Below are 144,179 nucleotides of genomic sequence, written 5' to 3' on the forward strand. Positions count from 1 at the left end.
AATGTACCACTCTTAAATTGAGTTTTGGTATTTCTAATGCTTAGATGTAAATGTCGGTATCAGTAGTGACCAAATCAGATGCTAACAGAGAAATATTAGTGCAATAAGTTCTTCTCATAGACATGGTTATGTGGCTTCCCTAAGATAATTCTGTATTTCTAGACTACTTAAAACTGATCATGCTTAAATATTAAATGCGTAAATTTTATCTATTTTTTGATATGAAAATGTCGTGTTCAGACGTATATTCTTTTTTTTGGTCTGTTAGCTGATATGCCTGGGTTTATATATATTTTTTTCTACTATGATTGGGAGAGTCCTGCTTGTTTGCAATGCAGAATAGGTCACAATTCAAAAGAGAGAGCTGCTGTGCTTGTTGGGCCAGTGGTCGTTTGTGCATTGTGTTAATTTTCCCTCTATTGCACTGGTGTTGGTGGAGAGGCAAATAATCAAGGCTATGGACTCACTGCTTCTCTTGGCTTTTGCTCATCTATTTCTAGTTTCTACCTATATCTCCAGTTACTGGCTTGATGAGTTGCTTTTGAGCTTTGCCTTATGCTATTAATCAAGCTTTTGTGTAAGGGAAAATTTGTTCATTTTACATGGTTAATGCATCAGGCAAGTGGGTGTCTTGCTGCTGGTGTTTAGTGATGACCGTGGAACCTTTAATTTTCCTGAGATTGCACTGACTTTTCTTACACGTACATTAAGATCAGTACTAGGAGAGGGACCAGACTACGTGGCAAATTGAGGCCAAGTAGAAAAATCTCTGAACACAACATGGAATATTTCAGTGTTGTTGCAATTGCAGCATAGATGCAAGATGACAGTGAGGTACATCCACATGGCTAACAGGTCTCCATTATTATCTTCACTTATTTATGAGGGAAAATGCAAAACCTGTGTGGTTAATTATTATTTAGTAGTTAAGGTATTGATTTTATAAAAAATGCCTTTCATGAGGCCGGAAACACTTTGTAGAATGGCTAGTTAAGAATTTCTGTATTTATGACACAGAAAAATCTGTATCATTAAGACTTTTAAATTTCAGAAAATACTAAAATTGCATGGCGCATACGTACATACCCATTTTACATATGTATTGTGGCGTCAACATGGGGATACCTCTTCTAGAAAACCCAGCCTCAGACAGAGACCATGGAAGCTGATATTACTTTCCTGAAGGTTGATGTATTGTTTTCTGTTCAGTGCTCACTGCTTGTCTATCTTGTGTACCTGTCCTGCACAGTACTCAAAATCTTCTCTAAACCCAGAATGATTTTTTAAAAATCTGAACTGTTCTACAGCACTCTTCAATGTCCAAGTGCTCCAAAATCACTAATAACTCTATCCTGAGACCACTCTCTGACATGAAAACTTCATTTGTAAGGGGAGTTGATGTGCAGGACAAATAAAACTCACACAGTATCCACTGGGTACTACAACTGGTTACATCTAAGAGATAGAAATGTATATCTGCATAGTAAATATTTTGCCATTTTTACCTTCTGAGCAGAGCTGCCACTGTGGTTGGAGCTCTTGCCTCCCACTGCTGCAAGTCAAACACTTGGGAAATGTCATGTTTTCCTGGGTGACTTGCATAACTTCAGGTAAAAGTGTTGTGCTGGGGCAGTAATGGGATCTGATATTTCAAGGCAGAATTAAATCAGTGTATTTGTTTTCTGGTTTTCAGCCAGCCCTTACAATTCTTTCAAAAGTGCACCTTACAGTTTCTGTAATGGCATAGAATAACACAGAGACCTGCTGGTTTCTCTGCATTGGCAGGTTTTGTGAACAGAAAAGGTAGCGTGTGAAGAAACAGTTACAGGCTATCATGATGAGAAACTTTAATGACCGTGAATTCTCACTGTTGGTGTATAGAAGGTACTGGAAAAGATTGGTGCTCTTACAGTTAGAATTAGAATAAACACAAGGAAAAAACTCCCATATACGTTATTACATAGAGTAACTTGCATAGAAACAAACAAAAGAGATTTAAAATGACATTGTATATCCAGTTTCAGGAATGGGCTTTAGAAATTACAGGTAGAGCTCTAAAACCTGAGTAATAGTATTCAGTAGGTTAAAAGGAAAAATGTGATTTAAAAAGGCTCTGTCTTGGAGGATGTATTTTGTATATCTGAGAGGAGATTAGTAAGATAATGAAAGATGACTGAAAATGAGCTTGGAATACTTTGTGCAATTCAGGTTATTTTAGATATACTAGAAAGGACCTTGTAGAACAAAGAAATATACAAGCCAAAAGGAATGACTCAATGCCCCCCCCCCCACCCCCGCAAAAGTTCAAGTACATTAAACTTAAACATCTAGCAACTACTGTGTGTATATATGCATTGAGAAGAAAACATGAAGAGAAGATTCTTATTGACATGCTGTAAATTTTAAAGCTATATTCATACATAAAAATAGACATATTTTCTCTGAAAGGATTATTTTTTTCCCAGCAGGAAATAATTTTGGGCATGAAATATCTTTTCTCTTATAAGCAATACTCCTGTGAGAAAACATTTTTTGTATGGTTTGTAATGCTGGAGATCTTTGCTTCTACCATGAATTAGATTTCTACGGAAAACTGAAGTTATATTAATATAAGTGGTGACTAAACTATTTTTAGCACTCTTAAATATTTGTGGTAGATGTAGGATAAGATATCTGGTTTTCAAGGATAAGTCCAGTAAGTGTTTCTGCTAGCTGAATATACACTGAACTCTCTAAAGTCTTACACATGGAGTCAGTACCTGTCTTAAGAGATCTGCAACTTGAAAAGCTGTCCAGTTCTCAAACTCCTCTTGAGATGGTAGTTTTGTGGTCATGCTTCTATCCAGGGAGAGAGACTTGATCTGCCTGAGTAATACTGAACTCTTGCTTTACTGTTTTTTACTGATATAGAACTCTGAGGAGGAAGTAGTTTTTGCAACTTTTTTCCTGTTTGCTCACTTAAAGTGAACGCCTGTAAAGGGTGATTTAGGAAGTACCAATGTTCTTGTGTGAGTGACTCCAGTATAAGGAAACTGGTTGTTATATCAACACATGCACATACCTGTCATTACTGAAAAAATTCAAGTGTCTCATCTGGTATCTTTAACATTTTCCTGCATGTTTTTTTTACTGTTAGAGTGACTGACAGGTCAGGTGTTGCCAGTGAATACCTTTTTCCTATTTTCTGACTTGGCAGAACACTGAACCTGGCAGAACTCCACTCCCAGAGTTTCAGAAATACGATTGAAGCTCTTGCATCTTAAATTTGCCCTCCTTAGAAAAACCTTAGAGGTGCTTGGCTGGCATATCAGGAAAAAATGATGTTGAATTTCATAGTGTTTTGTGCTGTTCAATGTTTCAGAATGTTGGCTGTGAGTTTTTCCAAAGAGGACACCATCTTCCTGGATGACAGGAGGCAGCAATACTCTTTCCATTATATGCAGAACCAGAAGAGAGAGGTGCATGTGTTCCTTAGAAGAAATTTTGCTTGCCTAGTTTGAATGCAGGGGTGATTTTATCTTTGTAGAGTTGTCATGAATTGTGAAGGTGGGAAGCAGCTCGGTAGGAGATGTGTGAGTTACAGGTTTAATGGCTGCTTACACAAAGCAACCAAATACCAGATGGCATCAGGTGTGGAACATTAATAATGTGAAGTGCAGGCTGTTTGCTTATTGAGTAGGTGTAAGCAGTCCTAGTTCAGAACATCTCAAAGGCAAATTAAAAATAGCGTGTTAAGAATTTCACAGTTCAGTGTGCGCTGCCAGCCGTACCTGCTGCTGCTCCTCCTCCTCTTCCTCCTCCTCATCAGGCCGGGAGCATTTTTGGAAGTACTGAGGTGCTGAGAACTGCTCCTGGCTGCCAGCTGCTGTCTCCATCCTGCAGTGCAGGGTGAGCTGCAGCTCTGCCCTGCCAGCTGCCCCACCTTGCTGTGTCCAGGTGTCCTCCTTCTCTTACCTGTTTTCTCTCTGCTCTCCCTCACCACTAGATTGTGGCTAGTTCTTCTGTGTTGACATTGCCTTAATTTGTGTTCTAGGCTCTTAGGACAGTCTCTTAAAAGGCCAGGGTTAATGCAATCTGCCTCTGTCTGTGGAACGAGGCAGATCTGTTTGGGAAGGTCCTGCTCAGATTTGTGCTCCCGAAGGGGCACAAGTAGTTCACAACCAAAGAGAATTGTAAGACTTGCAGGAAATATTTTTCCATTAGTGTTTTAGTCAGATTAAACATAATGACAAGAGAGGAAAAAAACCAAAAAAGACCAGGGACATGGGGAGGCTCATCTGGGTTCCTGCATCTCCGTCTTAATGCTGGTGTTGCCCTTGGCTCAATCGATGCTGTAGTTCTCTGTCATTAGGTGTGACAGAAATGGAGAATATTGTCACACACTTCCACTTGCTTTCCATGACCCTCAAGAGGATTATTTCAAGAATTGTTGGGTGGGGAACCCCACATTTGATTACTGATTCTACTTAGCACCTCATACTTCTAGTTCCTCTGTGTAATGTATGTATGTATCACACTTCCATAGTGTGATAAACTCAAATAAATATGTGCACTTGGACACATGTTGGCTGTGAGGGCTGTAGTGAGAGGAGTTCTTGAGCAGAATACTGAGGCTTCCAGAGTTCCCCAGATAAAGACAGGCCACAGAAATGGTTTCTTTCTAAACTTTCAGGTGCTTACATAAAATTTTGAAGCAGAATTTAGATACTTGAATGTGAAACAGCAGTAACCTAGGGCAGATCAGGCTTGCTTGCTACTTGAAAATTCCCTGGAGCCTTCTGATCTGCTGTGAACCCTGGCAGGCTTAAAAATATATTTGGATATGTGTGCAGAGAGTTATCTGCTATTTTAAAAACTTGTGTCTTACTGGAGACATTAACACTTTTTAATGTGCACTTTTCCTTGAGACAATGGAAAAAAAAAGGTAGAAATCAGATTCCATATATTAAGAAATTTCATTACTTTGAGCTCTAATGTAAAAGGACATTTAGTACTTGAGAACCACCAAATTTTAGAGGAATCTAAAGGTGAACCTTTTATACACTAAGTATTTTGTCCTCTAAAGAGAAATTAATTCCCATACAGAACCAGTATATCAAGAAGAGTTAACACATCTTTACACTATATATTGGCTAAAGTTCATTTCCTAGTCTGAAGCAACATAAAACCAAAGTTTTTGCAGGCTCCAACTCCTTGGCTTTTTGTAAATTAAGTTCTCAATTTGTGATTTCATAGCTAAAAAGCAGTGTAAAACTGTTTCCTAGATCATACCACTGGCATTTCTTACTAAATACTCTCTATATATTCATGAACATAAGTACTAAATGTATTAAATCTATCTCAAAACTTTCACAGTAAAATTCAGCTTTGCAAAACCCTGTAGCAGCAGCAAGCGACTTGTTTTACTGGATGTAACATTGGAATACTGCCCCAGGAAAATATACTTGAGCAAAATAGGTCAATAAAATATTACAGTACAGAAAATATGGACTGTTGTGCCTGATTGTTTTTTCCCATTTAATACAAAAATAATGAAAGTAATGTGACTTACCACATACTCATTTTTTTTTCTCCGGCACACATGTTGGAGTTGATTCCAAGTAAGTTAAAGGAGCAGCTTCTCATGTCTGCTCTTCCTCCTTAAACTGTCCCATATGTATCTTGTTGTTGTTAGTGTGATTGACAGGCTTGGCATTCATGGTGGGTGGGAGAAAAACTTCTTAAAGTAAAAAGCTAGAATATACTCATAGTCTAAATAAGTCTATAAAGAACATTGGAAAATGAAGTCTTGCTTACAACTATCTGTCTAGAAGTTTGATAAAAGTCTTGCTAATTGGTTTTGTCTTTTTTCTTTTTTTCACTTAACAGGAAATAAAAAAAGCAACATAATCAACAGAAATCAGAGAGTCTGAAAGGGACCTGGAGAGATCTTGGCAGGGCTTCAGCAGAGAGGCAGGATCAAACACAACTAGAGGAAATTGGGTCAGTCTTGGAAAACAGTTCAGTAACTCAATTTTTTAACTGAGCTGTTGGGGATGCATCAGATTCACCGTGTCCTTAACTGGAACAGCAAGGAGATCTAGAATAAATTTTGTGCTTTGCTGCTGGAGGGAGCAAAAGGAAATGTCTGTTTGTAAGGCTAATTGCTGTCTAAGCACCAGATGGGCTTGACTGAGACATCCTGCTGTTTCTGAAGGAGCCAATCCAGTTTCAGGAGCATTTGTTCATAAGTAGTGGTTTGGGAAACTCTTAAGTCTTCTCCTTTTCAGCACACTCTTCAAGTTGGCTGTATCTTTCTGAAAAATGAGGTGTCTAAATTGCTCTCAGTATACTCTTTAGCTCATGTAAACCACTTCTGGCTGATAGACTTTAGGAATGCTTGCTGTGCAGCACCCATGTTATTAACAAAATCCTGAATACAGTTAAGACCAGGACAAACCCCTGTGGAACTCTGCTTGAAACACTCTTTGAGTTTGGAAGTGATTCACAGGATATATTCTCCATGAGAGTCAGATAATCTCTTACAACAAACAGCGCTTTAATCACGTTTCTCAAGTTTGTATGTGATGATTTTTATGTGGAACCTTAATAAAAGCATCAGTTATAATATGGGCTTTGTGCCCCTTATGTAGGTAGCTATCATAATGAGGAAGGAAATTAGACTGGTTTGACAAGTTTGTTCCTGAAAGTCAGTTTTTACTGCAGAAATAATTTATATCTATATTGAGGCCCAACAGTTGCATTGTATATTTGTGAGATTTGAAGTTGGGCTGACTGTTCTCTAGTTTGCTCTCCTCCTTCCCTCGTGACGTTCAAGGGGAGATATTTGCCCTGTAGATATCGGCGGTATGAAAACCCAGTTCCAGAGTCTTGACTTTCATTTGTGACTGAAGTAGATTGTTTTTTAGGATTTTGATAAGTCAATTAAGGAGTTTTTCAGAGGCCAGAGAGAGCAACACCTGCCTAAGAACTTCATGGATCTTTGCCAGTCTCCTTGTTTGCTGTCACGGTGTTTTCCTCCATCCTTGTTTCTGTGAGAACATTCACTGCTGTAGCACGGAGAATCATAGCACATAATATATCCATGTTTGTCCAAAAGTTATGAAAACCTTCATGCTATGAAATGGGTACCTGAGTTTTTTCCATGTCTATTGTTCTAGTTTTGGTGTGTTGCCTTTCTTGGACTCACAAAAGACTGAGACCCAAAGAAGCCTCAAATAGAAAAAATATGAAAACAAACCTCAGATCCCCAAAAACTTGCTGAGAATGGTTAGCACCATTGCTACACCAAGGCTATTCACTGATTTGAAACTGTCACCTTTAAATCACTTGCACTACATACAATTTGCTGCATAAATATGCCCTTTTTCTTTATTTCAGTAATTCTTTAATCAATTTCTGGGGCATGTAGTTTCAACTGAATTTTAATTATTGCTGAATGCAGGGGGGTTTTGTTTGCAAGTTTTATCAGAGAGGCTGGATACATGACATAAACCCCATTGTCTCAAGGACAATTGCTCTTTGTGTTATCACTCAACCTTCTGAAATCTTTTGATATGGCTTTTCATTGTTGGTTTGACCTTCTCTTTAGATCTAGCAATAGATTCAGCTGTTATTCTGGAGAGCTTCACTGCAACGAACCATGCATTAAAAATGTACTTATTCTCATAGGTATTTGTTTGTAGCCTGGATTTTGCACCTAGTTTTCTTTATCTTTTCAAAAATTCATGTTTTTAACTAGTACAATAAAATATAGCAGTAATAAAACCACAACCTGCTGCAAAAGTGACAATGTTCATTAGAGATTCTCTTTGATTTTTTTGAAGGCTGGAATTGATGCTGTAGTGCTTGGTTGTGATATCCTTTGCCAGTACTCTGTATTCTTTGCTGTTTAACTGAGCCACTTTTTTGATTCTTATTCTTTTGAACACATTGAAAAAACTTGCTGTCTGTTCCTCTAGATTCATGTGCTGCCTCGTATAGTTTGCACTTAGACTTTATATAGTTTCTTTATAAAACCTCTCTTTTGAAATTCATCTGTGTTGACTCTTCTGATAAAATATGGAAAAATGTGTACGAACAGCTTTCCATCTGGCAACGGTTTTATGCACTAAAACCTAGTGAGTAAATTTAAAAACAGAATTTCAGTATTATTTCAGTGTCTTGCCTTATTTAAATAAAATTCCTAGGCAACTTAAATTTAAAATGCTGTGGCTGATGCTTGTTTTAATTTTTTTTAATATTCTCTGATGGATTTTGTTAGTGTAATGAATTCTTCTTCAATCACTATTATCTTTTTGAGGTTTGAGCATTGATATATGTAGAAAGTATTTTACCATTCCCATGCGTCTTGCTATGAAATAAATGGAAAAATGTAAAAGTAATTCTTAGCTCTCAGTGGGCATCACTACATGGTATTTTACAGTGGAGGATCTCAGCAAAGTGACCCTGTTGGTGCACATACATTGTACAGTGCAGTGCCATGGTATGTTATGGTACTGCATTATAGCGTGTCTGTGATGCTGACATGCAGGTTTCCTTCAAAAACTTGTACCAGGTGAATTCTCAAAGGTCAGAACTTCAGTTCTCTTACTTATTTAGGATAACTGAGATAAAACTGGAAAGGATCAATAACAGGATGGGGTTAACAGGGCACTGCAAAATCCAGGACCTTTCTGTAGGACAGAAGGAGATCTGAGGGAAACTAGCTAAATGTTATAGAGAGGAGGGAGAGTCTGAGAACAGAATCTGAATATAAGGTTTTTTGGGCAAGGTATTTATTGCTTATTGTCACAAAGACAGCATGTGGAAGGAAGGAAGGAAAGGAGCAAGAGGTGATTGTTTTGGGAGGACCAAAGGCTTCAGGGTAGCATTCTATTCCCTATTCAAGAGGGACGGGGTGGAGCGTCCGTGTTCAGCTGGCCAGCATCCAGATATTGTTTGGACCAAAAACAAGCAAACCTCCTCTCTACCTCCAGTCAGCAGATCCCTGAAAATGAAGTTGGGAAAATGGAGTTCTAAGCCTGTTAAATAAAGGTAGACAAAAGGAGGAATTCCAAAGAGGAGGGGAGCTTGAAGATAGACTGAGAAATAGAAGATAGAGAAATTGAAGAGAGTGACAAAGAGAGAGGTTTTTAGAAGTGGAAGGGTACAAAACGTAAAGAAATGGAGAGAGGAGGCAAGCTGTATGAATAGAGAATGTTTCTCAAGGTTTTTGGATTCATAAATAGGGCTTTTACATTTCTTATGTCCTTAGCCTGCTGACATAGATAAAATTTAATGAGCAGAGTTTATTTGACAGTCAACAGAGACTATGATAAAATCTCAATAAGAAGGACTGTGAAAACTGAGAGATCTAATTTTTTTTAGAATTCTGACTGTATTTGGGGAGATATCAAAAAGATATTTCAAGAGATACTGTTTATGTTAATAAATTGTAAATGAAAAAACTATCAAGAGGAAAATGACAAACTGCTTTTGATTTTTTCTCATTTGACTCACAAAACTTAAACTCAGTAGTTTTATAATCTTTTATTCTAGATCCTTTTTATTAGCTTGATTTTGTTTATCATATAGGTAATGGTAATGTTGTTGAACATCTATCACCATGATATTAAGTGAATTTACATCTAGGTAAAATGCTCTCAGAGGGGTATGAAAGGAAAAAACACTCAGTGATGGATTGTTTTCCGCACCAAATGTGGAGCAGTCTTCTGTTGTTATATGCTGAATAAAGCCAGAATTTGGTGTGCTTATGTTAATTCTCTTTTCATTTTTCTTGTGAACTTGTTTTTGTCAACCTTCCTTCCATACCTTTAGCATCTCCAGTTCCATTGCCACAGAGATACTCCAGAAAAACCATGAATTTACTCACAGGTGTTTTCTTTGCACTGTTCCAAAGTGCCTTGTATGAATCACTGACAACACAGAGTTGTTTCTGTTTATTCTCTCCTCTTTTCTATAGCCAGCAGCCATCCTAATCATGTCAGTTTCTTTCCAAGGAAATGTGTGCTTACTGGTAAAATGCCAGGGAAGCTTTTGTTGTACCAGGTGGAATTAGTGGGAATGAGGGTAGTAGTTGGCTGCTGTTTATGTTGGTACCATGAAAGTGTATCTCAAGATTTTTTGCTGTTCCTGGGGAACGTACTAGGAAATGTTTGCCTCAGAGTTCATTCATACTGGAAACAAATGGTGTATACTCCAGTAGCACTTCTCTTGTGTGTTGTAAACATTCCTCTGATAAGCTTTTTAGGGGTCTGGATGTGAGGTGTTTGGTATGCATCCATCTGCTGACAGCATTATAAATATTGCATTTCTGACCTTCAGATTTTCTCTTTTGATCTGTGGTTAAATGATATATTTGCCAGTTTGACACTGCTGACATTCTGTCTGTTTGGTCTAGCATTGTTATACCATGATTCCTTGTGATCCCATTGTCGTGGGAATGATATATCTCAAATAATGAATATGCTTTGAAGCAATGTGGGGTATAAACACACTGGCTAAACTGCATTTGCAAGGAGAATTTTTATTGTAAAATTCCCACTTCACTGTACAGTATAAAATTATTTACCCAATGTTGATGTACTTTACACTGCTGTTTTATCAGAGAGTATAAAGGAGGATAAGCTACTATTTGGGTGGATAGTAAGTGTCTTAATTATGGTTTTAAGCAGATTTTCCCTTACTTTTGTTTTCTCTTGCAGTGCATTGGGCAAACCTGCATTTGCAAGAAAATAAACTGAACAGTAGCAGAAATAGAAGCTTCCTGTTTTCCCTCAGTGATGAATGCTTCGCTTCTCTAGAAATACTCTTTTCTCTAGAACTGGTGAATATTAACTTCCCTTCTGGAGAAGTGAACTATAAACCATAGCAAGTGAGAAAGAGAATAAATTGCTCAAAAAATTGCACTCTAGTATAGTGTTTTTCTTATGCTTCTTTTAGGTTTTTGAACATCTCAAAAGCAGTCCTACCTTAGAATTCCATGCCTGTTTTCAAAAGCTGATTGGAGGTATGATGTAAATAAAGACTTGGTAATGTTACCTACATTCCTGATAAATTGAAGTCTGTTTCGTTTCAAGTATTTAATGAAAAATCAGTGGGAGTTTTTTTACGCATAACCTTCATGTTCTCATTCCTTTGTTATTAAAATGAAATGAGAACTTTAAAAAAAAAAAAAGTTGACAACAAATGTCAGGCTGATAAAAACCTCAGCAGTGACCTTCAAAGCAATGAGATTTGACTGTGCTATGGTTATCCACTGAGGGCAGAAGTTAGAAATCAGATGATGCAGTGATGACTTTCATCCTCTGGAACGTACATGTTCTGCATAACATCCCATGCCTCATTTGTCACCTCTTCTCCACTGTCCAGAGCATAATCTGTTATTTCTGCTTGCAATTTTGTATCTCTCCATTGCTGGCAGACTACAGCAGACAATTGAATTCCCTGACAATTCTCTCCTCGTGGTCAGCTGTGCCCCAGCTCATAATGCTTCATATGCTGTGCTGTATATGTGATTGGTACATGTGAGTGCAAAAGCTGTGGGGACATACACTGGCCCTGCTACACCTGTATCACCAGAATGAATTGGAATGGCCCATAGCTTATAACAGATTTTTTATAACAGTTATTTTAAAAAGCCAAATTTCTTTTTACTGTATTCATCTCCACTCTTTCCTGCTGACTTGGGTGGCTGACCTTTAGTTGGAATTTCAGGTACAGAAATAATTTTATTGTTTAGAGTTAATATTCTGTCACAGTGTGCTGCAGGCACTCTCATCGTGTCCCTGTCACATCACTGACATGATGCCATCAGTGTTGCTCCGCTGGCCAGTCCAGCTTTTGGATTTCTACTGACAGTTGGCAGGGTGCTTACATCAGCTTCAGCCATGTCTTTGTTTCTGATGTTAAAGTAAGCTCAATAACATGTGAGGGACAGTAACCATCAAGTAATTTCCAGGTTGCACCTGGAAAGCCTCACAATCACTGACTCATTAAATAATGTATTTTTTTACTGAGATTCTTGCTCACCTATTTCCTCCACAACTTCATCTATCAAGACTTCATAAATAATTGCAGATCCAAAAGGAAGCTTGAATTGTGGTATTGAAAGATTTAAGTGTCTTAAGAACTGAGGTTCTGCCCTGAGTGGACTGAACTCAGGAACTTCATGATACTATAAATAATTATTTTCATTTTCCTTTTTGTTCTCATAACAGATGAATTGCACTCAGCTCTCTTAACTCGTGCTGTTTCTCACAGCATTCAAACCCCTGTGAGTCAACACTTTGTGTAAGAGCAGAACAGCAGGAGAGAAAGGCCAGAAAGAATGCAATATATTTTTGTGAGGGTTTTCTTACATCAGTCTCCTTCAGATTTTTTATCTGTATCCCAGGAAACCTGAGAGCCCAGATACTTGCTTGTCAATCTAAATAAGCTGAAACTCCTCTTCTGCTGAAGTGTGGTTGAGAATCTCTAAGAAGGTTAGAACATTCTAGGAGGGATATGGTGGCCATCTTTGGCTGTCTCTGAAAGTCTGACTTTCACCCTGCTACTGATACAGATCAGACTGAAGAGGAGACCAGACCTCTCTGTTTGATGGGAGCCAATCTTTTAATTCATAAGGATTTCCTTCCTGCCTCCTATTTTTTTCCCTGTGAGTTTCTGTCATTTTTGTTTGCTTTTAGATTACAAACTGCCTGTGGGAGTGGGGTGTTACCCCGTTCTTGAAAGATTAGAAACACCTCAAAAGCAAGGGGATTCTGTTTTGAAAAAGCAGCTTTCTGTATCTGTTCATCCTGTCTGAAAGACAGAGATTTCATATTTATGGTGTTTAGTTCTCTAAGAAAAATATCCTTACCTGTACTGCCTATAACTAGTAAAAGAATACATTTACAATTAGTTCCCACTATGAACTCCAGTTTTAAAACCTCAAAACTATTTTGTTCAACTGCATATAGAAGAAAACTAGAACATCTTCTTTACAAAAGAAGACTCTGTTCAAATACAATGTCTCAGAGCAAAGTTGAAATTTAACATTTCATATAAAATTTTAGTGCTTTTTGATAGCTTCAGAATAGTAGAATTTAGGAGAAATATTGAAGAACCTTCCATGTTTCAGAAGGTAAGACTTTAAGACTTGTAAAATTTTTGCCTAATAGAGGAACTTTGGTTTTCGAATTTAACATTATTTGGAAACTTGAAAACAAAATTAAGTAAACTTCTTGAATGAAGATGACACCACCTCTGTTGTTCACAGAGGAGATGAAAATAGTACTGGGAACTATTTGTCAAATGTTATATGGAGTTCCAGTATTGAAGCTTAATTATTTTTTAAGGGATTTTAGGAGGTTTTTGCCAAGTTCCATTGTTGATTTTATCCTTTGTATTGTTTGCACACTTTGAGTGTTCTAATAAATGTTCTAAACATTTTTTTTAATATTAACTCCCACAGAATATGCTGCAGAAAATTGTTAATCTGATTATTTTGTTTAGATATCTAAATTGCAAATCCATTGCAGATAAACCCATTCACATTTATGAATGGAATAAGCAAAGATAAAAGCACTTTCAGAAAGGATGCCTTTTAGAGAACTGTTTTATTAGAATGACCCCAGAATCACTCAGTTAAAAGTTCAGGGAGTAGAACTTGAATCAAATGAAGTTCTGTTTATTTCCAGAGAGGATCTTAATCCTTAACGTGCTTTGCTTAGTGTTACAGGGTCTGCTGGGGGAAGTTAGTGCTTGCTGTTCTTTGAAGTTACCCGCTGAATTCTGAAGACTTTGCAAGAGAACAGAGCACTTTGTTGGACTGACACAGCGCAAAGGAGGTGAAATTATATCACTGTTAATGAATGTTTTTGAGCAGATTTTGAGAATTGGTGTTAAAAAGAAGTGAAGAGGATCAATGGTAATTATGTGTTTTACTGTTTGAATAACATTTCAGATTAAAAATATCAACACACTTTCCCCTCCTCAAGCAAATGAGAACATAGCAGAACAGGGAACGTGTACTAACACAAACTGCCCTGAGGAATGAGCAATTACAGTCAGATAGAGCAGGTGAGAGACCCTGTGTGTTTTCAGTCGGTAAGAGGGTGAAAACAGAAACCAGGAAAGACTTTCTGCATTTTAAGGCATTTCAAGTTGAATGAATTACAGTCTAGGGCAGCAGATCGTACATAAGATCTAACTAGTAAAGTTTTCTTCTAAAGGATTAGCACAATGAAATTGCAAATCCATTTTGAAATAGACTGCTTGATTTGAACAATAGTGAACTTGGAGGTGAAAGTAATTCTCATCAAATCAACACAGAGAGTAGGTGCTAGTGGCCACATACACATACTGTAGTTTTTTCCACTTCTTCAAGAAAATATAGTAAATACAATTTTAATTAGATTTTGTTTCACTGTTCTACATTTGGTTCTTACAGGATTAATAAATATGATTTCAAATAAGTCACTGCAGTGGCAAATCTTCTAACAACAATGCTTAGATATATTTATTGTCCAGGGTAGATTCCAATAAGAACAAAACACTAGTCAGCAGATCCTGACAATGGATTATCTTCCTGTATATTTATTCTGAAATTTGCTAATGATGAGTGAAAGCACTTTTCCAAGTACAACAAAGAATGACAATTTGCAGTTGCAAAAAATCTGCTTTTGTGGACTTGGTGAAATGAAACAGTTTCTATGGGTTGTAACACTCTAGACCTATCTTAACTCTGTTGTTACATCTGCAGTACATGTAGGAGGTGGTAGCATTTAGTTCAGAGAAATACAGAGCACTATAATGTCATGTTGTAGCAGCCCATAAGGGGGAGTATTCAACTGCATTGAATCCTTAGAGTTCAGGAACAGAGAAAGGGAGATCTAAAGCAAGGTGGTTGATCTCCTGTTGACAGTAAAAAGTAATATCTTAAAAGAGTTTGGCAGTTCTTTAGACTCAAAATAATTTTCACCCCGTGTAAACATAAAATCAAATAGCAAATGCCTTACTGGTACAAAACCAGTATAATTAATTTTCAAAAATGGAGGGGTGGGGTTTTCTTTTGTTGCTTGGAGTTGTTTCCTCATTTATTTGACTTTATTTATTTATTTTGAGTTAAATTTGTAATATTTATACATACAAAATTACTGTTTAATTTTCTTTCCCTTATTCATGCAGGTCCTACCTGTAATTTTATCATAGATAATTGATGTACTTCTTTCATGTTGATGTTGCTTATGAAAGGACCTTTTATTGTTACTGCTGTAACTGAGATAGGAATCTAGCCCACAGTACACGTTCATGCAGAAGACATTTGCAGCTGTCAGGGTTGGCAGCTCATTGGCTTGTTTTGAGATCTGTGGATAAAACCCAGTGCAGATTAATGACAAGATATAGGATTGTTTTCTTTTTTTGATAACTGACACTTGGTATCAAGGGGGCTTAACATGACAGTTGACTATTTAGTTTATCCTGGAAAATTTTGTGTGCAAGGCAATAGAGTAAAGCCGTGCTTTGGAAAGAAAATGCTATACTTTGCCTTTTGTTTGGGAATCTCCATGTTCTTGTTAAATGCTATTTACATAATCTAAGTAATTCATAATTACCAAAGTTACACAGAATTCCTAATGTTTCCCTATTTGTCCACAGTGAAAATACAACAAATACAGAATTTTGTACTGTACTAGAGTGCAACAGCCTCTCACTGAACCTTCGTAAGCGAAATATTGTGCTAACTCTAGAAAACATTTTCAAATTAATTTCTATTAAGACTAGCATATGAAAGGGAGAGAAGTGTTAAAGTTTCACCCTCGTTCTTGTCTGCCAAGACTGATATTCCCCATGAGCATGTAAATAAAAGCTTGGAAATAAAAGCTGTGTTATGATATGCCAAGTTCTGACTTTGATACACTTTCTGGTGAATAGATGTTTGCTGATTATATAACTTCAGGACTTAATGTTTGCTCAGTTTGAGAAGAGCTCTTTAGTGAAGACTTTATTTGAAGATGATCTGCAGTCATTGATTGTAAGCCTAATGGATTTTGTCTCCACTTTTGGATTGATTAAACAGTGATTTCTGAGTTAGACATATGGGAATAAGTGATATTGAACACAGACATTTCGTGAATGCTTTTATGCTTTGGTAAGCCAACTTCAAAAAGTGTGTCAACAGTAATTGGAAACAATACCTTTATCTCTATCAAACCATCTCTGAAAATGGACAAAAATACAGAAATTTGTCTTTATGTGCTGGAGATAAGTTTGTTTTGTTGAAAGGATTACTTTTACTTGAAATAAGTTTGTGTTTAGAGGAAACAAGGAATGTGTTCTCAGTCTGGAGCAGTAGTTGTTGTTCCTTTCTTGGATGAACTATTTGAGTATTTAATGTTCCTTCCCTTCCCATGAAAAAACAGTGTTCACAGGAAAAGGAATTTTAGCTGAGCCGTTCTTAGCATAGAATTGTCCTTGTGCAGCAATATCATCCCTTTGTTTTGAAGTAATTAATCAAAAATTGTTCACTGAACAATTCTTTCTGATGCCATGTAAGGCTACCTAGGACAGAGGCTAGATAGTGTTAAAGGAATAAAGTAGGTTTTTATTAAAAAGGCCTTCAAAGGATACACCGTGTCAGAGCCCAGCTGTGGCTCCACCCAAGATGGACCTAAGATGGGGAACTGATCACGAGTTTTCACACTTTCATAAGTTTTGGTCCATTTACATATTGGGGTTAATTGTCCAGTTACAGCTCCAGGTTATGAAGTCCCATCCTCCCAGATTGCTCTCCTCAATTCGCTGCTGTTTGCACTTTTGGGGCCTGAAGCTGCAATGGTGTCCTTGGTTCTCTGGCTGGAAAAGGATTGTTTCATCTAACTAACCTGTGAAGGGAACTTTAACAGAGTCATAAACTATAGCAGTACAGAATCTGGAAAATATGAAAGCTAAAACTTAAGGAATAATTTCTTCATTTCAGTTTACTGTTCAAATATTTCTGGATAAAATATTGCTAGATATAACACTGGAATCTGGCTTTAAAAATGATTAATTTCCATTTTATGGACAGTATTATCAGCTTACAAGTTTCAATTAAATTTATGAGATTAGGTTAGAAGAATTTATATTTAGAACAAATCACACAAAGAAATAAATTAAACTTCTATGGATAGAACCAAAGTTTATGTGAGGGGTCATAAGGGTCATATGTGCAGTGAGACTGGACTTGTCATGTCTTAAAAAGGCATGTATCATATCCAGCCATTATGCAAAATATTATGATATAATGTGCTCTCCTGGATGGTACAGTAATAAGCAGTTGAATAGCAAGAAAATGTGCCTCTGGTTAATGCACTCCCTTACTCCCTGAATCCCTCAGGAAAAGTCACTGTCCTGAATCTTTGTTGATATATGACTGCTGTCTCCAATGAAGTTGTACCAACTGAATGATAAATGTTTTCAGCTTTGAGCATTTGACCTACCCAACACAGACAAAATGTTTTTAACATTCATAGAAGTGAAAAGTGTGTATGTGTGAATGCACCAGCATGCAAGTTAAAAGCACATTTCTTCTGCACCACTCTTCCCTAGATCCTACTGAACACTTGTTTATTTATTTAGGTGTAAAGTGCATCACTCTTCCCTAGATCCTACTGAACACTTGTTTATTTATTGAGGCTTCTGAACACCTTAGATGAGTCTCCTATTGAAACACAAGTTTTTCCTTGCCATCTATTCAGGTTTCAGTCATACTAGCTGAAGCAGAAATAATCCAGAAGTTGGCCTTAAAACTGGGAATGAAAATGAAATTATTTCTCAGTGTAGAAATTACATCACTCACCTTGGTCTTCTTTTTCATGAAGTCTTCAAATAGATTTGTAAATTCATAGGTGTTAAGGTTGGAAATGACTAACAGTCATTGCAGAAGTGTGACCTTTAGCTTAACAGAAATTGATTCATGTAAGAAAACCTGCCTGTTTTATATCCTGTGACTGTGATTGAACTAAAGAATATACTTCATAAAAATACTCAGTTTTGATAAAGAGTTTCTGGTGTTTGAAAACTTGCCACCATTGCATCTGCACAAAAATAGATAAGGTGAATGGATCACATTTGCCATGTGTTTCTGGTGAGAGCCTGAATATATCAGGATAGCTGCATATTGCATCATATCAGTCTAAATATATCTGAGTATATCTCATTAGGCTTGTCCTGATGTGTCAAAATATGACTATTAAAAACCAAGATCATAGTTCAAGGAATGCCTGCTATTTATTTAAATAAGAGCATATATTTAAAAAAACCCAAACCATAGTCAACCCCCACCTCAAACATTGTTCAGTGCTGTTACCAAAATCTAACAAAAGCCAGAGATCCAACACATAAGATATTAAACTGATTGCTCTGGGATTCATTTTGCTTATGCTCATATAGGACTCAGTATTTACAGAACTTAGATAAACCAGGAAATGTCACCAGCAGAATAAGATGACTTTTTTTTTCTTTTTACTTCTCATTTAAAAATGATATTTTAAAATAAAAATAGCCCTACATTTAAAAATAAGGAATTAGGACAAGTATTTTGAAATTGTTTTATGTTTCATGACTTCACATCAAGTGAAACACATTATTCAGCCTAGCTGAATATTTTGGTTATTTTTGGTAATAACATTGATAATAATAATATTTGGTAATAAATTGATAATTGATACAAGTTTTTGTTGAATGAACACTTTTAATCATAGAGAAACATTTTGGTTTCATTTTATAGTCAGTGTCCTGCCTTTTCCAATCAAACAACTATTCCTTTCAACAATTGTTCAGCAAATGGACTAAACCCACTTTGTTTACCTGCTCACGCTCCTACTCCATGTGCTTCTCTGCATTCAGTATAAAGCACTTGCTAAAGAACTATATTCAGTTAGGGTCCTCGTATGATCACTTTACAGGATAAAGAGAAGAAAGAAGATTAAATAGAAAAAAAGGTGCAGAAGCTGGGCTTAGAGTTCTGCAGAGGGAAATTATTTCCTGTATGACCACAAAACCAAGCCAGGTGGCTTCTCTGAATCAGGTCTGACTCCAGTCTGTTGAGCACTGTCAGCCCAAACACAGCTGTTGCTCCCCACACCTAACACCCTTCTATGAGCAGGGAAGTTTCTTTTCTTGCACAGGAATTAATTGATATAAACCCATTGGGTAATGTGGATCCATAATCCCAGCAATCCTGACCCCTGCTACCCTGACATTGTCCATTGGCCTGAAATGGCTGGCACTGCAGTACTTTTAGGCCATGGGATCCTATTGAATTCAATGCTTACCACTAGTGAACTTGGAGCTCTAAAGATTTATCTTGTTCATTAATGTTCAAAAATTATTCCTTTTAGCCAAAATCTAAGCACGGTTTTCAGACCATTGCTCACAGCTGTGCTCAATCAATTTTCTCATTCCTAGGCTTAGTCTAAAAGACAAACAAATGAGCTTTATTTCCTTTGAACCTAATGATTATCCTAGTGCAATTGTTAGTATGGATATCTTGTGTCACAGAGCAGAAGAAGACTGAAAAGCAGTGATCTAAATGGAAGGTGGGTAAGTTTGGAGCTTCTGGTCACTCATGAAAATAAAAAGCCTGAAGAGCACCAAGTACACTGCTTAAGCTTACACATGTGCCTATTTTGAAATGTGAGGGAGGGGAATGGTATTGAATACTTTTCAGGCATATTCAGCATGAATTAGGGTGCAAAGTGGTATATAACTGTTCAGGTGTGTCTGGCTTATTTGTAGCACTGGAGCAACCTTAACAAGGTTGAGTGTTTTTAATGTATCCATTTAAATAGATGTAAATTAAATGTGGCTTCTTGGGGAATACAGCAACAGGACAGAGCTTCAGTCATTGCTGTAAGGAAAAAATAGTCTCAAACTTGACAAGAAGAGAACCTGAGTGCTCATTGTTTTGATGTATTGCTAAAATCTTTCTTGCTTGCTCTGGAGATAATTGAGGAGGCTCTACAGCCTTTCTTAAAAATGAATAATAAATTGACTAGCTCTACTATATATGAAATGCCTTCTCAGCTGGATCTCCTAACCTCAGTTTGCTCAGGCTTTGCAAGGACAAGGTTTTTCAGATTTTCCTGGATGGTTTATAGAGTCAGGTGCATCTTACAGAGTCAGGTGCATCAGTCAACTTCTTTTGGCTCAGACATTTTGGAGAGAGGCTGAGTTGTAAGTTTTGATGTCAGATGTACAGTACTGTGACTGACAAGGTAGCAATAAATTGTAACTCCACCTGTTGTGTACTGTGTATTTAGTAGTTTTATTTTACAAGTTTCTTTTCCATTATTTTCCTAATGATTTTACCTAATGAATGTGTTATATTCCTGTGCCAAGCTGTTTAACATAGCTTTGAGAACACATTATGAATGCAAATACATGAAGTAAAAGTGGCCTGAAGAAGTATTGCCAATTGTCTACTGCTTAGTCCTGTGAAAGAGTTTTCCTTAATTTCTTCCCCTCACCTTTACCCGTTTGTGTTGTGCTGCTGCTTGTTTGCCCTGGTATTTGTGCTGTAACCTGCTTGTGGGTAGTGCAGCTGTGAAGGTGACATGAGGTGATCCTGTTGTGGTTTGCTGTGAAGCAGAGTGAGCATGTGTGATGGCTTCCTATCATATCACAAAGGCTGCTGGGTTTGTGTTTTGTTGTCTCATGATTTTGACCAGTGAGCAGTGATGAGAATATATCTAAATGGTTGCTAAAAGTGAAGAATATTATTTCTTTTAATATTTTCTCCCTGAAGTGTGAGTTTATTTTTATTCCCTCTCAGAAACATCCACTCTTACAGTCTTATTTAGGTAGTTTCTCTAACCTCCTTTTGCCATTATTCATCAAAAAATATTTATGTTTGGTTGCTTTCACCACACTGTTTAAAACCGGAACAATAATGGCTCTTGAAAAGTTGATCTGAGCCTTTCTTCCCAGCCATCTAAGCTGAGCATAATTGCCCCCAGCTGTGTGCCTTCTCTGTCCCCTGTCACCTGGTTGTCCCCCATCTGACCCTCTCTCCTTGTTTTTAACACTTGTACCATGTGTAGGAAAGGATCAAGAAGACATTTTAACTACCTAACCTGTATACAAGTGAAACAAGGAGCCAGGAAGCCATTGAGTCTGTATGAAAGGAAAGATATAGCATACATAGAATTACTTGTGACAAAGAACTTTCTGGATTTACTGAAGTATGAAAATTTGCATGGATTTTTCGCTCTGCAGGTTGTGCAATAGGGCACATTTTGTACTTTATTAGAGGCCTACACAAGATAATGGAATGGTCCTATTTTCTGTAGATACAAACCCATACTCTTAGCAAAATCAATGTTAACTGCATGGTTCAGTGATTATGATACATGCATACACGCCCCCCCATCCTTTACAGTTCTTTAATTAAACTTGTTTCTTAATTAAACAGTTTCTTTATCATGTCCCATTTTCTTTACATAACATTTCATTACTCAGAAGACGCATCTTGGATTACTTTCCCATACATTAAAAAGCATGACTACATCTTAAATCATTATTTTAGTAGTTCAGTAGTATTGAGTATCTTCCTCTGCAGACTTCTTGACATGATTTTGATATACATGTAGTCTGTGTACATTGCTATGGCTCCCTTGTTCTTTGAGGGTCATTGTAGTTGTGCGTGTTATAGTGAGATATTCAGGTGCTCTCTGTGATGAGTTGGTAGAGCACAGACTGTTGGGTAAGGCCATAAGAGAGAAAAAGCAGTATTTTCCTCAGTGCCTCATGTAGGTTAATTGGTGGTTTGGCCTAAATATGTACAGATTATTTCTAAATTCTCCTATTTTACTCATTTGCTTTGAAGACGAAAAGCTTGAGTGGTAGGTTGGTGTGACTTCTCTGGTGTTTGACTCAAGCTTGCAGAAGAGCAGTCCAGAGTATCAGGAAATGAGCTGGCTGTTTTTTGAAAATATGTATGTACTTAACTTGTCAAAGTATTATTTCTTGGGTATAAAATAATTTTGGGATCTACTGGTCCATAACCACAGCACAGTCTCAGGATTCAGGCCTTTCTCTCTTCTAATTTGTCCTGATTTTGCATCTTTGTAAAATAACACAGTTATGCACACAAATTTAGCCCCTATTTTGTTTTTCATGTTTGAATAGAAAACATTTTGAATTCTAGTGCTTTGCAAACCTCATAATGATCTGCCAACAGCAAAAGAGAACTATGATATGGAATGGTGTCCTTAATAACCTCATAAAGTGCAAAGTGACTAAAAATGGCATGGATTTTTAGTAAAATCTGAGTAAATTGTAACAAAGCAGCATTTGCAAATATATTTACCTGCTTTGTATCCTTCCTGCTGTCGTGCTTCATAATAAATAACAATAATTAGTTTAGCACAGGAGCAGAAAATGCAGAAAGATATACAAAACCTTATGGGAAGAAAGACATGGAAGATTTCTGGTGAAATTCTTTATTATGGTGTGTTTTTTTTGATTTGTCACTTCAATATTGAATTAAAAGCTTGATTAATAGTTATGTGATTGAGTCTGACGTTTTACGTGGAAGAAAATTAATTTTGGTTTCTTAAAACTGAATCCACTCTGCAGCAGAAAGCACAGGAAAGAGGAGTAAAGCTCATAATGTAACTACTCAGGTGCAATTGTACCGTGTCTTTGAAAAATATAAAAAATGTGTCAAAACTTGTGATTCAATTTTCTAATAAGCAGCTGTGCATCATAAAATAATGGCATGAGACTTGTGCCTATCATATAAAGAGTCAGATGACTCTAAGGGCTGCCTTTTCAAAAATGTTCTACAGACAGTGCTTTTTTAATAAAGATTGACCAACACATGTTCACTGCTAAATAAACATGCAGTGCTGCACTGGGGCACAGTTTCTAGGGGCTTTGTAATGACAGTAATATTGAGTTTTCTGCAAGATGAAACAATGGAAGCAAACCTTGAGATAGACTGGAAAAAGAATGGCTCATAGCTTGGAGAAATATTTTTTTATGTAGCTGGAAATAAATTAACCTTCTTTGTAGTTAAAGGTAGAGCCATGAAATCCACACTGCAAAATAGAAACCATGTAAGTGTTTTGTGACACTCCAGGCAGCTGCCAAATTTTTGGGTGAAGTCAGTAAGAAATGGAAAGTATGCTTTTTGTGGAAACTGTGTCAAAAGCTGTTTTGTGTTAAAAAAATCCTGCTGCCTGATTCTAAAATTTTCTGCTATGAATTAATTACCCAGCCAGGTTACTTCTGCTGTAATTAGTTCTGCATTAGTGGAACACTGCACCTAAATAAATCAAAAAGGTGAGAGTTCTGCTTCATTCCACTCTGCTTTTCAGCATCCTTCAGTTTAAATTTCTAGGATTAAAAAAAAAAAGGTTTCAAATTGATTTTTCTTTCACCTGCAAAATTCACAAGACATCACTTGGATGAACATCTGTTTTGTTTTCTCTCTGTAGTCATCAGCAATTCCTTCAGCTGGCTCTTTTTCCTGCAGCTTATTTCAGTGGAGTGTGCAGAAGGAGCTCTGTCAGGACTCACTGTGCTGTTAGATTACCTATTGCTTTTCCTCAATAGCCAAAAACTGAGGTAAAATTAATCTTGGTTTGACTTGCATAAACTCTTAAGAAAGGGGGCATTTTGTATAATATTATTCATAAGTTTTTCTTCCCTTTGCAACAACATTATCTATGGTACTTCTTCTTCTCTCTTTTGTTTTAATTGGTCACATTATCTTCTCAGCTTGATGGTGTGGGAGCTTTCCTGTACTACTAACAATTGAATGTATAGTTGAAAGATTTCTGTGAATCATGGCAGTAGCCTTTTCCCAGTTTTCATTATTTTGGTTTAGGTACATCTATCTTTATTAAATGCATCATGCTTTACTACCTGCAAATGTAGAAGGCATAAATCTCACACATACTGCTGCTTGTATGATCTGTAATGTAAGTAGGTCTGGAAATGCTGCAGTGTCACTGCAAGGTGCATCAATTCTACCACCTAGTAACTGTTACAACAACTAATTAAAAGAAGATAAATGAACAATTTAGGTGTTTTATTTGCAGTGTACTGCTAGAGGACCAGAAGAGGACAAATATTCTTTATAGATAAAGAATGATAGGAGTTGTTATTATAACAGTTATAATTTTTTATTATAATTTAGCAGTGTTTATTTCTAGTCTTTTATGGTTATATAAGAAGTATTTAAAATGTCCACAGAAACATTATTGAGTCATTGCTGAGATAAGTAATATTTACAGCTGCCTAAATTTAGACTGTGCAACCCTGTTTGTGTAGCTCCTCATTTCTGGAAGGTTGCTTGGTATTTCTTAGCTAATGGAAATGCCTTTAATACCAGCAGTGAGATAAATGGGACTAGCTAAATAGATGCTGCTCAAAATCCAGGCAGATTTACCTTTGTAAACTATGCTTGGAAGAGATGTGTAACTGTCAAAGGATCTGCCTGGCCATGTATAGTGATGGGATTATGTAGATATGTCTCTGCTTGTTGCTAAAGGTTCACAAGGCTCTCATGAGACTAAAGTATAAAGAAAACCATTGATGTACCAGCACAAAAATCAAAGAATAGTCCAATAACAATCACAACAAGGAGAAGCAGCTACCACAGGCAGAGTAACTAGAGAACAATTGTAAACCTTGTTACTAAACAGAGAGACTGAAGGATGAGTGAAAATAATAGTTTCCAGGGAATATAGGCATATTGATGTGAGTAGGAAACAGCTCCTGCCAGGATTTGTCACCAATTACTTTTTCCCTATGCTCTAAGGGAGAACCCTATTGCTCTATTTAATTATTCAGAGCTATGATATTGCTGTTCCCTAGTTTCTTCAGAAAGGGCTCAGAAAAAACCCCAACCTTTCTAGAAAACCTGTGTATGCAATAAATTAAACAAGCTGTTAGCTCTTGGTATGATTCGAGATGTCAAAAAAATTCTTTTTATTCAGATTTTCATTTTAATTAGGTAGCAAAAAAAAAAAGACAACCAGCTGCTTTGACCATATATTGACCATATATATCAGAAATATGATACATTTGATGACAACAGCTGCAGAATTTTGTGTTCTCTCTAAGTCTACTCTACTTTATATGCCAAATAGCATCATTCAGCCAAGCAAGCACATTCAAAGCATACCTTCATTTAATAAGTTTTTTTAAATTCTTGGTCATATGGCTTCTTATGGAGCTTATCACATTTGATACGAGTAATTTAAGCACCTATAGCTCAGAACTGCCACATAAAAATATCCTAGTGGTTCAAAGAATAAAAATATCACCGAATCAATTGGGCTGGAAAATATTTCTAACATCAAGTCCCACCTTTGACTGAACACCACCTTGTCAACCAGAGGTGACACCAAGTGCCACATCCAGTGTTTCCTTAAACACCTCCAGGGATGGTGACTCCACCACTCCCCTGTGCACTCATTCCTATGCCTAATCAATCTTTCTGTGAAGAAATTCCTCCTAATGTCCAACTTGAATCTCCCCAGCTGCAGCTTGAGACTATAAAAAAGGATGTGGGAGAAATAATTTTTAAAACAGGAAAAACCCCTGCTGTATGATTTTTAGGCACTGAAAGATTGGTATAACGGGCATAAATGACAAAGGAAATGCTTAGCAGCCAAGAAATCCAGAAATCAAACAGAAGAATAGTAGTGGGAATATCTAGACAAAACCAAATGTGAGAAGTATTAAAAAAATTCCATAAATTGGTTCATTGGAAAATACTGAATTACTGAAGAAACATTACTAAATAAAAAAGCTAGGGAAAATTAATAATTGTGAAACAATACTGCATGAGGTGCTGTTAAGAAAGATGCTAAGTGAAATAAGAAAGCATCCAATCACTTCTCTGATTTTTATTGTTGGTATTTGAGAGACGTTTTCTCTGAAGGTTAGCAGATTGTAGCTATGTATTAAAAGAAAATTTCACAATTCTCTTCATGAAAGTGACACGAATGGACAAGTATTATTTTACAAAATATTTACAATGCAGCTCACATGGCATCAGGGCACTGAAAGACTGACAATAATCAAGAACGTGCAGTGAAAACATGTGAATAGTGAAATTCAGAGGAGCTGTACTTGGCAGCACTTTTCCTCTCAAAGAACCTCCCTTTGAAGTTGATCAGTACTCTGCTCCTCAGAGGAGTTTGGGATGCTGTTGTTGGCACCCACATCACAAGTGATGAAAAATGTTTGCTTAAATGGCCATCAGTATTTTTGTCGATTTCTTAATCTTTGCCTTTGATAGTGTTCCACAGTGATCCATAGCAAGAACGTAAAAGTTTGTTCAGATTTCCCTCAAGGAATGTGAAATACTGTGAACTCCATGAGGCTGTAATGAGATGGAAAATTTCTGCAAGTTTCAGTGGTTTTAGGCCATGAATCATATGTGGTACCATGACTCAGGTAGAAATATACTTTTCCTTTGTCATAAATAAGAGACATGCCTTTTCTCTGTTGTATTTGCTTTCTAATGCATGTTCTACTTTCTGTGGTACTGTCAAAAATATTATGATGTAATATTGTAGGAGAGTAAGTCATTCACTCATCTGGAATATGGAAATCCTGTTAATTTTAGAAGGTACATTTAATGAAATTGCATCATTGGCAGAGACTTTTCGTATTATACTGTGTTTATTAGAGAAAATCTCTTTTGCATTAGGTTCAAAGCCAGAAATTGATTTCCAAAGGAGCTGAGTGTCTAGGTTGCTTAGATATTTTGAAAATCCCACTAGGTCTCTGTTTGCAGCTTTTTGGCATCTAAATACCCTTGAAAATCTGGCTTAAGAGTTATAACAGTAGCAGAAAGGAATAAAAACTTGTTATTCAAGCCAGAAGGATTTTACTGGCACTGAGCATATTGATGCTACACTGGGGAAAATTATATTTACATGTTTTAGAGCACTGAATTAATTATAACATAAAATAAAACTTTGTTTAACATATGTAAAGAATCTGTTCTCCAATACGTTATTCCTTGTAGGGATTGAAATAAAGTATTTTACCAAGCCAAGGAAAGCTATAAACAGGGAATGACCAGTGTTCAATGGTTGATTAGTACTCTGGAAAAAAAGACATGGAACAACCAAAAAAGATTGCTCAGTCTTAATGCCAGATCCATTCCCTTTTTTTTGCTTCCTTGCTGCTATTCTTTTGCTTAAGCCTCTTAAAGTCAGCTTGTCCATTTTCCAGTTCCTATGAAAATATCTCATATACTTTCAAAATAACCTTGAAATGATTTATTTTGACAATTTTAATGTTATAAATCCAAATGAGGAATAGATATTTTGGCTTCTGGGTTATCCCTAGGCAAGGGAAGAAATGAATCCAGTCTAATCTATATACTGCACTATGTATATATTTTTTCCATGGCCTCAGGAAGACCCCAGAGCTGAAAGCTCTATATTAATTTTAGATGGTTAGTTTCTATTCTGATGAAAAATATTTCTTTATATCTGCAATAATACAGTGGAAGCAGCAAGAGCTATAGGGCTCAGAAAATGTCTGCAATACTTTTACAATTTAATTTTAAACTCAGGGCCATAATTGCAGGAAACAGGTTTTGACTAATTTTCCTGAAACTCAGCTTGTATATCCATCTGTGATAAAAAACCTGAAAATATAATTGATAGATCTGACTTAGGAATTTTTCTACCTTGCTTCCCCATGAGAATGTGAGCAATGAGAATTGTAACATAACATTTCTGATGTGTTGTGAAGGACTGGTAAAATCCAAATTCTCTGCTATGTTAAAAATAAAAATCCAGCTTGATATGGGAATAGGGGTATTTACCACTGAAGTAGATTTGTGCTGAAGTAGATGCAGAAGCTGTAAACCTGGTTCATTGTGTTCACTTTGCTCTAATAGAATTCCAGGGAGATACAGAACTGCATCCAACATGACACTGGCAAAAACTCTGGTGTAGTTCTGCAATGAGCAGTACCTACTCCTCCAGATGAGGAATGTAAATCACCTCCATAATCTGTTCTGTAGCTGTTTGGAGGTCACTGGGTGCTTAAATGCAAAAGGGTGGAACTGAGCCATTCAATCAGCTGAAGACCTGGTTGAAATTTTGAGATTATTTGGCTCATCAGTTTTATTTGGATAATCTTTGTAGGCAATGGCTGTTTTAAGGAATGAAATAATTTTTGCGCCTGTCTGGAGTATTTCTGTTGAAGAAGTCCCAGCTGGTAGACACTGAGTGATGTTTCTGCTTGTGTAGCACCTGCTTTTGATTTCAGAGGGGAAACAAGAAAATTACTTCAATGGGTGGTGACATTAAATACAGCTGTTGCCTGGCAGAAAGCATGTTACCTCTATTTTACCCAAGTGAGAGCATCTTGCATCATGGATAGTTTCAAAGCTCCAGCTGTAATCTCCCAGAGGAAGAGACAGAAAGGGTTGCATTCCCCAAAACTTTCTGGCAGTTATGAAATAAAGTTCAGTAACTTTGTCATTTTTATAATGCAGAGGAAGATGGGAGTGACCAGAAGGATGTTTTTGATGGAACTGGGAAGAAGAAAAGGTTTCAGAGTAGAAAGTGAGCTAAGGTAGGAAAATGTTTATATGTTTTGAAATAACATGTAGTAATGCTGTTTGAAGCATTTTAATACAATAAATATAGTCATACAAGTGACTGTGATTGAAACTTTTGCCTCTGTTTTTGGTGGGTATACTTGGCTCTTTCCATTATTAATGTTTCAAGAGTTCAGTGGGTGTTCCTAGTATGTGGTTTATTTCAGTTGTCTTCTGGACAGAAAGCAGGGAAAGCACAAAACTTAGCAAAGTTTCTAATTTTTCACTTCTAAAATATGCATTTCTAATTTATCTTAGATCTGTCAATTTTCATGGGTCTGCATATAAATTGTGTTTTTAGCTCATCTGAACCACTCATTGTTTATTTCCTCTTTGAAGTCAGGTTAAGATTAAGATTAAGCTAAATTTAATGGCCAGTTTTGAAAATGAAAAAAGTTAAATGTGCAGGAATGGAAATGTGATGGGTTGAGGCGGGCATTTGTCTACATCATCTCTGGTATTATAGTATTTAACTTTTTTGCCCTAATGGGATTCTCAAAGTTATAGCTTCTGCTTTGGTACAATCTGGAAGAGCACTGGAGAAAAATCTTAGGAGTAAAATACGGCAGATGTGGCATTTGAGAGTGGAAACACACTCCAGATTCTGGTTTGTCTGGTTTCAGCAAACCAACTCATTCTGAAGGAAGCCTTCCTCCAAACAGTGCTTTACATAAGTGCTGGTTATGTCATTATGCAGTTTTCCAAAAGCTGCATCATTATATAGGTTCTCTGGAAAGCTGGAGGAAAACCAAGTATTGATCCCGTCTCTGGAGTGTATAACTGGGTCCTCCCTATAAAAGTGTATTTCCACAGACTTTTCAATCCCATCAACTTTGAGAGGCTGAGGAAGAAGGGAGGGTAAAATCATTTATAAAGCAAGATTGAAGCAGGTATTGAACAGAAGTAGGCAATTAGCATCTGATACAAAACTAATTGAGTTCTTGGGGAAAAAAGAAATGAAGAGTTCTGTTCTGAATCCTATGTTAATTATCAGTACACAGTAGAGGACTATGTAAATGCTTTATCTGGGCTGCTTTGACACACAGGTATTTATTGCCAGTATTTTAGACTTTCTGTAAGTTTTATGAGGCATGTGTTATGTTTAATTTCAGCTTAGCTGCTACTGGATAAAACAAAACTATTTAACTGTTGATTTTTGCTTTTGAAAATGACAGAGGAAATGTTAAATTTGTTATGTTCTGTGCCAAGAAAATAGCACAGCTGTGCAGGTATGAGAGGAAACTGGAGCACAGCAGCTAAACTGCTGCTGTGAGCATAGTTATGGCAAAGTTCCCAGCTCTGCAGCTTGGTACAAATACATGACATATGAATATTTTATATGAAATGAAATAAACCACAGGAAGCAGAAGTTCTATGTCTCTAACTGTTTGGTTTTTTTAAACTCAAGTATAAAGATGTGACAGTTTAATTAAAGTAGAACCTGCAGGGTTAAATAATAATAAACCCAACAGTGTTTCATGGAGATTCTCTTAATCTGTGTTTGTAATCTTTTAGAAAAAAATGAATCGGGATTTATTCTTTTTCAATGGACTCTGCTCTACAAGTTTCACTATATGGAGAGAAAAAGATTGTGCTATAGCGTGACACACATTTCTGAAGTACAGTCCTTTCTGTACCTTTCTTAAAGTTCCAAAATACAGTATGTTTATTGCACTGGAGAGTAATTTGATGACAGTTTTCTATGGAGCAGTTCCAGTATTTGTCATTGTGATTTCATGACTTAATGAAATTGGTGATCACTCATTTGAACAAGGATCACAGAGATAGGCCAAGGGATTTTCTTGCTTTTCTGGAAGGTAATTTGCTTTGAAGGGTTGTGCAGTCTGCCTTTAACAGCACACATCGTGTTTGGAAGTCCATGCTGACCAGTGATTGCCACCGGTGGTGTCCTCTCTGCTTTGACAGGCTGATGGCTCTACTTCTCCAGCTGTTACAGAGGGATTGCAGAGCAATCTGTCAGGTCCTCTGCTGGAAATTTACTGTATATGCAGAAGGCTGTCACCATCATGGGCTACCAGAAAGTCACAGACTTTCAAATGGATGTGGCTGCCATTAAGACAATTTATGTTCCAACTTTAGCTTCCTTTTGTAAAAATAGTGTCAAATAGTGACACTGCCTGTCTGTGCCTTTCCTGCAGGGAGTTTAGGAATCTGTCACCTGATATAAATGAATGTTGGAATATATTTTCTAGATACTTAAGCTCTACAAGTTGATTAAAAGAACAATTTTCTCCTTTCTCTCCTGTTTTTTTGTGTGTGACAGCACCCTTGTGGGATGCATAGGGAGCAGGAGCACTCAGAATCATTCCAAATTTCCTACCAAGTCTGTATTTTTCCAAACTTGCTGAGAAACATCAGCAGGTCAGACAGAAACTTGCAGATGACCCTAAGTATGCACGTAATCTTTTCTTGAAACACAGCTTTGTCCCTGTCCATTATTTTCCTGTAATGGGTGCAGAAGTGTCTCTTTTTAATCTTTAAAAGGATCACCTTTTAATCAGGTGATCCTTTCCAATGTTCTTGTACAACGACTGAAATTTACTGCAATAACATTTGTGCTACTGTATGTTTAGGCAATGTACACCATATAATGTATTGAATAACAATTCAAGCTGTAAATTTTGTATTCACTGAACCATCAGTTTTGTTATACTGGCTTGGCAGCAAGGAAATGGTGTTTATATGGAGCATGTAGTGCATAAGATTTAATTCATGAATATTTGGCAATGCCATATGTAATGAATGGCTTAATACAAGTACAGAAAACTTAAGTATCCAAAAAGATATTACTAGCTGAAAAGTTTTAAATAATTATTGTTAACTGACTTCTTAATGTTCCAAAGCTTTCCCTCATTGATGAGGAATATTGGGAAGATGCTGTCAGGTGTTGTCAAACAGCCTTTTAATTGTGGTACTGCTTGTGTAAGTGAAATATTTTCAGAATTGCAAAGAATGTGTATTAGGTTAGTGTCTATGGAAGGTAAATGGTCCTTCAAAAAAGAAAATGCTGCACTTACAGGAGCTGCCAGACTACAGTCTTTCCTCAAGGCAGAGTCAGTGACTAGAATAAATATATGGTGATATGAAAACTTCAGTGCTTCCCACATCCTCAAGTACAATATACACTGCAATTGTCAGGAAATGGATGGTAAGTAAATACAGAAATAACAGCTTTGTATCTGTGTACAGTTGGATTCAGTAAAAAAAAAAACAACAAAACCTTTTTGTGCACTTCTTGACAGTGATTCTGTCACTCATATTGTGGCTGAGAACAACTCTTACCTGGAGGTGCTGGACTGGCTGAAGGGACAGGCTGTGGGTGACAGCTCTAGGTTTGAGCTGCTGGACATCTCCTGGTTCACAGCCTGCATGGAGGCAGGAAGACCAGTTGATTCAGAAGTGAAATATCGCCTCATGGTAAGACAGATCCTGCAGAGTGAATACAGTGCTAGCCAGAATGAATGGCTGTGATTTTATTTATTTTTTTAACCTAATATAGATATAATTGTGTTGTGTTATTATTTTTATTTTTTTTTCTGTGAAAGTTATGTGAGTAATTAATACAGATTCAATAGAGTAGAAACACCTTCCATGCCTTCTTTATCAGTGTCTGGTAATGCTGAGTTACTGTGTCATCACAGGGTACAAACTGGAAAATACAGAATCACAGAATGCTTTGGGCTGGAAGGGACCTTAGAGATCATCCAACTTCCGCTGCCCTGCCATGGGCAGGGATACCTTCCACTAGATCAGGTTGCTCAAAGTGCCATTCAACCTGGCCTTGAACACTGCCAGGGATAGGCCAGCCACAGCTTCTCTGGACAACCTGTTCTAGTGCCTCAATACCCACACAGAAAAGAATTTCTTCTGTATATCTGATTCAAATTTCCCCTCTGCCAGTGTAAAACCATTATACCCTGTCTTGTCACTGTGCCCTTGTAATAAGTTCTCTCTAGCAGCCCCTTAAATTACTCAAAGGCTGCTGTTAGGTCTTCCTGGAGCCTTTAAGGGGCTGAAGAGCCCCAGCTCCTCTGCAATATCCATCAATGAGGCGCTTGTTGCTGTTCTGGTACTTGTGGTATTTGCTCAAATACATCAATATCATGGTAAATATCCCAGGGAGGGCACAGCAGTTCAATGGGCTGTTGATGGCATACTTGGCTTCCTCAAAACAATGCAAAAATATTGCAACTTTTGCTTTTGGAGGGTGATCAGGTAACAGCTGGGTCCTAGAAGGACCTGTGAAAAGAAGACTGATGTAGTCTAAGGACATGGGTTTACAGGCTTGGAACCATCAAGTAAAATTGTGCTAAGTTTTATTACATTCTATTATCTCTCAATGGAAGCTGTAAGTCAGAGGATGTTGAAAATGGCATGCTGATGATTTGATGCATGGTGTTTGACCTTGAAGCAATGGAGGATGATGTTTTCCTCTGATCTGTATCTGAAAAATTACCTGCAAATTTCTCAGGTTGGAGCATAGTGGGGAGCAGTGGTACTCAATACCTTGGCACAGGCTCTGAGTGGTGGGGGTTTGGTGGGGATGCCAGGTGTGCTGTGCCCAGCTTGTGCCCCTGAGCCATGAAACAGGCCCAGCAGTGCAGCTGGATGAAGCTGTCCCTGCTCTGCACCCGCCCGAGCCTCACGGTGATGGCTTTAATGTACACAGGCAAAGAAATTTATTCCTATGTCAAGAGAGCTACAAGTCTGATCTAAAGCTCTCTGAAGTAAAGTGAGGGATTCCTGCTGATTCCTGGGGGTCTGGATTAGGCTCTGTGGCAACACTGGGGCCAGGGCAGGATGTGCAGCATGTGCCCTCCTCTGAGGCACAGAATGCCTGAATATTTAACGGCAGCATTGCTCTGTTTGCTGCTTCATCATTTTGGTATTTAGATTATGAAGGATGATTCATAAATACCATCCTTTCCCGAGAAAAACTGTAGCTCCTGATTATTTTTTTCCAGTCATATTGCATTTTCCTAGCCAGAAAATATTTTCCAGGTTTTTACATACAAGAATTACTGTTTAATAACAGTTTGGGTTGGGGGGGAGGGGGAAGTGAATACACCAGATGGAGCTGTCGCTCTCAGGCTCAGCATGATTCCATGACAGAATGTGTGTTTATATTTGAAATCCTTCCAAGGATATATTTTTGCAATAAATTTATAACATTTTTCAGTGAATCTGCTGGAGGGAGAATACACAAAGGAAATTAATACAAAAAGAAAAAATGCAAAATGAAGCCTTGTAACTACTGCTTTTTTTAATCTTACAGGCCATAAAAATATAAATACAGGGAATGCAAAGAAGTTCTCTAGACGAGTAATGCATCAAAACCATGAACAAATCCTGTGAACCTTCCTGAGAGTTTCACATCAGCATTAAAAATAAAACAGATTACCTTTTATGTATGTTCTTAATTTCGGCAATATGAGCAGACCTATAGATTCAGATAACTCAGAAAATGTGTTTTCATAATTTTTTTTTTCCTTTTCAAGGCTAGTAACACCTTTATCGTTCTCCAAAATGCCTCCAAATTTTTTTAAGTCAATGAGAAGTTTTTTTAAGTCAACAAAACTGCCTTAGTTTTATATACAATTCCTTTTGGAATGTTGGTGTAGCATAAACTTCTGAAAAAGGTATCAGCACTGTCAGGAGATCATAATTATACTGTGAGACTGGCTCTGCAAGTAAAAGCTTATGTTTTTATTGAAGTATAAAGATTTCTTGCTAATAAATGTAGAGTACAATAAGGAAGCTAGTGACAGCTATACTGGTGTTTTTAAAGCTTATAAAACCAATCTTAATTATATAGTTGCTCTGAAGTAATAAACATTTTGTAAAGCAAACGAGAAAAGAAGAATTCTAGGAGTGTAGCAATTTTAAGGTAATTTTATTGTTGCAGTGTCACCATGCTAATTCTTTTTTCTGCCTTGAGAAATGAGGAAAGATTGAAGTAAAGGTTAATTTTCTTTTTAAGTACTAGACCGAACTCATACATAATGTAATTTAATTGGAATTTCACTGAAGACAAATTTGGTTCGTTATGTCAGACTTGTAAAATGTGAAATGAAAGTGAATTAACAAACCTTGAACTCAAGCTAGATCATTAAGGTTTTGAAGTAAAAGGAATGGATTGCAGTGGGGGAATGTTTTTGGTGAAATCTTGTCCCCATGTAGTTTTGTGGTCAAATTCCCATTAATATCGATAGCAGTAAGATTTCATCTTTCAGATCCTACAGTAGCCTATTTGGAGAGTTATTCATTCAGGACATTTGTTTTACTGCATTGGTAAAAAGAAATGCCCTTCTTCATGCAAAACAAGGGGAATAAAGTCAGAGTTACAGACCATTAGCTAACATCCCAATTACAATTGTCATTAAAGTACATCTTTCTGTGGTAGTGATGATCCAAGAGATGTTCTGATGTCAGTGATTTATAGAGAATAAAAGGTTGGTTGACCAGACTTAAGATGGACAGAATTATTATTGATTCATTCAGTCATAGTTGACTTTTAGGGTTAGTAGCCATCATTTAGTTTAATTAGCTTTGGAAATATGGTAGCCAAATGTCTGCTTTGAAAGGGAAGCAAAATATTTCTGTGGCCAAGGTCAGCTCTTGTGCAGAGAGACCTTTCCTAGCACAAGCAGATGGGGATCCTTGACAATAGCAGGACGTGGACATCAATGGGTACACAAGGGCATCCCCACATGCCAGAAACTACTGATGCTTCCTGGGTTATGGAAGAGAAAGAGGCAGAGGGGAGGTGTTCAGAGAGGTAAAAAGAGAGGAAGAGATCCATACGGGTTGCTGCACACTCAGCAGCCTTAAGAACTGTGCTGTGACTGCATCTCTTCTGCCTTTTCCTCAGTCAGAACCCAGAATTTGTTAGCTAATTAGTTTTTTTGTTTATGTCTGTTTGTTTTTTCCTTGAAAGGAAAAGAGATTTATTTATTTGAAGAAAGGATTTTTCTCCACATTAGGGAAAGTACGTACCATCTTTTGATCTTTTGTCTCCTCATGTGTCAGAAAACATATTTAACATTTTCTGGAGCATCTCACTGTGTTTCATTGTGAAAGAGAGAGGGTGTAAGTAATGGAAGAAATCCTTCATACTGACAGTCTGAATTTCTCAGGAAATAAAAATGAAACTTATAAACTGTCTGCCTTCTCTTCATAAAATGCTGGATATCAGAGGACTTTATTATTTGGTCAGTGCTGCCTGGGCTTTACAGAGCTGCTGGCTGCTTGTCTCTGTGCGCTTCATTCACTGCTGCTTCATTTTCTGTTATTTCCCTTTGTCATTAAACTTCTTGGTGTGTTAAAAAATAATTTGACAAAGAGCAAAGTAGTTCCCCACAATATTAATTCTGCAACCAAGGCTGTCTGCTTTACAGATTGATGCTAGTGGTAAAGGCTGTTTCTCCTGCTTATGCTATGTGGAAAATGGGACTGTGAAAGAGTAGCAAGTGACATTCACTGCAGCCTGGATGTGGGGTAGAAACTGTAGCAATTATTGTTTGCCAGATGTTTTTCCTATTAATTTCTATCCAAAGTTTCTTCTGTTCTTATAATCAAGGCCAGTTAACTAAATGCATAACTCTCACTGATTAAGGAAAATGCTCAAATACCTCTACTAAGGCAGGAATAGGATGTTTACGTCCAGTCTATTACACTCTTAAATGCACAGATTTTCTGTATTGCTTTTGCCCTCCTCCACAGTAGCAGTTGATGCTGCATGTAAGGCTCTTGTTCTTTGTGTGTCTGTGTCCTAGAGAAGGTAACAGCTTATTGTATATTCCATTCAGTAACCTTCTCTTTGTTCGCAGTCTTTGCAGCTGGCGCTATCATTTCAAGCAGTATATTAGCACTAATCAATCATAGTTTATATGATTTAAAATCAATTTAAAAATGTAATTCATGAATGTGTGCAGGCGTGGATGAGTTGTGTTGCTGTCCTGACTGAAACCCATTTTGGTTATTCCCAAGACTGGTCTTATACATAAAATTACTTTCTTCCTTTCAGGGTATGCTATGCAAACCACCATATAATTCACTGCTCCTTCAGTTGTGCAAGCAAATACCTTTTGTGTGTGTGAATACTGTTATTTCACTACTTTGTCTCAAATACAAAGGTAATTTAGCATGAGATTATAATGGGGGGTGTGGTTATGAAGATACACACATACAGGTTTGCTAGCCTTTGTGTCATTGGATGCAGGGGAAAAGGGACTCATCATTCCATTACTGGTGTGAAAATTCTTTTATGTATTTTCATGACATTTAAAATTGCAATTGTTGAACTCTTTCCCTGTGGCTTTTGGATAGTGCAATGGAATAGGTTTTTGACACACTTGCCAAAAATTTTCAAGCAAAAGGGCCAAGACTAAAAAATACAGGGAACTGCTGAAGGTACTGCATGATTCTGAAGTATTGCAGATTTGGCACATTAAAGAAAGTGAAAAAATTGAAGGACTGGATATATAAAGCAGCAGAAAGCCAGTGTGAGATTGCCTTTTTCTAGGTGCTTCCTAGTCAGGACATTCACATGTTGAGGACTTGTGCTCAGGACTCTTTTGCCAGTGGGGATATGACTCTGAATCCTGCCTTTCAGGAGAATTCCCATCTTTCAGGGGTGGGTTGCCCACAGACCTCTATGACCTTGGTCTATTTTGCTTGGAGTAAAATTAGGTGACAATGAATGAGCATGGAGGCAGCCTGGAGATTGGGAAATGCCCATTCAAGTCTTGGCATCTGACTCCTTTTGCTTGCTTTGGTGAATGTGTAAAAATGATGTCTGGATTGGATCAGCATCTATGGGAATTGGCTAAGGGAGCAACCACATCACCAGCTGACTGTTGGGTAAATAAAGGATGGTGATTACTCTTCTGCAGCTGTTTATAAATGTTTCCTTCACTCTAAAATGACTACAAAATTAAACATTTAGCTGGATGAATCAAATCCAAAAGTAAAAGTTTCCTATCATTTTACCTGCAAGAGGGGAGAAAATTCAATTTCCAATTCATACAAAAATTTTTTCTCCACTACTGAATTTAGCTATAGACTGAAAAAGTCAATAGAACATTTCCCTTTGGTCTAATATCCCTAATATTATACTGAATAATCTAGTGTTTTCTGTGAAAACTCTGTGTTTTAGAGCTTATCTGCCCTTAAAGTTTTGTAGTTTTTCAAACTTACAGCAGTAGTGAGAGTGGTAGAGACACACATCATTTCGAAAGACCTAGGGTTTTTTTTGGTTTTTTTTTAATGGCAGTGCCATTGAAAACTCCCTGTAAGAACTTACTGCAGAAAACCAAAAATCTCAGTAATCACCAGATAAACTGTACTGTCAGTCCAGCCAATGTGAAATCACCTGTTTTTCATAGCAGGATGACAGGAGCATTATTATTTTCTTGTCTGCTCTTCAAAGGTTTGTATTTTGGGCTCATGAAATGCACTTTTTTGTATTTTTAAGCTATTTGCCATGTGTGTCGCTAACTCTTCTTTTTTTTTTTACCCTTGTTAGGAGCAATCCCAATCTCCTCCTCTGAATACACCTGAATTGGAAATGCCAGCATTTATTGCAACAAAAGTATCTCAGTACTCATGCCAGAGGAAGACAACTTTAAATAACTACAACAAGAAATTCACGGTAATATTTATTCTATCCATAAAATAAAAACTAATATAATTAGAATAATTGCTATAATACTTGCCTCAGTATTTTCTGTGGCACCCTCAGCAAATTCCTGAGTAAACAGACAGCATAATAACAATTTAAAAAGTTATAAATCTGCCATACTTAAATTAAAATTGAGTGCAAGCTTAATTGCATCCTCTAAGTATTGCTGAAAGCTTAACACAGTGGATCTTTAAATACATTAATAGCTTGTAAACACATGAATTTTTAAAACAAATTATAGAATAACATTCCAAAAATATCTTTTAGCCTTTCATCATAGTCCTGTTTGACAAGCTGGAAGTATGATAAACAAAATTTGGGTTTAGGTGAGTCCAAGGTTCTTCACAGTTGCTGTGCTGCCTTTTGGTTTGGCCAAGTTCAGTTCTTCAAACTATGGTACTAAACTTGAGATTCTCACAACTGAGCAATTATGAAAACAGACTGCATGCTAATTACTTTAACATCACAAAACCCCCTTTGAATTGTCTACTTAAATAGAAATCTTGGAGACTGTCATATATCCTAGTTAATGCCCATAAAATTGCACATTTCAGAGAGTATGAAGGGTCTGAGTCCTCGGGTCTAAATTCCTCTGGAGTTCTTGAGCTTAATGGCTCCTCCAAGCTCTAAATACTCAGTGACCACTATTAAAAAGGAAACATTTCTCAGAGACTCTAATGCAGTGCAGTCTAAATATATCTGGCATAGTTACATGTGTATCTTCCAACTATAACATCAAGCACTTCCTCATTTTCCTAAAGCTTTATTATATATTTTGTTATTATTTATAATTTTTATGATTCTACTTGTGTGTTCCTGTAAATACATACAAATACTTCAAGAAAATATTGTTTGTAAGATTCATATAAAAAGAATAGCAACAGATACCAGTTATTTGTGAATATAAACCCTTTACAAGGTAAATACTAAAACCTCTGGGTATTCAGAACTAAAGATAAACCTACAAGGAACTCAAAAACTTCTTGATCTGGGAATGCACAGTTAAAAATTAAACAACCTAAAATTTGGCTTGTAGTTATGCTTTGAAATAATCAGCAATTACATCAAATATATGTTACTATTTATGGTAGTCAAGTAGGTTAAACTGTTTGCTTACTTACAAAAAGCCCCTTTTTGAGCAATGTGATGGGAATTGAATTTTGACCCTGTTTTGAGCCTGAGGTTGGACTAGAGACCTCCTGAGCTCCCTTCCAACCCCAATGTTACCAATATTCCCAAAACTGCTGCTTTTGAAATGGCTGTATTTCCCTACCTCCTGCTAGAAAAATAAGGCTGTGATTGTAACCATTTAACCTCTTGAAAGCAGCAGTTCTTTTTCACTGTTTATAAATATCAAATACAAGCTGCTGTCGGGGAAAATGTCAGACCAAACGTAGTATGACTGAAACATTATGTAAAATACCAAACTTCTTGGAGAAATAGGAAGTGACTTAGTTCTACACTTCCTGAAAACAGTAGAATGTGGGACTTGGCTCTTTGATGAATTTTCTATATAACAACATTTTGTTAGACATTCTAAAGATAAAAAATTAAAAGGAATGTGAAGGATAATGGCAAAGTAAAATGGTTGCTCCCAGAAGGTGCAAAGGTGTTGATTTAATTGTCATTAGCATTTAGACCACATTCTTTGAGTGGTTTCTGTTATAACTGCGTTTCACAGAGGCAGTCCCTAAATTACTTGCAGGTTCATCAAGGCAGCAGTCTTAATGTCAAAGTACGGCTTGTGTTTGTTAAGTGAATTTAGCTGAACACATTACAAGTGGGGCAGTTTGATGATGGGAGTGCTGAGATTCCCTTCTGTCACCCTATATATTTATTTCTGGACATGGAACTGGGCAAGTTTATATTACGTGAGTCTGTCTAGAATCAGCATCTAGACAGCTGTTATGGAACTCCTCAGGGCTGTTGCTCTTATTCCTCACAGCCAAAGCTGGCAATGACAGCTGAAGCGTTGGGTGTTTTCGGGCTGCCACAACTGGCCCATGCCTTGGAGAACTGCCAGTTAGTCTGCCTAATGTTACAGGAGCCTGATTTTTAGATTTGCTGTTGTTTTGTTGGCCTTGTATTAATCCTGTAATTCATGTTCTCAAATGAAAGCATTCCAACAGATTTCTCAGTGCAAGCACTTAGCAAATGCACTGAAGCATTGGTGTAATTCACTTGTGCATGCTGCGGGCAGCCAACCATTAAATGACAGATTTTCCTTGGGTCAATACCATACATCCTGAAAATTGGGTCCAAACCATCTTGAGTTATGTGTTGATGATAGCATTTTGTTATAACAACCTTATTCTGTGGGTCAAGCTTGTTCCCTTTTCTTGCAGATTTTCGGTTCTCTTTGGTTAGCTTTGTCTTCTGATCATGCCCATAACAGGGGTACAAACCTGTTATTTGCTAATGCATTCTTTGATGAATTCTTGGATTCTTCCTTTTACTGGACTTTACCCTGATATGTTGTATCCACTTCCCCTTTCAAATAAGTAGGGGTTGTGTTTGAGAAAGTGTAGTAACTACATTGGAAGAGTCACTAATAGGCAGCAATGTGGGTACAGCAGGATTTATATGTCCTGGTTTCTTGGGAGAGGCACTTTAGGGGACTTGATTTCTGAAGAAATTGATAATTAGTGATCCTTTTTAATCTTGAGTCCTGTTATGCATATATTTCATCATGAAAGACTACTTATTAAAAAAAGTAGCAGAGATATTTGATGATAGCTCATGAGGAAAATGTGGTGGTTTAATATGCTAGGTACAATTTCTATGTTCAAATGTCTCTTGTTTCCTGTCTGTTGTAATAACTTGCAGAAAGTTACAACAAAGCAGTTTTACACATGGAAGAAGCTACAGAAGGGTTGACATAAATTGCAGATGTGAAGGTTTTGTTGTTGCATTCAGTATGGGGCAAATCCCAGTCAAATATTTTATGAGCTGTTGTGTAGTAAGGCTTGTTGTGTGAAGAATACACTAAGAATGTCAGATGCCAAGGAGTAGACAGAGGAACCATGGTTCAGTTGATGGGGTAGAGATGTAACTGCTTCAGACTCTGTCTCTGTGCAGTCGTTGGGTCCCAGTGTCCCCTGGCCTGGGGGCAGGCAGGCTGGGAACCCCTGCCTGGGGCTTTGCTGACCTGGCTGGACCAGGAATGCCCCTGAACGCATCACCCTACTCACAGGTGAGCTGTGGCTGCTCAGATGGGCAAAGCTGCAAACCAAAAGAGCAGATCCTTTGAGTAGTGTCTGTACCTTAGCAAGTTTCCTTTATGTTTGTCTTAAATATTAACTTTATTATGGAACATAATATTCCAGTATTGTGCTCTGGCTTATTTGTAGCTATCTTCCCTCTCCCACTGAAAACATATACTTGGAGGCTGCATTGTGTTTTCTTGTGCTAAAATAAAAGGAGTCATTCTGCTGTGCCCAGGAGGGGTTGTTGGATTTGAATACTAATATCAGACTGCAATAAAATTCAGAAAGACATTCTTCTGTGAGGAAAATACAATTTAATTCTTACAGAAGAAACTAATTAAGTCAGAGGCAAATGGTTCTGTGATTCTGAGGCTTATTGCTAATGCTTCTGGATGTTACTTTGCTTTGGCTGTTACTCATGGTAATGAGAATATGGATGTTTAGCATGGGAAAGATGGCCTGGTTTCCTTTTCACTATGTTAGAGAAAAATAAAAAAGAAATATTTCTTTCTTCTTTTGTATCTACCAAAGAATGTATCAGTTATGCCAATGGCTCAAGCAGTTATTATTATTATTATTATTAAATTTTAAAACATACCTCAGAAGATCCTCAATTGCAGTTTTATAATGAACTTGGGAGCTGTGTAGTGGGAAACCACTAACTGAATGGATACTCTTAATAATATATAGTGTCCCACTGATACAGCTTGCTTCAGTAAAAATCTTCAGACTGCACCTCTGAATTATGTGAATGTGTGCAAAGGGGTTACCTATTCAAAATTAATTGATTGTTTGCTCTAAGTAAATATGTATTCAGCTTTTTAAGATAAATGGGAAGGTGCTTTGTAAAATACAGAGTACAGATGCATCTTTACTTTTCAGCTGTTTAAATTTGTGATATGTCAATCTATGTTGCTTTCTTTGACCATATTAATGTATGTAATATATATGTATTTTATATTTCTTATAATAGCCTGTATCTATTATGTAGGTCATTGTTATGTTTTTAACACTCTTAACTGCATTTCTGTGCTGTGTCAGCAGACCTTTTTTCACATTTTTATTGTTTTCTTTTACATAATGTGGAATAATATGAAAACTTCTCGTGAATTCCTCTCTGTTTCAAGAAATGAACTTGTTATTGTTCACTAATATGAAGAGCAACTGGAACTAATATGTTTATTTCTTGTAATGATGTTTATGCAGGGAGCCTGAGATCATGCACATTATGCTTTTATTGTTACTTTCTCAGCTCCTCTGTTTTTCTAGCTGATGTAAAATAACATGATAAAATCTTAGGATATGGAAAAGTGTTGGGCTTTTCAGTCCAGACACAAAACCAAAAAAATCAGGCTGAACAAAAAGGGGTAGTTTCACTTATTTGGAAGTCACTTTAGTCAATATTGCAGGTTGGCCTAAATTGCCTAATTCTTCTTGAAATAAGCACCTGGCAGCATTCATTTTCTCTCTCAGCCTATACGAAGGTCATTCACATGCCAGATGTCTCCTCCTACCAAAATACAAAATTGAGATTTACAGTGGTGGAAGAGAGAGGAAAATTATTTGAAGGAAAGCTGCATTCTAAAACTTTGGTTGGCTTTGAATGGTCACCACACACTGATGATGCTGATGTGATGAGAAGTAGAACCCATCCTTTGGATTTGCAACCTACTAAATAAACAAGTAGAAAAGAGTAATTGAGAGGGAAAGCAATTTAACTCAAATTGCTGTTCTGAGTGTAACAGATTCTCAAACACATACCATGTAAGATTTTTGGGTTTTTTAGTCACAATTTGCTGTTGAGCTCTTTGGCTCTTTTAGCTAATTTGTGTGGCAGTAGTGTTTGGAGTGGTGCTGTACAAGCACATTGTGAAAGCATTCAAGCCCTGGCGTGTTCACAGTCCTAAGAGAGAGTGAATGGAAGATGCCAAGAGAAACAATGGTAGGGAGGTGTGGAGCAGCTTTTCAAGGTCTCACAGCAAAATTGTGAGTGTAGGCATGGCTGTAAGACAGGTGCCCTCTCCATGAAGCTGTAATAAATTCTTTACGAAACAGATAAGATTTAAAATATGGGGGTTTTGTGTAATATTTGTGATTTCTGTTCTAGAAGAGTTTTAAACTGAGTTTATTACAGACAGTTTTGCAAGTAGCAATGGATCAGCTCTGAAAGTGTTGTTGAGAATAGTATGAAATAGCACATGGGACCATTAATTTGCTTTGCTTTTCTGCATGACTTGTTCTCTGATAATCATGCTGAATGTTATTGGGTCAGCTGTTCAGCAGACAGAAAGTAGCATGGTCTTACTGATTATTATTTTTTTTTTCCTGAGAATCATTCTCACATATTAGTTGAGAATCTTGCACTTTTTGTTGGTTTCGCATGAGTGATTTTTGCATTTGTAGTATTGTAGTTGCATTTTTTGCACATGTAAGATGATTACTGGTACCTTTGATGATATTAATGATATTTTATCTTATTAGTTCTTAAATACCAGATATTAAATGGGAGTCAGAATTCCTGTCTACATTTGTCACCTTTCTTATTTTTAACACAATTCAGCAAAATCTTAGTGGGTCTTGGATCTGATCCACTGGAATCTGGAAGTGCACTTAAACCCCACATGTTTGCATAGTCCAAGTCTCACCAACAAACATTCCACAATTTCAGAGACTAGTAAAATTTTCAATAACTGAAGAACTGAAATGTAGCCCAGCTCTGTTGCATATTTAATTAGAGCAGACCCTACAGAATACTCTGAAGACAATGAAATTCTCATGTGCTGGAAATCTCTGGAAATTTAGTTTCCTTTTAAACAGGTACTTTTTAAACAATTGAATATTGATCTGATTGATAAAGTGAAGGTGAGGTGCCCCATGTAAGACATATAATAGTTTAGAATAAATGGTCAATAACTTTCCTTTTTATATCACCATAAGTTGACTTCACCAGAGATCTATTGGATTGTAGATTTTTATTAAATAATATTAGATTTTTGTATGCTTTTCCCCTCTAGAGTATGACTCAATATCAGCTATATTGTTTAATAGACAGCAAGTCCAGTTGCTGTCTTTTTTTAAATAAAGAAATGTTTTTTAAAAAGAATGTTAAAAGCAGTTTTATGTTAAAAGACTCCTGTAATTAGTTGCAGGATTTGCAGGCAATGTGGTTTTTTTTTGCACAGAGAATAAGGAATATTCAATACTCTTTAATTGTTTGTTTTAAACAGCTTAATGAGCTTCACAAAGGCAGGAAAACACTGAAAAATGTAAGCTAGAATAATAAAAATGCTTTGATTATATTTTCTCACTGACCATCAACAGCCTCTGAGTGAAATGCTTCATGTGATTGTATTTTTCAGCAGTGATGGTGACACAGCTTTTCTGAGAGCTGCCCTCCTGGCAGTGGGAAGGGGCTGACACCTCTGTGCAGCAGGGCTGGTGCTGGGATATGCAGACACAATTATCACAAGGGCTGATTATTCAGTGTAGAACACTTCAGATGTGCGTGTGAGAAGCTGCTTTTCAGGAGTGAGAAAAAACATCCCGGGCCTTTCTGAGCTCTCTAATCAAGATGATGGCTTTGCCAGTCTCTGCCATTATTAACACATGCTGCTGAGCAGCTGCTTTTGGGAACCACTTTTCTGGCTGTGTTTATCAGTATAGGCTATTTAAACAAGAATGTATCAATTATATCTTTTTACCTCTGCCCCTGATTAATGCTTTTAGTATTAACTGGAGTAAGAAATTTCTTGGCAAACACTGCTTTCTTGAGTACTTATGTGTACAAATTATAAAGAAAGAAAAAGAAATCAAAAGTAATCTTAGTTTTGTGAGTTGAACTGTTAATCTCACTTGAAGCAACAATTAGCATATTCTGTTCCAAAGTAAGAAAGAACCTTTGAAGCTGATAAAGAATAAAAAAGGTGAGAACTTGGGAGAGCATCCAGAGAACCACACAGCAGAGGAAACATTGAGTCCTGTTTTCCCACTTATAAAATGTATTTCCCCATTTGCTTTGCAGTGCTTTCTGTGCTGTGTCTTTTCTTCCATATACAAACTGGGATAAATCCATGTTGCTCATGACCTCAAACTGGTAGTTTAATCTTTTTCTGTATTATTTCTCTTTCTAAATGGAAACTACAATGTGCCTGTCTTTCCAAAAAGTGTGTAATTACTTACAACATAATCTGTCAACTAAATAAATGTGGGAAAAAAAAGAACAGCTGAATAAATCCAATAATTAGCTACTGCAAAAGATTTAGAGACAGATGTAAGAAAGCAACAAAATTCTGCTACACCACTGTGTGGTCTGTTCCCTGCATTTCATTTCTAAAATTCTCTGCTATTAATATAAATATTTTTTAATATATTCTGTGTGGGAGAGAGACCTCATATGGATCATTTAGGAAAAAACCAACTATATGGACCTTCATCAGGTATTTTTGAGTGCAATGTTAAATAAACCAAACCATAAAGAGCCATAAAGAAAATGTGTTTCTATTTGCAAGGTTATACATCTGAAAAATGAGGAGAAGGAGAATTTGTTCCCTAAATTACGAAGCAGAAGCACGGCTACATGTAAAAAGGTGAAGGAGGTTTCCAGTATTGCCACAGATTCCTATTTGGTTGTGTCTGAAAATGAAGATGTTACATGCTGATCTGCTGAATTACTTATGGTTGGGCATAATTCTAAAAACTAAGGCTCTATTTGACCCTGATTTATAAGATCCACACAGAATACAGAAGGCAAACATCATGAAAGGTTTTCAAGCTTGGCTTTAAAATATCATTTTTATGATACCTGGAAAACTTCAAGTTGCTAGAAAATTGGTCTGCTTTTTTAAATTGAACTCTTTTTAATGTAGTGTAAAGAAGTAATTCTTGAATTGGCATACAAAGTAACCTTTCTAAGGAGAATACTGAATATTTTAAGCTTTTATTAAACTCTAACTTTTTTTTTTTTTCCTCTACCTCCCCCTCTCCCAGGATGCCTTGGAGGTAATGGCTGAAAATTATGAGTTCAAAGAAAATGAAATATTCTGCCTGGAGTTTTTAAGGGCAGCTTCTTTGCTGAAATCTCTTCCATTTTCAGTAACCAGAATGAAAGATATACAGGGGTTGCCCTGCATGGGAGACCAAGTCAGAGATATCATTGAGGTAATGTACTTCTGAATTATCTGCCAATTGATTCTGTTGCAGATCAGAATTTACAGGTTGTGGAGAGGAGCAATGGTACATCTTTGTGTGTGTACAAACCTTCTGCATTTCCTGTAACAGCAATGTGTTATCCATTCTTCTAAGAATGAAATGATTTTTGGAAACCTTTTGCCATAACACAAGGCTCTGTCATGGAACCCCCACTCTTAGGAAGGAGGGTAACAAGTGAATAAATACAAGGGAATAAATAAAGCAGTATCAGTTTTGCATGTAATTTCTAAGGGCTCACTCTGATTTGGATGCAACAGTTAAACTGTTAATAGTTCTCTTCATGTGACTTCTGCCCTTGGCAACATCACTTTACTCACCTGAATGCTTTATTAGAAATAGAGTTTTTGTGGAAGTGGTAAATATTTTAGTACTTTAATGTTAAATCTTACCTTGCTACGTTATAGCAAGTTATATATAGTTATAGCAGAACCTTTTAGCCAGATGATGGATGAACTCTACATTCCTACTGGAACTTGGAGTATTCCCTGCATTTTTCTTTAGTTCTTAGCCTTTTCAGGACCCACACCTCCGAGTCCTGCTGTTCCAGCAGGCAGCTGCTCAGGGGTCATTGCTGAGTGCTGTGCTTTGCTCTGGCTCCTCATTTCCCCATTCCACCAGTTAAGAATGCAGCCTCTGAAGTGCTTTTAGTACCTTCTGTGTGGGGGCTGGGATAGCAATCGTGATCCCACAGAAAATAGGATGGTTTCTTGGGGTGCTATTGGTGGTTTTCTTTGTTAGTTTTGTTTTTAATTTTTATCAGAAAGACTAAAAGAAATGTACACTCCAGAAAAAATATATTTGTTCTTCCAATGCTCTTACTTTTGAGAGTAGAAAATGTAACCAGATAATGAAATCTAATTTTCAGGACAAGTCATTGATAGCTTGTGATAAATAACTGCTTTCTGGCTGTGACTTTATGAGTAAATAAGTACTGTGAAATATATTCCATGGTCCCAGTTTCTACTTCATCCTTGGGTAAATTTATGAGTAAGTAAGGACTGTGAAATTTATTCTGTGGTTCCAGTTTCTCCTTCATCCTTCAGTAATTTTCTTTCTTTAGAAGGGTGGCAGAATTTGATCCAAGGGAATAAAACAATATGCTTGCTAGGGGTTCTCTTTATTGATTAATAAATATTGATAAAACTTGATTTTAGGTTATTTCACTAAATCTTATAATTGTAGTAAAATCCTAAAATAGATTTTTAATTTTTTTATAAGTAATGTTTTTCTTCATTTAGGAGATTATTGAAGAAGGAGAGAGCTCTAGAGTTAAAGAAGTGTTAAATGATGAGCGATACAACGCATTTAAGGTAAATCCCTTGAGTTTTTTTGCTTCTGTTAAAAATTGCCCTCCCTTTGGTAGAACTTGGACAAAGCCATCAATGTTATTATAAAGGGACAACCAATATCAAGTACAAAGAAAGATAGGTCTTGAATAAAAAGGGAAATTGGGAAACCGGGATTAGGAATAATGTAAAATATCTTTGTATTTTTAATTAATGCCAAGTATACATAGTTGCTCTGAAGTATTGTAATGCAACTTACTCTTTGCTACAAGTTTAATGTGATGTTTGTTTCATTTCTGTCTCAGCTGTTCATAGTTTTAAAATGACTTCATTTTATTCTGGAGTTTAGAAAATACCAGGTGAAGAAGATGACTCAGATCTATTGTAATTCTCTTTTGTGTGAGGTAGGAGGACTGGAGCTGTTTCTTCCCTAGGCACATTGTAGAGTCTTAGTCACACAGCTTTATAGGTGCAGGGATCTAAACCCCATAAGTACTGCAGTTCCCATTACTGAAATATTTATGAAATTCTCCATAGGAAACATGTAAGATGAACAAACATTTAAAAAAAAATTATCTGCAATTTTGATCTCTATAAATACCCTCTGTCTTCAAAAAAGTTAAAACAGAGTAAAACATAAGGGACTGTTTAATTCTCCCTGGCATCACTCACTTTTGCTTCAGCTACTCAAAGGCTCTTCCATTCTCTCTGACCTACAATGCAGGTATGGAAGGTGTTCAGAGCTGTTAATGCCATCTCTAGCAGTATTCAAAAAGAGGTGTAAATTCACATGTATAGCAGGATTCAAGAAGCAGACTTCCTTATTAATGCATGATTGTATTACAGCACGATTGAGGAACAGCTATTAAATCTTCAGGGTTTAAGAAAATCTCTTGGAGATTAGAATAAAACCTATCAGGAGACAAAATACCTTCAAATATGCTTTGACTTGTTTCACATGCAAAATTACAACAAGCTTATGTGGCCCTACTTCTTATATGAGCATGCATCTCAACATTTTGTCTAAATTAGTTGTTAGCAGTTGTTTCCACTGATTTTTTAATGAGATTCTAAGAAGAATCTCATATTAGTGAATTCTTAGATTTTACTGTTTAGCATAGTCCTGGTACTTGCTGCTTCACATATCATGGCTTGAAAGATCACTGCTGGCCCCAGGACCATAGGCTGAATGAAATTATAGTCAATGTTTTAGATGTAGGGACATGAACTGACAGGGTCAGTTTGCTGTCTTACAGAAGTGGGTGCTGCAGAGAGTAAGTTTGTGTAATTGGTTTCACCAACTGAAAAGAAATGGGCTCCCTGTTACTTGTGCTGCGCTGCTGGCAGCATCTCTAGCATCTAAAAACATGCTAAATTACAGGAAGAAAAAAACCACAGTTTTGGTTTTTTCCCCTAAAACTTTGGGTGCATAGAATCCTTTTTCTTTCATTCTAGTTTCTTTAGTTTTCTTTGTCTCGGTGTTAATTAAGTCTCCTAGAATAATTTAATTTCCAGTAATAGACCCTTTTGAAAATATTTCAGCACTAGCAAAAACATTAAAAGATAACAATCTAAGTATTTAAAAAATTATATCCTTTTATAAGCACCCATGATTCAGACAAAGAGTAGGTAATTTCACACATTATATACAAAGTGTAGGGCAATTCCTATTTAATATTATCAATTATTTTAATTTTTCACTTTTTAAATCTTAATTATTTCCAAGGAATTAATATCTTCACAAAAACACAGAATAAAGCTGGCATGCTTGGAATTCAGAGGTTGTAGATTCAATGGAAAGGAGCAGTTATTCATGTCTTACACAGCTACTCATTGAATTCCATAAAAGTACAATGCAAGGTGGAGAGCTACAGTATTGACAAACTGAGCATAAAGAACGAGCTTTTAGGCAAACATGAAAGTTTTCCCTCTTCTTTCATATCAGTGTTCATCTGAGATGGAAATCCAGTGAATAACGATTACAGCTTCTGCTTTACATCCTTTCATGGGTAATAACTTAGTGAACAACATTACTTTGTAAATAGATGGAGTATGACCACACAAAAGTTTCTGGTGGACTGGTAGATTTTGGGGTGTTTTAGGCTGGTTTTCTTGTGTGTCAGTTTTTTGGTTTGTTTGGGGATGTGTGGATTTTGGGTTTTATTTTGGGGTTTTTTTTTGTTTGGTTGGTTTTTTTGTTTGTTTTACTTTTTTGTTTGTTTTTTGTTGGTTGGTTGGTTAGTTGGTTTATTTTTACCTTTTTTGTTTGTTTGTTTTGAGAGCTGGTAGTGCATATAGCACAAAGCCTTAATGTCAGTCAAATGCTGAAGATAAATTTGTGGCATCTCTTGTTCTATCTGGTCAGTGTCAGGGAATCGAGCTACCTAATGTTGCTGTTTGATCTCTATTAAGAAATGGAGTAAAAATAAAGAATACTACCCTCATTTCAAACCTTAGTTAAAAGTGTACATTTTAGTAAATTGCATAAAGGTGCTGGGACTACTGCTGTATTTTTGTTTGGGTTTCATGTTAATGAGAAATGTCCATGTATAAAACCAGTTCTCTGTTGAATGAAGACATGCAAAGACGGGAAGCTGAAGCTGTGTGTTTGTATCACGCTATTTGTTTTCAGTGCAGGCTTAACTCTGTCCATTGCTTTCCCTGAGAAACTTTGTAGTTGCCTACTTATTATTAATTCACTGCTCCTTTAGAAAACAACACTGAAATGTTTTTCTACTGACCTTAGCAATTTACTTCAGTCTTTGGAGTGGGAGTGAAGACATCTGAGAAATGGTACAGAATGGGTTTGCGAACTGTGGAAGAGGTAAAAGCTGACAAGACCCTGAAGCTGTCAAAAATGCAGAAAGCAGGTAAGGTGAGGTGTCATAAAAACTTGTATCTCAGTGCTCTAAGAACTTGATAACAGAATCACAGGGGAAGGCAAGCTCATTTATGCATCTGTTCTTTTGCTGCAGTCTTGTGAATACTGAATTATTAGGTAAAAATATTTGGACCAGCGGAGCTCCTAATTAAAAATGGTGTCATTCAAAACATAGGAATATGCATATTTTTAAATAGCTTGCACAGATACCAAATGAAATCTCTTATACACAAAACTATTAATGGTTCATTATTGCGCAGATTGTGAAAAAATTACAAAATTGGGAAAGCCCAGAACTACTTTTCAGAGGAGATCTGTCTCCCTCAAGGCAGCCCTAATTTACTGATAAATCTAGACTTGTAATAAAGTACTTATATAATTTTTTTCTGCAATCCTAGCACATCTTAGCTTTAAAATGTTGAATGTGATCACATGAATAACGTTCCTTCCCTACAGATTTTGTGTGTATTCACTGTTTCCCTAAATAAATGAACTAATTTAAAAATAAATGAGTTACATTAAGGAAAACATATTCTATAATGTGACATTAAAATAATGGAGCTTTATTTTTGCATTGAATTCATCACCTCAGACTCCCCTGGATCAGATTTCTTGTGTTTGTGCTCTTTTGTCCCTCTTTCTTTCTTTATGGCAAGCTGCCATACTGAGTACTTTCAACACTGGCTCTGCGATCAGAAAGAAGATAGCTGGGATATTTCACATACTTCTAGGCTCTGTTCTTGTGTAGAACACCATCATTTTGGGAAGAGTACTTTTTGAAACAGTACATCCAAAAATGCCATTGATGGGAGCTAGTAGGGAAGTCAGAGTAATTTATAAATATTCAGGTCCTAAGAAAGTGGAGCAATTATTGTGATTGCCGCATTGACAAATTATAATGACAAAAATATATACAAACTCTTAAGGACAAAGATGAGGGAAGAAGGAGGCTGTTTCTGGCCTGTGATCCCTGCTACCCCCACCCCCTGTGATTTGGGCCTTGAATAATGCTGTGTATATTTTAGTATTTCTGTGGAGTGATCAGCACTTTTCCCCTTTGATTTCCAGGGTTTCTTTACTATGAGGACCTTGTTAGCTGTGTGTCTAAGGCAGAAGCAGATGCAGTGACCTTGATTGTCAAGAATACTGTGTGTACATTTCTCCCAGATGCTTTAGTTACCATAACTGGTGGTTTCAGGAGGTGAGTGAAAAAAAATGAGGTCCCTTGGTCACTCTGTTTTAGGCAGGTGCATAAAAAAATATGTTTGTGTCTTGGAAAAATCAAAGAAGCTTTGTGGGAACGTACCAGAGCTTGTTTTCAACATTTTTTGTGGGTTTGTTTGTTGGTTTGTTTGTTTGTTTTTTGAACAGGAGAGCAGTTCTATGACAGTCCCAGATTCCTGGTTTTTATTGCTGTAGATGGTTAGTTTTACTGCATCTGAATTCCCAAGGCTGAGACTATTGTAAGGCCATGCTTGAAGGAAAGATACAACAGGCTTAAGGCAGTCTTGGTTTGGTTTTTTTGGGGGGATGATTTAACAAGATCTTAGTCACGTGAATTTGAAATGTGCTGAGGCAGAGTTTGTACTGTTAGAAGTATACTTGGAGTAAACAGTTACTAAAATGACTATAAAGCACTGACTAAATTAAATATATACTAACATCTGTATAGATGGGATGATCTCAGAATTCCTTTCCTGGTTGATTTTTATTACAAATAATTTTGGTCTTGCTTTGCAAAACCAAACCCAAAGCTGTTCAGAAAAATACGTTCTTTCAGCACTTACTTGAGAGCTTTCTTACAGCCACACAACAGAGTACTGAGACTGGGAATGGTCCTCAGGAGTTCTGCTTTCTTTGCTCTATTCTCAGTCCCCCATTATGTCCTCCTTGTTCTTTCTATGTGTTATGCTCTTATACCAAAAAAATGTAGTCAGTGCTAGCTCTTGCTGCTGAATTTGATGTTTTGTAAGACTTTGACTAAATTTTAAATATAAAAGTATCTTTGAAAGATACTTATTCTCATAAAACTCAAAACATAAAATTCTGTGACTCTCATGCCTCTAAAGCTGATATGAGAGCACAAGACAGAAGAATATTAATGAATGCATCACCTGTGTGTTTTAATATTGTCAGCCTATATAGGTCAGACTCAATTCAGTACTAAATTAAGACCTTATATAATTTATAATTTCTACAGTACAGTGATTGTGTTGAATATTTTTATCATCTTTGTCCCTTTTAATGATATTCATAATTATTCCTTGTATATCCCATATTTATTGTAGGAATGTTAATAGCCTCCAGCTACATAACTTCAATAACCCTGTGTGGTCAATAAGAAGCATTAGGCTTAAGTAGGAACCCTGACCAAAGGTTTAGGAGCAAGGTGAAATTTTATGTGCAAAACCTCAAGTGTCATCATTCTGTGAGTCTTTATTTCAGAGACATGTGGTGTCTCTCAGGAGAGTCTCTGTTTAAAGGAGTCTTTGTTTAGGAGACTCTCCCCACTGATGCAGGGCAGCCAGAGACCTTGTGTTGTTGGTAGCTTGGATGTAATTGATTAACACATCCAGATGGGTCAGAGCCTTACAGGTTATTTACTGCAAAGTTCCAGTTTCTTCTAATGTAATATATTTGTGAGCTTGGTTGGTAGCATAGTTTGCAAAGTTTGACTCTCACAAATCAAATCAAAGCCTTTTGTCTTGCTTATTGTTGTGGGGAGATGTGATAGTCATTCTCTTTTTTATTAAGAATAAGCTTTTGTATCTCTAAATGGGTGTATCAAGGCAGAAGAGAAATTATTTAAGTATCTCTTGATGCCTACTAGTGTGTAATTCTGTATACTAATTACATGCCTTTAACTGTACAAGAATATATTGAACTACAGGTTTCAATATGTCAGTCCTAATGGTATTTTACCAGCCCATGGAAAATAAATGCTGCAGTGTAGGATTTGCAGATAACTTGATGGATTGAGATACCTCTTTCAGGCACCTGTATTTTAATTGCTGAGTTGCAATATGGTTGACTACGTCTGCTCTTTTTTGCCCATCTCCTGTAGTGGGAATGCTCTTCAGCAAGCTGTTTGTGTAAGCTTAGCAGTTCACAGTTTTCAATTAACAAATTATTTTTTGTTCCTTTCATCATTATGTAAATATTTTAATAAAATAGACAAGCTGTATCATTTAAACATTTCCCTCATTCTACACTCTGCACACTGCTGACATAAGAAGGAAAATAGCTCACGATTGCCCTGAATGATATACTGATTTTCCAGGATCCAGATTTGCCTTGCTTCGTATTCCTGTTTCATAACTTGGGAAGAAATTAACAGTTGATTGTTTTCCTCCAGATTTTTGATTGGAGAGTTGAAAGTCAGGAGTCTCATAAACCTTACTATGCAGAACTGGATGAATCAAAACAAGCAGAACTTCCATAGAGACCTACAGCTATGGAGATTTAATAGAGATGAAAGATGAAAGTAGAGATGAAAGTTACATTCTTTTCCCCAAATCTATTACATACACACATGGATGGATATATTTATTGTGTTGCTAGATATTTTCCTTTTAATTCCTGAAATGTCAAGAAATCAGATGATGTAGAAATTCTTTAAATCAAAATTAAGAAGCATAGTACAAAGGTAAAGTAACTAATAGGTTTTGTTCTGTTTTATTTTAAATCCCAGCAAACTTGTTAATGGACTTTTCTTTGGATTGATTCATCTTTCACCTCTAGGCTTTTGTATGGCTTATTTTCCTAGTCTTGTAAAAAATAAAAGAATCATGATGGCAACCCTTCATATCTTTCTAATTTGAAATAATTCAGGAGCAGAAACTAATAAATTAATGAAGTCTAGATAAGTTTATCCCTCATTGCATTCCTACAGGAACACTTCACTAACTGCTGTAAAACATTTCTTGAGTTTCAGTGGGTATAGTTTCAATTGAGATGTTGGAAGAGTTTTTCTTTTTCTGTCAGCCTTTTCCAACACTTATCTGGGTCATTTTGAAACAGAAATTGCAACATTGTAATGCATGGAAATACAGAAATAGCGCAATTGTAGTTATAAAATAAATCACACCCACATGGTGTGGAAGGTATTTCATTTTCTATTCAGGTAAGGTGTCGGGGAGGGTGACTGCAGAGAAGGCAGAATCAAAGATGCTGATAGTGCAATTTAAATCATGCCATGGACAATGTTATTAGAAAGCCTGAATTTGCCATGCAAAGTCTGTTTGAATTGGCATTGTATTACTTTCTTATTTTGAGATTTGAGCTAATGAGACAAATTTGGAGGTGGGGAATAGCCCCTCAGAGGTTACACAAGACCCTGAGGGTGAAGCATCCCTTCCTACATAAACAGAGGCCCTGGGATGGGGAGAAGAAACCCCATATTCTAATAAGCAACATCCCTGATAAATAATGCACTTGTCCCAGCTATATCCAAGGCAGGAGTGTAGTTTAGGCTAATGTGTCTTAACTTTTAAATGAGTTAAACTGTGGACCTGACAACTTTTTTTTCCTGTGGATATTAAAAGAGTAATTTTATTCCATGAAGAGAATTAAGGTGATTTCTGTAGTAATGTCATTAATTCATTTTGTGGGTATCACTGCATGTTACAGTATATTTTATTCCTGTTAGCAGTATGTTAATGCCATTAATAGTAATATTAGCATTGTTGTAGGGTCACTAATAATGACAAGTAGAAAAATAACTTCACAGTAAGTTTCATGGCAGTGAACTGGAGGGGTTTTCCCTTTCTTCCTCTAGTTCCATATTAGTATATAGCTTCAGAGCAATTTCAAGAAAAGGTTGCCATGCACTGGTGATATTCTGTAAAATCCTGGGTTTTAGCTAACTTGATTTAGCTGCTCATACTTGGTTTTGCCCCAAGATGGGATCTAAATTTGTTCATATCTCAATACACAGACCCACAGCCTCCAAATTTGGCTGGAGAAGTTCAGAAAAGGATCTGGAATAAGAATTACATACAGTGATAAGAATATTTTATATATATATATATATATATATATATATATATATATATATATGTATATAAAAGAACTGCATTTTCAGAATGGTTTTCTGTGTGCTCTGTCCATATGATTCATGAATTATTTACAAATTAGAGTTCAGTTTTATTGTGCTGGATGTAACACAGTTGTGGTTAGCTCTGCAGCAGTAGAGTTGTTTCTCTATGATGTGAGGACATGGTTACCATATCATCCACAGGCACGTTTTTTAAAAAAAATTATTTAGAGATCCTCTTAGTATTATTATTTCACTCTTCACTTTCTCAAATATTTACTTAGACACATTCTTGATGGCTTCTCCTACCTTAGCCTTTAGAGAAAGTGAAGTAGATTAAGGAGAGGCTTTGTTTTGGGTAAGTTTTCACATTGCAGCTCTGAAGAAGCTGTTCAAGTGTCTTGGGCATTGCATCATGAAGAATAACTAGTGTATCTTGTCTTTTTTTATCTTTATGAGAGGTTAATTCTTCCATGCTTTATCAGTCTTCAAGGAAGTTTTATTCTCAGTCTCTTTTATTGTTAATTCTGTCCTAACAGGAACCTGAGTGTAGATCACTATCTCCTCGCTTGAATTTTTTATTATCTTTTGGAAGTGAGGATTTGATACTCTGTAACATTTGTAGATAAGAATTATTAATAGAAAAGCAATGAAGAGAGCAAAGGACAGGGTAACTGTTTGTCAGGCACCACTGCCATACTTTTGGATATTACAATGCAAAAAATTCTTTCCTGTGTGCAGTGACATTTCCTACAAGGCAAAGGAATGCATAAAGTAATGACACGGGACAGGATTCTGCTCTTTCCTGTTCTGTACCAAGAAAATAATTTAAAGATATCTCTTCTTTCAGTCTTGGAGATAAGATGAAATAGCTGAGACAAAGAAACACTTTGAGAGATTATTTTACAGGTTCATGCAGTGATAAATAACCAAGGTTATTGTGGCACCTTCGTTTCAGAAATAAGACTTCTATAAGGCATGTGGAATCACATTTATCTAGCTGTGCTGGCACATGCTCAAAAAGGAGACACTGTGAGATTCAATGTCTGAAGAATATTACACTTTCCAAACTCTGGAATATACACAAGAGTTTGTGCTTTATTTAATCAAGCTTGTCATGTGGATTCTGGCTGAAGTTCTTGATAAATCACAGAACATCTGATCACAAATTCTGATCCAGATAAAAAGTTCCATTTGACCTTTTGATATTGCATATTACTAATAACAGTATTCTTTTGGATGCTGTAAATGTTCTGCAATGAGGTTAGAATTCCTGACATACCACCAAATTTTTTCAGGTGCTCAGAGTAAATGTATTTGAAGTGCTGTTATACAAATTATTTTCTTTCTCCTCAGATCTAGGATTAAAATAGTGCAAGGACTTACTTGCTAAATTAATAGAATGAATTTTGCAAAAGATTCTTTCAGTAAGATTTTAGGCAAACTCCTAAGCAGAGATTGCTTATTCTACTTATACTTTGGGTTTTTTACTCTGAAACACAAACTGTGGTAAGAGAAGATATAAACCATATCCAGGTACTCAAGTCCAAATACTGTAATTTTGCTGGCTTTTTTTCTACTACTGTTAAAAGAAGTAGATTTTTTTTTATATGCTGGTACTTAAATTTTTTTTGAGGAGAAATCTGCTATAAAGGAGCTGTGAGGCAAGCTGCTTGCAGAACATTCAAGCTGATATGGTAGTTTGCACACACTCAAATTTAAGCAGATCCTGGAATAATCTAGCAATTATTCCAGCAACAAACTGGAGAGACTGCTTGGCTATCATTCATGAGCACAGCCTTTCCTCTGATAAACTGTAGCCAACTTTGGACGAGAGTTTTAACCTGGAGATGTTCTAATCTGATCTGGCTGGTTTTAAAGCTTAGTAAAATAGCTTTGCCTTCCCAAACTCCCAAGGATTAGAAATGTTTGAACTCGAGGTATTGATACACTGCAAGTAAAAATATTCTCTGGCAAGAGTTAGAAGCACTGCAGCTGGGAAAGAACAGGGATCATCACAAGTTTCTGCTTTTAATTTTCTGTAATCCATTAAAAATTAAGTTGAGAAAGGAGAAAATCAAATTAATGACTAGCCAAGTCAATTTAAAAGATAATCTATTGGAGTAATTCAGATACTTCCTTTTGTCATTAGAGCTTTGATTATTTTCCCAGTCATTTCATCTATTATTAGCCACAATGAATCATGAAGTAGAAACTGATGAATAAGGTATTTGGGAGTCATAGACAAAAAGAACTTTGTAAGAACCCATGAAACTTAATAAAATTGAGCACTCAGCAGGGCATATACTTTGAAAGTCTTTCCAAAACATGTTGATTCAAAGTTTTTTACATGCCCTACACTACCTGACCCTTTCCTACTTTCACAGACTTTTTAGCTCATTAGAAGGATGCTATTTTGCTACATGCCTCTCTTTAAAACTAGTTCAAGTGGTTGGTCAAGCATAGAGCTGGAAATGGAGCTGGCTGATTTCTGCAAAGCCAGAAGTTTTACACTCTATGTAGAAAACTCCCTGCCTTACAGTGTCTATGATCCCCCTTTACTTCTGGAATACATTTGTAAGAGCCTTTACAGTGTTTAGTGTTTTCTGTTTCCTATCAAGCCTGACAGTGACTGCTAGTAAGTAAGCCAGAGCAATAGAAATGATGTTATAAAGCAAGATATGTAATCTCACACTGTATTATTTTGGGACTGTTAAACAAAGTCTCTTGTATTGATGTTTTCTTTTCTTTTTAAGCTAAACTGGAAAAAATGAGACTAAAAACCAAAAAGGGGGGAATTTTCAAACTGCAAAGGCAAACTTGTGGTGACAAAGCAGCATATTGCAGGTATACTGCTAGAATAAGACAGGGCATTGTCTCAAAAATAGATTATTTCTTTCCACATCTTCATGTCATGTTCATTTGATATCCAAATGAATTGAATGTTAAATGAAAAGCAAAGTGAGCAATTACTAGAACAGAAGACAGTTTATATCTGAAGGAAGAAGAGAATGACAGCTAATAATGTTACTTAAGCAATTTTTCTCTTTTTGCTTTTTTTTTCCTGATTTGCCCTGTAAGGTCTCTTTCAATCATTTCTGCTATGTAAGAGTCAGCCATTTGGCACTTCTAGGTTTCTAAACTATATGGAAATGTTTTTAGAATGCTTGCCACTGCATAAAACAAAAAAGTTAATGGCTTCACTAAGTCAAATTAAATTTTAATGGCCATGGTTTAATTTTTCTTTCAGCCCATTCACATCCTTTAAGCAGCATTAAATGTGATTCAGTTGTCTTCTAATATCACAGCTGACCTGAACAGCCTTTTCAATTAGACTTTTAGATGAAGCAGATCTGATACATTCTAAATAAATAAAGATCTCTTTTTATTGGTTAAATGCTGATATTCACAGCTCATTTAATCCATTTATAGAGATGCAATGTCAAAAGAAGAACCTTTTTTTTTGTGCAAGTGATGCTAGTGATAATGTGCAGAGATGAGACAAAAAATTCACATCTTTGTTTTGTCAGTGAATGGAAATTAAGGAAGAGTAACTCAAAAAGATCTATTTAAAACTTTAGGAAAGGTGCATGACTGAGAAGTGATGAAAATTTTTTGACAAGGAGTCACACATTAAAAGCATTTTATGAAATGGTGTGAAGAATAGTCAGTTAACAATGCACATTCCCCTCAGAAATTCATTCTGACATCTTACAAATAATGTTATACCTAAGCAGTAGATGTCCAATGTTTTTAAAATTACTTCAGTCTGTACTAATGTAAAATGTTTTAATTTAATTTAGTGTTTACAACATAGTATGCCTTTTACATACCCAAAAAGTGATAGAAATTGTTAGAAATCTACCATAGTTCGTTCAAAAGCATCTTTGACATTTCTATAATTCTGTTTGATGTTTGTTCTCATTTTTGGATGAGTGTCTCAAGACCTTCACTACGTAATAGAGATGACTCACTGTGATAAAACCTGCCCTGTGTATGAGGACAGGCATGAGGAAAGGGGCTTCTGGGTTTGCTGCTCAGTGTGGGACCCAAGAAAAGCCATCTGGGGCATCTGATGTGCAGAAACTGGGCTGAGTGATTTGCACTGGCTGGGTTTCCTTCCCAGTGATTTTGCTTTTCAAAATGCAAGAGAATGGTGCTGTCATTAGCTAGAGTAGATTTCAGCAGTGAGTTCAGTTTTGCCATTTTGGTAGCTTGTGTGAGTGTCAGATGATAACTAACAGCTAACTTGCTTTCTCCTGATGTGAAGCCCCAGCTCTGAAACAAACACCAATCTCTCATGACGGCTGGCTCATTAGACCCGCCTAAGTGGAAAGGAGCAGTGACAGCTGTCAGTACCAATTACAGCACCACCAGCTCCAAACTGCAGTGCCTTCTGCAGTGCCACTCCTAAAGATAATATACCATTAGAAATCCAAAAATGTAAAACTGATTTTGCATTATTTACGCAATTTTGTGGACAAGTTTTGCCAAAGTGAATGTTTTGAAAAGTTATAAAAGGAGTAGGACACAATTATTTATAGTCCTGCTTTATCAATGAATGTACTTAATAATGCATATTTTACTGACCATTCCCACTTTAAAAGGTTAGCAATAAAAATGGCTGTGGTTCTTATTATGCTAGGTTAACTGAAAAGTATTAATTCGTAATTTTAGAACAATTAGCATATGCAGTGGTGGTTACTATTTGCATTATGGAAATTAAACATGTAATTGCTAAGTTCTGGTCTGACTTTAAAACCACTGCTCTGGTGTTTTGGAAGGGGAAATGCTTTGCCCTTCCTTGAACACAATTCTTCCAATATACAAGTACATAATTTTCAGTGAGCATAAAATATGTATTAAATAAATTCAGAAAAGGTTTTTTGCACAGGACCCAGTCACTGTTGCTGAGACAGTCTGAATAGGACAGCACATCATTAAAAAAAAAGTCACATCAAGTCTGACCACCCCAGGTATTATTATAACACATAATCTGGGGCTGAGGCAGGGAGGCAGGTTGCATGATAGAGAGCATGTACTAAAATTGATTTATCAGTATAATTTAATAAGCTGGAAAACCTGCTTCCTGCATTAGGGTTGAACTGTTGCTCTTTGAATGGTCTGATAGTTTGGAAATAGATTAGTATGATAAGGCATGGGGGAATAAAAGCTCTTAGGATTAAAAGGGAAGCTGTACAAATAATTGGTACAATTAACATGTCCAGAGATGTATTCATAGACTGAAAGAGCTTCCTTTTCAAACTCTGTAGAAAGAAGGACAAGCAGTTCTTTATGATAAAAACTTGTGCAACCTCAGTGATGGTAACTGTAGGGCTTTTTGTACCAGAGTCATGTTATATCAGCTGCAATGAATTTGAGGTGTATAAGATAGGGCTCAAGCAGTTTGCCAGACTTGTTCTTTCTTGTGCTACTGATATTAGGTATATTACATGATAAAGGGAGAATATGAATAAGTCATTTCCACTAAGTTTTAAATTTTATTGTATGCTTCATAAGGCATAAGACAGTCTAAATTCTGTGAAGGTTTGATTCATTCTTTGTGGAATTTTATCTTAGTGGCTTTTGAGTGATGTTTGGGTTGTTTTTTGTTTGGTTTGGATTTTCTTTTTAATTCTAGGGGATAGGAGAATTTGTATATTGCTGTTTGGGAATAGGTATTGCAAGCCAAAACATACCAACAGGGTTATGGAGCAGCTGTCTGCCCAGAAATGAAATTAGTGAATGAAGTGAATCATCATTTGTGTTTAGGGTTACTTCTAACATATCTACCAAAATATTTATGACTATTGTTTTTTTTTCTGTGAAAATGTTCAATTCTCAGTGAAGAACTGTGCAGAAATGTAATTATTTTCCTGGTAGGGGCTATAATTCAAAAGGTGTTTTTCTTTCGCAAAATGAATTTTCTAGTTAGAATTTCTCTCTCATGATTAGCCTAGTTATAGAAATTTCATATTGATGTGGTGTCATTTCATCTAAAGACAAGGCTATATGCATCTGGAAGAGATAGAGGTACAGAAACCTCTGTGAAGCATCACAATGCCTTTGCAAGATAACAGAAATATTTTGATTGAGCTTTTAGACAACAAATTGAATTGACAACTTGTATTAAAACATTTCTGTCTCATTTATTTTCTGAGACAGAAAATAAATGAGACAGAACTGTCCACCTAAACCCTTTTACTTTTACTCATTTTCTTGGCCAGTTCTACTAAAACCTCTCTGTGAATAATAGATTGAGTGATTAGACAGAAAATACACAATCAACTATAATTATCACTCAGAATTTGTAGCAAAACCAAATGTTTCAAGTCGTTAGTGAGGGTTTTTTAAAAAAATGTTTGCGTTTTTTGCCTTTTACATGGCTATTATGGGGAGGCATCATATTTTGAAGTACTTCTCTGAAGAGTCACAATAATTGGAGAGTCTCTTCTAGACATTTGACATGAATTCAGCTAATACCATGCAGAGTGTTCTGAAATGCTCAGCCAGTGAATTTAAATTGATCCATTTTAATACTTAGGCCAAGAAGCATGTTCAAGTACAATATTTAAAATATACTACTTGAAAAGTATTTTCATATATGGATGAACACCTAAGTATCTTGCAAGTTGTCTCACAAATAAATAGCTCTAAAATAAAATATATTCATGATACTATATATGCTGGTAAGGAAAAAAAATCTTCTAAGAGTTATAGAGCATTAGGTACAAGGAGGACTTTTAAGATAGTGGAATATACTAAGGGAAAGATGAGGAAGCAAAATTTAAAAAAGACAGGAGATTTCAGATAAAGTAGTAAGATAAAAGAGAAACATAAAGCACAAGAGGTCAAATCAAAGCTATACAAGGCTTTGATGAGATGGAGATGCCTAGTTTGATAGTTAGTTCTTTTCCTTCCATGTTATCTATAAAATAGTTCCATTGTGGTTCACTTGCTAAGAAGCGGACGCCTTACAAAATCGAGGCCACTTAAGGTGGGAATGGAATGAAGAGAGACAGAACAATTGTCTTTGTAGCACTAAGAGACATGCAGAAGAAAGTGACATCCTTTCTAAAGGAAAATCATCAGAACTCTGCATAAAGGGTATTTGGAACAAAATTCTGGCAGCAGTCTTAGACTAAGTTCCCAGCAGTAGAGTCAGCTGTAAGGTAGCATTAACAGGCCAAGGATAGGGCTTGGCTATGATTAAGAGGCTTAATTAATGTGCCAAGACAGAATAGTGCTAATGATGCTTAGCCAGCTTTCTGTTAGTCACATCTAGGTGCACCAGGAAACAAGTGTCTATTTCTTGTTTTGTTGCACACAGTGGTACTTCAGCATCTTACCTATGAACTGCAGTGCCTGTGCCTAAGGGATTCAGGACAGAAATAGAAATTGTTTTATACACTTTGTCTTGGATGTGTGTTATTTTCTCTGGGAAGTTTCTGATGCCTCAATGTTTTTGAGTGTATTTCTTACTATTAATATGCTTTACATGTAAGTGTCTCAGGGCATCTGTGTCAGAGATGAAGTTCTGAGAAATTTGCATTGTCTTAGTGAGCAGTTACTGTGACAAACAATAGTGTTCTGTGGTTCACCATGTGCAAAACAGTTCTTCAGGTTCAGATGCCACATGGTTCAGAGATTGCAGAAGCAAATACCTGATGTTTAGAGTCAAGAGATCAAAAATCAGTTTTAATTATGCTACATATTGCACTCTGTAATTTTTTCCATGGTTTTAGACGCAGGAACCTGGCTTGAAAACAGGACATTTATAGCAGAGTTTACTTATTGCTGATCGACTCTTTAGCAGGAGTCAAAGTTGATTGTAGAATAGTTGCTGTAAAGATAGTTGACAGCCCAAGTTAAGAATGATGTTTCCTGTCAGATAATCATGAGAAAAGCTGCAAACATTGGTGACCTTGCAACTAGGGGATACATTTTGCAGATCCCTGTGAGCAAGAGTAGCCGCAACATTTTAATTAAGTGTGATGTGATCTTGCTAGTGGTGTGGTGACATGATAACAAGGAGGTAGCTGCTGGTTAAATTTTTTTTTGTTATAATATGAGTCAGACAAGATATTTTCTACATGTCAGATAACAGGAAAAGACTAAAAAGGTTTACAATAAATCATGTATGAGAGGCATGAATTAAAAGATATAGTCAGAAATAGTCCTTTTAGTTGCTTTCATTTGGAAGTGGTGGAATATATTATGGATTGTTGCTGTACAGTGGAAGAGGTAGATGGAAATGTTGCAAGCAATCTTTTAGAAAAATGAAAAACCAGCATTAAATAGCAGCAAAATCTAATCTGATAGACTTGGTTACAATCATCTGCTATCATAGCAGTTCTATCAGTCCACTAGGGCCTATCTTGGGAAGCAAAAACCCAAACCCATTAAAGCCTTGTGGATTACTTCTCAAATATGTACTTATAAACTCATGCTAGTTCATAAAGTAATAAACTTATATCCTTTATCTTGTGCTACTGATCAAGGATGGCAGAATATTTTCCTTTTATTTTGGCATATGTTACAGCTAGACACTGGTCTAGTGGATAAACACAAAAAATACACCTGATTATTTGGTCCTGTTGCAGTGGTTAATGTGTCCAGTTGCACCTAATTTGTTTACCTCAGTGACAGCATTGTCATTGGATATGATATCCAATAGGGATGTTATATATTTGATCTAATATCCTTATTTCATTTATGAAATGTCTTGATGTTGTCATAGTATGCATTTGTATCACTACAATAGATGGTACTACACCCACACTTAGCCAATGTAGATTTGACCCTCACCATTCTTATCTTATAAATGAAACATGAACAGCCCATCCTTCTGCTCTCACTGTAAGGTTGGTGGGAGCTTGGATGCTGATTTCAGTTGAATCATGACAAAATAGGAGGTCACTTTCAACTGATTGTTTGAAAAATTGAACTGGCAAGAAATGGTGATCCAGGGAATGCATCTTCACGTTTTACCTAAATATTAAAATATGTTCCTTTATTGAAGAGACCCTTGAAATGTCTCATTACCTGAGCTCACAACGCAGTGCAGGTTGAAAAAGTCAGGATTGTTTTCAGAAAGAAGTCAGGACAAGAATACAAGAAATATGACATGACTTGTTCTTTGAAAGACTCTCTGAAAATATATGGCTAGAGCTTTATATCTGGATCAGGAAGAAAGGCACAGAGAGAACTCTATGAAGCTACATTCTCAAACAGAGTATTTCCTTGTCATGGTTTGGGAATTAAGGAAGTTGGTTAGTAATAATCAGGGAAGTTTTCAATCTGGAATTAAATCGACTAAGTCAACTTCATGAGCTCCTTAGGCTGATGGAGAATCACATCTTGGAGCAGAGCAAGGAAACTTTGTAAAGGAGGGTAACACGATTTCACAATGGAGGGATTTACTCAAGTTAGAAGTTAAATTTAATGACAGGCTTGTCCACGCTTTAAAAGGCTTTTCTGGTATGCCTGTACTTGTAGAATATATTGGCAGCCTTTCTCTGTGGAGATGCAGTGTTCCTTTGATAGTATAGTTTAAATGATTTTCTCAAATGGAATAGCCTATTTTGGCCCAAAGGGTGTAACTATTTCAGCTGCAGGGAACTGCTGGCAAACAGTGCACATTCACACCACACAGCTATCTTGGCAAACCCCTCATATAAACCAAGTAGACAAGTTTTGAATTTCAGTTTCTTTCTCTGTAAAAGGCTGGTGTTCTAAGTATATCCCATAGATTAGGGATAGAACTTCATATACAACAGGGATAGACTTCATATAGAACACTATATGAAGTCCTCTTCCCCTAGACAAAATTAGTAGATGAATGACACAATCCAAATTAGTATTGAAAGGGAACAATCTCATTTTCTCTGCATTATGCTTCTGTAAAATTCCCTACCTACCTTACTTGCAGTGGGGGCAACTACTACTGCAAGTTATTGAAAATATGAAGGTCAGCTCAATCCTGGGAAAATTCTACAGTTCACCCTAAACATTTGAGTGAGCAATTTTCTTAAATCTATCTAGATTGTACATGTGCTTGAAATTTAAACTGTGCATATTTTTTTCAGAAGTACTTGAGTAAAACTTGGTAGAAAGGCTAGACTCAAACTCACCCTGTTGCAGCTCTCTGCTGGCAACTACACAAATGTTTACGTCGTATTATATCTCCTTTGGTGGAATAGATTGATAAAATATCTTAAAGTAATCACAACTAAAGTAGAATTAGACATATTGCCCCAAAATGCCAGAATTCAAAATCTGGCTTCTCATGTCTTGTCACTACCCCAGATGTTTGAATAATTACCTGTACTCCTTGGCCATTACACCAACTCAAACAGAAGTGTTAATCCTATTTCATGTTAGAATTTCTGAGAGATGTCTTATTTCTGGTTGTCCTTCCCCACACCCCCCCCCACCCCCCACCACTGTGGATGCCAGCAATCTATTTCTCAGTTCAAGGAATTTTAATAGAAAAACTGTCATGTTTATATAACTTCCAGAACAGCTGAGCAGGAGGCAAATAGAAACCTTTATTTTTATGGTAGGTTGATTCTACGGATTTTCCCATCCCTGCCAAGTAAGTGAAACCCAGGCTGAACATTTAATATCATTCAGGCATTCTGAAAATCATGTTTCCTTCCTCACATGAACATTAATATTGTCTTTTAAATTGTTTAAAGAGAATGTTTTGATTTTTAGAAATGCTGAAGTAGACACGCATGAAAGAGAATGTTTTGATGAAAGTTTCTGTGACAAAGGGATATGTTAAAGGAACAAGCCTTTTGAAACACTCAAGAGAATTAGTTAGAGAGAATTAAAATGGATGGGGTTTGAATTCATGTTTTCAATCTACTGCCAGAAAGCTTCAGGACAATTTGCTGCTATAAAGCTGATTGTTAATTTTGTTAAAGCAGCAGTATAGAAAAATAATTTTTACCTTCTTTTATAAAATACTGTATCTTAAATGTAGGCTTATATATGTCTTTGAGATTCTGAGTAAGTAAAATAGAAACATAATTCTGAATCAAGCAATTTTGTCTTGGACAAAAAAAAAATCTAAACTAGTAAATGGAAAATAATTTTTTTATTGATTGCTAAAAAAATGTATGACAAGTAGTTTAGTGAAAGCATTTTTTTAATATGCACCTTTCATATTTAATAATGCAGACTTTTGTTTACTTATTTCAGTAAATAATTTGAATGCAGCTGACCTTCTATTTTTTCTGCTGCATTATTAGATGTTTTACGACTAAATCCATCTGCATACCTCACATTTCAGCTGGATATATGAGATCCCAAATCCACATCAATACCTTTTGGACTGTTTGTCTCCTTCAAACAGTGTTGAAGTGTTTTTTCTTTTTTGTCATTGATTGGCACTGGGCAAAATCTGTTTATGCAGGAAGCTTCTATGATGTCATTTGACATGCTTGATTGCAATTAAGTGTAATTTAAAGAATTTTCCAAGACAGTAAAAGTAAAACTTCAGCAATGTATTTCATGACTTTAAATAAAACTGTGACAGATTGGTATGGTACATTTCATAAGCTTTAAAGCTTGAAATTACATGGCCAGCTTCCAGGTACAGTTGTGCTATTTATACGAAATTGAGACAGCACTTGCAGTGATTCAAAGCTTAAGCATAGTTTTGTTTTGCTTGGTGGAATAGTGAATTTACTCCAAGTAGAGGATTCAGAGAGGCTAAAGCTGTTAGCAACAAAAAAGTCATCTTGTGTGCAAGCCAAAAGGGATAAATATTCAGCATCAGGATATAATTGGTGACAGCCACGTTCAGGCATCAATGCCATGGAAGGCAGACAAATATGTTCTTCCCATCGAGGAAGAGCTTACTTGTGTGAGTGACTGTGCACTGGAACAGATTGCCCAGAGAGGCTGTGGAGTCTCCCTCACAGGAGATAGTCAAGAGCAGTCTGGCTGCAATTCTGTGCAAAGTGCTCTGGGATGACCCTGCTGGAGCAGGGAGGTTGGACCAGATGATCCAAGGGTGTCCCCTCCAACCTGACCCACTCTGGGAAAGCCAGAGCACAACAGCACTGCCCAGGCTGTGCAACTGATACAATCACTAGAGAGAAACACACTTTCTAAATAACAAGCAGCTGACTAAATTCCTACATTGGCCATTCTCCTGTTTTGTTGTCTTAGTAGGAACCAGACTGCTGGAAGACAGTTTTATGAATTATTTTAATAGTGTACAGTAGATTTGGTTGAAACACAATTTTGCAACTGTTTTTCACAGAAATTACTTTTCTGTTTTTAAGAAATGTGAAGTTAAGGTTGGAGAGAAGTAGTTTCAGCATGTGAACAGCAGGTGTTCATCCTCAAGGTAATACTTACAAAAATAGGTGAATCACTTTGGTTTTAGTATTTTTGTTTGTGATCAATTTTTTTTTCAGTTCTTCAAATTTTGAGTTCCATTCAGATTTTCATATTGTTCCATGACTATGGTTTTCTTAGATGTTAGTGGATAAGAGAATCCTTACACAGCATATAAACCAAATATTCTTTGAAATAACCTTTGGCTTAAGGTACATAGAAGGTAATGCATAAACAAGCCAATATATAACACACAATATATAATTCACCATTCATTGTTTTCACATGGCAGGGAAATATTTTCAGGGCTTTGCATAGAATATGTTTAACACATTAAATAATTGAAATAATTAAATAACTAAAATGCAAATAATCTTCGAGAGATTTCTGAGATCAGTGAATAGCTCTAAGTTTAGTTACACTGGTCATTAAATTCCTCAGCTGAATAACTGTTTTCCTTTCATTGCATTAAATTAAATATCTGTTAAATCAAAACTTATCATGACATGAAGAGGAGTACCCAAGTGTCTTGTACTCTGAGAAATGTATAAGTTTTTTTTTGGGTCATAAAAGACACAGTCAAGCATAGCATGACATACTTTGGTCTTTGAAAGTGCATTTAATGAGATGAGGTGAGTGCCATGCATTACTCCCTTTTTTTGAGGCAATGCAGTCACTGAGGGTGAAATTATGTTTCAAGTAAATTTAAGTGCTTTTGCACAGGTTTTTCACTGGTTCTCTTCACTTCAGTGATTTTTACCCTCAGAACAAAACTTGGAGAAATAACCAGTGATGTGATCCCTTCTGCTGCAGTGGGTAATGCTCCTTTCTCCTGATACAAGAAGATCTTTTAAGTAATTACTTCTCTGCATTGTTTGGTCATTCCCTAAAAGATTTCTTGAACAGAAGCAACTGATTCACAATACCAGCAATATCCTGCTGAATAAATGAGAAACCAAAAATGTTTGTTTTGTGTATCCTCTATTAAAGCTGTGTTCCCCTATGCTGTTTAGTAAGGTTTCTGATCCTAAAGGGAAAAGATTTTTCCCAATGCTGCTTCATTGCAGAGTTGGATTAACTTCAGAAATACAATAAATACATTCCACAGCCATGGAAAATGGGTTCTGCCTCCAGTGAATTAGAATTACTGTTACACTGGGCAGGAAAACTAGCATTTTAATGAAGTGTCCACCCTCAAGCACTTTTTCCAGAGAAGATACCTGTGAATCTTTGCTAAATACTTTACATAGTTCAGCTGGGTTTATGTTGAATTACTTGGCTGGGTGAAGGAGCTGCTGTACACCGCCTTTAGCAATTCAAACCTTTGCAGAAGCCTGATTTATAGCTGCCCAGGGGAACAGTTCTCTGTTTTCACTATGTTTTTCTTTCAGAGACAGTATAACCTAAATAATTCTATTCTTAAATTAGTGGGAAAAGTAATTCTGCAGACGAAGTTATGACAGCAATTTTTTTTTACCTACAAATTCTCTCAAAATGAATCAGGGTGGTTCTCATAACTGTATGGTATCTTTTCAGTTAAATATATCATTATATCACTTTTAATTTTAATTGTCTTTGCTAGTGGCAGAATTTATTTCAGTCCATTTAATTATATTATTGCTATTTTAGACATTATTTAGCATCCTATTAAACCATCTTACAGATATTAACTATAGCCCAGAAGAGCACTGTAATGTACAATCAGGGAACAATTAACCCTCAAGGAATTCCAGCATCTCCTTTGATATAGAATAAAAACTCTCAGTCAGTTTGGATTTAGAATTCTGGCAATAATTAACCCCAAGTTTTTATCAGCTGGTACAAACCAAGTGCAGTAGGGTGACCAAAAGGCTGGGCCTTCAACTCAGTGTCTAGCTATAAAATGTTAGCACAAGTATCTTCCCACACTGGCACTTTTCATCTCCACAGGTGATTTTTTTGTACCTTACCACCTATGTGGCATTAGAAAGAAGAGAATTCATTTTGACATTCACTGGCAACCAGTAGTGTCAAACTAGTTGACTTGCCTTCAAAGGCAAGTAGGATCTAATTCAAATAACAACCAGGAGAGCAGAGTGTGTCTGAAGAAGCCCAACCCATATCTGTCTTCTACAGAGCCCTGATCAGATCTTGGTTTACTGTTTTCCTCATTACTTCAGGAGTGTTACTTTATTTCTGAAAAGCAGGTTCTGACTGTTGGCATTCACTGAAATCAGGGTATAGATACTTGCAGTGTTAAGATGGGGAGGAATCCTGGTTATTATTTTTAGTGACTATGCTCAAAATTGTCATCTAGTGCTTGTCATTAGTTTTTTGCATCAAGTAACCTGGTAATCTCTACAGATTTTTCTTCCTATTTACTACCCTGTCCTGCACTGGAAGGCTTTCCCAAGTTTTAATTCTGGAATAAGAGTGATGTATGACTCTTAAAACTGCTAACCTAGGGAATCATAGATAAATAGTATAGCTGAACCTTCTGTCTAATTTGATGAACTCTAAAATAGCATCTTGCTTTAGGCATCCTCATTGATTTTACATCTTTGTCATGTTTAAGGTGGAGATGAAGCACCCAGGACAAATGAAGCTGGTGCTGGAGTTTGGCATGTTTGAGAGCCCCTGGTTTATTCTGACTGAATGTTCCCTCTTCCCCTCTCCCTTGGCTGCCAAAGTGGGCACTGCACGATGTGAGTCAGGCTTGCCAGCACTTACATTTTGTATTCTGCTGTCTCTGCTTTCTGAGTGTCTGTTTTTGATTGTTAACTTTGGTTGAGCTGCTTTTGCACTTCAGTGAGCATTTATTTTCTTGCTGCCTAGTCTATATGTATGTGAACTACCATGGCATGGGCACTGTTGAATCCAAATGTTGTTTTGGAAATGTGGAGCTGACCTGAATATTAAGGAAAGCTCCTGAGATAAAGCTGGAAGTGATTTGAAGAACAGCTTACATGTGGTGTACAGAGCTTAGCTGGTCATTTATGCTGGCAATGGGCTGGTGCAGTATTGTGCTGCTCCTTAGACTGTTGATACTCTCTACAGTCAGAATTTGTCAGAACTTCTATTTGTCAGAATATGTAATTGAGAGTTGCTGAGGAAATAACTTCAAATAAATGTTACAGCATTTTCTTGTCTTGGGAGACACTTTCTGCCACAAACAAAATAACTTTCTAACTTCTTTTAACTATTACCCAGTTCCTGTTGCAAATGAAGCAACTATGTTGCAAACATAGTAATTTCTTCCATTTAACAAACTACTTCAGCATGAAATCGGTGTTTCAGAAACCCTTGCCCAGATCTGACTCTGCAAATTTCTTGTCAGTGTACTAATTGTATAAGCAGCAAAGGCATAAGTAGCAATGGTCCTTGTGAGTCAATAAAGCCATTTATTCTGGGTCTAGATTTCAGACCTTAAAAAAGGTTAGGGAGGAAAATGTTCTGGAATAATAAACTTGTGATTAAATTCTGGATTCAGTAAATTCTCTTTTGGCAAAATATTCAGGGAATTGTACTTATTGATCTACTTTGTAGACCACTACTTTTCTATTTTATTAAAACACTAGTAATTTATATGTGAAGATGGGACACAAGGTTTTGAAAATCTGTGGTATCAGAGCCAAGAATTATCCTGTAACTATTTTGCAATTGGTAGAATTCTTCTTTTGTCAAACACGCAGGATTTTACTTGCTGTGAAATAGTTGTAGCACTGTCACACTCCAGTACTTCAAGCTTAAAGAATGTTTTTTCTCTTTATAAGGGGTTTATACAAAGAAAATATGTAGTTCTTCATAGTTTGACTGACAGTAACTCTGAATTATTTTAGTATCTGGCTGTAAGAAATTGTCTGTCCCCTCTTCGACATCTCAGCAAAGACTGCTTAATAAGCAAATCCACGGGCATGCAGACTACCTGGGATTTGGAATATAAATGTATCTCCCTTTTCCTGAAAGGCACATGTTGGTTGGAGATAGGTTGTAGAAGCAAATTAATCAGGACTGCAGTTATTAGACAGAATTCTTGTGCCAGTTCTGTTTGGTCAAATTCAACTGATGTCAAACAATAATTCTATGTTGTTGTTACAGTGGGAGTTAATTGAGACCCAGCACAGATGATAGAGTAAAAATATGGCATTGATATCAGAACAGACAGAAAGAAATGTTTGCACCATGTGAACACACGTGTGCATGTTCCATTAGAGCTGTAATTGCATGTTTTACTGGCATGCACACTGAGGCTACTACGGTTCTCCCTCAGAACATGCATTTTATGGTACTTACAAATTATTTGTTTGCTGTTTCTAAAAAAAATGATTCTGCTACTTATTCAAGGGTTCTCTTCACTGTTCAAACAAAAGCTCATTGTGCTATATCAGAGTATTTTCATTTCTTCAGCTATGTGTAACCTTCTGCAACATTTAATTCCTTTTCCATTGCCACACAATCACCACTTCAGCAATTGCATCTTGTTCTTCTTATGTTTATGCATATCAGTCATCTATATTCAAGAAAATCTTCAAATGTCCTCACATATTTTCAAATCACTAGGGATTTCTGTCTAGAAGCTGTCCTCCCTCCCTTTCCCCAAAGAAGAATGCTGAGAAGATGATGCTTAATTTAACTTATAATGAATTCCCATATTTCTTTCAACAAATAAATGGCTTGTCTTTTTTTTTATATCAACTTCCAACATCTTAGCTAAGATCCAGCTTGTTATACAAATGAGTTTCAGCAGGATTGCTTTTAGTCTGAGCTCTCTGGAAGGAAGGGAGGGTTAAATCCTCTGGTATTCTGTGCAGGCTCTCCACATGCTGTCTAAGGCCTACTCCATGTAGTACTGGTCTGAGGTTACTTTTACTGAATTTCCCAGCTTTCTCTATCAAAATACAACTATACAATAAAATGCTCAGGAAAGAGATAAGTAAAAAAATCTTTCCAGTTTTGTGGTGAATATTGGCTACATTCCTGATAGCAATCGCTCTCCATAACAGATTTCAGTTACAGGTTTTTTCTTTTTCATTGTATAGGCTTCAAATGTCATGACTAAAATATTGATTAGCATCTGAGTATTATCATAAATATACTATTTTAGAAAGTACAATCCTGTTTCATCAAACAACATAGCTTGGAACATTACCCAATGCCCAGTATTTGAGAGTTCATGCCTTCCTCCACAATTTTCCACAATTTTGACAGGAATAAAAAGTTCAGTCACATAGAAAGAAGCTTGAAATGACTATGCCAAATCTGTTTACATTTGCCATTATTTGCACCCGCTTCATTGTGCTATATTTTTTGCCGTTAAGTGAGTGTATGATTTGAAGATTTATCATGTAATTAATTATATTAAATTAATTTGCCAAGTTCCAGGAATCCCACCAAATTTATTCTTCTTTAGTGTTTATTTTAGTGGATCAGACAATGTAAGTAAGCACCTGTTACTTGTCAATCTACCAGATTCTTAAGTACATGTGCTTGACTTTGTGCAAACGATTAATGTTTCTGATTACCTGTGGCAGTGTTCTCATGTGTAAAGTTCAGAACGCTGAAGGTTTTAACATACATGGGAATTAGTTCAACACTTTTAATTCTATCATGCAAACAAGAATTTTCTCTGATTAAGGAATAGATAGTATTTGCTTAAGTAAATGTAATCAGGTTATACTGTGACTGTTACAATACATAAAAATCCCCTGAAACCAAAACAACAACAAACTCCAAAAAATTATTTGGAAATTTTCCGTCTGTGTTTTTGGAGAGATAGTTGGATAGTTGTCCAGCTTGTCTCCAGTCCAGATTCTGAGACTGCAGAACCAGTGGGAGACAGTCATCTCTGATGGCCTTTCAGAGCAGCTAGTGAAAATCTTTTTCTTCTGAATATTAAGTGACAACCTTCACAAAGAGTTTTGAGGTGCCCTTCCTAAGATGGTTTTGAGAAACAATTGAATTACACAATCTGGCAGCTGTGAAGAAATGGTATTTTAGACTGCTCTGGAAAGCATGGTACTAAGTTGGATTCCTGGTCCAAAATTCCTAGTTGGCTTTCCATTTTTATTCCAAAGTCAGGCAAATTGTTATTTAGCTGACAAGGACAGACCTGAGGCAAATCACTTAACTGGAGAACTGTTTTCACACAAAAGTGAAGTAAGAGATTGAGAAGGATTTGCAAAAACTATTCTAATCTCACTCTAATGAAGTGTGAATCTCTGAAAGCAGGAAAATATGGTCTGTTAAGCAAAACGCTGCAGGAACCCATTACCAAATAGCCAAAGCAACCCAAAGACAAATCTAGTACAGTGTTTAAGGTTTTAAAGTCAGAAGTCATTTTTTTCATCCAATAATGAAGTTTTGTGAGTAGTAGGGAATTGTTAGTCCATCTCTCCTCAGCTAAAATAATTTTATCAGAATCACCATTGATGTGGCTTTGCCATTATGTACTATTCCAGTATCTCAAAATATTCTGCACACATACAACTATTAAATGTCTAATAATGCAGATGCTGCCATTGTAGATTAGGACAATATGATTATCCTTTCCCCTACATTCATATCTTTATGTTTTAGTCATAATGATAGTTACAGTTGATGACTTGGAATCTAATAACAGCGAGAAAGATAATTCCAACAACCTTAAAGGTAGTTTATTGACTGCTAAGAAACATTTACCAGCTTTATACAAGTTTAGTCAGCCAAGAATTGAACGCAGTTAATTAATAGTGGACTGTCTTTTTTTGTCTCCGGGCTAGAATAAATTATTAGAACAAAAGGTAAGCTCCAATTTCCATTCTTTAAGGTGCTGGATTCTTATAGCCAAGTGAAGATTTAGGTTTTAATATGAAGAGAAGAAAAATATGGAAGTGGATTCTGAATAGGAAATCCAAAACTTGAATATTTTCCTGTTCAAAGCTTCAGGAAGCTGAACTCACAAAAAAAAGCCGCTGAGAGCATTTCAATAAATGCTCTCTGTCTTGGGAAATAGAGAGCAAATGAAGCACCTTGGATTTGCTGTCATTTTATGGCTTGATTGATGTAGGATTTTGTAGATGATGTTAACCTAAAATATGTAGATGATGAGGAAGCATGGGGAATCAGCTCCTAATTCCATCAGCTTCCAATTTCTTCCTTTGCTTAAAATTATTTTTTAAAGAAATCAAATATTCTTATGCCACTCTGCATCTCTAAGATAGGAATAGTAAATTCGTTCCCTTTGAAAAAATATTTTGAGACATGTTAGTAAAAAGTGCTATGTAAGAGCTTTGCATTATTATTGTAATTTTAGAGATAATGAATGGCATCCTACAAAATAACTCAATGTTACATGGAATACTAAATATTTTCTAACTTCTTGACTTTGAATTGCTGTTCAGTTTCTAAGCCTAGACTGATGCTTTGTTTGAAACCTCTTTGAAATGATTTCTACCTGTTTAAGCAATTTCGACTTTGCTGCAGACACAGCACAATAGTTGCATTATAGTGAGTATGATTGCCTGTCAAATGCAAACCCCAGACTTTCATCTCCTTACAACTTTGTGCTAATGCTGCTCAACTATCCATCAGTTAGATGGCTTCCTGTCACACAAATGGCAGTTGACAGTCTGCCTATCAGTTCTGTTCCTACAAATGTCCCTGTTTAGGAAACCAGGTTCAGTTTTAGGTATTATTTTAAGAGAATAAATGATTTAGAAAATAATTTATTAAAAAAATTTTAAAAAAGATTTTTTGGGTGTCACAGTTCTATTTTCATTACTTGAATAGCAGTTCACAAGTTCTCTGAATTCTTGACAGTGTTGACTGAAGCCCTGCTGAGCAATAACATCAAGTACCCTTGTGAGCATCAGCAAGAGCAGACTTTTCCCATAAACACGTGAGAAACATTTGGAGATGTGCTACACATAAGAGTCACTACTCCAGATTTTGGGTTCTTACTCCACCAACTGCATAAAGAAGAGTTATTCTCATTGCAGAAATCTCTTCTCTCCTCTGCTCATTTCTCCTTAGGCTGGAGTGATTGCACTCAGTAAATGTGTGTGCAGTTCCTGTTGTACTACCAAGTTCAAAATTAAAACCTTGTATTGGTTCTGCAATACTCAGATGAATTGCACTGTGAGATAATTTTTCATGTGCTTTCAAGCATTTTATAATTCTGAAGGGAAACATTCAATAACATGCTTTTGCTTGTTTTCCAATGATAGCCAAGTCTTAATCAGATTTCAGTTTAACACCTTTGGAAAGCAGATGAAAGACAAGCTGAATACTTAGACTTAAACAGAGAAAAACAAGAGGTTATGACTTAATTTTTCATTAAGAACATTTGCAATTAAATTCTGTGCACACAGATTTAATTATGAAATTCTTAGTGCATGTAATGAACAAGCTTTAGTCACATTAAGCTCTGTAAAAAGCATTGTTATGTTTAAAAGAAATGCAAAATAGTAAAAGAATTTATATCTGCTGTTAAAAGAAACAATAAATGTTCATAATCACAGTTTTGTACATTAAAATGTGCATCAAAAACAAGGAAGAATATTTAAATCTGTGGTAGTTTGATTGGCAAGTTTATCTGCTGTTACTGCACTGGGTTTATAATATGTAACATTGTATTTTGAGTATGCTTTTTTTTTTAAATCCAAAGATGACTAAAATCTTCCTTTCCGTGACTTGAGGGGAAGAAAGAAAGAGATTTAACATCTGCAAATGGATCTGTATTATCTAGTTGAAAAACAGAGGACATAGATCAAAAACTTGTAATTATTATTTTATAAAGAACACTAATAGACCCCATAATAGAAATAAAAGATTCCATTTTGGTTATGTTTGAAGCAACATTGCTATCACTTTATTCTGCAAACTTTTCTTATGATGCAGCAAAAATACTCTCTTTGAAACAGCAAAATTCAACAGGAACTTAACTCTTTTAATGTCCTTGTTATTTATTCCTTCTAGGGGTAAGAATATTGGACATGACATAGATTTTTTGATCACCAGTCCAGGACCAAGCGAAGATGATGAACTCCTGCATAAAGTTATTGATTTATGGAAAAAGCAGGTATGAACTAAAGAGCACTTGGCCAAAAAAGGCATGTTCTAACTCCACTGAATTAAGCTGGTATAGCTCTTAAAGAATGCCATACTCCTTGTTACAGCTGACTGCAATATTTTGGAGCAGGATATTGCTCTATTTGATTACTAATCATGATGATCTAGGTGCATCCTCTAGCTCTGAATACTAAAGTTGAAGGTTATATCAGAAGTGCACACACAATCTTTAATATCTTACCCTAAGAATACGCAGCTAGTCAGAGGTGAGAAATCAAGCTAGGCAGAGTTTTGATTCTCAGAGAAAATTGTTCTTTTACTTCAAAAAGACTGTCTGTTTAATTTCTCCTTGAGGTGGGAGTAGGTTTTCCCAGGGGAAGATGCTCCAGGGAGATCCAGCTTTAAGTGTAGAAATACAGAAAAATTGACAGAGTTTTCCATGATGACTGTGTTTGGAAAAATGCACACATCTTCAGGGTCCCTTCCAACTGAAAGTGCTGGACAATTGTGTCATATCTTAGACGAGTTGCTCATCTAAGGGATGGATTTTTGGTTGTTTTGTTGGGGGTTTTTTTGCTCTTGTTTTTTTCTTCAGCTCTTCAGTTTCCAGCAGCTTTAAAGTTGGAAGTGTCTCGTTTATAACATGTGCGGGTAGCTAAAATATTCTCGGGTCAGAAAAATACAGTATGTTGGGAAAGATAAACTTTTGTTTTTCTTCTACTTTTCTAGCCAGCTGAGATATTTTTCAATATTTACTACCAACACTATTCAAAGAAATAGACTACATTTCAACAAGCAGAGGGCCAGCACCACGAGGTGAATCATCAAGAGCCTCACTGCTAAGTCAAGTCAGCTTTCAGTGCTGACAGGCTGCAGAGGATGCTTTTGGATTGATTCTTGAGTACTTGAGTACTTCAATTAATGTATAATGGGTTAACACATGAAAGATTAAAAACATCCAACTACACAGAAGCTTATGTGACTGTATGAGGTTATCTGTTTCAAGGCAGTCAAAATATTTCAGCTGGCTTTGATGGAAGAGCCTCAAACTTGTTTTTTTCCTGGTAAAGTGCAATATTAACTGAATTCTTCTTCCAGTTGATTTTTGGTCTTTAAAGTGCTAAATAACTACTATTACCTTTTTAGATTTTTCTTATTCCTCTGTGGAAGCTCTGTGTGTTGGAGTAGATTGATAGCAGGTACTATTTAGACCACTCAATAGCGATGAAGCCATGGCAATTTGTGAGTGCTGAGGAAATACTCTATTTTTGTCAGTCATTTTATTATTAATGTATAGGTCCTTTCATGGTTATTATATTCCCTTTATTATGAGAAACGTTGCCTTTCTTCTTACAAGGGGTCTTTTTCCCTTCTTATACACACTTGAATCTCTAGGAAATCAGGTATGGGTCCTCCAAAAATCATGCTTGTTATAATAGAGCAGAAGGGAAAAGTGACAACAGACCGAGGCTAGAGCCTGCCCTGAGTGCAGCCTTTCATTCCTTCTTTTCCACTTACATTACTGAGAAAAATGGCTATGATCTGAGAAGTCTGACAAGTACTAAAGTTTTTCAGTTCACTTTGAGCTGCTTTCATTAAAAGGAATTGAAAGAAAAGAAATTGAAAATGAATTGTTCTTACTGGTTTTCTTGTTAAGGGGACTATTTAGCAGAAAGGAGAGCAGGTGGAGTGTGGGAGGTCAAGGGTGGCCAGGAGTTTGATAAAAAGATTAGGATTCCTCTAGAAATCCCAGCACATAGAACATGTCATAAGCACAATGGTCATGGAAACCAAACCCAAAGAAGCTGGGTATAGTTTAAAGCTATGGACAATGATTTCCTGTGTTCTGTTTGTCCTCCAGTCATTTCATGGTTTATACTAGTTACACTGCCTCTCTACTGTGGTATTTGTAATGTACAGGCTTTTACTGGCGCTACTGAAAAACAAACTGCCAGCAAAATCAAAATGCAAAAAAGAAAGAAAGGATTTACACACCTCTTGCCTTTTTGTTATCTTTGATTTCCAAGGCAGGGGGGAGGACAGAAAAAAAACCCCAAATAAAGCACTTTGTAACTTTTTGTAGCAGTCTGCATCTCAGCTTGCCACTTTTGTGCTGCTCCTTCTAAGCCCAAATTAATAGATGACCACCATGGAGGTCATGATGTTGGCTTCCTTTTGACAGCTCTGAGTGAAGAATTCCACACTGTTTAACTTCTAAATTATGGACCACAGCTTTAAATAGTTTAAAGGGCCTTTTTCTTGTCTCAGAAGTGTAGTGTTACAAGATCCTTCCATGGAAAGCTGCTGAAAATGAAGTGGCTAAATCAGCACCATTATGGTCTTTGATGCAGCATCACCAGGGATAAACAGGCTGAGGAACAGAGAACACAAAGTCTTCAAAGTAGAGGGGCAAAATGGAAAAGCTGTGATGCAGTACGCAGGTTGTGGTCTCAATGGTTCCAAAAAGCCTCATAAAGAAAGTAAGAAATTACTTCTGTGGGTTAGAGCTTGAAAGTCTTTGTGCAAACAGGCTGAGCCATCTGTGTGATGTAGCTTCATTCACATACTGTGAAAAAATGCTTTCATTTTTTGCTGAAAACCTGTGTAGCTGTATTTAGCACTGTTCCTGTTATATACATACTTTCAACAGTGGAAGAGATACTGTTACTACAGGCACTCCTGCACTCTTCAGTTTTCCCCTTTATATTCATGTAAATATAATGTTATTGTTTTTCTTTTGGCTTTAGGAAAATGAGTGAGGGAGGTGCCTGCCTGTGCTTACCTATTCTAATATATTACTGGTCTGGTTTAAAATCTAGTATTCACCCTTGATGAGGTGAGCAGGAAGGGGAAGGTTTGATGTCCCATTAAAGAGGATGGTGAGGAGCAAGTAATATTTCTTCTTTTGCTGGAAACAGATTTTTGGAAACAGGGTTTGCAGGAAAGCCACACATTCATTATTAAGTGACAGCTGGATTTTGCCAGCAACAAAACCTGTTTCTAAGACAAGACACAGAAATTATTAAGAAGCCAGAGGAAAGAACCTTTTGTTTTAGATGAAAGAGTGCATAAGGATGCTGAGCTCCTTTGGGAACGCATATTGTCTCATCTTTCTTCGCAATTCATTATGAATTTTTTTGGTTCATTCTGACTCAGATGAGGAAACTCATATCTAAAATAGATTATTGCAAGGTGGTTAGAGCCCTGAACGTGAGAGATCTTGGCTTAAATTTCTTTGGAGACAGTACAGGGCTGAATCTGATTATCCTGCTTGTGAGGTTAGTGTATAAAGTAAGCAGAAGTGTTCCATTTCCTGTTGTGTTCTAAGTGAAGATCTGGCATTTCTTAAGATATGTGATCTTTCTGGGGTGTATTGTATAGCTGTGTGTGGGGGAGTAGGTACATGTAACTCCCTATCTCTCTGTCTGTCTGATTATATTGCTCAGCAAATGCCCTTGGCATGGAGAGGTAAACACCTTCATTCATGGATTCCAGTGCTGATCTGTCCATTGCTGTCAAAGCCAGGCTGCTCCAGACATGCTCAGAAACAGATCATTCCAACACACAGGGAACTTCAAGATGAAAAAGGGACCAAGGCAGCTGCGTGATTATGCAGCAGCTGCCGAGTTTTACACTGCTGATCAAACCTTTGATGTAATTTTCTAGTGACTTCTTATCCTAAAAGGCCTGACTTCTCCCAAGCATCAGTTCCTTTAGCTCTTCTACTTTATAGAATTCCATCTGTCTCATCTAGATTGAGATTTTTCCAAATTAATACTCTACATCCTATTTTGGATTAGATATAGGAATTTCACTGAAAAAAAAAAAGAAATCCAGTTTCATTTTATTAAACTATCTCAGAAGGAAATTTAGAGCAACAACATATACATTTCAGAAGACCATATTGGATTACATTTTCAGAGGATATAAAATGATCCTTCTTAGCTTTAGCAGAATTAATCTAGCTAGCAACAATTATGAATAATGACAGCATGTAACACTAAATATAAAATGGAATTCCATTTAATTAAAAATGACTGAGAATGCTAGTGACCATATTTGATTGATTTTTCAGTGATTGATTTAATATTTTTCTAAAAAGTCATACTTTTCCTCAATTTGAACATGGATTTACTCCAATATCAATGCTATTGATGTGCCAGCACTCAGCATATTTAAGTAAAAGTGTGCAGTCATTCTAAAAGTGGAAAATTGTTGAGAGTCTTCACGTAACTGTTCTAAAAAATACATTTAGTTTTGATGGTGTTGTAAATTTGAGAAATTAAAATGCCCACACTTTAAAACTTGATTGTGTAAACAAGACCTACAGCACTTTATGGTGTACAGATCAATCTGAAATGGGCAAGGAACTGCAGATTCCCTGACTCAGAGTAATGAGAAGGAGGCAGCTCTGCAGCCAGCAGTGGCCAGAACTTCACACAATCTTCAAAGCTGACTGCCCCTTCAGGCTATGCTTTTTCCAAATGTACCTAAGTGCATTTCAACTTTACTTGATGGGATGGTGGTGATGTCCTCTGTCTAATTATACTAGGTTAATTGGAAATGCTATCCCAATGCCTATGACCTAGGCTTTGGCTCCTATTAATGGTGATACCCTGACTTCTGGTATATACTGTACATACTGTAGTGTCCCAAATCTCCAAGAGCAAAAACAAAAATGAAGCAAAAAATGAGAAAATACTGCTGAGTAGCTGAGAGATTTTTATAAAAAATGGGAAGAATATTGGTGCTTAATCAAAGCATGAATTCATCAATTAATGGTCAATGATAATGATATTAAAATTATTTTATTAGCATTAAAAGCAAGAAAATTAACTTGAAGGGAGTATGGTTTCATCAAAAAAAAAAAGCAGGGAACTAAGCAGTTATGCATTAATGCTCAACAGCTGTTTTGAATCTATATTTGGAAAGAGCAAGCATCAGTGCCTTGTGACATTGGGGTAAAATTAAGAAAAAATTGCTGTTTTAAAGATAGATATTACAGAACACCTGCTAAATTTAAGCGTTTTCAAATCAGCAGACTTGGAAACTAATAATCCAAGAGAAGAAGCTACATAAGGAGTTTTCTCATATCAGTTTATAATAAATCTTCATAATCAAGAAAAATTCCAAGCAAGAGAAAGAATGCCAATTCAAATAAAATAGTTATCATTAAAAAGGCTGGCTCATTGACCCATAAAAAGCCCGTAACTGATTTCCAGTAAAATAATGGGATGGTTTATTTGGAGCTATCATCAACAAAAAGCTGGAGGCTAAAAATGCAGTATTACCTATCAGTGTCTCTTCATGGAAATCATATCTGATTAAGTGTTTCTGATATGCTTTTTTTTTTTTGTCCCAAATTATAGCACTGAGTGATAAATGTAATTTTATTACTTTAAAGTATTCTCTAAGGCATTTAAGATATTGTCATGTAAAGTTACCGCACTTGTGCTAAATAAAAGAAATAATCAAAATCTGGTTTCTAATACTGAGGTATTCTTCCAAAAATCAGTTCTTTTTTACCTGGGACAATAAGAGTCTTATCTGGAGACCCTTTGTCCTGGTTTTTGTCCAGACAGAGGGAAGGGGCATGGCCAGACCCTGATGTTATCCAATACCACTTTCCATCATTGCCAGGGTTGGGGGAAAAGAACTTTCTCCCTTCCTAGAAGAAGGATTTTTCTTCCAATGGGAGAAAGTGTGGTGATTGAAATGGCCTGGTATTTTACATGTGAATTGTTTCTTTGTCTTATGCCTTCTGGTATTAATAGTGCTGCTGTTACTGTTTGTTGTCTTACCTCATTGCTGTTTCCAGGAAATTGTTCTTATCTCAGCCCATGATCTTTGCCTTTTGTGTTTTCAGTTGGGGTGGGGGAGGGGGAAGCAAGAGGTGTGGTTCTAGCTGGGCTATTAAATGGGAGAATACCATTCCTGAACTACAACACCATTGTAGTTACCAACTGACAGCCATCAAATAAAACCACTTATAGACACTCTCAGTTCAATGTTGCAATTTTAAAACACCTCTAGTCCAGAAGAAGAGAATGTGTAATCTTTTGAGTGATTTTAAAACAGAAACAAAAAAGTGATCCAAGGACCTAAAGAAATGGGCATTCCCTCTGAGCAAAAGGCATGGGCAGGGGTCTTCCATCTCTTTGGAGACTCCAGACCTTGTCACAAGGAAATCTCATGCAACAGATACCGTCCAAATGGAATCTTCCACTTTGGAATCCCTCAGCAAGATTGTGCACTGGACTAACAATCTTTTTCTAGATGTCTGCCACATGGGAACACATCAATCCTTATTCAGAAATTTCTGTTGACATTAACTAGAAAAAGATTTAGGAGAAAAGGAGGGAGGGGAAGAATTGCCCTTTAGTACAGGGCAGGACCTCACTACTGTCAGATATCTACCAGTGCAGATTTTCCTCAAAAGTCTGAAGCTGTTTCATGCCTCTCCTTAGCCCAGATTTGCCCTGGCACAGTTCCTTGTTTACTGAAATTACATTTCACATGAATTTTTACGACAAATGTCTAGAAACTCTGGAATGACAGTAAAACCAGTTCAGCAATTCAATATGAACAATATCTTCTCTTTAGGGCTTACTCCTTTATTGTGATATCATTGAATCAACATTTGTAAAGGAACAGCTGCCAAGCAGAAAAGTTGATGCCATGGATCATTTTCAGAAGTGTTTTGCAATTTTAAAATTGTATCAGCCAAGAGTAGACAACAGCACTTGCAACACATCAAAAAAATTGGAGATGGCAGAAGTCAAAGACTGGAAGGCAATCCGTGTGGATCTGGTCATAACCCCCTTTGAGCAATATTCATATGCTCTGTTAGGCTGGACAGGCTCCAGGGTAAGTAACCACAGCACTGTATGGTTCCTTAGCATTGCAAAGACGTTTTTGCTGTTGCAGGACTATTCAGAGTCCATGGATTTAAAAAAAATATTCCTGATGTCCACACATCGCATTTCATGTTGCCATCCACCCCTGATCGTGAGCTGGAGCTGATGAATTCATCACTAACGTTTATGGTTGTCTCTCTAGGAGAGTTAAGTTCTATTTCCCTTGAAGCTCAGTGTTTAGGTTTATGAACTGGAGTGCTGGGTTTTTGGTCAGTTGTGTTGTCTTTTTACATCATGATACTGTTAGCAAGTAATTTAAATGGTTACTGAGCAGAGAGATGATTTGGAAAGCATCACATAATTACAGGAAATTAAACATTTGAGGAAGAGATATTCTAAATTGGAACTTAATTTGTTTTGTAGGAAATTGAAAACAATTTGACATCTTTCTTTTTGGATTAGATCAAATGTTTTGTTTCAGTTGCATTTTAATTGACTCCTTTAAATTGTAAAAAACTTGAAAAAATTTAAAATTTAAAATTAGACACTGGTTTTGAACCAGAATAAAATATATTTTGATTTACATTTTAATAAGAAAACTTGAAATGATAGCTACTTTCACAATAGACACTAGTTAGCTGGCATAATATAAAATACTACACTATTTTCAAAACAAAAAAATTCTACCTAATGCAAACTCAAAACTCAAATGATTAATCTCTCTCCAGGCAGAATTATTTTTAATCTGTTCTACATGCTTGCCTTCTGATGTTCATTTTTTAGGGAGTGTTTACACGGTGCAATGGAGAGCTTCTGAGCCTTCTCTGAATTATCTTTTTGATGTGCTGGAAGCAGTACTGGTGCCTTGCCACTCTGCTCTGCTCAGGTTAATTGGAAGCAGGATGGTTTAGACCAGGCAAAATGTTGAAATTGATGTGTTCTCCTGCTGAGCTTGAGTTACTTCAGTCACTTTTTTGAGATAAAAAAATGTATTTATTTGGACTTTGGATTAAGCTCTGCAGACTTTGGGATCCTTTCTTATCCTGGAAGTGTCTGGCAACTTAAAAGCCCTTCTCTCAACTCTGTAGAAAGGAGTCTATGCTAAAAACACACAGTGTGAGGCCCTTTGGATGAGTAGGCAATGACTTCATTTTTCTCTGCCTCACTGAGCTCCTGCTCCCTGTTGGGCTAATTCAGCTCCAGACTGTGGGAGCCCATCACAGCTTTACTTTCTTATACAGAGCCCAACTACTGTCACAATAACCAACTGCAATGATGGACGGATGCAAATGTTTGGATTCCTTATCCAAACATTTCCCTTCAGAGGACTGATTTTATCAGACTATATTCCTTTAATAGAAGTAACTTTTGGTCCTTAGTTGATTATTTGGTTTGATGTTAGAAGGTGCAAAGGATAAGTATTTTGGTTTGTGCATGTGTTTGATATTTGCTCTATCTTTGACAGCAATTTGGACGTGATTTGCGCAGGTATGCTGCACATGAAAGGAAGATGATATTGGATAACCATGGGTTATATGACAGGAGAAAGGTATTGTATATTCTTAGAAATAAAACTAATGAGTTTTTATTTCCAAGTGTTCATTTCCAGTTAATTTTTTATATTCAAGTATATAGAATATTTTAGCTTGATTATCCATTTGGTGGTAAAACAGTTCTACCTTCACATGACTTAGTTTCACTGGTACAGCCTGATTATATCTGAACAATAAGTCTGGAAAGCTTTTTTTTTTTTTGGCAATTGTGAGGTAATTCCTGAAATGTAACGAGAAACGTGCATTAGACATTTGTGTTTGATAGGAACTGTGCAGCCTTCACAGAACTGAGAACAAACCATCTGTAAGTATTTGAAAAAGACAATTCACTGTCCCTCTGTCTCAGAAGGAGAGATCATTTCTGTGTCCCCAGCACACTCTCAACTCATATTGGTCTGACAATGCCAAGGCAGAAGGGATATTGAGTGATACAGGCTCAGTTAGAAGGATTGAGGAAGTTTTTGCAGAGTATGACACTAAGTAGGGATTAGGGATCATCCTGCTTTTAAACCCTGCATTCAGAGGTCTGGGTGGAGTTCTGTTTAGTCGGGTTGGCAGCCTGGGGAGTAATTGGAATAATTTCTGGTATAAAGGCTCTTGGCTGCAGTTATACTGGTCTCTGCATTTATCTGGCTTAATGTCTGTATTTGTATTAGGCTATTTAAATAATAAATACTGAAGATGCTTATTGATGTCAATACAGGGAAAGCCAAAGTACCACATCAAGATTTTACATTAATCTTTCCTATATATTCCTTATAGAATGGAGACTGCTTTCAGCATCCCTGCTTACATGCAGTATTGTCTCACTGGTTCTTCTAAGGAGGGATCTAAACTTTCACTCCATTTCAACTGTCTCCATATGTGCTCATCAGGTCCAGATGCTGCTATAGCATCCTCAGTTCACATGGAAACCTGGGGAAATGATCAGGCTAATTATCCATTTAGTCAGATATCCTGTCGCCAGCAATTGTCAATACTAGATGCTTCAGAAGAAAACATAAAATCAATAATAGATAAATATGCTATCATGTGTCTAAAGAGGATGTTTCTTCACAAAGTCAGGGATTATGTTAGTGTATTTCTGCCTGTCTTTTATATTTTAAAAGTATTCAAGATATTAACTCATTTCCTCAGTATAATATGGTTGATGTTATTATCTGCATATTAGTATGTACTCTGTTTTGGGTGTTACAAAAAATGGCACTAGGGAAAACCAAAAAATTTGAGGAATGCCAGTGTTATTTTTTTGTATGCAGCAAAATTTGCCTGCTTGGTGCATGAGTATGTATCCTTATATCTGCTGCTTTTAGTCAGAGCCCTAAGACTTTCAGAGATGAAAAATGGACACAGTTCTTTCATGAACAACATCAATCAGTACTATTTTTGCTTGACTATTTTTAGGCTTTATAACTGATATACCATTAAAATCTTTCTGGGGGAAAGAAAAAAGTGAGTTTCCATGTGTTTTTGACTGGATTAGCCAGGATGATTCACAGATAAATGATGAGTTTATGTTCACAGTATGCTCTGTGAAGAAAGATATACTTGTCATATATATACTCAGTAAAGATCTGAGGCAGAGAAAGATTTAAGGTCTTAAACATTCATTCATTTCAAGGGCCCTGCATTTGCAGTGTCCAGCCTTAAGTTTCTCCTGTTGAGTATCTGCCTTGGAAATTTGAAAAATACAAAGAAATGTGTATAGCCATGTTGTGGGTCCCCAAACCATCAGCTGTAACTGTAATTTAGTCTCCAGACCTTCTACATGTCTGAGTCTCAATTTACATTTCCTCAGTTCCTCAGCTGTACTGCCCTGAAGAAATCGACCTAAAGAGAAGCAGAACTCAGAAAATATCATAAGGCAGGAGTTCTTGACAAAGGCAAAGAAGAAAAACCAGCAAAACAAAACCCATACTGAATGAAACACAAAACATCCAGACCAAATCTTCAGGGAAAATTTCAACTGTCTTGACCACAAAGCCCTTGATCTACAATTTCCATGTATCAATTGAGGCACATGGTTTGGTCAGCTGTCCTTTTCAGGGAGGGACTTTGCTTTCAAATCTGTCACCCTCCTCCTTGCTCCCCAATATCTAGGTCTGCCATTTCTCATTTAGTTGCCAACACAGCTAGCTTGCTTCCAAATTCTGGTTTTTTGCTGTAAACCACAGATGCACTGCAGATTTCAAACACAAGAAGTTGTGTTAATATGTTGACACAGCAGAATACTGTTCTTGTTTCTGCTGCAGTCTCAGAAAAAGCTAAATTACATTAGCTGACTTTTTCCACACAGAAAGAAACTTCTAAGGCAGATATGCAATATGGAAAATTTCAGACCAGGGAGCACTGAGCTTAACACAGGCTCTTTTTTCAAGTAGTGTTATTCTAACAAGAAGCAGGGAGATAACTCTCTGGCGAGTATACGAATATTGATAATCGATTGTGTTAAATTCAAATATATTTAAAAATATTTTTACCTTTACAATTTTGCATTAGGTTATTCCCACAAATGACAGTTTGAACAAAAACCTTCCATACTGCCACCCAGTGTGTACTAAGATCAGAAATGTGCAGAATACAGCAATGAAGTCTGTCTGTGAAATTTGATGGCCCATAGTGGAAGAAGAGAAGTTTGCAGTAAATTGTGTGGCTGCCAAGGTTGATTCATTTTTAGGGTCATCAGAGTAGTAAGCTTAAAATAAATGATAAAAATAATCTGCAATTTTGGACAAGGGAACATAGGCACAAATTACAAAATGTTTAGGGTTGGTTTGTTAGTTATTTTTTACATTAAAGTATGAAGAGCAGAGAATCTACTTTATTGTAATGCTAGTGCTTTTCTTTTAAAATTGTTTGACTCATAGGGAACAATAAAAACATGGGTATTTTATCTGTGCTGCCTCATAAAATTGGAATGGAACATGAAAATATGTATTTCATAAGTGTATTTCTCTTTCTGAACTGAAATCTTCCTTTCTTAAAGCTAAAAAAAATCAGGAAGCTGATATCCCTTGTGGGAGCTGCTCAAGATCCCTCAACACAAGCTTAATTAAGGTTAATTAGGCACCATATGTGAAAACTGAAACACATCTTTTCCATATTTCTCTCCTGGTCTGCTGAAGAGAGGTCATCTTGTGTCACTGGCTCTGTCCAGGCTGACAGAGCTTCATGCTCAGCTCTAACAGTCACTGGGGTAGGATCTGGGAGCTGGACCAAATCCTTTTTGCTTCATTCTTCTTTTTTTATTAGTCTGTGTGTGCATACAGAAAAGGTATAGGAAGATCAGGAAGAGTCAAAAACTGTTCCTTGATCTTGCAGAAGACCAAGTCCTTTCTTTAAAAAACACTTGCCTGTCATCATTTAAAATTTTTCAAGTCATTATAAGAAGTTAATAAAGCATGCTATAGCAAATATTATTTGCTTTTATTTAATTTCTATTTGGTGGAATGTAACTGTACTTGTAAGGGAATGTAATTCATTACAAAAGAAAACAATTTCCTGATTTGCTCTACATTTCAATATATAATTCAGAATGCTTTATTCTTCTGTATTAATATTTATCAGCTGTTTGGCCCAGATGCTTGCACTGTGGCCTGCTGCTTGAAACATGATGGATGTCACAGAATCCCAGATTCCAGTGTTCAAAGGGTTGCAGCAGGAGAGAGTCCTGCTTACTTTAATGTATTTCCAGAGGGATTCTGCCAGGAATTGGGAGCATTAACACAGCAGTTAGGAATCAATTACATAGCTTTGCAGATGGGAACAAAAGGAAGAGAAATTTTCTCCAGGGACTTGTTACAAAGTTACACTGTGAAATTATTTCTCAGCTTGATTTATTTTTTTTTTCTTTCTAGTGTGAATCTTTTTCATATATTTGTTGGTTTTGGAAGACAGTGTGCAATTATCAAAGTAATGATTTTTTCAGTTCTGTAATAAGAAGGGCATTTTGTAGATCTTCCTTTCATAGGAAAATTGTGACAAAAAAGAAGAAAATTTGCTACCAATTATCTGTCAGCCTCTTTTACATAAAAAGATGAGTGTATGTCCAAATCTGTGTGTCTGTAGAACTGTGTACTAAAGGTATGGAAATTAGCACTTGTATATTCCAACCTGAGGTTGGTAGTTCCTGTGATTTACACCAGCTGGAGGTCAAACCTTACTGTGATCCCCACTCTTACAGAATAGAGTTCACTGATCAGTCACGAGGAAGAAAGACAAGCTGTACATTCCCCATGTCTTATGGTACTATTGCTGCCACAAATGGCATGACATTTTTATTAATGGGCAAATAAAATTCTCACTGTAAAACTTTCCCTATTCACGAATGAACAATATGCTCTCTAAGAAAAATAGAAATGGTTTTGCAAAAAAACCAAAAAACCAAACCATTTTTCTGTGTGAAGCATAAGTCAGGTCAGCTGAACAGTAGGCTCTTCCTTGGAAAAATTAAGGTCCTTAGTCTGTAACAGTTATCAACAGCAGTTATCATTCAAAATTTGTTTGGTCTCTTAGAGGGAAAGTCAAAATGTTGGCACTTTCTGCTAAAGGAATTTCTTTCTGCATCTCAGCTTTGGAAACAATCCATGGATCATGTTCCAAACCTGCAAAGCTCAGACAGCTCTTGGGGCTGCAAGCTCTGAGGCATTTGCTTGGCTGGCTGCTCCAGGCCCATGGAGCCAATGAGCTCTGGGGACCCTGGCTCTGAAGTACTTAAAATGACTTGCTTGAACTCAGGCTCCCAGCAGCCTGTCAGGCAGGATATTGAGAAGATATGCAAGCTGGCAGGAGCTCAAATAGGCTTAGGGTTTTTTTTTTTTTAAAGAGCCTAGTAAACTAGATTCTATTGGATTGTGCCTTTTTTTCAGGGCAATATTTTAATAATTGCATAATTTTTCTGGAACACCCAGGATAAGTGAGTAGGAAAATTCCAACAAAGTAAGATTCATTAGTGTTTTGCTGATTAGATCTGTTCAAAAAGCAATGTGATATTATTTTTGTGTGACTATACATGTGTCAGATAGAAATACTGTTCTCTAGAACTCTCACTTCTCTGGGAATCCTGGGAAGTTGCATTCTAGTGATTATCAGCCAGCCAAATCCATAAATCATCTCTTTCAGGATAGCTTGCAGTGAGAAGATCCCAAACAGCTACAGAAGATGCTTCTGAAAGATCTGCTGTTCTGTGCACAACTCAGCCCTACCACTTACATTGTGGGTGACTTTTCAAAATGCAGGATTTATCAACCTTTTTCACTCTTGCTTCCTAACTAAGCTTCCTTATCTGAATTAATTAAAAATTAGCACAATTCCCAAATACTTCAGAATCCATAGAAAAGTAAACATATTTTTGTTTGTTTTTACGTTTTGGCAACTATTTGGAAACTGTTCCTAGGAATTACAGTAATGAATGAGTTTTAAAACTCCCTTGCTGTGTGTCACAGAGGTTCAGCTGCAGTGGGGTTCCCTGTTGCTCTTTCATTCAGAATATATTTATTTTTCTTGATGCTGTTTGCTGTTCAGCAGCTACTCAGAACCAGCTCTGCATAAAACAGGAGCTAACTTCAACTGTTCCATGCTAGAAATTCTGAGTGATATATTTCTTCAAATTGCTATCCTTTGGGCATGGAAGGGAGCATGGGAGAGTTGAGCTTAATGAGCAGTGGGATGGGGGTGGGCTAGATGCCTTAAACTGCTGCAGGTACTTTTTTCTGTTCCTGTTTCATGTCAGGACATTTCTAAGGATGGCATGGGGAACAGTTTCATAGCTGGATTGTGGCCATGTAGAAAGTGTCTCTCTCCTGCATTTTATACACCACTCACCAATGAAAATTCTCAAACCAGGTGTGAGATTGGAGGATTGAATTTGCCTTGTAAATTCTGATTTATAACTTGTATAAACCCATATATTTTCACAATATTCCAGAAAATCCCTTTCAAGTCCAATTATTGCTTTATGCAGTTCATGGCAGCAAAAAGAAGTGATGTAAATAATTAGCATTGCTTATTTTTGTGAAAGAATAGATGGAGTTCTTGGGGTATAATAGATTAATTGAATTATTTGCATATGAATGTTCTTGCACTGACATTGTAGGTTGATTTTTTTTGTAAGAGAAGGATCATGAGCTCAGTGTTATTTTGAAGAGTCATTGAGGCAGAAAGCAGTTATTAATTTTATGTCCTATGTAAATTTAAGATGGGAAATAGGTCCCTTAATGTTTTCTATTAGAGAAATATTGGAAAAAATATGACACTATTCAGATGACTGATTGATGATTGATGACAATTTTGCATTTAAAAAACCTTGTACGAATTTGAATGACATGAAATGTTATTTAGTTGTTGAATAACAAGAGAGGTGGTTTATAGAACTGTTCCGAATAACAAACTCACAAGATGCTCTGAAAAGTTCATGGTGGGACCCAGCCTTTCAAGCCATTAAGTGCTGTGCAGTTACACTGAATATAGTAAGATTCTGTAATCCCAGATTTTTTAAGTGAAAGTTTACTTTTTCTTGGGCCACCATAATAAGCGTGAAAGGGGAAATTTATCCTGGGATTTCTTTCACACTGTGAAGCTCACATGTCCTCAATTGGCACCATCAGTATTGCAGTGTCCTTTACCATTTGCCTGCAGAGTGAATTCCCATCTACAAAAAACTTGACTCTTCAGGCAGAGCTTGTCCTGCCTGCCTTAGCAGGTATCTGTAAGGGCCAAGTGAAGGTGTGATTACAGCCCCAGTATATGGCTATTGTATGGCAGCAGTGCTCTGGTGAGCTGGCTTCAGGGTATCTGAGTTCTGCTACTGCCCATGTTTTGCCCAAGTAGCTGCTTCACAGACAACCTCCATGTTTGCAGCAGGCAGCCCTTCCAGCCATGCCTGGCGACATCCTTGAGCCTCTAGCCTCCCTCATAATATTCAGGTTTTTTCTGTGGCTGAGTCTGCATCTGTGTTGTAACTTTTATTTTGAAACATGGCTTACCTGACAGTGACCATGCTGGTGCAAAAAATCATTTTCATATGTTCCTGTGGAGGCTTGGCTCAGAGGACAGAAACTGCTCTGAGGAAGCCAGACTGATTGCAGGTGGTTGGGTGGTTACCTGCACTGCCAGAACTTTGTAAATATGTCTCCTAATAAAAAGCCAGCTTTGTTTATCAAGCAGGTATTTTTTCCTTTCACTGCCCAACACATTACTTCTCAAAAATCTTTTATCATCAGGAAGAGCTGTCTGTGATTTTCATTTTATTATATAAAGTTGTGTAATAATCACAGTGTTTAATTGTGTATTCAGTAGTTTCAGTCTCTAAGTCAGTTTTTTGGTATCATCTGAGAAAATTTACTCCACACTACCTTTCGTTGAAAAAGATGCTTGCAGAAGTTTACTTGCACAGTTAAAGAGACATTTTTTATGATTCTGTAAAACTGGAAGTTATAGTCTTATTTTGGCAGATGCTGCTCTAAAATTATAAAGTTATAATGGTGATATAATCAGCCTTGAGAACATCTTGATGAATTAAACATGCTGCAGCTGCAGAGTTTGCTTTAGACATCTGCAACAATGGCTGGATTAAAGCTACAGTAAACATAAAGATCCAAAATTTATAATATTGATTTCCACTGTGCTCTCTACAACTACCTGAGAGGGAGTTGTAGCCATGTGGGGCTTGGCCTCTTCTCCCAGGCAACAGTGACAGGACAAGAGGACACAGTCTCAAGCTGCATCAGAGGAGGTTTAGATTGGACATCAGGAAGAATTTTGTCACAGAAAGGGAGATTGGGCATTGGAATGAGCTGCACAGAGAAGTGATGGAGTCACTATCCCTGGAGGTGTTTAAGGAAAGACTGGATGTGTCACTCAGTGCCATGGTCTGGTTGACAAGGTAGTGTTAGGTCAGAGATTAGACTTGATGGTCTCAGAGGTCTTTTCCAACCTAATAGATTCTGTGATTTTAAGATTACTACAATTAAACACTGAGTGATTGTAAAGACATGCACATACTTTCATTTATGTTTCAATTCTTCTCACTCTCACTCAGGAAAATGGAAATTGCATATGTGATTTGGGTGATTTTTTCTTTTTGCACCTGGTCTATTTTCTAAAATATCTACTTTTCATACCTCTTGGTAAATTAAAAAATGATGATGCATTTTCTTATGTGCTTAAGTGTGCTTCTCCTTAGTGTTCTCTTAGCATTTTAGATGTTTCTCATACAGCATATGATTGGTCATTTTTACAAAGTTTGCATGTAATTCATGTATATATTTAGCTAAACCTAATCTCTCTGCAATACCAAGCTGTACATCTAACACAAAGATAAAAGTACCTAATTGTCATTTCCTATGCTTGGTGTGCTTTTTGAGCAGTTCAGTGAAACCTGTATTGCTAATGAAAAGATGTCTCAAAATGCATAAGTAGGTGCAGATCCTGAATATTTTGACTATACCTTTTTACTCATTTTAATTTCTAGGGCAGTAGAGAACCAATAATTTTCAATTGTGTTAATTTAATTATTCAATCAGTGTGCTGGGGCAAGTTATTGAATGGGGGGTAGGTTACTGAGTCTCATATTTTCTGTCAAAAGAAAAAAGTAATTAATTTGAGAAGAAGCTAGGTAGAGAGGAAGCTGGAAAAGGAAGCAGCTGAAGACCAGAGAGTAAAATGGCATAGGAAGTGGGAGTCAGAAGGGGATGATGGGTGTACAAATTTGATAAGTACATTCAGAGTGGCTGGAAAAAGCAATGGGGAATGGAAAGGTTAGATTTAATTAGCAGCTCCATTGTGGAAAGGAATCTAGGTTGGTTGAAAAGACAACTGAAAAGGACCACAAAAATAGAATGACAAGGAAGAGATATAAGTGGAAGTTTGATGGACTGAAAAATAAATTAAATTCATCAGGCTAATGCTCTAAGCTGGCAACAAGAAGAGGTGAATGTTCTGCTGCCCCAAATAACCGAGTAACCCATGCATGTCTCACTTAGCTCTGGATATGGTGTGAGAGCAGCCTGGAGCTACATTAGAAATCTGAGAGCAGACATCAGCAGCTTAGCATAGGGGAGTAGCAAACACAGGGAGCTACAGCAGATAGAGATTATAAAAACTCAGTTTCCTAAGACTGATTGATCCCACATTGGTCTGCAACTCAAGATTGTGTCAGTGCTGTCAGCAAATATTTGTTAGCCCTGTAGCACAGAACATTTCCTGCCTCGTGAACAAAGCCTAAGCATCTTAGAGGATTTGGAGTAAGCAGCATTTCTTTGAAGAAATGAAGGCTCTATGCATAAACATAGGAAAATTGAATTAAGGTCAAAATTCAATCCACCGCATTCTTAAATTGCATGTCTTTGATTTTGCAATACCAATAAAGTTCCTCTGTAGTGGTTTGTTTATAGTAATCCCATATGAATTACTCACAACTGAGTTTCATAGAATCCAGGATTTTGCTTTTTTTGCATTTCATTCATTCTTACAAAGCTTTATAACGTAAAATACAAAAAATCCCCAACAGTATTTGACAAAGCTGCTGTAAATATCACAGACTTAAAGTAAAACGTGTGTATAGCTAAAGTGAAGAAGGAAATAATCCCTGAGAATATTTTTTAGGACTCTGTGGTAGTACAGAGATTGTCAGAGAACTGCAGGGACAGTAAGTTTTTGATCTGTTTTTGTATACAACTGTGTGCTACTGAACATGTTAAAATTTTTGCCTGTGTTATCAGACAGGAAGTTCCAAGTTTCCTTTCACTTTGTGTGCCCCAAACTAAAAACATTTTAGTCTGGATGGCAATGTATTGTGGAATTTTTTTAATTTTTAAAATTGTAGTGGGAGATTGGAATGCATAACAATGTAGTGTTTTGCAACAAAGTAACCCCAGATCTGTCATTTTAAACAGGCAATAGTTCAATTTTATGTACAATATGGTCTTGTTTACAAACTAAATTTTAGCAAGTTCTGTTAAGTCAACAGATAATGTTTTTTAATATTTTATTTTTCAAACTGTCAGTACTTCAGCCCTGGTCTTTCTCTTTCGTCAAAACTACTTGGAGTAAGTAGATTGCAGGTAGAAAACATGAAGATATTTTGTTACACTATGTTATGATATAGCTGGGTAAGCACCTAGAATATTCTAACATTAGCCTTATTATTCTATTTTACTTGATTAATTTACTTGTTACTGTTCAGAATTTAATATCAATAAACCTCCAACAAGAGCTAGAGATGAGTGTAAGAGAAGCATTCCAGTCTGGTATTTCTGATTAAAAGCACAGGACAAGTCCAGTGGTAAAATGAAATGAGAATTTATGATTATGGCTTCTATTACATTCAAAAATTATTCATGCCCAGAATTATTGGAATAAATTCCACTGCATTATTTTGCATCAGTACCATTACACATGATTTTGCCTGAGGGTGTCAAGTCAATGGGTAGTGCTTGCAATACTGCTTTTTCAATCATGCTTTGTTATACTGTCATTTCAAAAAGTAATTCTTTTCCCCTCTGATTTATTTATCATCTTGTTTGTAGCTGGCTTAGGAACAGATTAGATTTTATTTTAAGGCAGGCATACTGATGTGAATATTACTGCAGAAAATACCAGTTAAACCTTAAAATTACATATGGAGATAATATATTGTCAGAGAAACTTCAGGTTATTGCTGCTGAAAACTGTTATGATACTGTCAAATGAAAAATGCACTGTGTCTGCAAATGTTGTGGGATATTATTATTGAATTTGTAGACATGCTTCACATTATGTTCTGTAATTATAAATTTGTTTGTGCTGTTGGTAGTCTCATTCATAAACATAGCTTAAATAGTAAAATGTCTAATTACAAGTAAAGCAAAAATCACCAATAGCCAGTCTTAAAAACAAACCTCTTCAAAAAACCAAACAAAAACATTGGGAAAAGCACAGAAGGAAAAATACTTGAAAGTTGCTAGTCATGTTTTTTAGGAAGGTACTAGAGGACAGATTGTCAGATGTTGTAACTATCCACAACATACAAACAATGCATGCTGACCATAGTGAAAGCAAATTCTGATGGTTAATTACTGCACAGTTCTTTGGGGCTTGATTCTGTGAAGTTTTTTTCATCAAGCAATGTTTCATGTTGAGAATGTTGTCTGACAGAGTACTGGTAGAGTGAGCTGCAGTCCCTCTCAGCAGATAGCAATATGAATATCAGGACCATGGAGAAGTTTCATTTTTCCATGGTACTTTCTGCCAGTGTTCATACTATGCAAGACAATCATTGAGTACAATTATTTGAAAGCTCTTACATACTGACAGGATTGTATGCATTTTTATATGGAAATTGCTTTACTTAGCCTTTTTTCCTTCCTCCCCACCCTCTCCATGTGTGAAGATTACTGAACACAGTGACTCTTGTTAGCACTTTGTCTACCTGATGATCAGCTGGAGATTTCAGAGAAGCAGCCACTATTTTACAGACCAGTGTTATGTTGTATTCCCATACTTTCATTGTCTGTTGAAGGCACTCAACCTCCTGTCAGTCAGTGCACTGCAGGAATTTATGGATCTTCCATAAAGCTTTCTCTGAGGTTGCTTTACAAAATTCTGGGTCTGTAAGTGGTGTAAAATTGCAAAGCTCTTTATTATGCTGAGGCCCAGAGCAGATTTATGTTTTCCACCAAAGATGTACAACATTGATTCTCGTAAAGTTAACGGTAGCATAGAGAAGGAAGAGAAAATTGCTGGCTTGCAGAGTTCTCCAAGCTCTCAGTGCTTGCAGAGTCTGCTTTCACCTAGCTGATGGCAGGTCAGCAGAGAGGAATGGAGTGGGCTGTGATGCTGAAGGGAAGGCTGCCTGGCACAACATGACAGACCTGAATGACAGCTGGAAATCCTGGTGCATGAGCTGCAGCTGTCATGGGTAGATCAGAGAGATGCACCTTCATCTGTTAAAAAGAAATGGAATTATAGTCCCTGTGGCTTAACATTGATATCACTAAATTCTGATACTGATGTCAATAATTTTTAAGTGTTGATGGTAGCTCTGGCCCCCTCTTAGTAATTTTAGTAAAAATCTCTCTCTGTTACCATATGTATTCCTTTTTGACGTATAGCATATAAAGCACAGCCCACTCTACAGCTTAAGGTGATGCTCAGTGACTCAGGTTCCACATGGTAAGGGTAGAAAATAGCATGGAGCTAGGTATTTAGGGAAGATTTTAAAGAAATATGCTTGGGAGTGGATGGCTTTCACTCACTTTATTTGTATTATTATAAGTCACAGAATAAATCAATATAAACCAAGTAATTATGCTCATGTTTAGATTAGTAAACTCAAATATAGGCAAAAACCACATGATAATTAAGTCAGAAAAAATGCTTATTTTCCTTTAAATCAGTTTCTAGCTATTGTTATGAAGAGTTATTATGCATTTTCTGATAGGTTTCCTCAGACCTTGTGGCTTATACTTTTTAGAGCTCCTATCTGTACCAGTTAACCACCAAATTCAGTCTGAAAATATCACTCCAGAAAGTGATTGCTTTTTGATAATGAGGAAGGTGGGAATATCTTTTTGCAAGTAAGCAACTTTTGAACAGGGAATAATTGAAATACTCAAAGTTTGCAACATCCTTTTTCTCCCTTCCTTGCAGCTGCTCCTTTTGCTGAGTCACTTTCCAGGCACTTTCCTGCACCTTCCTCTCAGAACCCACTAACCCACTTATCCATTCAGATGAAACAAAACCAGGTTAAGCTTTTTATTCAACCTGCTGCAAGGCACTAACTAAGTCTTACCTAAGGCCCTAATAAGTTTATCTAAAGTATTGCTCTGTTCTAGGTGCCCTGGTTTGCTTTTTCACTGGCTGGTGGTAGGAGTAAATTTGTGTGGTTCTGTAAATTTTGGCTTGAGTAAAATGTTCTGAATCATTATATATTAGATATTTTAGTCTGAGTTTGCATCTACCTGAATTCAGAAGTGTCTGAACTCAAATTCCACTGAAATTTTCTCTTCACTACTTTCTTCAGTTTTACCCCCCTGTCTTATTAATGTGTTGGACTTATTCTCCATGTGGAAGTTGCTGAACTGCGGAAGCTCATCAGCCTGGTCAGTATGTGAGAACTGTTAGCATGGGGAGGCCCATGAGGAGGTCATTCAAGTCAGTCATTCAACAACTCATCCATCCAGGTTTGGCTTTAGCCTTTTTCTACTCTCTTACTGACGCCCTCCATTCTGTCCTTTCCTTTTTTTTTTTTTTAATGTTTTTTTACTTATTTTTAGAAAATGTTAGTAGCATCTACATATTTATGATTCCAGGATAAGCCTAATTAAATTTGATGGGGATCAAGGATACATACAACTCAAAGTGTTTATTCTGGGACTCGCAATAACTTAATTGTCAGTAAATAGAATGTCCAATTAGTTGTGGCATGGAGTGAATTTGGATAATTTTTCATCAATCAGTCTGTAGAATCTGATTACCTCTCTTCTGATTGACCTTTCTGGGGGAAGATGTAAGTGTGAAGCTAAAGCAAACATATGCTCTGCCTGCCTGTCTTGTCTTCTCTTGGGTTTTCCTGACTCAGTTGCTTTGACAGTGGTCCTTGCACTTGTCACATCCAAGGATTCTTAGACATCTGCATTCAACACATTCAATGGTTGGCTTTGGAACTCAAGCTTCTGTTTTAAAATTATGCTTCCCTTGCTAGGGGATGACTTTTTTATGACCTCTGTGTTTTCAAGTTTACTTTTTGTTGTGAGCTAATGGAGGTATTCAGGCTCGTGAGGCAGCTCAGGCTTCCCAGTGGAAAACAGCATTGAACTTGTATGATTTCCTAAGGCTTGTTTGCTAAAGTTCACCAAAAATCCAGCCAGCTCACTGCAGTCAAATGGAAAAGCCTTTGGGATGTCTTTAATTTTGCACTGAGACCTTCCTTTTCTTCTCACTGGATTTGTGTCCTTTCAGTCACAGGCACCTTTAACTCTCAAAAATAGCAAGCAAATGCAATTATATAGATAGAAAGCACTAGGTGGGTGCCTACACATTTTTAGCTTTGCAAAATTTTACCAGTTGATGGAACAACATATTTTTTGCTTTCTGGTCTCTTTGTTGTTTCTTTCTTTCTTTTCTTACCTTTCAGGCAGGCCTCATTTCTGTTTTTAAAGAATAATGTAGAGCAAATCCCAGAATTTTCTTGCAACACTGATTGGACAATAAATGAAAATGTGACTACTTCAAGCTTTCAAATGTCTTTTTATTTCTTTTCTTCTCAGTATTTTGTGGATTAAAAAAAGTTGCTTGGGGCTATTGTCACATATTGCATTTAATATTCATATATCAAGAAAAAATTTTATGTTACAGCTACTTGTTTAAAAATATTTTAACAATGGTTACTATAGCATTCACAGAAATCCTCCCATAAGCGTATTGGTTGTTTGCACCTCTTCTAACTTGTTAGTTTTATTTCAGTGTGTGGTTATTTCAACATTCTCACAGATGAGAATAAATTTAATGCTCTTCCCATTTATTGTCAGAACCTTGCACTGAACTCAATGAAATAGGACCACTGAGTACAGAAGATAGCTGCAGTCAATCTAAGAATTGCAGGAAGTGTTGAAACAAAAATACTTCAGTGCATTGCTTTGTGGATATGTGATTGTGCAGACTTCTTTGATGCAGTGCTCAGACTGTCTCACAAGCTGAATATTTTTGGCATGGTATGCTGGAGTTTAGGTCAAAATAATCCAGAAGTCACAAACTGATGAAATGTATACCCATAATGTCAGGTATACCTTATGAAAGGCTGATTTAGTAAACACAGCTTCTTCCCTAAGTTTCTGCAGTGCTGGTGTGACCCATGTGCCCTGGTGGTGCATCAGCACCTGAACTGGAGAACCAGCCCAGGGGCAGAGAACAGGTGGGGTAATGCTCGGGTCAGGTAAACACACAGAACATTCCCACTGGCAGTCACGTGGCAGATATGATGCATTACCCAAGTTTCTGATTTCACAAGTCTTTCTGTAAGCCCCTTTTGTGAATTATTTTTTCAAGAATGCAAATGCTGTTTGGGCAAATGGGATCAGAGGAAAAGGGAGTGTGACCAGTTTAATAGCTTTGTACTTTTAGTCTGATAAGCCATTGAGGTATATTCTATCAGTTGTGGGTCTGACTTTATGGTGCACTGCTTCACTGAATGCCATGGCCTTTCATACCTAAAGAAGCTGTTGCAAGGAATGTAATCAGCATCCTCTTTTCATTTGTCCCAATTATCTTTAATTAAAACTCTTCAATTGACTTGACATAAGTGAGGACTTGTGAAGATGCCACTAAAGTGACAAATTCATGTGTAAGAAATTTAAGGTGCATTGTGGTATCTTCGACCATGTCTGATTAAGCAAGTCCTATTGCTATCATCATTCATCTACAACTGACTTTACCCATAAATCTTATTTTTAGAATGGACTCTGTCCAAGCACAATGAACAATTAAGTTCCAAGTTTGCAAATGACAGTCTGTCCTCTTCTTTTCTGTTGTTCATTTATCATAGTCTTGCTTACAGCCACTGTGATAATTTGAGATGGAAAGTGATGGGGGTTAACACTGCTTGGTATTTATCATTCAGTGTACTGGTAGAACTACAAAGTTAGGTATGATCATATTGTCGTTATATCTCCACTTTAATAATTTTTAAAAGAAAAGGAAATATTAAGGTAGTTAAACTGATGTGAATATGTGTCACTTGTTAATATGAAAATCAGTGATAGAAGACAAAAATTAAATTTAAAATCCCTCAACATCTTGTGTAAGATTTTGCCATTTTAAAGCATGCAACATAATCCTGGACACAAAGTAAAGGTTAGAATAAATGTGTATGTTAATGACATCCCAGGTGCTTGTCTAGAGGCAGTTTTACCAAAGAGTGTTATGTAAATTGCTAACAAGGTACTGTTGGCAATAATCTCCATGCCCTTCCTCCCCTCCCCAGTTTATTTCATGTAATAGTACAGCAGGAGGAGTCCAGACAGACCTCAGTGTTCATGGTCCTTCAGGGTCTTTTGCAAAAGGATGTGTCTTGTACACAATGTTATAATTTTCAAAAGGATAATGAAATCTGCTAGAGTACGACTGCATTCTTTCTGAATTACAGCTGTGAAGAATATAAAAATCAGGGCTCTGAAAAGTAGGAAAAATGGGATTTAGAAGGAAATTACTTGGTCTTCAAGGGCACAATTTGGCTGTGAACAAATTTTCCAATAGTTTATAAAGCAGAGTTATGCCAGTAATCAATTTGGAAACTTCATACATAATTCTTGTTCTTCAGCTAATACCAAGGATTATAAGGATTTAAAGAAAGAAATTAATCAAATTTCCACCGTGTGTCTGACCTTCAGAAAGGTGAAATCCACATGTACCTACAAACCTGGAGTACTTTACTCTGCAGCAGATTCTGCTGGTTCAGAACCATCAAATCCCATTTCATTAATCATAATATGGGGTACTAACATCTGTTTTTGGGTACTTCAAACTAATTTTCTGAGTTCATCTTCAGATGGGTTAAATAGTAATGAAATGCTATAGTGACAGGCTAAGACTTATTCATAGTATTACTGAAGTGTAATAGAGTATTTATTTTGATATCGGGCAACACACTGTTATTGCCAAGCAATTTGGTAATAAGCAGTTGGGTATCAGTCTGCTCGGAATACAATTAAATTTGTGCCTTTTGAGAAGGCTGGGCTGTTGGCTATTGCTGATTTATATAAGTAGAACTAGAATTCTGCTTTATTAAGTAATGGTTTTGTTTTGCTGGATGCATCGTATTAAAATGATGTGAAACCAAGTGACAGTAGAAGTATAACATCCATGAACTTTGGCAGTGGTAGTCAGGATATCATAAAGCTGTGCTAGCTCTGTGCCTTTACTCTTTGCTTCTCTTTCATCCAAAGTATTATTGATCATTAAAGACAAAATGAAAAACAAGGGGTAGCAACTCATATAAGAACATATTTGGATGGCAATTGTTCTACATTAGGTGTAGTTAATGGTCATGTTTACAACCACAAATGTAATATTTACATGCATTGAAATGACAGAATTGATTAAATGGGATAAGGGAAGAGTGTACGAGAAGCTCCAGAGCATTGTTTTTTGGTAAATTTGATTGATGTTGGTGGGGCTTGTTTTGGATCTCCAGAATATTAGTAAGAAGATGAAATAAAATCACAACTAGGCAAGCAGTTCATTACTTGTCTTGAGGAGAAAGAAAAAAAGCAAGAAAGAATGGTAGTGAATGCAATAATCAAATTTGCAGCACTGTATAAGCATAGATTGACATAGAAGGAAAATCATAGGTTATGATTAACAGTAATAACACTTACATTGCTGAAGCAGTTGGCAGATATCAGCCAGAGATTCATTTAGAAACATTGCTTGTAGCTACTGAGAATGGTATTCAGCATCAAATACTTTGTATTAGAAATTTTCCCTGTCAAGCAACTGAAATGGGTTTAGCTTGCAGGAAAACATAAAGTGACAGAACAAAAGAAATGGAATGCAATTTGGGGTCCCAGAGATATGAAGAGCGTCTATTAAAGAGTGTCTGTAACATCTGTCTACAAGTGTAAGATTTTTTTTTTTCTTGTTTTACTTTTGTTCTCTTTTTTTGCAGTAATGTAGGTGTATGGATTGCCCTCTTTTTCTTAATAATACTAAAAGAAAAAAAAAAAAGCAAAAAAATCCCTAAAATCCTGTCATCCCAGGAGACACTTGAGGAACAAAATATTCTCAGTATTGTTATTCAATGGGCAGTTGTTGATGTCTTCTTTCCTTTTCTTTTATCCTGCTCAATTTATATTTTCTACCATTTTTAGCTTGTCCTGCCTATGTGAAAAAGTTCAGTATTTCTGCTCTTCAGTGTTATTTGTAGGTTCCTTGCATTCCAGAACCTGACATTTGAATTTCCTAGGAAAAAAAGGGATATTCTTTCCCTCTGCTTTATAAGCAATCTTTGCTATTGCATAGACAGCTTTGATCACTCAGTTCTTGGTTGTGAATCTCTGGTGCCAGAAGTTGTTCCACCATTCCATGGGTCTGTCTGACCTGCTCATGGGCTCCTCTCCCTGACCCATTCCCATGGGTGTGCTGGACAGCCCAGCTCTCCTGGAGGCACTGCTCGGCAGCTGGCAGAGCACAGGTGCTGCTGGCACACAGGTTCCTAAACTCTGTGGTAGTCAGAGATTCTCCTTTCTCAAAGGAATTTATTTATCAGTGGGTTCTCCAGACAGCATTTCCTCTTTCACAATAGGGAGTAAAGCTAGAAACTCAACCCTGAAGTTTTCACAACACTTGAGTTTGATTATTCAGAGTTGAACACTGATTTAGACTTCAAATGATTCAGGAATTGCTGAAATATTGAAATATCTTTCTTGCTTCCAAACTCTAAATTGTGAGGTCTTTACTGTTTTAATATTCACCTACCTTAAAAGCTTTTAAAATTATTATTGTACTTTAGTGATGAAAGGAATGCATAAGGCTGTGTACTTTATTATATCAGCCATCATACAGCAGTAGGCTTGTGAGTGTTCCTGTGTAAAAACAATCTCCTGTATTATCAGAAGTGCAGGTATAAAAAACAAAACTTCCTTGTACTCTAAAACATTCAGAAGGAGTGTGTGTAAAGAATAAAAAAGCTTGGCTTTGAATTGATGCTCTTAATGCTTGGCTATGGACAATTTGTGTCACCATCAAATCAGTTTGAATGCACTTATTGAGAACATGACTGTATTAATTTTAAAATGTTTATGATTTCATGAAGGAAGTCCAGCTATTGACCCTTATGGAAGGGAAATGTAAGTTGGATTTGAGGGTCTTGAAAAAGTAAATCAAAACAAAGTTGCAAGCTAGTCATTAAAAGTGAAAACATCAAGCAGCATTAAAATTCTTTTTTAACTTGCTTTTGCATTTCAGGGTAGCTACTCTGATGAAGACAGTGTATTCTATAGAGGATACAATGGGCAGAACTGTCAAATATTAGCTCCTTTTCAACAGCAAAAAAACATCAATTGAAATTTCTTTCTAACACCATTATTGACTTTCCTTTTAATTTTTTTTCACAGAGGATCTTTCTCAAAGCTGGAAGTGAGGAAGAAATCTTTGCACATCTTGGCTTGGATTATGTCGAACCATGGGAAAGGAATGCTTAAAATTATTTGCCAGTGTACATTCATCAGTTGACTGCAATGGTCTTTCTGCCCACCTTGCAGTCTGGTATAGTTATACATACATATATAATAAGTATTTCTATGACAAAAAAAAAATTTAAATAAGTATTAGAAGCCACTTGCACTTGCTAATGTTCCTAGAAGATAAGTGTTTAAGTTTTTAAAAATCTTTTCCAGTCCTTTCTAGTTTTGAAGCTTCTACGTGGGAGTGATAAGACAGAGCTTGTTTTGGGGGAAAACTTGGAACTGGTGAGATTTTTGCTTATGATAGGAATTTAACATTAGTATGAACAATACTTGTTTTTTAAAGTAGTCAGCTACAACAATATGCAAATATTGTTTGAAACATTTGAGCTGAGTCAAAACATTACTGAAATGTATGCTGGTCTTTAACTGAATTTCTTATGTATTTTGCTGAATCCATGTATAAAATTGCTCTGTGTATGAGGCTTAATGACCTAGGCAGTAACTACTTTGCAGTCTCAGCAACTTGAGGCTTCAGCTGTAATATTTTCGTAGGTAGGGCACCATTCTACAAAAACTATAAACAAGTTGATAATCAGTGAGTTAAAAAACATTTCACAGGAAGGGATTTTGAAAGGAAAAGTGGAATGACTCAGTAGCAATCTTCAATTGTGTAGAAAAATACTATAAATATATAGTACTGATTTGGACTAAAGAGGAGTCTGATTATGAGGTGTAATGGTCCTCAATCAGGAATTTGAATCATAGCCTACATGAAAATAATGGTTTTAAATGTCAGGCTGGTGACTGCTCCAAGACAAAAGATTTTAATTATTTGTGTTCAATTTAGATAGATGGAACTTTATTTACTAGTGAGTGTGAATGCATTGGAATGGGATTTTACTTGAGCTGTTGGGCTATTGGCTGCTCTAGAGTGGTATTCCCTATCTTTAGTCAGAAATTCATCTAGGATGTAAGAGGCTTTCTGATAAAAGCCCTACAAGATATTCTGTTCCAGAAAATGTCAAGGTAGCTCTTGTGACCACAGTGACAATGAAGGACTTGTAATACAGTTATCCTGTAATAAACAGGGGTTTTCAGTGCTTTAGGAAATGAAGCTATTTACTGATCATTCATCATTTGAGAATAAAGGTGATTAAGAGCACCAGGATTGGTCAAATAATTTTCTTCCTTAAAAATCTGGAATTTTTTTCCTCTGTTGAGGCTGACTACACCTCTTGACATGATGAGGGAAGAATGGCAATGACAGGGCCGTGCACAACAGTTATTTCTGACAGTAAAGGCTTCCCATATTCAAACAGTATCTGTTACTAAAAAAAGTATGCTTATTTTGTTACTCATTACTTTCAACTGGGTAATAGACTTTTAGAGGACTGTGTTGTAAACTATTCCAAAATTTCAGTCAGGGTTGTAGAAAATTTGTTGATGGCAGGAATTTGCTTTTTGCCTGTGTCAATAAAACCACCCCATTTAAGTGCAGTTTTGCTAACTGAGCTGAAAATACAGTGCTACTTCCTAAACTGCTCTAACTATTAAGAACTTGCAGTGCTTCCTGCTTTATTGTGCTGATGTCTGAAGTAGCTTCTCTGTGTTTTGCATCAGGATGCTGACACTTAAGTAGCAGTGACATTTTTCAGTCCTAATGGAAGAAAACAAAAGCTATAGTACCTTGTCTGAATATTCTTTCTGCTTGGCCAACATTTATAACAAATTATACATTCCAGTTGGGCTGTTTCTGCAAACTTCAAGACACACACAAAATATCAAAAATTCTGAATTCCACATAAATAAATAATTCACATCTTGGGTGCCTATGCATCACTTATAATTATGCCACCTGTGAGGGAAAAGATACCAACACAAGTTCTATCAGCTCCTCCTAGGCTAGAAGAATTCAGCATATCACTTTATTCTTTTACTTCCCTCAATTTTTCTGAAGTTTATTTAGAATGCATCATACAGATTGCTTACTGAATCAACTATTTAAAAAAACTATGGACCTGATAAATGAGGGGTTGTGTTAAAGAGAAGAACAGCCTAGATGATTAGGATGGTTTGACCACGAGGAAGATGGCTTCTCATGTGCACACCCTCACTGGAGCAGCTGCTACCCCAGTCACTATTGCAGGTACCCTGACAGCAGCTGCCAAACCAGTCAGCTGAGGCTGTAATTAGAAAAGATAAAAGTCACAGAGGAGAGCTGGGAGGGAACAGGTTAAAGGAAATGAAGCCTTTATCAGCTGAGCATATCTGGATCCATGTGCTAGTGAAAAGTCCCTCCAGTGTGATGGAACTGTTGGAGTCAGTGCTAGCAAAGCTGAGCTCATCAAGGACAGGGGGGGCCTCAGGGCCTGGAAAGGGCAAACACTTGTAACAAGAACAGACCAACATTTGTAATAGGAGGAAGGGAAGGGAGAATTTCAGATCAGTGCACTTTAATATCTCCTAAATTGCTCGAATGATTAATAGACTGTATTTTTAATGCACCTAGAGGAAAATAAAGTGCTAAATTATTGGTAACTTGTTCATCAGAGACAAATCATGTCAAACTAATTCAGTTGTAAAGTCCCTGGAGGCTGTTTTTTAAAATGTCTGTCCCTCCTCCCCTGCTTCTACACCAAGGCAATTTGGCAAGTAGTGAATAGAGAAGGATCACTGGTTTAATAAGCATCTACATACTAACTCTCTCTCTAAGTAACTCTCTGGGAAAAAAAGAAGAAAAGTAAAAGGAAAGCCACTGTTATTTTTTTTTCATGGTTTGAAGTAATATATGATTTGTTAAATAATATCTTAAGGCAAAGGCAATGAGATATATTTAGTTTGATGAGTAATAATGTAGTTAATGTCTAAAGGACTGATGTAGTGAAGGAAAAGCTAATTTATCCACACAGCTCTACAAAATTGCTAATCTGTGCAACCTAAACACTCATACAACTGAAGCCACATGGACTTTCTGCAAATAACTGGAAACCTGAGAACGGCTGCTACTTTGCATAAATAACTCCAGAATGTTAAAAAACCCCAAACCTAAAGATTTGCAAATGTTATGATCCCCAAATCAAATGTTTTTCTACAGTTTATGGGCAGAATTGTTTGGCTTTCTGAGGTGAGACCATCTTATTCCTTGGTATGAAATATACTTTCACTTCTTGAACAGCTATTACTTTCTAGTTTACAGTTTTCTTTGGCAACTGCAGTTAAAATAACCAGGTCCTGGGTCTAACAGGTTAATTAAAGTCACATAAAAAAATGAAGACAGAGTTCTGGCAATCTTCTTTAAGAGGAAGACCAAGCAGTCTTTTAACCCTGCTGTGCAGATGCACAAAGTGTCTTTTACTTTAATTATGATGCATCAAATGTGACTTGCTTTAGCTGAAGAGCCTCTTTAGGTGTACTATAGGACATCCTTGATAGCACCAGCTGTTATGTGGAATGCTGTGAAAATGTATTTGTGTCACTCTGAGCTAAAGCTAACCTAAGGTATCACCTTGCACGATGTCAGACAGTAACTGGAAGAGGTTTTTCCCCATGAAAGCTGTTCAAACCCCTTCAGAATACTTAACTTAGAAAGCTATTTAATGTCTCCTTCAATAAATGTGTATTATAGGCAACCCATAAAATCTAACACTATTTTTCAGTGGGTGCCTCCAAACAAATACTATTCCCAAATAAATACTACTGGTGGTACAGCAACTCCACATGTGGGGGGGTGATGCTGGACTGCACATCACAGAAGCCCAGGTGCCTCAGGGAAATCACTTGGCTGATGAGAATCAGTCCTATCTGCACGTGGTGATGGACCGTGGGGAGAGGAGAAGAGACAATGTGTTGGGTAAGTTCAAAGTCTCACAGTTTTCTGTGTTTTCATACATAAACACTGAAAACCAAGCTACTTTTTTTTTTATGGTTGTAGGCATTCGATTCCAGTTCCTTCATGACTGTGCAGCAAAACTTAATGCTAAATGGTATATTTCCTTTTGTGTTTCATTCTTGCCAAAATCAACATGTTCATTCAAAGGGATTTTTGGAAATGGCAAGGCTCCCCAGACCCTTTCCCACCATTATGAGGTTTTAAGAGAACAATATTTATATGAAACCAACCCAGATGCATTTTTATTAAATAAAAAAATCCTGCTTTCTAGCAGGAATAGCATAATTTCATGTGTTTGCTGCTATATATACACATACTATGTCCAAATTATTCAGTCTTCTATCAGCTTCAATGTCTTTTCCTCTTAAGGAAGCTATGCATTAAAATATAATAGAAAATGTCAAGAATGGTCTCCATTAAAAAAAAAAAAAGATGATTTCTCTGCTGGAGATTATATCCATAAATTTGTGGTTGCAACATAGGGGAAAAAACCAAAGAATAAAAAATAATATCCCAGCACTTTGAAAATAAAATAATGATCTTTGTATTTTCTTAAGCAGTAAAAGAGAGATGATTTGGAATTTTCTTCACAGCTGGGTAGATCTAACTTCAAAAATGGAGCTTGAGGAGGTTATGTAATTGTGTGACTGGGTAGGAGTGTTTCTGCCGTTGGAAACTGTTGCTGACGATACAAGTCTGAAAGTGTTCCATTTTTAGTAGCCTAAGGATGGGTTGAAAGACCACTTGGGCCTGTGGCTTCCATAAAGTGTACTCAATAAATCCCACACTTCAACATGTAATGGTGGGGAAATATTGCCTTTGCACTCCTCTGACACACATAAGATAAAAGATGTTGAGAAGATAGCTGGGATCTGCTGCTTCTGGTGATCCTGAAATCCTTTGGTTCTGCTGTAAGCTGTATTATGAAACAGGAACTGAGTTTCTGTGTTTTAAACTAAACTAAGGTATCAGAGACTTAATTCTCTGCCTTTTGTCCTTTTACAGTATGCTTTTAAATGTGTTAAAGGCTGCTAGAAAGTATACTTTGTGTTGGCGTTGTATGAGTGGGAAGTGGTTGTTTTGGAAACCCTGACAGACTGGTTGCAGGGCTGGAGCTGTTGCAGGGCTCTTGACAAATGATTGATGATTTAATTTGAATCCTTCACAATACCAACACTAGAAAAGAAGCCAAATACCATAAATATAAGTGTCCTTTCAGACAGGATATCACAATCACAGAAGGAATATGGGTGTTTTTCTCCCATTAATCTTACCCCTTACCCCCAGTTAGATTTGATTTCATGAGGGGACAAGGACACACATCTGAAGGAGTCCACTGTCAACCACAGAACAAGTGCTCTCCTCCTTCCTGTTGGAAGGGTTCACAACCCCTTTCTTTTACTCACCTGAAAGACCCAGAGGTTCCCTTTGACCACGTATGACCAGGAAATTGGACATTGAACAGCTTTAAGAAGTTTCTATCAGGTGCACACAAAGGGGTCTAATGAACTAAGTATTTTTAAATTTTCTGCAAGCCCCACTGGTACATGTGTGTATACAGGGAAGGATTTTCAAAACCACCCAAGTGAGAAAGACACTGTAGATGGGTGCGCCACTCCACATTGAGATTTAGTGACAGATGGTTGCTAAGAAAATCTACACTAGATGACAAATGACTATACATTAAAGCTTTCAAAAGACAAAAAAACAAGCCTCCAAGAAACATCTGAACTGAAGTTTAATGTTCATACAAAATTACCAGCAAATCAACAACTGCCAGCTTTTAAAAAGAAGGGCTGAGCAGAGAGTCAACATTCTTCTAATATAAGGGAGGGATGAACAGATATGAAGATTATCAGAGCTGTCAGTGATGAACTTAATATTGCAGTTATTCCAGTCCCTAAGAAGTCAAAAGAAGAACCTCAGTGAGTTGTATTAAATCCCTCTAGAAGAAAATACTTCTGCAAAATAAGGTGGGTACCTAAAAATCCCTGAAAAACAAATTTTTATGCACAAGGTAGAACAAATTAACGACAGACAAGTGGGAAACAATAACAAAAAAGAATAATGATGAGCTCTAATGAGTTACAAGTTCAAGATAAGGTCATAATATTTGTAAAACAATAGTGGAGGCTTGCCTGAGAGCTGAAGTGTATTACATTAAATGAATAGAATTCAAGAAAAACACATGACTTGCAGTATGAGAAACATCTATCTCAATGGTCTAGTTGTGAAAAACCATTATTATGGGTAATGATTTCTTGCTGTTGGGAAAGGGGAATAGTATCTTCAAAAGTATCCAGCTTGCAGAATCTGTCATCTCAGCAATTCCTTTTAAAAGAAGCAAAGTGGATTGACAGTTACTCTTATTGCAACAGGACAACTGTTCATTTTCCCTTTTTAGCTCTTCAAAAAGATCACAGAAACAGCCATATGATGTTGAGTGCTAGTTGAATTTTACTGCAAATAATTCATCTAAAAGCAGACAGAGACAACAATCTCAAATTATGCTGATATATCAATCATAGTATGCCACAGGGTTCTCTAAGGGAACAGAATTTTAAGCCTAAAATTCTTAGCTTTTTATATGTGTGATTCATTTTCTTGCTGTTGTATGGATTTCTGGCTGTAAAACAGGTCACATTTTAGCTTTTGATCCTCATACAAAGCTAATTAAGAAAGCATTATTACAAATTGCAGTGCCTCATCCAGCCAGAGGTCTTTTCACTGCTATGTCCTTTCTTTGATCTGGGTTTTTTTCATAATTTGGACAGCACTGTCTTAGCCCCTAAGTGCTCAATTAAACATTTTGGGCATTTCTGTGCAAAACCAAGCAAACTGTTTAAGAAGAAATACTAAGACACCCAACAGCAGTACAGTATTCAGCAATGATTGATTTACATTTATGAGGAGGTGTTTGCTCTTACCCAGCACAAACCAGACTTTGGGCTTCTGAATCAGGAGACCCATTTCAGCCACACTGATTTTAAACTGATGAGAACTGATGCCCTTAAAGAAGGCTGGGCTTGTTAGTGCCAGTGACAGAACTGCTTTGTGCCTGCAGTGTCTGTGTGGGATGAAACTCATGGAAAAAAGAAGTAATCTGACAATAGGATGTTTCTCTTGATTCATCAAGATAAACCTGTAATCATAGACAGAAAGTAAACAAATAGAGAATTCATTTATGTGAAAATACACCTTGGGTACTGTAGAAAGAGAATATTGTTGGGACCTGCCTATATTATCTGTTCTATTCCTTTTGGGAAGTTACTTGGCAGGGCCTTCCAGACACTTCTTTGTGATATTCTAGAAAATAATGGGAAAAATAATGTAAGTTGAGAATAAAATCCAAAATAATTTGGGTTTTGTTCTGTAAATTTAGCAGGACCATCACGATGCCCAAGAATAGTGAAGTTACTAACATTATCTGGCAGCATATTGGTCAACTTACAGTTATTTCACTTTATTAATGCCTGTAAGGACTTCATAAAGTGACTTTATCCAATTTTGTTGAAAAGAATGTATTACTCAACATTAGCTCACAGCTTAGAAAATTTGGAATTCTTGCAAAAGTGAAAATTATTTAATTTCAAGTTTAGTATTTAACAACCAAAACCAGAATAAGTATTTCATATCAGACAAGGTAATAAGAAATTATTACCTTTCTGGTCCCTTTCTTTTTATTCTTGGGGCTTTCTTTCTAAATCTTACCTTTGAATAAGAAAAATCTTATCTTTTTGTGCAACTGAGAAATTTGGGTTTTTTGATTGTATTATCAAACAAATTGATTAATACAGAGAACCTATGGTTATTAAAATATCTTATCAAAACAAAAAGCTCAGTTTATGGAATGCATTAGCATTCACAACTGATAATGCAAACGTGAATTATATCACAGCACACTCAATATACCATCTGCTCCAGAAAGAAAAACATCTGTTGGTAAACGTAAACTGTGGAGCTTCTGTGGTATGCAATATGTTCAGATACTGTATGGAATAAATAAATTGGACTTTGACAACCTATTATGTTGGAAGCATTCAACTACTTTCTTATCTTGAAAAGAGGAAAAGCTCAGCTGCAAGTATGTTTTGAGATGGTGGAGGAAATTATTGTGCCATGTCCCATCCAGATGGCTTTTGCTGAAGCCAGTCACTGACAGGCTGCTGCAATCATCATCAACAGTTATGAGATGCTTTAAACCAGCATGAACATAGATGAATAAACTTCTCTACAGTAGAGGTTTCTGTGCTTGAATTTTCATGATGGTGATGACACTGCAGTTTGTGACATTGTTGGAATTGGCTCTGTTTTCTGGCTTGTAGGATGAAAATCATGCACATGAAAAATGTATATTCACATGTATGAATGATAAAGAAGACTTTTGCATCTTTAAAAATATAGTTATACTCTTGTGTTGATGCTATTTTTAATTTTTAATGTGCTGCACTGATATAAAAATGGAAAAGAGGCACCAGTTTTTGAGTTCTAAGGGCCATGATAGCCCTCATAAGATATAATCTAAACTTATAAAATCAAGCCCTTGTAAAAGCTAATGGGTTTTTTCCTGATTTAGAGTATCCTGTTTTCACATTCATTTGTTCAATACATTTTAAGCAATTAGACAAAGCAATTTTATTTTTTTTTACCCACAACTGAGCGTGACAGCTGAAGCAGAGGAAAAGTCTGGGAATGGCACTGGGAAATGCATCCATATGTACATACAGTTCATTTACTGTACTGCAGAAATTTCCTTGTCAGCTCTCGAAAGCTCAGGTTTTCACATATTTAAGAAAAGTGTTAAGTATGCAGAAATGCATGTTTGGCCATATATTTAAAAAGTCAGAAAACTTGTTCAAAATGTCAGGATTTCTATTTAGATTTAAATCATTTCTTTTCGTCCACATCATGAGAAGGAAATTATCATAATCTGTTGTTAAACAAGTCAAAACAACATTTGTGCTAGTGATAGCTTGCAGGTTCTGTTTGTTCAAGCATCTTAGAAAGCAGTGTTTATTTACAAGGGAATATAAGCCCTCCTGTGATGGAGGATGCAATGATGTTTCTCCATTGTGGAGTAATCCAAAGTAAGGGGAACCCTTGCTCAAGAAGATTTGGGCTTCTGTAATTCTTCTCTTCAAGAACATTCATTGTTGGTCTCTTCATTGCTTTAGCTTTTTACTCCGTGCTGTCCTTGCTTGCCATTGTTTCTTTTCTTCAGTTTTCCAGCATGTTCTCATCCATTTTCAGGCTGCAGATAACAATGGAAGAATGCTGCAGACATATCATGTTTTAACTCTTAGGATCAAACTCATTAGTTTACTGTTTGTGGTGCTGCTAACACCTGGGGTGCACTTCACTCCATGTATCCATTATCAGAGAGCTTTTTATCCTTAAGAATAGTAACTGACACAAGTCTCACAAATCTTTTTATTCATGTTAACACATTTAGTCACCTTCAACAGAAGTGAATGACCCAATGCAAAGTGAAAAATCTGCAAAAATAAGCACTAAAAAAGGGTAGATGTAGCAGTTCTTGGTGCAGCATTGCAAAAAAAGAAACTCCATGTATTGATATTCAAAACATTAAAAGGGATCAGTGCAAGAACAGCTGTAAATGGTTTGTCCAGCTGTACTACCTGTGCAAGAGTACCTTACTTTAACTCATTATCTGTGACATAAGTGAGCAATATATTTGGTCTTAGTAGACCTAGCTTTAAGTTTTCCTTCTGTCAATCTCTCTTGGAACTTGTAGTCTATTCTGTACCCTGTTTTTAAAAATTTGGGTTCAGGTATTTTTTTCAGGCCTCTGTACAACCAGAGATGAACTCGACTGTTGAGTATGAATAGTTTAAAATATTCCAGAGAACACACAGGCAACAATACTTTTTTATGATTTCCAATTTGTCAAAAAGAGTAGATTTCAAATTGTGGACAAGTTCACAGCTATCTTGCTGCAAGAAATAAAAGCACAGCCCAAGGTATCAATATCAAGATAATAAAAGAGCAGGCTATCTTAGCAGAAATAAAGATCAGTTAACTGAATGGACCTAAGTATTAAATATTAATAACCAGACTGGAAGCTCTCTTCTCCTTTTCATATTTGGACTGAATGTTAGATACAGGATTACTGATGTACTAAAGAGAAAAATAACAGTTTAACAACCTTTGCCAGTAAAATAACCTGCTTTCTTCTTTTTGGTTGAATTTAGATGGAAAATATTACAACATGTCTGGTAGTGGAGATCGGGCGAATAATCTAAGAACACTAAAAGTGCCTGAGGGCTAGAAGGTGTTAAAGAAAGATAAGTGGAGTATCAGCATCCATGCAGGGACATGTGAATACTGCCAAAGACTTTGTCCTCTAAGTGCCAGCATAAAGATTAGAGGCAGTACTGGGCCAAGAATGGAATGCTCTGAGAAACATCAGAGCTAAGCTTTATGCTTTGTAAGAAATTTCAAATCCCATAACAGCCTAAGATCAGAAACTGATCACTGGTCTCCAAATTACAGCCAGACAAGACTAAAATAGGAAAAAACCAGTACTTTAAATCTCCTCATTGGAGTCCCATGGTGCAGTGACAACTGAAACAGCACAAAGAAATGCATAAAGAACTGCATATACATTGCAAAAATATTTTGAAATGTATATGTTTGCTGAGTCCCATATTTCTGAAATAACTCTAGGTATGTATAAAGGAAATACAGCCTTTGGATACAAAACACAACTAATTGAAATCTTATAAAATAGAGCAGACTTTTATTGAGTGATTGTCCTAACAGCAAATAAAAGCAAAATGGCACTCAGCGCATTTGACAAATATGTAAAAGGTATAAAAAGGTTATCAGCAATAAAGTTTATAAATTAGTAAGGCAACACTTCATCCCCAGGAAACAAAAATGAAAGTGTAGCTATATGACCAGGGTTTTTTTTTAATACTACTTAATGTAAGTTGCACTCTGTAAACCTGGGACCTTCTTAGGTTTTTACACTTGGCAGAAAACACAGAAGTGTGTGTTGATTCGTAGGTGTTGGTGATGCTGTGGAGGTGCCAAATACAACTTGGTCCCTGCGAATCTGTAGGGTATGTCAGAAATTTTGTTTGACAATCCTTAAAATGAAGGAGGAAAGTATAAGAAAAGAGACAAGGGAGTCAAATTCAAGGAGCAACGGGGATGTGAGTAGTGAGGCAATAATAGAATTTATAAAAAGTTGCTCCTTCTGGGGAGAGAGTGGAGGTGCTGGTAATTGACAGGCCGAGATGAAGGGGTGTCTTTATATGTTTGACAAGAGTGGGAAATGGACATAGAAGAGCTGGAGAAATAAAGGCTTTTAAAATAATGCTTTAATAAATAAGGCCTGAAGAGGGCAAGTTGCTATAAAGCTAAATACAAAAGAAAGTGTGATGTAAGGCTTATATAGATTCAAAAGCAATGGCTGTCCTTCTCCAGATCTCAAATCACAAAGCAGTCAACCTGTCTATTTTGCAAGCTTCAACAGGCAGGATAGTGTGGGAGTTCTCTTCCAGTGTAGGATGAGATTTAGGTATGGTGCAGATTGCAATGTCAACTCTGATGTGATCACAAAAGTCTTTCTATTTTCTCAATCTGTTTCAAGATAAAAATGTCACATTGCAAAGTGGAAGTAGATCTAAGACTCCTAAGAACCCTCCATTGCAAAGACAAATGCAGCAGTTAAAATGGGATCAAAGGAATTGATCAGCCTCTAGTTATGGAGGAGAATTTTCTGTAGCTTTCATATTAGTTACATTCTGCACTTGAAAATGCTGCATTATTTATTGTATGCATAAAACTTCATTCTCCAAGGTCTGCAAAGAGTTTTTTTACTAAAAAGAAGTGGCAGCAGTTTCTGTTTCTTGGTATCATACCAACAGCAAAGAGTAAAGTCACGAGTGCTGGCTACCTCTCTTGATTTTATTTAAGATTTTATTTTTTTTCAGAAGATCATGGTACTAATAAGGTGTTGGACATTTTAAATGTGAAAGATGACAGTCTGATTACTTTTTGTTTGTACAACTTTAGAAGCTAAGAATGTAATATAAGTAATTCAGTATATAATTTTCAGCTGGTAAAGAAACACAAGAGCAGTTGCCTCAGAACATCAATTCCTGTTTACCAAGATATGTTGGGGAAACTGTGCTATTGTAGTGAGAGTATTACATGCATATACAAACTCTGTGTTTATTATAACCAGTAGTTAAATTTAAATTATTATGAGCTATTTGACATTCCAATTGTCACAGGAAATACCATGGCTTCTGGCTTTAAGAATGAAGTAGATGGTATTTCTAACATAGAGAAATGTCTCACTATGGTAAATTATTGTTTTCAGTTGGAGTCCACAAGCGCCTTCCAGCTGTTTTTTGTTTCTTTTCTTCCATACTTTTATTCTTGAAAATTATTCCTGTGCCTGCTTGGCTCCCTAAGACTCAATATGCATTAATAGGTGGGATTTATTAGCCATCTTTCTGGAGTGCATCTCCTGCAAGCTGAAATACAGTGAGTAGGAATAATCAGAAAGTTTGCTCCAAAAAGTCATTCCAAAGCTGGAGTGCAACAGTGGTGTAATGTACCCATGCACTCAAAAGGTATCAGAGATTTCTACATGTCAACTCTCTCTGTTTCCTTCTACTTAATGATTGTTATTATTAAAAACCTTTGTTAAAAGAATATTATTTTTCAAGAACACCTGGTACATCTGTAATTTCAGCATTGATGTGAAATGAGAAGCACTGTGAGAAGCATGTTGAGGGTACAGCATAAAGATATCTGCTAGACTTTGATCACTAGGTGGGTTGTATAAGAGGGAAAGGAAAGGTTATCAGCTGGAAAGATCCTGTTTCATTATAACTATGAAGCTTCTGGGCTTTTAATGAACAACCACTACATTGTACTGCCAGTGAAACAAATAAATAGTAGGATTTGTTATTTATTGATCTTTTCATATAGTGTGCTTAGGTATACTGAAGATCATTAAAATGAGTATGTGTGTCATCAGTATAATCCTAAAAATAACAAAATGAAAGGATCAGCATCTGCTAGTTTTTGCTTGAGTTGTTTTGTTGTTTGCTTTTTCTTTTCTACAGTACAAAACAGAGCAAAAAGCAAATCACTGCCAAGTGTATAAATACATGAGGACGTATCTTTGTAAATATTTAAGTAACTAGTAAAATAACCTTCCTAGATTTGTACAGTAAGTGGTAAACACTGGCAAGTATGATTTCAAATGTTCTCCTTTCTCAGTTATATAATCAATGCAAAGATGTAATGGGCTTTATTTTAAAAGAGGACTTGCCCAAGTGCATTGTGTTTGTGTTCATTGTTTTGTAAGAAGTTAAAGAAGATTTGAAAGGAAACGTATCATTTTTGCAGATGTACTGTGGGGATTTAAGCAACCATAGGAAAACTTCTGTACATTTTTTGACTTGGTAGCTAATAATTCTTCCTGAAAATCAACACATTTCATATCCAGTGCTGCCTTTCTCTTTGACCAACAACTTTGATCAACTACTTGGCATCTGCAATGATGGCTGAACTTTCCAAGGGTGTGGTTGCATCTTTTATAAGGTCACATATCATGAGGCTGACCCAGAAACAAGTCAGTGGCTGAATCACTGCCTGATTTACTACCTTTTTTGATTTTCTGCTCCAGCAAGATATGATGTGTGTCCATCAGTGTTGCAGTGCGGTGGGAATCTAAAATTGTGCAAAGATTGAAAGATTGTCTCCACTGTGATGCTGCTAGACTGTGTCAAGCAGTCAGGAGCTGTCCTAGGCATTCTGTACATGAGGAAACACCTACTTTACAGCTATTTTACATGGGTTCTTAGAACTGCTTATTCCCTAGAAAGAATGTATCTTTCATTAACCTGCTTTGAGTGGACTACACACGGACACAAAAAGACAAGCATACAGAAGCACAGGTTTGCCTCCAAATGAGGCCTGGGAGAAAGCTGTTATATTTTAAACTACCACCAAACCTCTTTTAAAAATGCTTTCTAAAATAAACAAATAATAAAACTAAGACCTTCAGGGAGCACGAATGCAATATACAATGTAGGTTGTACTGTACAGTACTGAGAGAAAAAAAATATGAGCAGGGTTATAGGAAGATGGGTTGATGTTATCCTCTGTTCTTAGAGTCCTTAATTAATTGCACATAATTCTCTTTTTCAGTACTTTCCTTTGCTCCATGCTGATAAATGTCCATATATGAGCTTGAAACATGCCTAAAGCATAAGTAGTTACATATTAGGATATCATTTTCCTTCCTCTCAAAGTAGTGCTGCTTTCTCAGAGATGATTGTTCAGTCATCATTCCTTAGAGTACACTTAAATGAGTGATGACAACGTACCTTAGAGCCACCCCCAATCTTCCACTCCATGTTCACATTCCATTACAATGAACTCTGGTGGAGTAAGGCCCTGGAGAGTAATGTTTTTACAGTCTCATTACCATCTAGTGTATTAGACCATGGCAAAAACATAGCTTAACAAAAAATATATCCTGTTACAGTGAATGATCACTTGGCAGCAATGATTATTTTAAAACTTTATCTAAGGCCTTTAAACTAAGCTTTCACCATCTGTTCTGCCTTCTAATTATACATGCAAAAAGAACATAATTCACAAGTGTATCATAAAAGTGGGTAATGTAATTGATTAAATGATACTGCTGCATGTATCTGTGTTTGGTTATTCAGTGCCTCTGTTTTGCTTTCAGCTCATAAATCACTTCGAATACATTGTACAGTGACTTTTTCTTGGCAGACAGACAAGGATGTACTCTCACATTTGAGGGGAGGCAATGAACTGATGATAATGATGGATGGAAAAAGAATACCAGAGAGGTACAAATACTGTCAAACATCAAGTATTCATGCTCCAGTTCTTTGAAGGAGTTGGACCAATGTTCTTGCTCTCTTACATTACTTCAGAAAATGGGGACCTCTTTGGCAACTGTCTTATATTAAGTAAAGAGCCAGGAAGAAATTGCTTTCTTAAATGGCTCCTGACATTCTGTGTATACCTTTCTGCATGATGCTCCTAGATGTGTGCACTGTTATGAATGGAAACCTTGAAGCTTTGTTTTGCTTAGTCACCCAGGTGCTTATATTACTTTCAAAAATGTTACAATGGATTCCATTTCTATTACATGCTAAATTTAAGTTACGTGCCTAGGGCCTTAGGGAGTAAAAAAATGCCTGTATGTTAAAGCAGCTAGGAAAAAAAGAGCTACAAAAAAAGAAAGAAAAATTAGTTGTAATTTGTTGCCACAAATAAGAAATTTATGAGTTCACAGATTTCAAATAATAGTAAAACCTAAATAATAGTGTAGTCTTTAATTTAGTTAAGACTTTAGAATTCTTAAAATTAGCAGATTTTAATGAATCCATAGAAAGCGCTGGTTGGGAACTGGCAACCCAGCAGAAGGTCTTTTTTAATGAAACTTTCCTTAGGCAAGTTGAAGTAGAAATTTCAAGTTCCTTCTACAAAACTAGCAAAACTATAGATTCCCTTCAGAGTCAACTGTCTGAAGATGTACTTAGTACCACCTGCACTTCTATTTCATTTTCAATGTTTTTGCACTGTTTTCTATAGTAATCTACTTTATGTACATTTTGCTACGCATGGTGTCCCCTAAGTGCATACATAAACCACATTGCACAAGAATGCATTTGCTTTGATGAAAGAAAATACTGATTATGAAATCTGTTTTGAAAGATGCTTGAAATTAAGCAGAAGAAAATTTCATTCTTACATTGCTTTTAATGTTTTATCCATTTAGCAGTGTCTCCATTTATGCTGTAAATTCTGTGATTCTCACTGTATTTTAGCTGACTTCCTCTCAAAAAGCTCTTCACTGTTGCTATCTTTGTCCCCTGACTTAAGCAAATAAGGAGAGAGAGTTCTTGTGACATTAAGAGATATTTAATCCAGTTTGCTTGGCCTCAATCTTCTTCCAAGGACTAGAGTACACTCCCTAGCCATGTCTTGTCATGTCTTCTGCTCTTTCTCTAATGTCTTCTTCTCTCATTCTGACAGGTAATTTAGAAAGCCAGCCACATATCTTCCTTTCATCTGATTCAAGTGGATGAGAATGGATTGAAAGATGGAATGTGGTGGAACAAAGCAATCTGCAGTGTGTTTGAGTATTTTAATAAATATTTTAAAATATTTGTATTGACTTCACTAGGATTTCCTGAGTATTAGCAGTGTAATCCAGACAGAGCACTACCACGATTTTGCCAGGAAATAATATGTGGTTATTTCCTCAAGAGATATTTTTTTTTTTTTTTGCTATCAATAAATAATGCTTTCCCCTTGTACTACTATGTAAAATAGACATTTATGCTTAACATATGTTTGCTTGGAGGTAAAATAAATGTTTGATGGAGTGTTAAAAGCAAACATGATATCTCAGAGAAGCTTAAAACCCCACTAAATTTCTAGATGGATAATAGCACAGTTACTTATAGTCTTTGAGGATATATTGCTCAGAAGAATACATAAAACAGTCAGGTATCAAACTGGCATCTATATAAATTGATCAACCCCATAAACTATGGATGATGCTCCATCTCAGAATGGACATATGCAAAATCTCATTTCTTTCACACATCTGAGCTACAGCACATGCAAGGAGATCAGAGCCCCGAGCACAGACTGTAACTGGTAGGGTTAAAGCTGCAGGACTAGAGCCAAAACCACCCTCATCACTGGGACTTCTTATCCTTACTTACTTACAGACTGTTAACTGTTTCCTGAATTATTTATTCTCAAATCTGAATAGCTATTCCTTAGGTTGTCCTGTTGCTTATGAATTAATTTTGCAACCAGCCAGTCCTCTGGTATACCAGCACGTTTTCACATTTTCACTTAGCTTCTCATAAGAAACTACTGTCTGAAAGCAGAAAAATAACTAATTTTACCAATTTCAGAGTAGGTTGCTATATTGGGGTTTTGTTAAACTGAGTAAAACTAAACCACTTACATTTGTTTTGAAAATGTTTATCTTCTTCTAGAAGTCAATAACGAATGAGAAATTTTCAAGGGAAAAAAAAAAAGAAAGAAAAGACCAAATTATTCCAGATACAAATATCTCCAGTCTACACAACTATTAGCAAGATTTAATTTTATCTTCTTTTTCCAACTTTTCAAACCACCATTCTTGTTTCACATGCTCTGAATTCTACTGATCTACTGTGTTTCTCTGAATTTTTTTAAGGATTTATTTTATATTCGATTTTCATTCCTTTATATTGTCTTTTTTTGTTAATTTGGTTTTTGAACTTTAGTGGAATGTAATTATTTTGACTAGAATCCAAGTTTAACTTTCAAAATCACATTGTCCTCTTAAGTTTAAAACTGGGTAAAGTACAAAAAAATCCTTATTATACTTAATCTTTAAAAACTCAGTAGAATCAAGAAGGAAAGCTCTGAGGGTTCACTGTTTGTAAAAAGAGATTAATTCTTCTCTAAAGCAATGATTTAATATGGCAGATCTTTTGAGTTTTTCTTTAATCAGGGATCAGGCATTTTTCCTTTCCAGCAACCACAGAGATACTGACTCAGCTTGACAATGTTTATAGTAGATGTTATTTAAGCTGTAATATGGTTTTGAGATATGAAGTGAGTTGTAGAAAGAATCTAAGGGGCTCTCAGATCAGCAATGAGAAATTTTCCACAAGATAACTGTAAGTCATCTGCAAAGTGAAGCTCTTTTGACCAGTTACCAAATTCACTCTTTCACATGCTAAAATTTAACTAGATTTTGCAGGCTGATGATTATAAAAGGGACTATTTGGTTCATTCCCACTGACCTCCAGAATGGGCTGGAGACCTTTGCTGAATAAATCACTATTCCAAGGATTTTCAGTCAGGGGTCCACTGTTGCTGTTAAAATCTGGTGATGACTTGAAGCCAAGGTACCATTGACCCGGTGTTTTATAACCACCCTGTTCAAATGTCTTCCTCGTCTTAAGCCTTATACCAGCTAAAACCAGTCCCTAAACTTATTCTGCTCCCAGGGTTCTGCTCAGACCTGTGCTGTGTCCCTGTCTCTGTGGGCTGTGCTGGCCTGATGGCAGTGGCAGGCGCTGCTGGCTGAGCAGGGCAGGAGGCCAGGCTGGCCCTGGTGCTGGGCACCGCGCGGAGATGCTCGCTGTGCTCCCGGGGCTGCACGCGCGCCTGCCACGACAGGAGCAGTCTATGCAGAGGGCATTTTTCATCTTCCCCCGCTCCTCCCTGCCCTTAGAAATGAGGATTTTAGTGTTGTCCTTCCTGCCCTGCAGTTCCAGGGCAAAGCTGGTGCCTTTACAACATTCAGCAGCGTGGGTGGTGTGGTCACGGCTGTGGCTGAATCCCTGTCTGGACCTGGCCTGGCCATGGCTTTTCTCTGGAGACCATCTGCTGTCTGTACTCTGCAGCAAACTGTGCCCATGTGCAGGAGCCAACGAAACTGAGCTCCCATTAAATACCCCATTGTGGTCTGGGTGGAGCTCAGGAAGGCTGCTGGCCACTGTAACTGTATTTTAGGATTTCTGAGTGACCTTTAATTAGTCAGTAACTTACACAGCTATGTCCCTAAATAGGGAATGTAAGTCTACTTTGTAAGTGAGACTGTCAGTTTAATTTAACTGAGTACCTAAGGCATACAATGGTAGAAAGTGATTACATACAATAGCCTGGCTGCTGGTGGACACACTTGCCACAGGTGCCAAAAGGAAGTGTGGATTAGCTATTATTAGTGGAACAAATACCCAAGAGCTCAACTCCTCCATCTCCCAACCCATCTCCAATAAAGCCCTCTGGTAACTTCACAAACTGGGGAATGTTTTGAGTCACTGATCCATAGCACTCCAGTCTTTCACACACGTGGCTAGCAGTGCAGACATTTGGAAATCAAATAATGTGCACTTCAAATAGTAGAAGAAGCACACTGAGAGCTCCTTTTCTGGTTCACCAAAATTCAAATTGAGACTGTGTTCTCTATGCCTTGATTCTGTCTTTATAAGTAATCCTGCTTATAATTAATTCTAAAGGGGCTTAATCTTTTGGCAGAAACAATGTGTAAAATCTGAATGAACTGGTCTCCAAAAATGAGGACAACAAAAAACATTCTCAGGTAAAATGAAAAGAGAGTACTTCTGGTTTTGGTTGTTTGTTTGTTTCTGTTTTGTTTAACATAGGAGGTGAGTAATAGCATGGATTATAGCATACTTTGCATGCTTGTGCCTCCCTGTACTTTGAGAAGTTTTAACACTAAGACTTAAAATGGCCATGGTTAAAAGACCTGTGTCTATACTTGAACGTGATTAGCATTTATGCTCTGCAGCTGATGACGAGAAGAATCAGCTGTTGCTTAAAGTTCTGTGAGGGTCATGATGACCATTTTCTCAGGTTGATAATGTAGGAATAACCTTAGACTAATACTAATTAACTTTGTACTGTTTCTGCTGTAAATTATTTTCTGAGCCACTTAGGATTGCTCTCAGCCAATTGCATACATGGCAAAAGGTTAATTGTTTGTGAAAGACAAAGAAAAGGGCACCTCTGTGACTCCCAGCAGAAATTAAGGAAATAATGAAGTCTTTCCATGGGAATCCATTTACTTCACTTGTGATGTACCAGCTGCAACACTTGTAAAATATTCAAATATATACTTTCAAGAGCAGTGTTTGACTGCTCAGAGAGTGCATTTATATAAAATATTGGCATGAATTTCTGCTTTGTTCAGAAGCCCGACGAGAAAAAGCGATAATTCAAATCTTTAATTTTTGAGAGGAATTATACCATGGATACGTCCAAAATACACGTATTTCCTATGCTGATTGAGGCAGGCTGGTTCAAATTACCCTACAGAGAACAGGAAAATGCACTTATATACATGGCAACCTCTATCAGACAGATAGAGTTTGCTTAATTATTGTGCCATTAAATATTTATGTGACATATAATTACCAGAAGAGATGTGAATTGCCAGTTGCACCCAACAAATGGCAAAAGGAGCTGCATGTGATGCCACACAATGATGTAGAACTTACCTACATCTGATTTTAATGCAGACTTTATGAAAACTTTTTCATTTATCTTAAGGCATTTGTAATACATTGTCTCTTCTGTTTTTGACTTCTTTTATGAAAAAATTTATTTACAGAGGTGTTGGTTGAAGAACTCTGAAAATAAAATTAAAATTATTTGAAAAATTGTGTAAAAAGGCTTTTGAAATTAAAGGCATAATTGGGACCTTATCAAGAAATTATGTCTTCATTCTTCACCCAAGTTACTTTCCTTCTGTTGAAGGAACTGTTGTTTCTGTCTCCCTCCTGTTACTGTTTGGGCTAATATTTCTTCTCTATTTGGACATCTAGAGTTAATTGTGTAAACAGAGCTGATATCAATCAGCTTTGATGAGTCTTATTTGTAAAGAGTTCACATGTGAAGAAAAATACAGGTTTTTGCAATTCAGAATTTTAGATGCATGTGGAATTTTGTAACTTTTGTATACTTATACATACTATTCTGTAAAAAGAAATAATATTATGTGAAACATAATAGAGAGTAGAAAAAATACTTTAAAATATGTATGGGGTAGGGAAACAAAAGGTTAGAAAATTAACATGAGGGAAACCTGATGGTCAAGGAAGGTAGATGAAAAAGCTAGGCTTTGGTGGGAAAAAATTATGCTGGTGGCTTCATTTTGCATAGCTGAAATGATTGGGCAGGTTAAAACCTGGACTTTGGGTAGATTTTAAGGTGCAAGGTACATTTATCTTGTATAACTTAACACTGCTTTGATTTCTTGGTGATCAGTGTCTAACCATGTCCGGGGTGAAATGTCAGCTTCAATAAATTCAGTGAGTGTTTTCTCATTCTGTTAATGACAGGCCTGACTTCATTCTTGCACATGTTTATTTCTTTACTAGTGCTGGTTAACCACGAGAAGGAAGCAGTTTATAATGGAAAACCCACCTTGCTTTCTCCATAATTACTGTTTCCAGCTGTTGCTGGTTCTCCAAATTGGGAGTTGTGACATTTCCCTGTAGGATAGGCCAGAAGTTCCTCCCCTTACCAAGAGTGGTAGAATCAGCAACATCCATGGCCAAGAACTTCATTGCCTTGAAAGCTCTTGGTAAGTAACATTTGAGTAGATGTCGTTATCACTGCTGTGCAGATAAAGGAAATTCAGTATAAAGCAGCATACTGTATTAAAAACCAAAACCCACACAGAACTTTTAAACAGTTCTTCCGTGGCTGGAAAGGAAAAATGAATCATTGTTAAAGTAGTGGCAGCAGAGAGAAGCTGCAAACCCAGTTATTTTTACTGAAAATTTGACAAGGAATCATGTCATACCAATTTCAACTGACAAAGGTATTATTTTGTGGGCAAAGTTTCATTTGAAAAACTGATTTAAAGTAATTGTGGAGAATCAAAAGGAGAAAACCTTTAGGGTTACAGGTGTCTGATTTCCTGGCTGTAGCCTATACAAGAACTAGACTGAAAGAAGTTTCCCACCTTCAGGTGTACTGTCATTTTTTTCTTCTATTTGAAGCTCAATAAAGGAAAGTTTTAGTTCTAGGGGCTCTGAACCATATTTCTGATGATATGGGAGAGCATAATCATTGCAAGAGAGCTGACTACCAGCACTGAATGTTTAGAAAGAACAAAAGAAACTAGGAAATATTCTTTTCTCACAGAAATTATATTTACCCACTCCCTGAAGATGGGAGTTGGACTCCTTTACAGTGGGGATCTTTGGAGTCATACTGCAAAAAGGACAATTTTTAGAGGATTGGTTTGCTCCCATGTAAATAGAAAGGAAATTAAATTGTTTTTACAGTGAATAGTTATGATTGCAGAACAATCCTTTTGTAGTGAAAGTTGCATGCAGGAGACAAATTATAATTTCTTTTTACACTTGAATGCTTCTGTTGAAGCATTCAGGTTACACAGAAACAATGAATTTGGCAAGCTTACAGTAGTGGCCTTTTTTTGGCAAATGGTTTCAGTCATACAGTTGTTTTCCTGCCTTCTGCAGACAGGTCTGGCTCACTGCTTGAAATTTGGTGTGTGAAAAATGCTAAACTTTAGAGTAGAATAGAAACTATGTGATGAATGTTTTGATTTTTGGCATGTAATTAGACACATTTTGGCAGTGTCTGTAATTGAATTAAAGGAAGAAAGTTCACATGAACACTCAGAGAGGAAAAGATGTATAGAAATCTGCAAATCTGGGTGGGCAGCAATTCCTACAGTGAAGATAGCTTCAGCAGAAATTGGAATAATAAAAAAAGATAAGTAATTACAGTATTCAAGTGTTATGAGTCTAAAAGATTAAACAAATACATTAGTAAGAGCACCTGTTTCATTATGCTTTTAAAAATTTTTCTTCTTGACAAATTGATGACATTAAAGCTTTCAGCACTTTGTTTTGTATTTAGCTCATGAACCTCTAGATCAGAAACATGACTCTAAAATATCTGCTTTCTTTTAAAATTTTAAAAATGTTCTGGCTTGGGTGGTTAAGGTGCTTGGAGAGGATGATTTTTCTGCACTTATTTAGATATTATTTTGTTCTTTTTTTTTACAATTATATTAAGCCATTGTTTCTTTTTTCAAAGCAAAAATTAGATTTAGAGAAGTCTGTGTAGATGTGCAGTCTTGAAGATTGTCCTTTTCTGTATTTTCACAGGATAATTTCCACTGTAAGGTTTCTTTTTAAGGAGAATTCTAATACAAATGAGCAATACATTGTAATTCTTCTAATAAAAAAGAATAATAACTATTTCTTATCATGACAATGTAAAAGTATTAGTCAAATGCTGCCATTTAAAAGATTCATAACCTTTATTTATAAATGCAGATTGAATAAAACATCAATAAAATTGTCAAGAAAAAGAACAAAGAGGACATAATAACATTCTTCATTGCATTTGATTAATCTGCTTTCAACAAAATTTGTATTTTAGACTCAGTTTATGTTTAGACTTGGAATATTTTAAGCTGGAAATGTTATATTTTGGTGTATTCTGCTTTTTTACATATGTTGGGTAATTAGGAACATTGCTTAATATTTATTAGGACTTTTTAACACAAAGGATGATATTTTGTAGAAGTACTCCTGCATTAAGATACACTTAAGGTTGGCTTTCACAACTTAAAAGAAACAGGTACTTTGTTTTCATCTGTTCCTCAGTTTAAGACTCCAGAAATATTTAGAAAATCTTTCTGGTTTAGGGGCTGATGAGTCCCTCTACTCAAACATAACTTGAAATTTCTGTCTGTTGTAGAATATACTTAACTTTATTCTTAGCAGAATTCCTTCTTTTATCTGTGTTTTGCTTATCAAAGAGAAGGGGGATGTTTAGGTTTTCAATTTAACAAACCAGTTTACAATTACATCATCACTGCAAGGCTCTGGGCAAGGGGTGGCCCAGGAGATGAGGGGAAGGGGTGTGGGACAGGGACAAACTGCAGCTGTCTGGCTAAACTGACTCCTCTGGAAGCTTCCAGACATCCCAGGGCTGTGATCACATCAGGTGGGTAAGGAGAAGAGCTTCCCAATTATGTAACTCTGAGTGAATTTAGTTCTCTATAGAAACCCTTCATGAGCTCACTCAGCCACTCCTATGCATTTGCCTAAAATGTTCTAGTTTCAAGCAATCAAAAAAATATTTCAGGAATTGTTTCTGTAGGTGTTTATACAGAAATACAACAAAGGTTTCAACGAAGATTTATGGTCTAATGGATCGATTTCTTTAGTCACTTTCCCCTAATCCACTATAAATGTGATATTACAATTAAAATTATGATTATATTAGAATAAACTTGAGCATTAGAACACTGTATTTGGAAGGATTATAGTTCAATTGTCAGATTAAAGGAAATGAGATAGGCAAATTTGCACAAAATGCTCATTTAAATAATGGAGTCTGTCAACTTCTGGAAATGTTTAAATATTTTCTTGTAAATTTTTTAGTCCAACTCTCTTTCCTGTTTGGAGATTATGCTGGATTTTACAGAGGCTGCAGGAATTAATTAATATGTACACTGGTGTGACTGTGGCATGTCCTGTTATTAATGAAAGTACTGTTTTGTGGGGGAAGAGAAATCCATTGTTGTTGTAAAAGGAATGTTTGATATGGCATGTACACACTATTATTCCTTTCAAGAAGAGCTAGGAGACACTTGTTGCATCTTGAAAGTTTTATGACATGATTTATGCATTCTTGTTTCTGAATGCTTGGGCAATAATAAATATAATGTATTTGTCTGTAATTTTGAATACTCAAATAATTGCTTTTATTCATAAAGAGAAATTTTATTCTGAAAGTAAAAGCACACAAAAATTATATCAGCGGGTTCTCTCAGTATTTGGAAATATTTTATGTGAAAAGTAGTTATAAGAAATCTCCTTTGCAGTTAGATGTGTGGCTATAAATTTGTTTGTGGTGCAGAGAAGACTATTCATTTTCAGAACACATGACATATTCTATATTCTTGGTAAATATTTCATATTAAAAATCTGTAAATATTTCTACCGTTGGCTGAACTAGATGGGAACATTTCTAAACATGTTTCATTAGAGATATTTTGTTTTTTGAAATTTGCAGGTATAAAATCTATATTGTTCATAGCTACTAGAGATTAAGCCTTCTCCGTGGAAATGGCAAATCTAATGGCAGAAATCCCTTGCTCATGGATGGATGTGAGTTTACTCTGTTAGTATTTTTAGTATTCTTCCTGTAATACAAGGCACAGCAAAGTGTTACTGACTTTATTAGTTTCAAAGCAGTGCAGTTTGCCAGTGACCATGCTGAGAAAATCACAGCTTTGATAATGAAAGCTGAAAAGACAAATGCTGCAATTTTCTGTAACACATTTATGGTTTGTATGTGGCTAGATATTTTCACACATTACAGTTTTTGTAAGTGCTTCATGTGTGCCTCTAGCATATTTATGTTGGAGTTCCATATTCTAAGCAGGATAATCCTGAACAGTCATGGCTGTGTCTCTGCATATAAGAACATAGCTGCACAGAATATTTCCTATTCTGCCTATCATTGGATATTCTGTATCATATGTATATGGTATATCATTCTGTACCACAGTATATAAAATTATCTGCAAAATGTAATTCTTGACTTTTTTCTGTATAATCCCTCTTCTAAAAAAGAACAGTAAGATTTGCAATGTAAGTGTTATAATACTTCAACTTAATAGCTAATGGGTTAAAACATTTGAATTCAGAATCATATTTGAGCATCCTAACTGCTGGGGGACCTCTTGCTTTCATGGGGTTTCATTTCTAATGGCAGAAATCAGTTGTCACCTAGTCTTAGGCTATGCTCAAAATCAAGCTGAATTTTAGATATTTATTTTTGACTTGTAAAGAACAAAGGATAGGAGTGAGCTTTGATCTGCAGGATTGAATTCTTACATGTCTCTGGTTCATGATGTCTGCAATTCACAATACATTTCTCTCAGCTACACGTTTTCTTTTTTAATTTATCTGTGTTTACAGGCTGTTATGAAGAAAGCAAGCAAGAGCAGTTCTGACATATGCATTAGGGTTTCTGCTGCTTTGATGTGGCAGGGAGCTGCTTATTTGCTGCAAGACTGGGTTACCAGTTGATTGGCCACAACCAGAGAGGCCACACAAGTATGGTTTCCAGAACACACCTACAGGAGGAGGTTCATAGTACTAAACTGACCTGGAAAACTCTAAATTTTTTAGGGATAAGAGACTATTGGTACCCAGGAAAGAGGCTGAGATAAAAATGGCATGTCAGCCAAAACTCATTTCTTTCTGGCTGACCAAAGACAGGGAAAAAAATATTTGAAGCAGTTTCCAAACAGTTTGCTCCTCAGGCCAGTCAATGTCTTTGCTACTTGATCACCAGTTACCACCACTACCACCATCTCTAGCTTGTTCTTGTAACTGAGATAAGCAGTTGATTGTGAAAGCCTGCAATGCATATAAGTATACTTGACTTCTTAAAACTACATTTAAACATATGTTTATAATTTAATAAGTTTTATATCTGATTTCTAATATATTTAGATGTAAGATGCTTTTTTTTTTTGCTCATGTACTCAATGACCCCTTTTATCTGTATAATTCACTCTGAACAGTTACTACAATGAAAGCTACTATGGATAGAGAAGTTTATGCTTACACAGGGCTTAAATTTAGTTGTGTGTTAAATTCCTTCCTGCCTCTGAAACAAGAACAAAATGGGAATTGGGTTTTCTTGTGATGTTTTTGCTTCCCCCCGCATCCCCCCTGTAATTAGTAATATTTCACTGACAATGTCAAATACTATTTATAAACAAACCTGATCATTCCAAGAATTTTTCCTACTATCTCTTTTATAATTTTTGGCATAAAAGCAAACAATACACAGGCCACTGAATAAATATTTGGTTCAACCAAGCTAGGATTAGAATCTACTGGTGGCATTGTTTGACAAAAATATTCAGGAATATGAGCAATAGGGAGATTTTATTTTCCAAGTTCAAGATCCATGAAGCAATCATCTTTGTGCACTTTGTCTGAATAATTTTATGCTGGAGAGCATATTTTCCCTGTATTAAAGTAGAAACTGCTTACCTCAGTGGTGAGCAAAGTCTGTGCCATAAATACAAATGAGTAAGTAAACTGACTTCTGAGGAATGCTTCTCTGTGCTCATAGCAAAGTTGAGCTTTTGGAGGAATACAGCCAGTTGAAGCTTGTGAAGGGTAGAGTTCTAAAACCATTTTTTCCTATTCATTTACAGTGCAGATGGTACAAGCATTTATTCTAAACAGAATGTATTGTTTGAATAGTCTAGACACACTATGATCAAGGGACCATAAATGGAAACAATTTGGTGTTGAAAACTTTTTATCTGATTACAGGGATAATGACTTGAAAATCAACCTGGCAATTTTGTATGATTAGAAAAATGATGTTCATGTTGATTTCTCACCATGTTTCCAAATAGAAACAGATTTCTGCCACGTATCTCAGACCATTTTTCTCATAGATGACTCTCTATCTAAGTTTCAATCAACAGTTTCAGCTATTCCACACACGGAGCTGTTCCTTTGTTTTGACAGGCAAAGACACATCAAGATCTTGTATCAGTCACTTTCCACACTACTGAATCTATATGAAAGCCTTGGAAAAATGAGACCAGAAAATCATATTAAATTTTTTAAGGTTTTGGTTTACATCAAATCTGACATTTATGTGAAAATAGACTCCTTAGAGAGGATCTTCCTGTTGAACTAAACATGTTTATTTATTTGAGTGCTTATTTGTGCAAGTTAATTTAAGGTTATAGGGCTGCTACTGGTCCTAGACACTTTTACTAAAAGGTAATATGCTGAGACAGTCTAATCTATTTTTATATCTTTACTTTCTTACAAAGCACTGTTATGACATCTCATGATTCAAAAAGTTTAATGTGGTATATTATAAATAAAAACTTTCCTCATTTTTTTGGTCTTTTTTTATCATTCTCAGTACATTTGATGAAAACATTATACTATAGAGGAGATGAGGTTTGGGGGCATCTAGTCTTGTTCTGTGAGTAAATTTTAGTCAAGGATTTGTCTCTAAAATTTTCCCTGTCTTGGTCTGAAGGTGCCAAGTGAGTGCAGGATTCTGTCTTTTCCCCTTCCCACAAGCTATGTATTCAGGTAAGTTTACTGAACTTGTACAGTACAATACAAATAATAAATTGACTAATCTGAGTTATTTTTAACTCTGAATTTTTCTTGGTACTCAATCCCTCTGCTTCTGCTTTCCTTGTGCCCATAAATTTGTTGGTCACCAGTATGTAACATTGCCCATTTTGGCCACTGCCTGAACTTGTCTTTGAAATTAATCAATAACTCATGTCCTCTTTGTTTCAGCTGTGTTCACATCCAAAGCTTGTTACTCTCATCTCAATTTTTCTTTCCTGATAGAAGGAGGCTGTTCGATTTTGTGTGTGTGTAAATCTATGATGTTCCAGGCTCTGCCTAAACACTGTTTGTTTTCTGCTCAGGGTCATTTTGTCTACAATCTTCCTATGCCATGGAAGCCAGGAGGACTCATTGAGTAATTTAGTGCAACATAGCACAAAACCATTTCATTTTATCCACTTATTCTTATTTTAAACCTCATAATTTGAACTAATCGATTTCTGTGTTTTGAAAACTAAATTGTTCCCTGCCCATGCTTGAAAAAAGCATTAATTGCAGGAATAATGTTGGATCTGAATTACACATGTCACCAAGAATGAGGCTGCCATTTGAACATTTGTCTGTTAACTCTGGTAATTCAAAATGCATTTGATTTCCTAAATGCTGACAAAGGATTGTAGACAATATACAATAATTTATCACTAAAATTAAGTTGTAAAGCACTGGGTTGATTGTTAGATAGTACTGACAGCCTTTGGGAAATTATGGTTACAGCATGATTAGTCATTCACATATTTCAATACAGCTCCTTTGTCTAATCATAGTTCATCAAAGACAACCAAGGTGGTGAAGGGTCTGGAGCAGATGAAGGAGTTGGGGGTATTTAACCTGGCAAGAAGGAGGCTCAGGGAAGATCTTATTGTCCTCTACAACTACCTGAAAGAAGGTTGTAGTGAGGTGGGAATCAGTCTCTCCCCAATTAACCAGAGATAGGACAAGAGAAAACGACCTCAAGTTGTGCCAGGGGAAGTTTAGATTGGATGCTAGAAAATATTTCTTCACCAAAAGGATTGTCAAACATTTGAGTACTGTGCCCAGGGAAATGGTCGAGTCACCGTCCCTGGAGGGGATTATATTTCAAATACGTGCAGATGTGGAACTTAGAGCAATGGTTTGTTGTTGGATGTTGGACTTGGCAGTGCTGGGTTAACTGCTGGATTCATGATTAAGAGAACTTTTCCAACATAATGATTCTATGCTTCTATGAAGAAGCTGAGCGTGATCTCTTCATCCAGAATGGAGACATCATCTTTCGGTAGTAAACCTTTGCTTGTGGCAAATATGATAAATTGAGTTTGCTAAGAAATTGTTTTAAAATTCTTTAACCATTGCACACTGGAGCAAATAATCCTCAAGACCCAGCTTGTTCTTTAAGTGTGTACTTAGCTTGCATTACCTGCCTGAGTAGCCATTCAGAAAACACTGTTAGAATTCTTTCAGGACGAAGGTGAAAGAGAACATTTCTCTGTTTCATGTTTGCTAATCCTTATGCAAGAATAGATGGAAACAAACTTGTAGACTACTCGTATGCATTTCAACATTTTCTTAGAATCTTGTACATATTTGTTATTAATTCCAGTCTTTCAGTTTTGTATATTTATTTCCTGACAGCATATTTCTTCTTTTCATGGTCACTTATCCTTGCTTGAAAGCAAGTTCCCTTTTGCATAAGAATGATAATGTCTATACAGGAATGACTGTCAAGCTGTTAGCCTGGGTTTTTATTATTCATCCTTTATTTTGTTCCACCCACTACTTTTAAAAGCTCTTTGAATGGTGACTAAGAAAATGGAACAACTTGTCAGTACCTTTAAGTTAGACATGTGGAACTCTGCCTCTCTATTGAAAAAAACCCCTAAACCAAACAAAACCCAAACAGATGAGTGTGTGTGCACAAAAAGAAAAGGCTAAAAAGCATTCCTAGGTTTAAATTCACAAGATTATTTTAATAGGAAAAAAATTCAGTCTCTTTTCCTTGAATTTTTTCACGTCTTGGAAATAATAACACAGCTTTAGGCTGCCTACGTTGAGTTGAGACTGAAGTGAAAACCAAGTATTCTTTTTCCATCTTCTGAAAAATGGTAATTTTACCATTGTTAGAATCAATCTTCTTTCAAAGATATAATGACATGTTTTCGTCTTATCTATCCTTAAAACATTAAATCTTTTATATGAATTGGTTGACAATTTTTGAAGGATAACCTTTTCAACATCATAAAATAAATGGAAGTGGTGAAGGATTTAGATTCAAAATGCTTTACCAGTGCACTAATAATTTGATGAGCACTGCTATCATTTTTCTAAAATGGCATTAGATTAAATCTTATTCATCCAGCAAATTCTTTTGAAGAGTCTCACCTTTAGAAGCTGATGACACAAACCAGCTTGAAAATGTGATTGTGGTATTTGAAATGCCCTGTCACTGGAGTAAATTTATTTATGATTTATGAAGAATATTTTGTGTGTTTCTTTACAAGTTTTGTTACGTTAGTATTAATATTTTAAAGCTAAACTTGCAAGGACATGCATAGTTGCTGCTCCATAGTAAGATCTTGTTTCTGGTAACTTAGCACATTTTTCTCCAGGCATTCATGTCAGCAGCACACAACCATGATGTGAAAGGAAATTGCTTCCAACGCCTCTAAAATTGCTTGCTTGGCTTGAATTAATCTTAATCGAATTTCTGTCTGAGATGTTTAAAAGCTTACAGAATCTCATCCTTTGAGCACAGCTTTGCTAATTTGATTCTACATTCCAAAGTGACAAGAAATTTTGAGACCTGCAGGGCTGCTGTTGCTGATAATGTATCTTTGCAGGTGGTGTGAACCACACTGTTCATTAATGTGACATACCTTTATAATGAATGTCCTCAAATAATAGTATGGAAAACAATGAACTTGCATCCCTATTTAACTGTGTTGTCCCCCTGTCTAAAGTACCAAATGTACATTCATCTTTGAGAAAGAAAAGATAAGAAAATCAAGTGTATTATATTTCACATACTTAAATTAGGAAGAAAGCCAAATTATTAACCTTAAAAATGTATTCATTTTTTAAAATGCAAACCCTAGAATATTACCACAGTAGAGAAAAAACAGAAGGGGCAAAGATGTAGCCAAAATTTCCTAAATATCACTTGCTGACATCATCAGACTCAGTATACAGTAGAGTAATTCTAGAGTTTTTAGTCCTACTGGCCACAATGCGACTGCTGCCTTTAAACTTATTTGTAAACATGAAGGATGAGTCAGATGACCACATTGTCTGAAATACAATGGTAATTTCAATTTTAAAGATTGCTCTGAATGCCAGAATGTGGTGGATGGCTCCAAAACCAGAGTGCAAAATAAATCTTTTCTTAGAATCCTTGTTTCAGTGGACGTTGCCTTTTGCTCAGTGTGGTGGGGGTTCCAGGCCGGTCTAGTCTCTTCCCTGAAGGAAATCAAGTGCCATTTTTAGAGCTGTTATCTTGTGATGCCTGTAGTAGCACTTTGGTCTAAGTGACTGACTCTGCTCAGGAACAGGAGCTGAAAGACCCCTTGCAGAATTCTGAGCTGTGAACCAGCTGAGACCGTGTGGTTCTTTGTCTGCTTGTGCTCCTCAAGCACCAGGCACTGCTGCCTGCAACATTAAAAATTTGAATCTTATTGGCAATAATGGTAAATAGAGGGAAAAATCTTCTTTAAACCTATTACTAATCTCTTTAAAGTTGAAATCTCTGTCAGCAGAAATAAAATGTAAGACATTAAAAACCTGTTTGGATTGTATGCTGCTGAAAGGTTCAGCCCAGTTATTAGAATTCTACTGCTTTGTATACAAGTTTATAAATTAAGAGGCCTGTATAAATACAAATTTACATCCATGGTATTCAAGAACTTGAGAAAAAACCAACCTGAATTGTTATGAAGTATCATTAAGTCAGACTTGACTTTAATTTGCCAGAGTCAGAAAATTTTCAGCACCTTACTGAACTTTTTCAGAGATTTGCAGGGATGCTGTGCAGGGTTGATAATTCATTTCCCAAACAAATGCTGTGCAAACCCAGCAGCTCGCTGGTCTTTGAGAATTGCCTGTGTTGCTTGCTCTGATGCAGTGGCTGGTTGGGCCATGACAAGTAGCCTTGCTACCTGTGCTTGTGAATGGGGCTCTGAAGCTCCCTATGTCCCACTAAAGCTGACAGACCCAATTTTTATTATTTTTTTAAAGAGGCCTGGATTTTGTAACACTTTGTATTTAGCTCTGAGTGCTCTGTTTAGCTATGTCTCAACCTTTTCATAAATCTGGGATTTCTTTCAACTCTCCAAAATTCAAAAAAGAGCTGCTGCCAGTTTGTTTTATACAAAGGCTTCATCCATGTCATGCATCTCCACCAGTGTTCTTTATTTTTTCCTTTTTTTTCTTTTCCATCTTCTATTGATATTTACTATATATTACTTCCAGAAATAAGCTGACACTGCTACTTGTTCACTTGATGACTAATACATCTAATGGTCCAAGAGTACTGCCCAGAGTTGTGCAGTAAATTTCTACTGACCACTGACCAGCTGAATTTAGCCTACAAGCTTATGGTATTAAGTGTTGTCTTGCATTTACTGTAGAATTTTATTCAGGTCAGTTGTCCACCACATTTTCCCCATTTCCCAGGACTGTAGTCAGCTCATTTATTTTCCTACTCTGTGTGCTAGTGGCAAAAGCAGCAGGCTAATAATCTCTTTTCACTTTACAGTTCTTTTCTCCTCTTATGTAGTACTGGTACTTTCACTACATGTATCAAAAATAGTAGGGAAGAAAACATAAAAAGCATCTGATCAGTGCTTGCTGGAATTTTTCTGATATTATAAATGGTGTTATCACCCACTGATCTAAATCCTTCACTGACACAAATATCAAGTGGGAGCTGTCCTCACCTCCTCTCAGAAACTGCCCTACTGGGAAGCTTCCAGAAATTGTATTGTCCCTCTTGGGAGCCAGTACAACTACAGGGTGCTCCCTGTATTAGTCATGAGACTGCTTTTAAAATGCAGTCCATCATCTAGACAGACATTCCACAAATTACACAGTTCAGAGTAAGGCATTTGTTTTAAGAGCGGGTGAAGTTGCAGAAATATTCAAAATACATTTCTCAGTCAAGGTACTGTTTTCATGCTGTCACCCCTTCAGCCCCTAGAGGGTATTTTCACACTTGATGGTAGCAGCAGTGAAGTCTAAGTCTGCTTAACTTAGAATGGTGCAAAAACTTGGGTTGTGACATATATTGAAGGTCACCTAGACCCACCCCAGAACAAAGCAGGGCTAAACTACAAGTCAGGTTGCATTGCACAGCCACTTATCTGGTTGAGTCTAGAATATCTCCAGGAACTGGGAATTCAACAACTCTTCTTGGAAACTTCACAGTGTTTAAAGATAGATAGATGGATGGATGGATATTACACACTATGCATCTCTCATGGGAGCTGCTTTCACTCCTACCTGCACCTGTCCTTAATGTATTGGAGGGCAACAACTGTATTTTCCTTTAGACTTTTCTTCTTCAGACTGTAAAACCCCAGTTCCACAAAGCCCTCCTCCCTAGCCCTTTTTGATTCCTTCTGTGCATTCACTCATATCAAGAGAAGTCAGAAAAATGAAACAGAATCAGTCTGTAGTTGCTTGATCTAGGATGAGAGTTATGCAACTCTGCTGTATGGGGTTTTTTCTGATTCTGAGTGTATGTGAGCTAGAAAGCTCTAAAATGACTCATGACCTACCTGGGGATAAACTCTAGTCTTCTGGCTACTGACTGAAGATTTCTGACAGATAAGCTATGAGTCTCGGTTTTAATGCCAAGTTTTAATACCAGGTTACCCATTTGGTGGATTTTTTTTTTTTTTTAACTTTTGCACCAGGGATTTATCATTAAAATTTACCCACTAGGATGTCATTCTTGCCTTTGGGTATCTGGGCTGCAAAGGATGAACCTCTCAGATCCTACCCTGCTGGCTGTGCAGTAGCCAAAGCAGTCTGTGTTTCTGCCTTTAGGAGAGGCAAAGAGGCATCATTTGTTGAAAAGAAAAAGACAGTAACTGTAGGACTTTCTCACAGCTGCTCTTCAAACTGTAAGCAAGTTCATTTACTATTGCTGACTTAGGCTTATTTTTCACAGCTCTCCAATTCTGTACTGAGGAAGATTCTGAATGATTCCCTGTCTGTAATCCAAACGTGGTTTTGATAATTGTGCATCATTGGTCTTCACAGGGTCTAAAAATTATGTAGGACCTAGGTACCATTGTATTAGACACAGTGCGTTCCCTTGAGGTTTCCTTCTCGCTGTTTGTCTGAATGTTTTTATGCATTTTAATACATTTTTGTTGGTATTAACTGTTTGATTGATGGGATACCTCACCTGTATCAGATCCTAATTTCAGTTAGTGATGTATGTGAGCTCTTTTCTTCCTTGTGCTTACTTTAGTGTCTCATAGCAGTTTCACTATGCAATGGTTTCTGCTTCAAAGGATTCATTATTTACAATTTTATTCTTTCATGCATGCTTCCACTTTAACCCTTGCACTCCACTAAAGTACTTGGTCAACTTAATTTTGTTTTTGAACCTTTGTGTTTGTACTTGTTTAAATATTAATTTTTCTTCACTCTCTCACTATCCAGTAGTGGCTAAATGTATATAGTACAGAGTGTGTAGAAGGAGAAAAATACCCTGAAAGTGAATATTTCTACAATTTATAAGGCATGAGTCTAGAGGCAAAAGGTGGTTTGTGACCTTATTCCTCCCTACATGCATGTATATGTGTGTACCTATGGACACACAGTGTCTTATTCTCACACACAAAGTGTCTTTGCCAGGGCTGTCCTTGAGTGAGGGGAGATGAATTGACATAAGCATTATCATAGACATCATATGCCAGTGTTACTCAGAAAATTCATTAAGTGTTAAAAGTTCTGTTTTACTTTAAAGTCTACAGCAATTTGATACTAATTTTTCGTTATTAGGCATACTTCATGTTGTCTCTTTTAGTTAAAGTATGAACTTACCTGCTTAAAACATTTTTCAGTCTTCACATATAATTTTTTTCTGTACCCAGCAAGTGCCCTATATTCATTGCTATTTTGTAAGAATGATGGTATTTTAAAATCAGATTCTACTTTATGTTAACTCAGATGACCTTGCCCTGTCTCCTTCACTTACCCTCAGATTCTTGTGTATATGCTGTACCTTGTTAGCCAGAAATTTTTCTGTTGGACCATTGTTTTAATTGTTATTTATGTAATTTCTTGAAATTTAAAATACCATTCTCATGAAAAGTCATAGATTGTGAATACTGAGGAGAAAAAATTATATTTCATTGAAATTCATACTTCTGTAATGTAAATCTTAATGGATCTCAGTTTAATAATCTCTAAAATGTATGTTAATCACTCACTAGAAGAATGCATGAAGATAATCAGTTTAATGTGGATTTTGATTCTTTTGGAGTAAGACAAATTGTGATATACATAACAAAAGTTTTTAGTTGGCATTCCAGTTCACTTGCTCTAAGCAGAAACAAAATTGCTTTAAGAACACTTGGTAAAAATAGCTTAGGGAGAATTAACTAGAAATATAAGGGGGAAACCTACTGTGCATACTGAGAGATCAGAATAAATATTTAACTTTAAAAATATGTTATTTCTGACAGCACCAAAAATCCTTTGTGAATGACAGGGATTATTGAGGATGGGTTCTGAGGGATGCTTGGATGGCCTTGCTGTAGCTTTTTATAAGTCACATACTTAATGCTTCTTTACCAGAGGCAAAGATAGGTATCCCAGGGGTAACTCATCCCACCTACTTCTCAGGTGAAATGGATTTAGAGGTGCCTGTCTCACTCTGAGTGTAAAGGGAGGCAGTGGTTCACTTCCACTGGATGCCTTCCTTCTGTACAGCTCCCTGCAAATGTGTCTGAGAACTGCACACCCACCTGTGCAGAACCTAAAAGCTGAGAAAATGCAATTGGCAATCTAATATTTATGGAAAAACTGCTAGTGGAATTTGGGTGAAATCTTTTACATTTGAGGGCTTTTTTTCCTTTCATTCCTTATTGCAAATTTGCTCTTTTCAGGTTATGACCGAAAGTATTGTTGCCATAGTAGCAAATTTCTGCTTTTGAAGAAAACAAAGGGCATTGTAACATATACAAAATAAACATAAACATTTGGATGGAGAGAGGGCAAAAAAAAAGTAAAGGCCTTATAGAAAGTACATTTATAGGTGAAATTACGTTGCGTCACTTATTTTCTGCCAAATGCAATTATAATAGGGAGTGTGTTTTCTATCAGGGTGGAGTAAGGACCACACAGAAAAGCCTTGATTTCTTGTACAGGAGATGATGTACAACACACAGCCCCATTTATAATTCCTGAAGATGGTTTAGCAGAAGTTAGAAGTGGAATAAATGTTAAAATTCAACTACTTGCTATGCTGTGCCATGGCTAACTGGTGTTATTATGGCTCTTCACCTCTGCTGTGCTTTCATTTTCATACCATCTGTCTCTTGCATTAGATAACAGATACAGAGCCTTAAGTGTCTGAGCATTTGACAAGTATTCTGGAAAGGATATATTGAAATGGAAGATTTATTCTTGATCTAGAAGAAGAAAACCACCTTATTTTAAAACACCTTAGTTTTATGGGAAAATTGAGTTTTTGAGAAAGGACAATTCCAGTGAAGGTGAAAGGTTGGAAATGGAGGATGGAATGTGTTCTGGAAAGAGAGGAGCCAAGTTGCCATAGTAAACCCTTGGAAGCTGAGAACACTTGAAATTCAGGTTACAGTTAGGCAGTCATTAGACCTGTTACTGCATACCAGTGTTAGACTGCTATGATCTATTTTATGCTTATTTGCTACTTTCCATGCATTGTTTTGATCCTCAGTCTTGTGTAATTATACTAACCAAGAACAACCCTAGAATAAATCTGTAGAATTATTTACATTCTATCCCAACGATTCATAAGCCACTCAACTAATTTTCTTTTTTTGCACTGGTTATTGTTACCTCTTAGCTCACATGGTGATGTTGATTTGGAACTTTTACCTCAGAGCTGACTTCATCAGTCAGACTTTATTATCTTCTCAAGATGTGATTACCTTGTTACTCCATCCTTGGCTTTACCCAAAGTGAAACTTAAAGAAAAACCAGAAAGGAAAATGTAGATCAGAAGAAACCTATCATTAGCAAGGGGATGTTTTGATGTTAATTCTACTTCTTGGTCATGCTCATTTTTAATTGTAAAGAAACATATTGATTCTAATTTTCCAGCCTGTAGTTGTGAGTCATTAATGTGCAGGAACTTGGAGAAGTGTGGATGAATGTCACAGCTAAATAGTGTTTCACAATCTGCTTCTGCTCCTCTATCACCTTTTGGTACTTTCTTTCATAAAATGCCAATAATTCTATGACTATTTTGGGCACAACAAACTTTCTGTCTTGTAAATTTTATTCTGCTACTCAGCAGGAATCTTTGCAAGTTCCCTCCAGCTGAAGCACAGATTTAGGTACATTTGTGCAATTCTATAAATTGCCTTCTCACCATCTTGTGGCTGAATACCATTTATTTTTCCTATGCTACTAAATTGTCCTTCATTTAGAAAACCCAAGCAATTATGTAATTAAATGTGTGTAAATGCAACAACATAAAAAAAAATCTTTGTGTTAGGAGGTTGTTTTTCCCCAAGACCTTTATGAAAAATAGGCAAATGGAAACATCAGCCTTTCCTGCAGTAATTTGCAGAGAACTGTGTGGGTAACTGTTCTACTTATGTTTTGAAACCTATCATTTTCTCCACCAGTGCCAATCAGAAATCAAAATGACTAAATTACACTTAAATTCAGCTCAACAAAGCTCAAATATGAGGATTAAATAGCAGATAAATGGTCAATAACCTAAGATGAAAGAGGATAATATACCATGTACCTTTCAGAAGGAACTGTAGTAATTTTTTTAACAGCTAATAACTTTTTTCTTGTAAACTGCAAGAAATAAGAACACCAGCAAACAAACAAAACCCAAACATTTAAAAAATAGTTGCAGAATGTTGTTATTCTAAGCTAAAAATATTTGCTCTGAAATGACTTTAAATTAGTTCTATGAGTTACCAAAATCACAATAGAAACATACTAAATAAACCCAGTATTATTAGGATAAAAATGATGTATTTTTCATCTGGTGGATGTAAGAAATATATCCTGAAGCTATTCTGTATCTTCTAAAATAATGGACTGTTTATATTCTTTGCTCTAGCATAAAATCATGTATTATTTCTGAAAGCCTGAACTCTATATAGCTCTAACAACCTTGATGTTTGTAAGGTGCAGAATACAATACCTCTCTCCTGTGATTTTCCACTCCACATTGCTGAAAGCTTGACATTGGTTTCCAGTTCAGAGCCAATTCCCCCAGACGGGGCTGAATCTTGGTGAGGCTATTTCCCTTCCAGGCTTCTTAAATCAGCAATTCTCTAGCCATTCAGGAGCAAAAAAACACCTTTAAAGGTGTAGTCAGTCAAATTAAATCCAAGTGCCTGACTCTTAACAATTTTTGAATTGATAATGCAACATTTTTTGAGAATGAGCCTGTGCTCATAAAGATGTGTGTCAGTTTCTCTGACAATAAATGTATGTATTGGAAAGTCCTACATTTTCAGAGAAGTAAGAAAAATAGTCTTAAAAATGCCTAATTTCAATCTATCCAGGAAATAATCCATAAATGGGAAAATTATTCAGGGGGAGGAGGATAAAGGAAGCTAGCTTACATTTAATTAATAAAAAGATTTTTTAAAAGCACTGCATTTACCCAATGTATAGTGCAAATTGTTCCATCTAGTGCAGACATTTCTAAACTTCAGGAGGTCTGCTTGGGATCCCAGAAGATTGGAACAATACTACAGCACCACAAAAAATTTCTAATTTTTTTTTCTTTAATAAAGAAGCACCTTTCCTTGCTTACAGTGTTCAGAGAATGCTGTTAATGATGCTTCACTGAATTTTCCTGACAGAAACAAGAACCATCCAAAGGGATGTGAACTGCATGAGCTTTCACTATTTATTTATTGATTTTTCATTCATTTTTTAAGATACCTATTTGTCTAATCCAGAAAAACAGTCAAAGCTTGAAAGAACAGTTGGCATCTGTTTTTTTCCTGTTGTTCTATTCATGGTTGCATTAGATATTCCTGACCTTACCGAGTGTTTTCTTTCCTGTTCCTCCACAATGTCAAAGTGTTTTTTGTGGTGTGTGGTTTCTCTTTTTAATAGTGCTTTCCTTCTTTAGCAGATACTCCTGTCTTTTTTATTTGAGCTGGACAGAGTCTGCTTGGGTGAAAAACCAGTTTTGATGGTGGTGCAGGAGTCTTATGTGGCTAAAAGCAATATGTAATTCATCAAATGTCCCAATTAATCTGTTTCTAGATTTTATATCCCGGTGTTTTACTCTTTCATTCAATATTACTTTTAACAACATGCTTGGATAAAAGCAATTTAATGCTATTTTAAATTCTTTAAAACATCATGGCATGGCTCACTCATGCAATCTACATGGGTAGGGTAGGTTTCTTCAAGTGTAGTGTCTGAATGTATTTATTTCTAAGATTTTTTTTGTGCTTTGAGTAATCATTTCAG

General features: G+C 36.4%; 2 protein-coding genes across 2 annotated transcripts in view; one reads left to right on the top strand and one right to left on the bottom strand.

Moving 5' to 3' along the window:
* The window catches only part of BLNK (B cell linker), an 84,612-nt gene extending 81,756 nt beyond the window's left edge, over positions 1-2,856 (bottom strand). The window contains exon 1 of the mRNA XM_084210777.1: positions 2,760-2,856. Within this exon, the coding sequence (XP_084066903.1) occupies positions 2,760-2,834 (75 nt within the window). The 5' untranslated portion in view covers positions 2,835-2,856. The remainder of the gene's footprint in view (positions 1-2,759) is intronic.
* Positions 2,857-28,384: 25,528 nt separating this feature from the next.
* DNTT (DNA nucleotidylexotransferase) lies at positions 28,385-104,897 on the top strand (the record flags this gene model as incomplete). Its single annotated transcript, XM_084209892.1, has 11 exons — positions 28,385-28,587; positions 31,876-32,050; positions 38,160-38,285; positions 46,508-46,678; positions 47,968-48,039; positions 50,762-50,885; positions 51,965-52,097; positions 77,220-77,322; positions 83,916-84,179; positions 85,635-85,718; positions 104,811-104,897. 11 exons carry the CDS (start codon positions 28,385-28,387, stop codon positions 104,895-104,897), a joined length of 1,542 nt encoding a protein of 513 aa, XP_084066018.1.
* Positions 104,898-144,179: the final 39,282 nt, after the last annotated feature.

The sequence above is a fragment of the Fringilla coelebs genome (assembly GCF_963513975.1).
Source record: "Fringilla coelebs genome assembly, chromosome: 8".
Classification (NCBI taxonomy): Eukaryota; Metazoa; Chordata; class Aves; order Passeriformes; family Fringillidae; genus Fringilla; species Fringilla coelebs.